At 42.0% G+C, this 144,179-nt stretch overlaps 6 protein-coding genes across 12 annotated transcripts in view; 5 read left to right on the forward strand and 1 right to left on the reverse strand.

The window, feature by feature from the left end:
• Nucleotides 1–2,045, forward strand: part of ccn1l2 (cellular communication network factor 1, like 2) — a 3,180-nt gene extending 1,135 nt beyond the window's left edge. Inside the window, exons 3-5 of the mRNA XM_084550612.1 lie at nucleotides 121–474; nucleotides 603–793; nucleotides 937–2,045. Of these exons, the coding sequence (XP_084406738.1) occupies nucleotides 121–474; nucleotides 603–793; nucleotides 937–1,233 (842 nt within the window). The 3' untranslated portion in view covers nucleotides 1,234–2,045. The remainder of the gene's footprint in view (nucleotides 1–120; nucleotides 475–602; nucleotides 794–936) is intronic.
• A 12,968-nt stretch (nucleotides 2,046–15,013) lies between these two features.
• On the forward strand, nucleotides 15,014–18,538 carry LOC311493042 (LIM domain transcription factor LMO4). 6 transcript variants are annotated; one of them, XM_084551552.1, is made up of 6 exons: nucleotides 15,014–15,606; nucleotides 15,841–15,904; nucleotides 16,037–16,278; nucleotides 16,412–16,508; nucleotides 16,824–16,982; nucleotides 17,761–18,538. In XM_084551552.1, the coding sequence occupies exons 2-6, from the start codon at nucleotides 15,881–15,883 to the stop codon at nucleotides 17,767–17,769; spliced, it is 531 nt and encodes a 176-aa protein (XP_084407678.1). In that variant the 5' UTR covers nucleotides 15,014–15,606; nucleotides 15,841–15,880; the 3' UTR covers nucleotides 17,770–18,538. The 6 variants fall into 6 exon arrangements, with proteins under 6 accessions (XP_084407678.1, XP_084407677.1, XP_084407679.1 ...); XM_084551551.1 differs by having other exon boundaries at nucleotides 15,856–15,904; XM_084551553.1 differs by having other exon boundaries at nucleotides 15,014–15,381.
• A 29,917-nt stretch (nucleotides 18,539–48,455) lies between these two features.
• bcl2l16 (BCL2 like 16) lies at nucleotides 48,456–50,027 on the forward strand (the record flags this gene model as incomplete). Its single annotated transcript, XM_084551726.1, has 2 exons — nucleotides 48,456–48,938; nucleotides 49,899–50,027. The coding sequence occupies 2 exons, from the start codon at nucleotides 48,456–48,458 to the stop codon at nucleotides 50,025–50,027; spliced, it is 612 nt and encodes a 203-aa protein (XP_084407852.1).
• A 503-nt stretch (nucleotides 50,028–50,530) lies between these two features.
• Nucleotides 50,531–53,144, reverse strand: tubb2b (tubulin, beta 2b). The gene is made up of 4 exons (XM_084551415.1): nucleotides 52,986–53,144; nucleotides 51,978–52,086; nucleotides 51,773–51,883; nucleotides 50,531–51,678 (listed from the first exon to the last, which is right to left on the reverse strand). The coding sequence occupies exons 1-4, from the start codon at nucleotides 53,040–53,042 to the stop codon at nucleotides 50,615–50,617; spliced, it is 1,341 nt and encodes a 446-aa protein (XP_084407541.1). The 5' UTR covers nucleotides 53,043–53,144; the 3' UTR covers nucleotides 50,531–50,614.
• A 10,548-nt stretch (nucleotides 53,145–63,692) lies between these two features.
• Nucleotides 63,693–71,924, forward strand: LOC311492397 (folylpolyglutamate synthase, mitochondrial-like). Of its 2 annotated transcripts, none has more exons than XM_084550662.1 (15): nucleotides 63,693–64,154; nucleotides 64,307–64,435; nucleotides 65,327–65,380; nucleotides 65,469–65,533; nucleotides 66,365–66,479; nucleotides 67,882–67,959; nucleotides 68,037–68,098; nucleotides 68,185–68,287; nucleotides 68,539–68,616; nucleotides 69,006–69,162; nucleotides 69,501–69,581; nucleotides 70,416–70,563; nucleotides 70,790–70,862; nucleotides 70,950–71,004; nucleotides 71,278–71,924. In XM_084550662.1, exons 1-15 carry the CDS (start codon nucleotides 64,107–64,109, stop codon nucleotides 71,604–71,606), a joined length of 1,575 nt encoding a protein of 524 aa, XP_084406788.1. In that variant the 5' UTR covers nucleotides 63,693–64,106; the 3' UTR covers nucleotides 71,607–71,924. The 2 variants fall into 2 exon arrangements, with proteins under 2 accessions (XP_084406788.1, XP_084406787.1); XM_084550661.1 differs by having other exon boundaries at nucleotides 63,695–64,154; nucleotides 70,787–70,862.
• Nucleotides 71,925–82,216: 10,292 nt separating this feature from the next.
• LOC311493044 (protein crumbs homolog 2-like) lies at nucleotides 82,217–108,097 on the forward strand. The gene is made up of 13 exons (XM_084551556.1): nucleotides 82,217–82,354; nucleotides 89,603–90,298; nucleotides 91,360–91,555; nucleotides 93,461–93,600; nucleotides 95,474–95,659; nucleotides 95,756–95,869; nucleotides 99,899–100,852; nucleotides 101,233–101,774; nucleotides 102,944–103,109; nucleotides 105,351–106,212; nucleotides 107,030–107,146; nucleotides 107,307–107,433; nucleotides 107,829–108,097. The coding sequence occupies exons 1-13, from the start codon at nucleotides 82,285–82,287 to the stop codon at nucleotides 108,048–108,050; spliced, it is 4,392 nt and encodes a 1,463-aa protein (XP_084407682.1). The 5' UTR covers nucleotides 82,217–82,284; the 3' UTR covers nucleotides 108,051–108,097.
• The last annotated feature ends 36,082 nt before the right edge of the window (nucleotides 108,098–144,179 follow it).

The following is a 144,179-nucleotide window of genomic DNA, read 5'->3' on the forward strand; positions in this document are numbered from 1 at the left end:
TTGGACAATATTTTTTTTTTTCCTGGTAGTCAGGAGGTAAGTGTTTCTACTGTGTCCTTCCACGAGGTTCAAGGATCTCTGCTCACACCTGTTTCCTGTTCTGTGTGTGTGTGTTGAAAGCTGAGGCCCACGGTTTGCCCTGCATGTTCAATGGTCAGGTGTACCAGCACGGAGAGGACTTCCAGCCCGTCTGCCAGCACCAGTGCACCTGCATGAACGGCGTGGTGGGCTGCATGCCCCTCTGCCCTCACCAGGTGCCACTGCCCCTCTGGCGCTGCACGCGGCCCCGGCTGGCCCGGCTTGGGGGCGGCTGCTGTGAGAAATGGGTGTGTGATGACGATAACAGCATTGGAGAGGAGCCGGACGAACCAGAGCGCATCTCCCCGCCAGATAGCCAGCTACATCCCAACGACATCAGTGCCCTGCTGCAATCCCAGCCACAGCCTCGGCACCCAGCTGACAGCACATTCAGAGGTAAACAGCTCTTTATATTCAGAACTAAAAGAATCGAAAACTATGAACACTGCAGAATATCTGACTGTCTGTCTGGGTGCATGATTTGATTTGATTGTCACACGCTGTCTGTCTCGGCTCTCTCATAGAGATGGTGTCTGAGGTGTTTCCACAGCCTCACTGTTTCCCACAAACCACTGAGTGGACCCAGTGCTCCACCACATGTGGAATGGGCATTTCAAGTCGTGTGACCAACCAGAACCCAGACTGTCAGCTGGTCAAAGAAACCAGACTGTGCCAGATCCGGCATTGTGAGCTGTGGCATCCTGTAGCTAGCAAGGTACAAAACATCTCCATTAGACAATGTAAGAAGAGTGTATGAAGCATAAAATAATGGTATGAAAAAGAGTTGATGCCTCTTAGTTTCATGATCATGTTTCATGAAATAATCTTACCTGTGACTCTTTCTGTGCAATCCAAAAGGGGAAGAAGTGTCAGCGAGTCATCCGCCAACAGGAACCGGTCAGCATCACCTTTGCTGGTTGCTCCACAGCTCAGCGGTACCGCCCTCGCACCTGTGGGGGCTGCACTGATGGCCGCTGCTGCACCCCCTCCCTCTCACGCACCGTGCGGCTCCGCTTCCACTGTCCAGACGGAGACAGCTTCCACAACGTCATGTGGATCCAGCGCTGCCGCTGCAACAAAAGCTGTGGCACAGACAACGGGCCGTCCAGCCCTTCAGTCAGCCTCTACAACGACATCCACACTTTCAGGGACTGATGCTGACTCATCAGGAGCAGCCCTGGACTGCCACAAGTCCCCCCTTCTCTAAACTCGCTGCCTCCCTGTCTGTCAGCTAGGTGGAAAAGCAATACGCTCGCTTGCACTTTAAGCTTCCTGCCGAGGTGATGTCAGTTTGTCCACACTAGCGGTGTATTGCCTCTCTAGCACCAGGGCACCACTGAGGACAAACACACTGCAGTGTGTCTGCTGAGTCACACTGCTGGCAGAGATTTTGAACTGAAACTTATTTTATTTATTTCTAACGTTGTGTCCTCTCCACAGAGGGTGAGGTGTTGTTCTGTCAAACAGAAAGAAAGCCGTTTGGACCAGTGATAAGAAACATTTATGAGGAATGATGGGAATTATGGACATGCATCTTTTTTTCTGATGTATTGTGAAATGTTGAGGAATCCTTAGACGACATTAGATGTATTCCTTAGTGACTGTAAAGATCTGTCCTTTGTTATATAGTGTTTTCTGTATATGCAGAACTGATCGATTGGAACGGTGTGTGTTTGCGTGTGTGTCTGTGTGTAGGTGAAGGTGGACTGGTTTGGAGAATGAGAGTTTACAGAGACAGTGCTCAGTATGCTACTATAACATATAAATGTAAGCATATAGTGTATATAAACTTCACTCTTAGTTGTGGAGTGATAAAGTTCTAGGATCACCTCATTTTTCGGGGTGTGATTTTGTTTATTAGTTCCCGGCCCAGTTCTGTGGCCGTATGTTAAAGACGTGTTACGTGCAGTCATCATGTTTTTGTTTGTAAACTCTTGTACTTTGAATAAAAACTTACCAAACCCTGATGCCTTTCATTCTGGCCAATTTTTGCAGATTTGCAGTCGTACCATAAACGTTCCAGCACTAATGACTGCGTCCACTGTGCACATAAATATAGGAGAAAAGAAAAGAGGACAAATTAATTTCTGGTATCATTTGGCAGACATTTCCAAACTGAAATTAAATAAGAGCTTTCCATCTACCATTCACAATCTTGTCAGCAACCTTTCAGTTCTACTGTTTCTACTCTACTCTAGAATAGTGTCATGAAAGGTTTTCCAGTTCATCAGGTGATGGGCATGAATCTGTGCACCAATTTATAAGGAAATAAAATAGTTGTTGAAACCCGCTGGTGTCACATAAAGGGAAAGTCGAGGGATGTCCAGATTCATTAAGCTTAGTCCTTCGGGAACCATGAATGCCTGTACAAAATGTTTTACATATCCGTCAAGTAGAGGTTGTGATATTTCACTTGATAAGTGAAATGACTGACCTGCTCATGGTGCATAAGAAAAAGACATGGTTTCACTAAAGTCGCTGGGATACATTCCTGGGTGCCATTGGTAATCATGTCGTCCCATCCAATAGATACTTCACTATACACAAAAATGTAAACCTCATGTTTGTGCTATGGGAGTTATTATACTTAATCTTGTGGAAAGAAGAAAAACACCTCCAAATTCAGGTTAGTAGAATACAACTACTGGGTAAGACAGATAGTATATCTGCACCAAATATCAAAGAAATCCCTACAGTAACTATTTCAGAAAAACAACAAAAATATCATAGTGGTGTTGTAAGAAATGCCACCAATGTGGGTAGGGTTCATCCCGTGAGGACCTCAGATGTCTGCACATTTTTTTTATACTGCAGTCCACTAAGGAATGTTATTGAAATATCTCAGTTTAGATCACAATGCAGGGCTGACTGGCATCACAGTTTAGGAAGACCTAAAACTTACTTTAAACTGGTGCTATACAAATATTTCCAGATCTACCTGCACGTGTTGCAGTTGTCTAGCACACTAAATGCTAGGTTTGATATATATATATATATATATATATATATATATATATATATATATATATATATATATATATATATATATATATTGTCCAAAGTGAAATGAATCTTTTGTTTCACACTGAAATATTCCATGTGGCTGGGCTTTGTTAAAAACAGTGGAAACCTTAACCTTGTATTACGAGTGTCTTGTTCTAACTATTGAGCTGCTCAGTACACACTTTCAGCTTGAGTTCATGTTGCTTCAATTTTTCAGTTCAATTAAATTTTATTTACATAGCGTCAAAAACAATACAAATTGTCACTTTACAAAATCCGGTCTGAAACCCGGCCTGAAAAGACACACAACAGAGTTACACACAGCAGTTAACATGGTATACAGTAGTAGCACAGAAATGCATGACTAGTAATAGAGAAGAAATTAGATGAGGAATTAGAGGACAGGAGCTCGGTGCCGGCCCTGCAACAGACTGGCGACCTGTCCAGGGTGTACCCCGCCTCTCGCCCGATGACAGCTGGGGTGGGCTTCACAAGACAAGCAGTTACAGAAGATGAATGAATGAGCTGTGCCAGAGAAAAGAAAGTGGAGCTTGGTGCGAGAGAGAAGAGAGTAGAGAACATGTGTTCAGTGCATCATCCCCCAGCAGCAAGTTTGATCCAAAAGAAAGGTCTTAAGCCTGACCTTAAAAGTAGAGAGGGTGTCTGCCTCCCGAACCCAAATTGGGAGCTGGTTCCACAGGAGAGGAGCCTGATAGCTGAAAGCTCTACCTCCCATTCTACTTTTTGAAATTCTAGGAACCACAAGTAGGCCTGCACTTTCAGACCGAAGTGATCTGTTGGGATGATATGGTACAATGAGGTCTTTAAGATATGATGGAGCTAGGCCTTTAAATGCCTTGTATGTAAGGAGGAGGATTTTAAATTCTATTCTGGATTTTAAAAGGAGCCAATGAAGAGAAGCTAAAACTGGAGTAATATGATCTCTCTTGCTAATTCCTGTCAATGCTCTTGCTGCTGCATTTTGAATCAATGGGAGGCTTTTTAAAGAGCTATTTGGAAAGCCAGACAGTAATGAATTACAGTAATCCAGTCTGGATGACACAAATGTATGAACTAGTTTTTCAGCATCACTCTGAGACAGGATGTTCCTAATATTGATGATATTACGTAGGTGAAAGAAGGCAGTCCTGGTTACTTGCTTTATGTGGAATTAAAGGACATATTTTTTACAGTAGCACTGGAGGCCAAGGTAATGCCATCCAAAGAAACCACATGATTAGATAATAATTCTCTGAGATGTTTAGGACCAAATACAATGACTTCTGTTTTGTCTGAGTTTAAGAGTACGAAATTACAGGTCATCCAAGCCTTTATGTCTTTAAGGCATGCTTGGAGTTTAACCAGCTGATTAGTTTCATCTGGTTTCATGGATAAATATAGCTGGGTGTCATCTGCATGGCAATGGAAGTTTATGCCATGTTTTCTAATAATCTTGCCTAAGGGAAACATGTACTGACACATGTCCTGACACAAGCTCTGAAGCACAAACATTACGGTGGACGACTAAATTCCTCATCCTGGCCTTTGCCTCCTTCTGAGAGAAGGGAGGAACACTGTGACCTCCTGACAGCCCTAATCAGTTCTACTGGTTTGGATTTTATCTCAACCGAATCTCCAGTCCAACTGGACCAAATATATTTAGTGTGGCAGGATCAAACTTGGGACAGTGTCTTAACAGTGCATGGGTGCTGCACATGCCTGTGGGTGGCACTGAAGGAAAGTGTTCAAATATAAAATGATTCATTCCTGCCTTGCAGCAGTTTTCCCAGTGGACCCAGAAAACTCTTTTATAGAAGAGAGGTCTGTAAAAAGTCTCCACCTTCAGATCTATCTCGAAGGAGCTAAAAGTAAGGTCTGTAACAGAGAGAAAAACAGTAAATTTTTCTGTCATGGGACCATAAATATCTTGCTAATTCCTAAAAACTAATGACTTTTCTTTGGGTGCTTTACATTTGAGCAGTGGCAGCTCCTACTAAATCTCTCATAGTAGGCAGTGGTGGTATTGTTGGACAATGGTGGCTAAAATGACCTGTCTGTGGGTAAATTAACAGAGGGAGAACTATGCATAATCACATTGCACTGAACAATTGGTTTTTGGCGTTCAACTCAGATAGCAACACCGCCAGTAACCAGTGGATGGCTGCAGTTTTTCTGTTAAAAAACACAGCAAAATGATCAGTGTCCTTCTGACTGAATTCAGTCCAAATATAAAGCATGGCCAGTGCATTTAGATGTTCATCACCCATTGGATTTTACAGGACAGATTCTAGCTAACTGGCTGCCCAATCGGCTCTTTTTATGGTCAGTCCGGCGGCTTTGAATTTTGAGTTGGGCAGGTGAAAAAAAATATGGACTGGTTTGGCATCATTTGTCCTTTTTTTTTTTTTATAAAAGCTGACTTACAACAAAACCAAAGTGTATTTACTCTTTCCAAGACTGTGTGTGTGTGAGCGCATTGAATATGAACTGCTTATGACGCTTTCTAAAGAGTAGAGAAGCTCTCCATTTGCAGTGGACTACATGGCGTCATGAAATGGTTTGTAGATGCAGGTAGTTGTGGTGGTTGGCTGCTGCAGTTTGTTGTTGGATGATTTCTATGCTTCAACTACATTGTTTTTTTATGACTGACAGACTAAAGTAGAGTAATCAGTCTGCTTGGTCAAAGTACTAAACTAAATATCGATCTAATATTTTGGGTGGTTTTTGGGCAGCTTTTGGGCTGGAAACCATTTGCTGTGTCTGGCACCACTGTGTGAGAGCCTTTCAGAATGATCTGGGTCAGATGCTGCCATCCTGAAAGAATGATTTCAATTTTTTTTCAAATGAATTCTTTTACGGCCCGACCGACGGGCGGGAACCGGGGAGCACACACGGCACACCATCTCACCATGGAGACTGCCTCAGCAGCTGCCTGCGTCACCGATGGCGCCGCTGGTTCCCATTTGACTCGGACCGCTCAGCACTACCCTTGATGACGACATTTGTCTGCTCGGGCTGTTTGTTTGGTGTAAATTCAGGGAAACGGTCCCTCCACTGGAGTTATTGTACACGAAAGCTGGTGTCCCATGACAACATTTAACAGCTCGTTTGTTTTCACGCTGGTATTTCATTAAAATCCAAGGTCCTGTGAGAACCAGTCGATGCAAGGAAAGTAGATGCAAAGGAAATATCCCATAGGTCGTTTCTCATCAATGCCAAACAACCTGTTTCTCTATAATGGCTCAAATAAAAATACAGACACTATAAAGAGTTAGAAACAATTTATTGAAAGTTTACATTGAGTAAAAAACTGTGGAGAACATGCAACAAAGACTGACATTAGAATGATTAATTGTTTAAAAGATTAGCGTGGTGTTAAAGAGCAACTTTGTACTCAGGAGATATCAACTATTTATTTATAAGGACTAATGTCTAAACACTGAGGTGCATATGCTAAAGAGAGAGAATAAGCACTTCAAATGGAACGATTGCTGCACATCACAGTGAGGCAGCTTTGTTGTAAATGTGACTTTCTTGGCATCCTGTGGAGCTCTGATGCTCCACAGAGGTTTATATTGGCTGGGAACCCAGACTGGAAGGTACAGGTGTTGTCCAGCCTCGCAGCGAGCTGTGACTTTCAGCATGGCCTTGACGGAGGAACAGGAAATATGTCGGAAATCAACAGGGCCTCAGAGAGAGCTGGAGGTCGGCCCAGTCCTCCACTCCAGCCTCGGCAGAGGAAATCCCCCTCCAGCCTGACTCACACGGCAGTGCACTTTGAAAAGGGATGTGCTGAAGTGGGTTCTTCTCAACACAATGTGGGATAATGGCACTTGTCTCCGTGTGAGTTGTTATCAAATTGTTGTGCTCAGGCCGACGGCGTGGAACATGACTCATCCCATTTTAAGAGTGTCACAGCAACATCTTTTATGGAACTAAAGTCAACATTTCCACGAAGGATTGTTGAGGGTTCACAGTCGAGTAAACACTGTGACGTCAAAGGGTCGCCTCTGTTAAAACTGCTTCTACAACCGTGTCTAGTTCTGCTGCTACTATGGTGATAGTGACAGTTTACCAAAGGCGTAGTCACAAACTGAAGTACTGGACGCAAACAAAAAACAGATAATTGATATAAATTAAAGGTTACCATACTCCAGATAACACACAAAAATGTTTTTATTATTATTATTATTATTATTGTTATTATTATTATTATTATTTTTTTTTAAAGGAACATCTCTTAAATACAGAGGAATTTGTCAGTTTTCAGTGACGTGAGCACAAAAACAGACACATTTTAACAATTAAACAGTAAAAGCATGGATTTTATATCACTGTCTTTTTGTAAAAAATTGTTAAATGATTTGTTGCCATATGGCAACACTGTGCAACAGAGTGTTAAATGTATCATGTCCCCCTTTAAAGGCCCCATCTGGAGGATTTGTGGTCTAGAAACTGAGCTCTTTCTGTACTGCCTTGTGGTACTACCAAAAAGATACAAGGATAACATCCTGGTAAACACTCGCTTGGTAAAGGAATGAGCATTAACCAGCTCTAAGAGGATTGTAATTTTACAACTCTCTAATTGAAAATCGTGATTGTTGCTTTATCTGACTCTGGCGCCCTCCAGTGTTTAAACTGATGAACTGTAAACCCTTCATCCTGGACATGGACACAGCACACAGACTGCATCCAGACCAGTCTAACCCTCTGTTTCTCTGTTTCAGTTCTCACCCCCCAGCCTCCCCTTTTCTTGGCTTCCTCTTGGGTCTTTCATTAGAGGAACCAGGGGACAAGGACCCAAAGCTTCCATCTCTGCATTCATACACCCCCCTCTCATCCCTCCATCTATTTCCCTCAGGTCTCCTCTAAAAATAACCTGCCTTGCATCAATGATGACATGGTATTTGTTAATAAAGTGTTAGTGTCATGAAAATGTGTTGCAGAAAACAAAATCAAAAAATAGCATGACACACTACTGTCAGCTCCAGAGGTGCCTGCTGCATCTACATCCAATTCTCCAAATGCTGTGTGCCATCACAGCCAAGAGCTAGAAGAGCCAGCTAGAATGCTCCAGTGCCATGAACCATGCGACAGTGTACTTCACATCTGAAGGCTGCTCTTTCTAAAAGAGGTAGAGCAGTTTAAAGAACAGCCCAGAGCTCAAGAAAATGAGGCAAAAGAAGACATGACTGTACTTCATCAGGAACTCAGCAAACGGGAAAAGATGCAAGCATGTTTCCCTGCATGTTTACGTAACAGCTAGAAGAAGTTTTCAGGGTGGAAGAGGAAAAAAAGAAGGAAGCAGATAATCACCTTGAACAACAAGTGGAGTTAAAGCTGCACTGGCCCTCCTGCAAACTCACACTGACAGAAGAGCAACAACGCCAGCGGGAGGAGGAGAGGCTCCGCTGAGAACATGCTGACAACATCCACAAAAAAGCTCAAAAGCTGCAGCAATCAAGATACAGGAGGACCTGGAACACCAACAAAGACAATGGAATCAGGAAAAATCTGACCTCCAGCAGTGTTTGCAGTCCATAAAGGAGGCCCTCGAGGAGGAGGTGGAAGAAGGAAAAATCCACATGGATTAATGGACTGGAACATCTGGAGCAGCAGCTGGAGCAGTAGCCTACCAGAAAAAAAAGAAAAAAAATCTCTGAAGAAGAAATTTCTCAACATCTTCAAGAGAACTGGAGGGACCCAGCCTCCGTCTGACCTCTGACCTCTGCTACACCTACAGTCCAATCCAGTCCTCCTCCTCCAACCCCTCTCTTGTTGTTTTTTGTTTATCGTGTATTGCTAAGTGTGCATGTGAGTGTGCACAGTGTACGAGTGTTTGTCTATCTGGAGTGGAGGTCTGTCCAGAGTGGCCCAGCTTCTCTCTGTGTCAGTCCTGTGATGGACTGACAGCCTGTCCTCATGCTATTGCTCAAAATAACCTTTGTCCACTGCCCTCTGGAATAAGCTGCAGACATCAGAAGACAATGAATGAATGAATGGTTTTATTAAGAGAATAAAAAAACATACAATAATGTTTACACACGTTTTACATTTTTAAGTTCTGAAAGTGGCATGAAAGTGCCATTTTCACACATTTGTGCAGTTTATTATTAATAGGTTTTATAAAATACATTTTATTCTTTTTCCAAATCAGTAATCAATAATATACATGGAACACACGCATGGGTTATTATACCTTCCTTTAGTTAGTTAATATCTTAGTATAGTACTATGTGACTATTTCAGTTATTTGTTTCTTTACTTTTTTATTTTGTTCCTTTTATACAAAGGGTATTCCCTTACCTAACAGTTGTATTTGGACATGACGAGACCCCAATGTTTGAATTCAGACCATCACCATGGTTTTCTTTTATAAGACTCTCTGACTTGTACAACACATAGTAGTCACTCACACTACATTTAAGTGCTTTAAAACATTGTTTTTATACTGAAATACATTTGAAGAAAATAAATATGTTGCAAAATGTGTATCAGTCTTTTAGAACACAGAAATGTCTAGATTCTTCTATTATCATATTACAAAATCATATGTCTAAAATTGGTAACTAGGGCGTTGAATATCTGTAAGTCTGTGTCTCAAACTTCCATCATTTTCCTAAATCTTAGTCTAAATGTTCATTTGTTTTAATATATAACATTCTGAGATTCAATAAATGGACGATTTTCAAGATATATACGGTATATGTATTTATTTACCACAAGTACTACAATATACAAGGTAAGGATTTTGACTTTTATTAAAATTAAAGTCAAGACTTGAATTATTATGTATGCGTATCTGCAAGTCCCTAGCTCTTCTGTCCATCCACTTGTAAAATTTTGGGTATTATATGTCCAATGGTTCAACAGAGCCAGTCACTCATGCATACATTCCCAAGTGTGCTTCAGCAGGTAGGAGTGGGGCTCAGTACTGATGTACTTCCTGTTGAGCTCCAGTAGAGGACAGTATCCTGTAATGTTACAAAGAGTAGACACTGTACATCTGCTAGATAGGTTTAGTTTGTCTTTCAGAATTATATTCAAACTGTAAACTTGTAAACTTACACCGATCAGGCATAACATTATGACCACCTTCCTTATATTGTGTAGGTCTCCCTTGTGCCTCCAAAACAGTTTTGACTCATCAGAGAATGGACATGGGCCTTCTGAGGGTGTCCTGTGGCAACAGAATGTTGTTAGTAGGGGGCTTTAGGTCCTATGGGTTGAGGGGAGGGGCCTCTGTGGATCATCCCACAGATACTTGATCAGTTTGGGATCTAGTGAATTTGGAGGCCAGGTCAACACCTTGTGCTGTTCTTCATGTTATTTTTATTTTTTTTGAGTTGTTCCTAAAGCGTTATTGTGTGTGTGTCTGTGTCAGGCTGCATCCTGCTGGGGATGGCTGCTGCCATCAAGGAGTGTCATTGCTATGGGGTGGGGTTGCCTGGTCTGGTCTAGGTGGGTGCTACATGTCTAAGTAACATCCACATGAATGCCAGGTCCAAAAGTTTCCCAGCAGAACATGTCACAAGATGGTCAGTGTTATTTACTTCTCCTGTCAGTGGTTTTAATGTTGTGGCTGATTGTGTATGTGTCATACTATTTTTTTGATCTTGTTTTCTGAATCACAGAAACAGAGAAAGAGGGGTCAGACAAACCTTTACAGAATGAAAGAGGCATCATTATAATAAGTCAATTAATTATCTATTTCTACTGTATAATTCCCACTGACCTCATTTATTTTATTTTTTTTAACTTTTATTTTGAAAGGTCTTGCCAGCTTATCATAGGCTCAACACATAAAGACAAACACTCACAAACACACGCACACCTACGGCCAATTTAGAATCAGCCATTAACCTAGAAGCAGAAAGCCAGTATGTAATGTGTAATTCCCACTGTATGTTTTATTAAGTCTGTTTCTTTTATTTTGGGGTTTTGCATGTTGTTATATGAACACGGGTTAGACTGGTCTGGATACAGTGTTTGTGCTGTGTCCATGTCCAGGTTGAAGGGTTTACAGTTCATCAGTTTAAACACTAGAGGGCGCCAGAGTCAGATAAAGCAGCATTTTCAATTAGAAGGTTGTAAAATTAATATCCTCTGAGAGCTGGTTGAAGCTCATTCCTTTGCCAAAGCAGTGTTTACCAGGACGTTATCCTTGTATCTTTTTGGTACTACCACAAGGCAGTACAGAAAGAGCTCAGTTTCTACACCACAAATCCTCCAGATGGGGCCTTTAAAGGGGGACATGATACACTTAACACTCTATTGCACAGTGTTGTCATATGGCAATAATTTATTTTTACAAAAAGGCAGTGATATCAAATCAATGCTTGTACTGTTTAATTGTTAAAATGTGCCTTTTTCTTTGAAACTACAAATATTTAATGACATTACATATCCAGGAAATCCTATTTACCCCCCACATTTCAGGAGACACTGTGAATATCATAATCTGTCACTGAAAACCAATAAATTCTTCTATATTTAGGAGATATTCCTTCAAATAAAATAAAGTGAAATCTTTTTTCTTTGAGGTGGTATCTGGGATACATTACCTTTTATTTTTTCCTTTTAATTTTCATTCATTCATTCATTCATTCATTCATTCATCTTCTGTAACTGCTTGTCCTGTGAAGGGTCGCGGAGGGGCTGGAGCCTATCCCAGCTGTCCTTTTTAATTTTCAGTTCTACCAATTACAATGTGATTTGGAAATGGATGTTAGCTTTATGCATAGTGAAGTGTAATTGATTAGTCACAGTACTCTACTACTAGGCTACTTTCATTCAAAAGAGAAAACATTAATTTTCTTTCTATTTCATCATTTCACACACTTTTAAGACAGAAAACAATATATAGATGATAATACATCGTAGATGTTTTACATATGGATTAAACACTGTGACAGTATAGAGTCCATCTATTCCATCAATGGATTTTTTCTTCCCTGATGGTACGGGCATATTCCAAGATGACAATGTCAGGATTCATGGGGCTCAAATTGTGAAAGAGTGGTTCAGGGAGCATGAGACATCATTTTCACACACGGATTAGCCACCACAGAGTCCAGACCTTAACCCCATTGAGAATCTTTGGGATGTGCTGGAGAAGGCTTTGAGCAGTGGTCAGACTCTCCCATCATCAATACAAGATCTTGGTGAAAAATGAATGCAACACTGGATGGAAATAAATCTGGTGACATTGCAGAAGCTTAACGAAACAAGGCCACAGCAAATGCGTGATGTAATCAAAGCTAAAGGTGGTCCAATGAAATATTAGAGTGTGTGACCTTTTTTTATTTGGTGGTGACTGTTTTTTTATCCAGGCAGTGTATAAAGGCATTATTTTAGAAATAAAAAAATTTTCAACAACAGTTTTGTTTGCAAGCTCAAAAAAGAAAGCCTCTGACTGTAGTTGTGTTAACACAGTGTTAACAGGACAGCAACTCACTCACTGATCCTAGAGGAACCTAAATTGACAGGCAGTTGGAGAGGAACCTGAAGAACCTGTCACAGCTCAATAAAAACAGGTTGAAACTGAATGCATGACTCTTAACTTTAAATATTTCACCTTGACTTAAACAAGCCAGGCAGAAAGAGGGAGAGGGGTTCACTCCTAGGCTAACAGGGAACAAGGACATGAAAGAGTTTAAAAAGCGGGCTGTAGTGTAGAAAGCAAATCAGGTAGGTGATAATCTGGCTGGGACTGAATGGAACTGGACCAGAATAAATACTGCAGAGTTATTGGGAGAATGGGGAATAGGTGTGCAGGATGTCCAGTACTTTCGTTTGTGACTACAGGTTTGGGTTGTGATCAGGGTTAAGGTTAGGAGTATGTTTTTGGCAGTGTAATCTTCAGCTCTTGCCGTGCTGTTAGAGGCTTATAGAACAGAAGTTCAGTAAAGTGATTAAACTGTTCTGGTGAAATGTACCTTGGGAGTCATAATAAATTTCTCTCCCAAAGATTTAATGCATGCAAGACTGTACCTTCAGCTTTTTACTAAGAACCTGATATCATCATCACGCAGTGGTTAAAGGTGACTGAAAACCTGGATGTGTCCTTACCTTGCTCCTCTGTGGGGAGCATGACAAAGCATGCAGAAACAAATGTGAGCTGTTTTCCGCATGAGCCACAGTGACCTAGGGGATGATGTGGGCGCATCCCGTGTCAAACATCCAGTTCTCCCACAACACGTCTAACGCTCTGCTTCAGCTAGTAGGTCTTCAAACCTCAAACTGGATCTGCCAGGCTAACACAAGTCACTCACAAACGCTCACTCACTGAGCTGTCTTCTATTGTCTCCTGTTCTCCCTGGATTTTTTTGGCCACTGCATTTGCAACAATGTAATAGTTTCAAAGTTTCAAGTTCACTAGCTTAGCTGTGCCGTTCATGGAACAAGTTCACACAGTTGGTTCAAAATGTCTATTTGTGCCATGGACTGTCTCGTGTAGTATACTGTGTGAGCGAAAGATATTAATTAACAGTAGTAATAGAAACATCTCATCTTCTATAATTAATTAACTTAACACATTTAACACTCTTCTGTGGTTAAAACAGACACAGTTCACATGAACACAGACACAACAAACATGGAACATCACATTCATTATGAAAAGAACATTTAGATTTGATTTAAATGTTGCAGTTTTTTTTTTCAGCTACCAACTGATATCACTCTATTCTGATATCACTCTACTCTCTAAGCTGTTGACTCCCAAACCAACTACATCCAGCAGTTCACTGGATCAAATCAAACTGAAGGCTCAGCTCAAGTTCGTGCTTCTTGTTTTACCAGTTCTTCAAGTACCAGAGATTAATTTAAATAGAGATTACTCACAATTTATTTATTTTTTCTGTCTGACGTTTCAGTGATTCACTTGATGAGAACAACGCTGTTGCAGAAATGAAGGACAAAAGCACCAAAATAAGACTTCAGTTTAAACAAGGTTTCTTCATTGATGTGTTCCTTTGCTGAGCAGCTGTTAACATGGATTATTCTCATGTTTGCATGACAAAATTAGTCTTAAATTTTATTCTTCAACAGAAATGATAATGTTAAAACTATTTCTCCGGCAGGAAATGGGAATAACTTCTATGACTGAAAAAAAAAACAACAAAAAAACAAAAACAAAACAAACATGCACTTTCTGAATGGCCTTCTTGCACACACGGTGAAGGACTTACATGTTTTAATGGAGAGAATTTATTCATCTAAAAGGTCATAATTGAATTTTGATATTGCTTTTCAACCAACTTCATTTTTTAATCATCATGAAAGTCTTTTAAATATAAACTAAAATAACACATTGTATTTGCATCATACACTACTTTTTCCTAAACCATGCCTGTCAGGCTGTAAGTGACTTATTTGGGTAAATCAGATTTATTGGAATAGCTGGAGAATTTAAGTTGACCCTCCTTAAAACTGAGTAGCATAAATTATTTATTTGAAAGAAACAAAATAGTTCAGTTACATCTGACTTCAAATGATAGGGTTGATATAACTTGATAAACTGTAGTTGGATTAATCCTAATTCAGTTGTTTGTTACCTCTTGAAGCAATTCAGTTATTTTTTTTTTTTTTTTTTACTGAACCTCAAAATATTCTGTGTGACAAGTAACACCCACATCATTCATTTCTTTGTAGTGACGGAAGTGGATTTGAACTGAAATTCATTTTCTGAGTAATGAAACAAATATTTTTGAGCACAGTAATATTATTTTTTCCCCCAGCTGTTTCTATGCCAGTATTTAGCCTCTCAGTGAAATCCTGTGAGGAGCTTAAGGAATGTGAATGTGCATATTAATAAGCCACTATAAACTCATAAATCATTTTGACTGCGGACACGCCCCCTCTGCGCTCCTATTGGCTGCTGAGCGCTTCTTGTCGGCTGCGCCCCCCCTTCCTCCTCCTCTCGGTAATTTAAATAGACCCTTGCGCAATTTGATGAATAGAGTCGCTGTCAAAAGAAAGAGGGAAAGAGGACGACTCGTTGACAGACATATGTGACAGAGAGGAAGAGAAGAAGAAGAAGAAAAAGAAGAGGAGCTGCGGTATGTCTCCTCCTCACGTCTAGTTGTTTTCCCCCGCGGAGCTGGATGTCGAGGAGAGTTTGGCTCAACTAGTACGGTCACCGCGGCTTAATGTTGTGTTGCTCTAGACTGGAAGGCTATGGAGACCCTGACGCGTCACGTCTAAGTGCGGTTTTACAAGTGCTGAAGAAGTTCCTGTGAATATTTTTTTCAACCTCAAAGTTCTCGCGGCAGGAGGAGCTGCGTTTGTCTCGGCCAGGTAACGTACCTCGTCTGGTTTCCGCTCCGCGCGCGCAATTTCTGAGTGCTTCTTTCCTGTGAGCTCGTGCTCATAAACGTTGTGCGAGCCTACCTGGAAGCGCCTCATGGAATTATGAGTTAGTGAATGCGGAAGAAGAAGAAGGAAAACTACATTTTGAAACATTTTAATGCTTCGTTGGCTCATTACTGGCATTCTTCCAAAAATCCCCTCCTCCAAATACACGTACGCATACACACACACACACACACACACTGATAATACCTGTAAAAACACTTCCATTGTCTGGAGTACTTATCAAATAACTGACTATATCACATTTTTAAAATATATATTAATGTTAAAACGCTTTAAGGAACAAACTTATACTGTTGTTTTTAAATTTTATGTTCTGCCTACTGTGTCCTGAAAAGTGTTGGTAAATAAAATGATTATTACTATTATTGGTGTTATGTTAAGATCAATCTGTTACAGCTCTTAAGGTCAGCTGCAGTTACTGATGGAAGTAGCCACAAGTTACAAGGTACATTTTTAAATGTTTTCTGATAATAATTTGAATTTAAGATGATTATTCTAGGTGTGTATTGGAGTTTGTATGCTGAAAAGGTGGTGAAGTCAATGTAACACCTGTCGAACCTCTGCATCCTGTGTCCAGGAGCCTCAGAGGGCCCACATCAGCATGGTGAACAGCCAACCGTCAGGCGTACCGCCGGTCCCCGTCAGGTCCTGTGCAGGATGCGGGGGGAAGATAGCCGACCGCTTCCTGCTCCTCTCCATGGATCGCTACTGGCACACGCGCTGCCTCAAGTGCTCTTGCTGCCAAGCCCAGCTGGGGGACATTGGCACCACCTGCTACAGCAAAGGGGGCATGATTCTGTGTCGGAGTGACTACATTAGGTGAGGAGGAGGAAGAGGTGGGAAGGAGAGGAAGGGGAGGGGGAGGAGGAGAAGCCGATGGAAGCTGCTGCTTTTAGGTTTTAAACTCTGCGCAGGCTGAGGAATCTGTGTTTTTTTTTTTTTTTGTTTGCAGACTGTTCGGGCACAGCGGGGCGTGCAGTGCCTGCGGCCAGTCGATCCCAGCCAACGAAATGGTGATGAGGGCACAGGGAAATGTTTACCACCTCAAGGTAAACCCTCGGCTCTCACATCACTCTGCTTTGTCTCCTGCTGCTTGTTTGACAGAAACATCTGGGATTTGATGGGGGAGAGAGAGTGAGATGGGAAGATGTGTCAGGAGACGAAGCAGTTGCACCTTCTTTCTTTTTTGCCTCATGTCCTCACTCTTTAACTTTTAGATCTATTTTTAAGAGACAGATTACACTGCAGCGTAACCGGTTTTCGGCTTCACTTAAGCTGTTGTTATGCCTGTAGTTTATTACTGTGCTTAAGGGGATTTCATTTACTTAAATCACTCGACTTTTTTTGTCTTCAATCCTCTGCAGTGTTTCAGCTGCGCCACCTGTAGAAACAGACTAATGCCTGGCGATCGCTTCCACTACATCAACGGTACAATCTTCTGTGAGCACGACAGACCCGGCGCTGCCTTGCTCAACAGCCACCTGCCTGCACTTCAGAGCAGCTCTGTGCTGACAGACCAGAAGGTGAATGAAGGTCCTGCTGACACAATACAATACAATATTTGTAGCAGAGCGTAAACCGTCCTCACCTGAAAATCACTGTGCTCTAACGCAAACAATAAAATCAGGGTGTGTTATTAGTATGAATCAAAGCAATGACATGGTTAAAAATTTAATAATGCAACCAATACAATGTACACTTTAGTCACAAGAGTGAATAATAACAGTAACACAAATAGGTGAAAAACACTATTTTGCTTCTTTATACCACTACTCAGCTACATTTGACCAGATTTAATTTTCCAAGAGGAAGTAAGACTGTTAAAAATAGCTGCCCCTCAACCAGATGCAATAATAAAATGCTGTCTACATGTTAAAAATAATGTATTATTACATTGGAACTCCCTTCTGATGCACAGTGAGCATTATTTGTTAAATACATTTTGTTGTTTGTACTTGCTAAGCATCATTTTGAATCCAGGAGTATTATAAATATAGGAGTTTGGAAGGAACTTTTGAAAAATTACTCTCAAAACGTAAATCCAAATTTTTTGAAGAACTGAAATGATACTTTCAAAAGCTACTAACGCTTTACTTGTGGTAATACAAGAATTTCTTTTTTTTGTCGTTTTGTTTTGGGGTTTCTTGAATTTTTGATAAATTGCATTTTTGTCTGAGCTTGAGTGACTTTTAAACAAACAAAACATTTGAATAAGAAGGAAGTAGAAACACTTTAAGAGGCTTTGCCCTGAGGTTAACCTGTAACATGTGATGTGACCCCTCTGTCTGGTCTTGTCTGCAGGTATGTTGAGTGGCAGGAGTTTTGCGTGAGCTCGACTTCCCCTTTCTCTTCGGCCCGCTTCTCCTTTCACACGACCGTCGCCATTGTTGTTGTGGATTCTCATCACCGCCCCACCTGCTCACCTCTCTGACCCTTTGAAGAGGACACCGTTTCTCATTCAAGATATCCCTTCCCTCGTCATATCGAGATACTTTCTATACCGCATACAAAGTTAATGTCGTGGTCTGTGCAAAGACTTAAAGAATATGTGTGGACTGCACTGGCAAAAGGCTCCTACAGGACTACAAGGATGCTGGAGGAAAACAATGACGATGAAAGCCAGTGCCGACTGGGGAGAGCGACTGAAAGATGCTTGAACGAACATTTGATGGACTGCTGTAAAATTACTGTCAAAGCTTTGCTTACGTCCTGTGGCAATATTTCCTCCGAGCGTCAGTGTTTTTAATGAACTCCCACTCCCACTTGTATATGTTCTAACACTGATGCTAAAATTGATGGGTGTGGGGCCAAAAATTCAGAGTAAATTCAGAGTAGCGACAACTGCGTGAGTTTAAAAACCAGCATCTGACACTTTTTGAAGCACTCAAGGAAAACGGAAACCTGTTGCAGTTTTGTAAAATTCTCACATGCTCTGCACAAAGAAGTAATTCAGTGACAGTTTTGTTTTTCTGCTGTAGAGTTGTATTTCTTTTATCAGATGCCTGTTCAGTGTGTGGAAGGAAAAAAATATTATTGTGGGGTTAAAAACAAAAATCCTATTAAAACGATTTTCCTGTAACATGTCACAAAGCGAGCTGAATATCGTTCTGAAGGCCCTTAGTGGCATTAGTGTGGCATTGCGTTGCATGGTACCTAACATGGTGGATCTTGCTGGCTCTCTCACTTTCTTTAGCCGTGTATGGTGAAAACATGCCTGATTACCCTGAGGAATGGAATTAGGGGGCTTGAGCTCTGACCATTTACAGAAGCAATTAAACATGAGCCCTGTATCTGTGCTGCTGGAGCTCCTGGGAGGCTGAACTTGGGGCATATCCCGTGGCTGACTGGCTCAGTGGCTGCCTGCCTTCCTCTAATAAAGCCTAATCTGAAAGCGGCTAATTAAAGGGGAGTGGCCCCCTCTACATCCAGAGCATTTGAAACAATCTGATGTATTTACTGTTTACCGTGTTCCAATTAAAGCTCCCACACAGCCTGGGTTTGTTTCCCATCGTAGCTCTTTGTTCTCCACCACTCTGCATGGCTTCTGAAAATTATTTTCCTGAGCTGCATCTAATTTGTTCTAACTCGGCGCGCCTTTTTAATACTACGTTAAAAACTTTTAAGTCACGGCATACCATCGGAGGTTGGGAGTTAATCTTAGTGTGATAGCGGCGGTGGAGTACACAGTGTGCAGGAAGCAGAAGATAGCATCTGCTCTACTTTCACACCTTGCCTGGGAGCATGGCAGCCATCAAACTTGCACCTTAATGCGCTTAGCTATTTCAAAACGTCCCACTTGTCATGGTAGGTGCTGATACTGCATCAATTATTTATTCCACGTCTGATCAAGGAGCGTCACGCAAATTCATTAGCGTATGCAAATGATCACAATTACAATTATCTTTGTATCGTGATGGTGAAGAAATAAAACCTCGGCACATTCCCGAGTCCCACCGCACCACAAGTTACACTTTGCATTCAAACTAATCAAGCCTCATCTGCCTTTTCCTAATTAGCCAGAACGTTTTCAGATGCCAATTAGCAGGTCTCATGAAAAGGCTCTTTGCCATGAGGCGTTGTCTTTTATCAGGGCTTCTGCAGGTGTGTGGCTCACCATGTAGCCCGTGTCATAGGAAAGTGTTTATTCCCGCTAATTAATCATATTAACACATGCAGATGAGTGTAATTGCCAGAGCTCCTCCACCTCACACTGTGTGAAGACACAAGAAGATGCCAGGATATTTTTACATGCTCATGATGAAAGGGAAAGGGACCCGCGAAGCCTCCTTCTAGCCCAGACACTTCCTCTGATATTCATCCAAGATGGCTGCCTTCCTTGATTCTTGATTTGCCGGTGTGTCAGCCAGAAGCTCTTAACGACCAGGCCTTTCCGTGTGTGGAGAGGACAGGCAGAGTCTGGAACCAGGCAACGTGCCGGCGTGGGCCGACACATCTCTGTGACAGTCCAGCCTACATTGTGTCACCAGATGTGAACTAAAGTGTGAGCAGCAGGAGAATAAAGGGCCCTGCTTCCCACTTTGGTTAACCGTTAAACTTACAACGTCTTAATTTTAAAAAGTATTCAATGCTAAATGCTCATCACTTTAGTGTTGTTTGAGATGCCTGGTCATGACGGTGCTTGTCAACTGCTGTTTTAAAGGCACTTTGCAAACGTGACATCAATTGACAGTACTCGAGCGGTCATTCTCCTCTTCTGTGTAACGTGAAATTCATAGGTCACATTTTTAATCACTGCTCCGCCTCGCTGAGGCCCTCATCTCCTCCAAAGCCTTTGTTACATTTTTATTCCATCATATTCTGGTGGATGATGAATAAATTAGAGCACATAAGGAAGTATTTTCGGAGGGCTGGAAGCGGCATCATTTCTCACGAGAATTACTCTGATGAGGGCAAATGGCAATCGGTGGGTAACGCCCTTCCAGTGACAGCGGCGCACAGTTTACAGAGTTGAAAGCTTGCAAATATAACAGCGATGAAATTAAATTAAGAAATGGTTCGGTGAGTAAATATCGTTTATTAGCTGTAAGCAGCACAATCAGAATTCCATTTATGTATGGAAGTGTTCAGAAAAGATATTCCTGGGGGTTGGAGAGACAGTATTTTTACTGAAATTGAAGGTAAACTTATCTTTATAGTGATCTTTGACAGCATTTCTCTCTGCTTGTCTATGAGGGCTATAATCACTCATGCGCTACATATCCAAAACAAAGCAGAAATGTAAAGTAAGTTGCGTCATCTCTGTGATTTTTCTTCAAAAGGCTAGCCCAGCAGTGTTAAAGCTTCACACTACACATTGTTATTCTGAATGACAGATATTTACATTCCGTATGAGAAAATGTCACTTTGAAAATGACCCCTTGAGAAAAGATTCTATGCTTTATCCTGACTCCAGCCGTGTCGAAATCAGATCAAGGAAACAAATGCCTCGACATTACATCATTAAAAAAGAAAAAGTAGGCTGATGAGCTGAGAATGGATGATGCAACCGAGGTACCGTTCTAGATGAATGCTGATAGACAGGTCTTGTCCACCCTCAGGCGCTGAGCTTAACATAAGCAGGCCTATGTTTGCTGTAAAACCGCCATCTGGTTGTCACCCATTTTCAAAATCCAAGCATGTAAATTCAGTGGTAGTGTGCTGAAAGATGTCTATGGCATTTAGCTGTGCTGACAATCCTTAACGGAAGCTGCACGGGCTGCCAGAGCTATTTATGGTAGCTTCCAATCCCCAAGCACCAGACGATGGTTCGGAACCAAATACAGCTACTTGCAACACGCACCTAATTTGCCATAACCATAGTGCGTTAAACGTTCTGATGATTTCAAGTTAAAGTCGCTGTGGGCTCCGGCGCTACTCTGCCATACCCCGTATTGTATGGGAATGAAACATGAGACAGTGCTGGAACATGTAGGAAGTGAGGCATGTTGCAGCCATAACTCAGTGCTTCAGCAGGGGAGTAGAGGAGCATAATGACAAAGAGAACGACTTTACAACTCCGAGCCTCATTCAGGAATGTCAGGGAGGGGAGAGGGAGAAAAGTTCTCCTGGCCAATCGGAACGCTTTGAATAATTAAAGTGATCGGCTTAATTAGCTCAATTACGTTAATTTGACCACGGAACACGGCCATATGGTGAAAGGAAACAAAAGAGGGGGGAACTAATTAAAAGTAAAATAATGAGGATTTTAATTAACTGGCTCCCCAGACAGCGGAGCGCAGGGATCAGGAGCCTGCTACCATAATTAAAGTGCTGTAACGCTGGCAACATCTCTCCTCTCTTTCTTATATCTGTGAGGGCTCTATCCATCTAATTAAATCTGTAAATAAATTAGCAACATTGAGGGTTCCTGCTTGACTTAACACCGCCTGCAATCCAACCCCCCACCTTCCCAATAACACGCTCACCTTACTTTCAGCACACTGCGCCACCCATATGTAGGCAAAGGTTGAGCTAAGGTCTGTCATTAACAGAGGGATGTGGGTAGAGGATGGTGTGTGTGCCTCACTCTATCATGTTTGTGCAGGCTGGTGGTCGTGTTTGCTCCCGCTCATAACCCCCAGATTGTGTTTTAAAGCTCTATCAGCCAGGAACTCTGGCTGACATAGATCACCGTCATGTGTTCCACATGTCCAGGCTGCAACCAGCTGCCATGTATGTTCAATGTGCGCCGTCTGGGCTTCCATTCTCTGTCCCTAATATTTTGTACCTCTGTGTTTCTTTCTGCTATCCTTCAGAAACTCTGTGGCTCTCTGCTCATTGTGCCCCCCCAGCCTGTTCACTTTCTCCAGGCATAGCCACATTCAACCAGCAGCAGCCCACGCCCTGTGGAAGCAGGGGCTTTTTCATTAAAAAGCATTCAGATTGACAAGAGACTTATTTGCATATTAAATTAACAAGCACTTAAGAGTTCTGAGCGAACTGTTACACTGCCAGCTCTGAGTAAATGAGGAGCGAGAGAGCGCTCGACTGTCATTACCCACGGCTGTCAACATCGGACACGGTTGAGGAATGGTGTGTTCAGAGATGGAGAGACACAGAGAGAGAGATAAATGTGACAGAGGTAAAAAAAAAGAAGTGTAACCCCCCCCCCCCCCCCCCCAATCCTTTTGTTTTTTCATGTCTGATGTCCCAACTGTGCTGTACAAAGGCAGGATCAGTGGAGGTTTAGGAATAAAATAGTTTAAAGTTTTCAGGCTAGACAGCAGTAATTGCCATAAAAGCCTCCCAGTGGATGAAAACTATTAATGCTGCCTTTGAATAATGTTCTATAATTAACGAAACAACAAAGGCTGACTGTGATGTCACCTTACATCACCTATATCCAGGCCAAAGGTTTGGACTTTAACACACTGAAAAAACACAGCCAATGGTCAGCTGGAGCATACGTTCCCCACCAGTGTCAAAGAAAATACTTTTGTAAACTACCATCAACAAAGTCAACGTTGCCTCATCTGGCTGTGTCTGGGCCAGAAAGTTGCACTTGAACAGACATCAAAGACTATAGCCAACAGCCAGCTAAGAAGTATATTCTGTGTTAGCTGGGAGGCTAGGAAGCTAAGAAGAGCTAGTATATTAGCTGGGATGCTAAAAATCCAAGAAAAGCTACTATTAGCTGGGAGGCTAGCAAGCTAGAAAGAGCTACAAACCGTACTAATCCGGCCTCTTCTGATTCATGCTGATCAGTTGGTCTACAGTTTTTTAATTCCAGATGTGTATATTTAAACGTTTGGAGAAGATTAACATGTAAAAGAAGAAAAGCTACACATGTGCCTTCTGAATTACGCTGTTCCGCCCAGTACTCAACATGGCAACAACTGGCGACTGGAGTCCGACTAGTGCTAACAATGGGGGACATTAATATTACTATAAACACAGTAATTTGTGTTTTAATACAATTAAGCATAAGTCCGGCCAATTAACATATTATATTCACTCAGAAGAAAAAAAAAATGACATGGCAGGTAGTCTACTGATATTTTCTAAGCTATCAGTAGATGGAGCTAGCACCATCATAGTGGATATTTCTTTACAGATAACAATATAATAACGAGATAACAATAATTCTACCTAAGGCACGTTAAAAGATGCTAGCTCTCAAAAAGCCCCTTAAACTCATAAAGCCCTTTGACTTTAGCTGTGAAGTTGTGCCTTGATAGCTTGTTAAATTGGTAGGCTTGGTGGTTACTGCTGCACTAGATGATACATCTGTTGTTGGGCAAAAAGACCACAGAACTATCAAGGCAAGTATAAACAGGTCTTTTTTTAGTATCATGTTACAGGTTAATTCTGGTTTGTTTTTACCTTGGATTTGATTGGATTTGAATTCGCCTCCATTCCTGATATCTGTGTTAACAAAGAGATGTGCAAAACATGTATACTGCTTGGGATAAAAGAATATTGGTCCATGCACACCAATTTAGTTTGCTGTCTTTTTAACATGTGCGAGGGTGTGGATATCTATCCATTTAGTGCGTGTTAGGGCTAGAAGGGTCGTAGCATGCGAGACATCCAACACATAAAATTACTTTTCTTACTTGAATTTCCAATGTATGCTGTCTGCACATTTTTTAGTTAGATTTACTGTTTATCAGCTATGTTTTCTTAACAGACTGTGACTTTAGGCAGTGGCTAATTACTGATGGATGCTGTCATTCAAAACACTTGATCTACAGATAGTTCTAGGAAAGCTCAGATTTTGAATTAAATCTGGATATAGCTTCAATCGCATAATATACACTGAGCAATACGCACACTGGGTTTAAACAAAAAAACAACTTCACTTCTGGCTGCTAGCCTTGTTGCACTTCTTGAATTTTTGGCTGCATACAGGAACACAAAGAGGTGTAATATGATGACAAAAAATGTTCAAAACATATTTAACAGACACAAAGCCAAATTAGAGCTTTTAGTGTGTTTTAACTGTATGTAAGGCAAATGTTCATTTTCCTTATGCTCTGTTTTGGTCTCCACCAGCTCATGAACTATATGGTTCAATTCCTATACCAGGCATATGCTTTATTGATCCCACAAAAAAGATTATTGTGTATTAAATTGTAATTGTATTAAAACGTAAATTAATGTTTTAAAATTAATTTGAATATAATATAATGGAATCAGATTACATTCTGTTTGTGTAGCTTTCCATCTATGCAGAGTTAAGGATTGTCACAATACCTCCAACATGGAGGTTGCAATGATGTGCTTGCATGCAATCATCTGCAAACAAAGAATGCAATGGGCCTGCCACAATCAATGCTCTAAAATGCCAATCCATACTGAAAATTGGTTTCACTCCACTAAAAGAAGTTCTTTTTACAGTCTTTTTCCAACGCAGGGCCAAAGCAAGGCAGGCATCAAAAAACGCTAAAACAAATAGCATTTGTATATAATTTTAGTGGTGTCAATAGATATTATTCAATCACGATTAATCACGTTTTCCATAGTTAGCGTACTATTAATCACACTTTTTAAATAGAAATATTTGTGTATTTTAACGTTCAGATGAGAATAAGGTGTAAGACATGAAAGCCACATGTGTGCCCTCTGAATTACATTAAGGATTATCAAAATGCCTCCAACATGAAGGTTGTGGAGATGTGCTTACATGCAATCCTCTACAAGTATACTCGTGGCAGATGATGCTCTATGTAGGTCAAAGGTTGACCAGTTAAACCCGGAAAGAAACCAACCATTCAGGTTCAAGTCGACTACAACAAAGCAGAAGGCCTGCCACAAACAATGCGTTTAAATGTCAATGCCTGTAAATGTCAGTGCCTGTTGTGTCTGTTTTCTTCTTTGTCATTTGGGATTTTTGGGAGTTCTGACACTACAGAGGCATATTACTGCTCTCTATAGGGTTAAATCTTTACTACAATCACACGTCAGATTCTGCTATCCTCAGCGTTACTGCTGCTTGATCACTTCCTGATTTCCCAAAATACGGTTTGGACCAAGTTCATAATAACGGAATGTGCATTATATGTGTCAGTTGCGCTTTAAAAATATGTGGCAATAGAGGGAATTTGGGGTAACGCATGGATTTTTACAACCTCAATATGAATACACATTTTCAACAATGTCAAGCAGCTATTGATTTACAGTCATTTTTGTTTGTTATGAAAATCGTTTTTTCTTTTGTAGCATGTGAAGTGGACTGAAATCAAGCTGTAGTAGACAATATACATATGAAAATCTCAAATCATAAAGAATGAGTTCAAATGTGGTTAGCAAAAATGTATAGCATTGCAGTGAAGGAGTAGGCTAGTCCTTTAAAGGGCATCACACTTGATCCAAACCACACAGCCACAAAGGGAATTACCACTTTAACACATAGAGAATATTGGCTCTACTTCGCAGCTATCAATAGCATCAAAATATGTATCTTTTATCACAAAGCATATAAATCTTTCATCCCGGTCGCACCTCTCCTGTGTGTGATTGTGGTGATGATGTTTCAAGCAGTACCTGTGCTAGGTGAGCACACAGGGGTGTTGTATCAATACCAACCTTAGCAGGCTGTGGGAGAAACCCGAGGGAGGGCTTCTCACCGCAGAGACTCACCGACAGCTGCAAGGTAACAGCAGAAGGCTGTTTGCAAAGTGATTGAAGCATCAGTTTACACCGCTTTTCCCTCGAGTATTTTGCTGATAGAAAAAAACACAGCATCAGCTTAATCTCCAGTCTTCACAGTATGATGATGGTAGATATACTTTGTCCTCCCCTGCAATTTCACAGGAATGATACTGAACAGTTTGGGCACGTGTTTATCTTGCGAAAACAAGTGTACTGGTTTTCATTCTTTTCTGACACTCTTATATAAATATTGAAATAGCCCGGACAATTGTCAAATAAATAAATAAAAAATTCTTGCAATAGCACGGCTTTAAAGGGAAAAAAGTTCCCCCTCGTTCTGCGCGAGAAGCTGCCAAAAACCTCTTCTTGCAAATCAGTCGAGAAACTTTTTACAACCTTGTCTCAACTTTGCTTCTATGTTTGATTGATTGCCATCATCTCTCTGATTGTCATTTTATTATGTGTTCATTTTACAACTGTTCTCTGTGATTTATAATCGCTTCGTTTTATCACCTCGGTTTTTATCTATTTGTCATTTTGGTTTATTGCTTTTACTTGTCTCTAAACGTACTTTTATAAATGAAGTTATTTTTCACTATAATATGGGCGAAAACAAGTGGAATTGTCTCCGCTTACAGAGCATATTTCCACTGTAATGAAATATTCATAGCCATAAATTGTTTGAATTATATTTGTTCTCATATACAGTATCTCATGGAGTACGTCAATAAGCCAACGTGTTGTGATAGAAAAACCTAACTTTTATTTACTTGTGAACTTTAAAATTCTGACTTTCATTCATTCATCTTCTGTACCCGCTTATTCCTCACGGGGGTCTGCTGGAGGCGGGGTACACCCTGGACAGGTCGCCAGTCTATCGCAGGGCCAACATAGAGAGACAGACAACCATTCACACTCACGCGCACACCTATGGCCAATTTAGAATCACCAATTAACATAATGAGCATGTCTTTGGATGGTGGGAGGAAGCTGGAGTACCCGGAGAGAACCCACGCAGACACAGGGAGAACATGCAAACTCCACACAGAAAGGCCCAGTCGGCCCATGGATTCGAACCCGGGACCTTCTTGCTGTGAGGCATCAGTGCTAACCACCTCGCTACTGTGCCGCCCATTCTCACTTTCAGTTCAACAATTATTCTTTAGGTGGAAATAGAGACTAAATGGGTTGATTTTGATCCTTACAGGAAGAATTAATCTCATAAACGTGCTGAGAAGCATCCACCAACAGTCAAATAAGTCTTGCAGATGGACGTTGAACCTATCGGGAACTCTTAGATCGCCATAAAACAACCCCCAATAACATCTGTCTTTAGTTAAAATACCTAATTTGGCACATTTTTAACTTCTCCCTGACTTCCAGCAGCTGTGTAAATTATGATTCTTGTCTGTCAAAGGTGGAGGTAGAGTGACGTCATTGTACATGCTGAAAAACTTGTACGATGACCCGTCTGCTGTTTGCCTCCTGTTTCTCTTCTGCATGCAGTCAGCATTTTAACAGTGACTAACTGAACTGTTTTTTTTTTACTCCCTAGTAGGTTTGCCAAAGCAGTTGCAGCCCAAAAGAAGTCTTGTGATCACAAGTTTGTCCTTAAACTTAGAGAGACTGATGTTACTGGATGGTTCTGGATGGAGCTCACACTTGTTTCAAATACTTACTGGATTTCTACAGATGCCTCAGTCCAGTTCATTGGATTTCACGACGACCACAGAAAGGGAAATCTATGCTTCTACTAGTAGAGCACTATGGTGAACAACAGTCGTGGACAGGGGATAGGGGACAGTGGAAGATGTTGTGGTAAATTGCTGGCTCTTATTTTGGAGGCTTTTGTACCTTACTGTACTAAATAAAAGATGAATGTAGTCAAAGTGACATCAGACAGTGGTTTGTAGATTACCGTTGAGAAGGAGGAGCAAGAGGGTGGACCTGACAAGTCATTCAATCCAGACCTGCCCCTAAAGATACCACTCTTTGAGACTACACATGCGTTTATTTATGGAGTTATTTCTAAAAGTGGTTGATTTGTATTTCAAGTATTTGCAATATTTGAATTGGGACTCTATGGGAGCCAGAGATTTTTTGGAGCCATTAGGCTACCCAGCGACTATCCGTGGTAGTTCACCTCAAGCCAGAAATGTTGGACTTCCATTTCTCTTCCCCGCATCAATAGTTTATGTAGTTGTTGACGCCTTGATTGTCACCACAGCAACCCATGCAGATATGTTGGCGATGTCTGGACAAGTTTAATCTGATCACTTGCACAGTTTGGACTGAACTGAGAAACAACTCTAAGTGTAACCTTTCCCTAGCTCTTCTCAGGTCCTCCTTTGTAATCTTATTTTTTCCCAGGTACAGTCACAGTCCTTCCCAGCAGGGCCACCAAACATCACCATCATCATTAGAGGAAGAGCCGCCAAACTGTTGTCAGATGAGCGTCTGGGGATTGAGCTCTCCTGTTTTGTCTTGAGACAGTTTTTACGAGTGGAGAACTGGGAAAGGCCAGGCCCTCATCAACCCCCCACTCCACTAAACCAGGTGGAACACACGTGCGTTCATTAGCACCCTTTAATGAGGAGCAGATGCAACAATGCCGCCTCTCACTCTCTCACAGTAAGGGCTGTGCATAAGGACACACTCCCAATCCAAAAACACACAGATATTAAAGACGATCACGGCAGCGATGTTAACATGTATTCATATTCATGCAGCACACATCCTCTGGCAGCCATTCATACAGACAGACTTTCACACGTTAAAATAAATAGGTTCTCACACATGAAAATACACCCCCAACCTCCTGACACACACACATTGGCCCATTCAGTCCTGTCATGGGAGGAGGCGGGGGTCTTTCACAGCTCAGACCTGTGGGCCTCATTTGTCCAATTTAGATGAATGACTGAGATCATATATCATTCCCCTTATGTCAGACTATTTTTATCCTAAAGGAAGTCGATGCAAGAGAGCTGCGGGATCCAGGAAAAAAATGCCCCGTCTGTCGTTCTGGGTTGAGCTTTTACTGGCGTGAGAGGCTGAACTTCTCATCATTGACAACAAAAGCAGATGGGGTGTTCAGTGTCTGGCTGAAGGAAACATGCACAAACTGCTGATGGACATATTGTTCTCGTTATGTCACAGCAGCTCTTTCAAAGCCTATTCAGAAAACTTTAAAGCTTCGTTTAAAGACTGGATGCTGTCTAACCTAGCAATCCAAAGAAACTCAAGTTTTGTCTGAAATCACCCCCTTATTCACTTGTTCATTACTACTTGCATAATAGACACGAAGTAGTAGTTGCATTCACAGTTTAGTGAGACACTTTCTCACAGTCTTGGAGGCCGCAGTTTATTCTTACAGCTCTGTAGTCTATGTATGTGGCCCTCAAATGGAACTTGTGTAATATAGTAAAATCAGCTGAGTTATGAGAACACAATGGCAACAAAGCAACTGTCAGTTTGATTTCACTTGTCTCAAACTGTACCTTTATAAGTTATTTTTCACTATATTATGTTGGAAAATAAGTGAAATTACAGAGCCAACAGAGCACATTTCCACTGTAATGAAATATATATTTTTTCTAATTGGTTTGAATAATATTTGTTCTCATACATAGTATCTTACGGAGTAAATGTACATTTATTTACTTGTGTACTTTTCAAATTCTCACTTTTAGTTCATCAGTTATTCTCCATGTGGAAATAGACAGCAGCGATACTTACAGGAAGAATTCATCTTCATCAAACGTGCTGAGAAGTATCCACTGACAATCAGTGACAATCTGTCACCTTGGACCAATCAGAAACTCGGGGCAGTGTTTTAGATCACTATAAAACAACCCCCAACACCCCAAAATCTGTCTTCTAATCTGTTAAAATGTCCAATTTGGCATATTTGTGGCATACTTTGCCTTGATTTCTACCAACTGTCAGCATCTAGAAGCCACCATAGCAAACTGTTTAGTAGCTAATATGCAGCTAAGCTAACAGTTTAGCAAGCTAACAAGCAGCTAACTTAATGTAAAAAATGTAAAAGTATAATTAAAGAATGAGGCTGTATCACGCTTATTTCTACTTACTGGTACTCTTAGCAGGGCAGCACAGCGGTGTGGTGGTTAGCACTGATGCCTCACAGCAAAAACGTTCTGCATTCAAGTCCAGGCCGACTGGGGCCTTTCTGTGTGGAGTTTGCATGTTCTCCCCGTGTGTGCATGGGTTCTCTCTGGGTACTCCAGCTATCTCCCATCATTGACCAGTGCTCATTAGGTTAACTGGTGATACTAAATTGGCCGGGACTGGGTCCCTATACGATACTTTCCTCTGACATATAAAATGAATCGAAAACTTCCACCATGTCCATTTACAGCGTTGGGTATGCCTATACCAGCTGAAGACAGCATTTGGCAACATGGTCCTAACTTTACTTTGTTAATTAACAAATATTAACATTGCTAGAATGCCAACACGGTAACATTAGTGAGCTCTGTGACGTACGGTGATGACTGAACGCACTATGCTAACATTTTGAGAGGTTATCAAACAATTATTATCATTTGAAGCAGTTCCACATTCAACTGTTTATCTCAGCTTATCAATAATTTCATCTGGAGAACATTGGAGAACATGGAAATTTGTTCTACAACTATCCAATAACACATTAACCTGAGTTTCCAACCCTGACCGCTTTCCACCAGAGCGCCTGGCTTTAAAACTACTATCCCCCTATTGCCTATTAAAGTTAACTCACAACATCCCATGCCTTGTTCCCTAATTGAGGCCTCTGAACTGGAGGTGGGGGGGCAGATGGGCCTTCTCACTTCTACCGCCACGTTGGGTTTATACTCTCTGTGAGGCTGGAAACACTGAAGCTAAGCTAGCTGAAACATCAAGCCTCAGACTCTGAAGTTTTAGTTAGTTCATTTGTTGAAGCATGCATTTTCCAGACATACCCATCAACCTAACATGAGACATGATGGTGAGGTTGACGTAGTCTCACCTCCTTGTGCTTGCACAATCATTTTGATATCAGGACATAAATTCTCAGACAACTAGCGTGTGAATTCAAGCACAACCTTAGCACCTTCCAGGTTCACACTGAATTTCATAACTCAACACCATTTCAATACCTGGGGACCAGTTAGGAAGTTGACACTTGCTGGTGTTTCATAATTGTCAAGCAGTAAATGACATTTACATATGTGTTTTATTACGTAACGAATCAGTCAGTGTGTCAGGTGTGTTGAAGATAGAAGCATGAAGAGGGGAATCAATGGTCAGTGTAGAGCAGCAGGAACAGAGTAATAATCGCAAACGGCAAGTGGACTTTCGATGGCACAGTTCGTTGTGTGGTTGCCATGTTAGTCCAGACAAGTTAAGGATCAGCTTGATTGTTCTGAGAAGACGTGAAATCAAATATATGTGGACATCTTTCTCTTGTTGCTTGGTGCTATAGCGGCCATCTTGTGTAGCTTAAGGTGTCCACTTTTTTGCAATTACATATACCAGGCCTTATTAAGTCAGTGGACATTAGTTTTTTTCTGCTGTTCCTCAGTTTGTGCTGCCTGTCATATGAACACAACTTTATTTCACTCTAGCTACAGTCAACACAGACTTCATATAAGTCAGAAGTGGACCAATTATCCACAAACACGGAACACGGCAGTGCCACAGGCATTTTTCCTTTTATAAAATAAATATCTCTTTAAAGAAATCATTTATTTTGACCCCATTCTTTGGATTACACGTCTGATGCAAGGACAACTTAACACTCCACCTACAACCTGCAACCACCCAGCCATCTGTGCAATTCTGTTGAAGCACAGGGCCATGCTGATCAAACGGAGTGCAGCTGAAATGTCAGTGTGTGGCTCGTATGTGTGTGTATTTGAGGTTTGGCATTTCAGACAGAGATATCATTGCAGAGCAGGGTGAGAGGTGTACAGAGCCGGTTCAGAGAGGGGGTGGGGGCGGGTGTTCAGTCTCACCCTGAGAGTCGTGGACTATGTGGTTTTCTTCGCTCAAGCAGGGCCTGCTGCCAGACAATGCTGGGCGAAATGCAGGGATGCAGGCTAGGAGTTCAAGTCCCCGTGGCTCTGCTGGGCGCCTGGTCCTCAGTCCCCTGCATGATAAGCGCTGTCGCTTCTGCCCTCCTCGGTTGAACTTCCCCCGGTTGGAAATGCCAGCGCAGGGCTGAGGGCAGAGCTCACCCCAACGCAGCCTCACCTCGATGAACCACAGGGCACCTATGCTTCTTATCAGCAGGCATACACCTGCACAGCCACTACAATAGGGTGTGTGTCTGTGCGGTGGTAGATGAGGTGGGGGCAAACATAGCCAGACAGACAGAGGAAAGTCTCGTGGATAAAGTGGACCCCTCACTGGTTTGTTGAACTCTTGGATTTGAAGGAGGACATCTTTTCTACAGAATCAAAAACGGCAACAAAAAAACAGACCTGACAGTTTGAGGTTTGTCATCTCGTTGCCTCTGACTGTATCTGTAGCCTTCTCTTTGCAGAGGACGTCTGCAAAAGTTCTGCCAGATAAGAGATCAGGCCAACAGCCATCCACCAATCTCTGGCCTCATCTTTTGCTCTGTTTGCTTACCCTGCTGGTCGTGACCTCAGGAATGGGGGGGGGGGGGCCTTAGGAATGAAACGGAGCCCCATTTTTAGGCTGGTAGGTCAAAGCTATGATGGATTTTTCTAATAAAACAAGGGTATTTATCTCTGTCTGTTGGGCCTGTCAGACTTGCGCTCTAATGGTCTGTGCAACCACGCTGCCTCGAGGAGGTTAAGTTGATCTATTTTGGATTTAAGTGGGCTGCTAAATGCCTCTTTGCATGAGTGTGCGTACGCGTGCACACGAGCGCGGCTTCGGGTGTATGCGCGGTAGCACACTTTTGTGTATGTTTTCTATAATTGTGTAAGCCAATGAGGAGCTGATAAGCCTTGTGGAGCCAGACGGCAGACACTTAAAGATGTCTGCATTGATAATAAACGAGGAGTTTAGCGTAGGCAACCTCTCCTCCAAACACACACACACACAAAACACTTGCTGTATCATTTTTAAACCTGAGCTCCTACAGTGAACTGTATACACAGATGCATGTGTCTGAATAAACATTCCTTCAGGAAGGCAGGTAAACAGATTAATCTCTTCGCTGCTGGGATGGTGGGTGAAGCTCAGGTTGAATCCCAGTCTATGTGATGTTATCTGGATGCCATTTGTTGTCATGACTGTCGCAGCACAGTGGCGCTGCATTCTTGCTCTCAGACGGCCGCAGCCTGAAGAGGAAATGTACTGTAGGTTTCCAGTTTAATGCAAATATCCATGTTGGGAGTGAAAGTTGGTCTGATTCTCTGACATCAAAGCCAGGCAGTGTTGAAGCGAGCTTATCTAACCACTAAGCTAAAAACAGCAATGATCTCAGTGCTCATTGAATTGAATCCTCCGTGCCTGCACTGTGCGCAACTGTGGCCTTGAAGGAAACTGGATGCAGAAAGGAGGTTAAAAGCTAATTGATTGTATGTTGTCAGAGTGCATGAATCGTGTCTCCGTCTGCATGCACGTGTCTGTGCACAAGCGCATCACAAGTGCGTGTGAGCCCGCGTGCACCGTGTCCCTAGCCCCCATCCCTCCTGTCTGTGTTTTTGAACTTGGAGATGAAGCCATCTGCACCGCTCTCTGGAGACACCGTGCTCCCTCGTCTCTCCTCCATTTTCTGCTCCCGCTGTAATGGGAAAATTGCTCCGTCTTTCCGCTCTAGTTGGGATTGGCAGCGCTGATAAGCATTGCAGGGACAATTAGAGGTAGGGGTTTTCATTGAGAGGCTTTCAAATGACGCTGAGTTGTCATTGGTGGCTGATACACCCGGGATGTACCATTGCGCCGATGATTACTCCCTCTAAGCTGAGAGAGCACCCCCGCCTGGAGGTAAAGCCCGCTGTTTGGGTGCAGCAACAACCTTCCTAAAGCACCACAATCTTTTCATAGTAATTGCATTGATCTGAACATTGTTCACCCTCAGTATGTACTCAGACAATGGATGTGCGCAGCAGCTGGTCTTCCTTTTTGTGTTCCCTTTCATGTGGTTGTCTTGTGATGCGGGTTGCACACAATGAAGACAACAAAAAGGCCTTTTTTCCACCAAGTCTCGGCTTTGTTTCCAAGTGTATGATGAGGCTGTTATTATCTCAGCAGGAACCAACCAGTATAGCTTTACCTTACCATTCTCCTTCTTCCAGAGATGGGGATGAATTAGGGAAATATCTCGCTGTGCTGCAGTCCCTCAACTAATTATTATTAAAAGGTCTGATATGACTTGGAGGTAGGCAGGCAGCGAGAGGCTGAAACTGGTATTCAGGCAGAAATATGAAGGTGTGGAAGGGGCTGGGGGCATTGTTTATGAGCTGAGTGAAGTGGACCATCACAGAGGGAGTCAAGCAAAGGCCAAGTAAGTGATGTAGGGAACGATTAGAGGAGAGTGAGAGGGGGAGTGGAAGGGGGCTGAGGAGCAAGAGCAACATTCCTGCATAGGACTTGATCTCTCTTTTTCAGTAACAGGACACTCTTGTCTCTGCACGTTGCCCGTATCCAGTTGAAGGCCGTCCAGCTGCCTTTGCGTTTGTGTTTTCCTGTTCAGCAGTAACGCTGGAAGTGCTGACGTTTTACATCTGCTTCTAGTGTGTGTAGTTCTCAGTCCTTTACCAAATCTGATCTATGATTCAGTCACACAGCACGCACATACACACACTCTGAGCTATTCATTGCATTCAGTCCCTGTTCCTGCTTCCTCACCCAGCAGAAGTCGAGCAAGCATCAAAACCCCAACTCAGCTTCTTGGTAGCTTTGATAAAAGTTAAAATAGTAATAATGCTAGGTGAGTCAGTGGTGTTCTGTTCACAACACACTGCTAATTGGCTATAAACGAACCCATCTGGTTTGATTTGCTGCTGGGTGAGGCAGCACGATAGCAGCTCCCTCCCAGCTAAGCTCCCCTAGCTCCCTGCTCAGCCCTGCGGCCCCGCTAATAAGAGACCACCAAAGCTGAACTCATAACGTGAAACCTGAACTACACCTCTCCACAGCAACTCATGAAAACTGTAGGCGCGGCTTATTCCTAAGCCTTCCCTTAATGGCTGCATTATAAATAAACCCCTGGCCAAGGCCCTCATTGAGAAGTGTCTAACGTTCATTCCTGAGATAGGGAAAATTAAATATTAAAATGAAACGGCCTGCAGAATTTTAGTGTAGTGTAGTCAGGAAGGTTTTACTTCCCCAACAGGAATGGATTGGAATGGAGACGACTGAGTTGTTTGTGAGTTTGAAAAGCCACTTTCACAAATTCCGTTCAAGGCTTTTATTGCACCAGGTTGTTTTATGCATTAATAGCACGCTAAGGTAGCAACAGACACGGACGCCGCTGGTTCAGTCTGAATGCACATGGCTGGCTAGCATAATGAAAGGGTCGTGGAATTATAGCGCCATCTCTGACTTAAAATAAACTCACAACAGTAAGGATATGTCATGCACAGAATTGGTATTATTACTACCAATTGGTCTGTACAAATTCAGGTCTTGTTGCAGCCATCTCTTGTTCCTTCTGCTCTGCAAAACAGGATCATGTTTTATGGTTCACCATAAGACTTTAACAGTACAATGATGGTGAGCAGACCAGATAGTAAAGCTGAAAACTACACAGGTATTATTTCATTGTGAACTTCTGATTGAGTTTTCTAATAATCTACCTGGTCTAGGTACTGGCTATCTATAGCTGGGAGTTCCTTAGACCTCATTTTCCTGTAGAAATCAAAGCTAGGATATCGATAGATAAGAGTAGTCTTGGATCCAAACTGATGGTATCTTTTTAAAACACAGCTCTTAATTTGACACTAAATTATTTAAGTTGGGTTAATGTGACCTAACACACATATTATATTTGAAAGTATAACTATGTTTAATGTAGAAATACATTACATTATATTTTTGAGTTGACATTTTCCAAATAACCCTGGTTTTAGTCCAAACACGTCCAACAATATGTTTGTATCAATAGCCGATGAAGCTTGGGCGAACGTTCAATGAGGAAGATCTGTTCACACATTCCGTCTCCATCCCTCTGTGGTCATTTTGGGCTGTTTCCGCAGCACCATTCTCTTCATCACTCCCGCTTTCCCACACCGTCAAAATCATTCTCAATTTCAGTATCCCTGCTCTTGTTCAATGAGCTTTGTGTCTATATTCTCTGAGCCAATCCCAATTTTCCATTCTTTAAATGCACTGCAATTCTGTCACTCTGCCTTTCAAACCATCTGCTGTGCAGCCCTCCTTCTCTTCCCCATCTCTACCTCATCCTGGTTGTAGAGGGGTACTGAAATCAACCTATCTCCTCCACCACCACCACCACTGTCTAGGGGTCCTGTTCCTGTCTACTACCTTCACCTGGAACTCCGCTCAATGATGTTGCCAACAACCAGTATATTGATTTTCAAGCTCTTGTTATCTTAATAAATTTTGCATTTCCAAATGATCTTTCCTGGGGGCTGTCGAACTCAGGGCCAATTTACCCGAATGACAAAAAGCATGCAGCATTAACTGCCCAGGTTTTGAAGTAGTTGTCTCCAATATGTCTTTCTATGTAAGGCAGCTTTATTTAGTGAGTACATTTAATTTCATGGAAGCTCAATGTGCTTTACATTACAAGGCTTATCCCACAGATACTTGATCAGTTTGGGATCTAGTGAATTTGGAGGCCAGGTCAACACCTTGTGCTGTTCTTCATGTTTTTTTAGTTGTCAATGGCTGCTCTGCCAGATGCCATTGAAGCTGAAGTAGACTAGTCTAAATGTTGGTTCAGATATGTAATAAAGGAAACATGATGATACCAACAAACTAACAATAATATAAAAAGAGTGATTTCAGCACTAAAGGAGGCAAAACTGAAAACGTGGTGACTTATAACCAATTATAATGCTAAATGTAGGGATTACATTTAAGCTTCACCATTTCTCCCATAACCGTTTACCATCAAACATGACAATAAATAAAGTTGCATTCCCAAAGTCACAAACTCCATTAACCTTTGCTTAGTTTAAACTCAAATAATGGTAAATTTGAGCGGTTCCACTCTGTGAGGTCCAGACCTGTTGGCACCACTTTCCAACCTTTAGCCTCTGATCAGTCCCAGCACATCCTGTCGGCTCTGTTTGCACAGCTTGCTGCTCAACGCTCACACTAATACAATACTTTATCTCGGAGCAGAGCAAACTATCTCAACCTGTCATAATGCAAAGTGGCTGCAGCTGGATCGTCAAATAGGTGAACCTGACGGCTCTGTGTCGCTCATGGCTGGATTTGGAGCAACTTTAAAGTCTGGGTCAGATAGTGAGTTCTCTGATAGGTAAACTGTCTGGGTGGCCAACCCCGGACACTTACAGTAGCGTAGTGTTTCTGATATCATTACACTGTCCACACTCCCAGAGACTATTTGGGTTTTACAGATATCAGTCCGTTGAGCATGGCCAGTTTGACTTAAAAGTGGATCCTTATGGCCCCCATTGACCCTCTGTTCCTTAACGTGTACAGTTTTTCCCTGCTAGGATACTAGCAACTATCGAACAGTTCATGTCCGAGAGTATTGGTAGAAGCTATTAGGTTAATTTGCCTGTTGCTATTAGGAAAGTGGTTCAGATTAAATAAATTTCGTGTCTATTTCACAGCAGGGAACAGTAAGTCGTGCAATCTCCAGGAATTTACACGTGAAGTCAGCAAATAATGATGTATGTAGGTTTATGATTGTGAAGTTAACTGATTATATTAGGATTGCAAGAGCCTAGCTTCTCCCGCAGTCCAAAGACGTGGTTGTCAATTTAACTGGTGAATGCATGTGGGTGTGAATGGTTGTTTGTTTTTCTGTGTTTGCCATGTGATATACTGGCGACCTGTCCAGGGTGAACCCCATGTCTCGCCCACTGACAGCTGGGATAGGCTCCAGGCCCCTTATGACCCTCAGGATATGCAGTAATAGATAATGAATGAATGGGAGCCTTGACTATGGTGCCCTGTAATTCCACAGGGCAAAAAAACTAAAAAGGTCCTGAGGTCCTGAAGCAGGTGGTTCATGCAATGAATCTCAGTGGGCGACAACTGATAGTGAATATTCACTGAATCTTTGAGGAATGTCTACTCTCAAGCAATACCTGATTGACAATGATCAATAGAAATGCAATTTACAAACAATCCATAGTCCTATATGTACTCCTCGTGTGACCCATGGATGGGTCCACTATCTTGTTTTCTTTTTGTTTTTCATGTAAGTTGTAAATGACAGCAAGCAATGATCGTCACTGGATCAATGTATAGTGTGTCAGCCGAGTCACGGCTAGAATTTCAGACTCAAATATGATACAGTGACTTTCTGATCCGGTAATTGAAAATTAAAAGTGAGCACCATCTGAGAAAATGGACAAAATGGGCCTTTGTGTGGTCTCTTGATACCTCAGTCTCTAAGGCTTGTCATCCAAGGAGGTCAGGAAGAATGTGATAGCAAGACCAACAACAAGACAACAGAAGAAACGCCCAGTGTCTCCCAAGAAAGCCAAATTGGTGAGGTCATCAGACAAGATGGTGGCCTTTGTTTCCGTTTAAGGGAGTGCTGGAGGTGGACTTACTGCAAGAAGGATTCGTATTCTCCATAACTGCTGGGCTAAATGGTAAATGTAGAAAGGACTATGTAGAAAGAAAATGTACTAGTTTTTCGGAAAATTACATTATATAATGAGATTTGGATGTCACATTCAGTCAGGGGCAGTTGTGGCTCAGTAGGTAAAGTGGATTGTCCATGAACCAAAAGGTTAGCAATTAAGTCTCCAATGCATGGACCACATACTGAAGTGTCCTTGATCAAGACACGGATCCCCTACTGACTATGAAGTGCTTTAAGTAAGTTGTGCAATCTCAAGGAATTTACATGTGAAGTTAGTAAAACCTTTTGGGATGTTGTTAGAAATTGTACCTTGTATATTTTGGGATGAAGATGTTTGTAGGTTTATGGTTGAGAAGTTGACTGATATTAGAACAGAAAGAGCCTTGGTCCTCCCGTAGTCCAAAGATGTGCTTGTTAATTTCACTGCAGATTATATTTTTGTAATTTCTGGAAGTCACAATCAGTCATGGCAACTGTGGCTCAGTAAAGTAGGTTGTCCACAAACCAAAGGGTTGGCGGTCTGGTTCCCAGTGCGTGGACCATATGCCCTAGTGTCCTTGATCAAGACACTGACCTTCCACTGATTGGAAAGTAAGTGCTTTTAGCGCCACATAAAAACAGGGCCATTTACAATCCGGTAAAGCACGGGGTTGCATTTCTACAAGCACTGGATGAGTGTATACCAACAGCAATGCTCCACCTTCTTCATGCCTACATACACTCATACATGAATGGTGTAACAATATGTAATCTCAACCATGAGTGACACAGCGTGAGTGGCTGAAGTCGAATCTCATGCTGGGATAATGTAGAAAGCCCTAAGACCAGGTGAATGGGATAAGCCTCCACTAACAACTCCGGTTGTGTGACAGGTGTTAAAGTGGGAAAATGGGAGAAGCAATTTCATTCCCACTCATTTTGGTAATAGCCGTAGTGCTGCGGAATGTTTCCACTAATGCATCACTTGCAGGTAACTGACTGTCAAAAATAGATTTTAATCTCATTATCTCCAAAGCAGCTAGGCAGGTGGAGTGTGTGTGTGTGTGTGGGAGAAGCAAAGCTGCAGAGAGTGTGTGTGCAACTGTTCGTAAATGAGTGTGCTTGAGAGGGGAAGAGACAATGGTAGGACGTTTAGGTATGCACCCTCGCTTCCTCCCACCCCCGGGTGCTCTAATTGAGAGGAGGCTTTTGTTATATAAACAAGAGATACAGCTGAAGTTGAAAATTAAATATTTGGAGAGCATGCTGCATGCTTTTGAAAGTGATATATATTCCAGTGAGTGAACGCCGGTGTCAGAGGGGTGCCGTTGAAGAGGTGGTTATTGGCATTGAGAGTCTGCTCTCTGCACCAGAGAGTCAATTCTCACCTCGCCTCTCCTTCACAACAATGAACGCAACAGCCTCTAAAGCTCTATTTCTGTATGCTCCAACTGGATCACGCCGTCACTGATTGTTCTGTATATCAGTAGGATGTTAAAGTGGTAATCTGCAAGTTCGCTGTTATTTTCCATTTTCACTTTGTCTCCATGTTTGGTGCTAAGCACTCATTACTGCAGTTTTTGCTCTGCACATTCCAGAGATCAATGAGCGCGTCTCGTGCTCCGACGTCTTTTTGCTCTGATTTTTGAAGTGGAGTTTCTGTAAGTGGCACGCCTTTGTGTCTGCAGCTGTGTGGCTAATGCAGCTCATTCCACTTTGTGTTTCACACGTGGTAGAAAGTTGGAAAGTCTGTCTTCCTGTGAGGAAAAGTATAAAGGAGTATGAAGTCTGAATTCCAAGTTGTGAGGACAGGGAACATTTCCTCAGCACAGACAAAGTAGATAATTACTGTTGAGATGGGATGATGAGATCCTGTTAGGTGTTACGATGTTTTCAATGCAGCAAGCTTTTAAGGAAAAAATAAATATTTGAACTTATCACAAAGTGAGACCTGAGCATTGAAGTTCATTTTACATCTTAGCAACAGTCCACCTACAAGCTGTTTTTGACACTTCCACCCACACATACTGTAGAAGACTAAAATATAGATCATAGAAAAGAAATGCATTTCGGCACCATGATGCCTCCATGACAGCCTTCAAATTCCATCTTGGTACTTTGGAGCCAGAATTTGCCATATTTGGATGAGTGGCCAGAGCTGCAGAGAAGCAAAGGGTGGAGCGAACCGAGAACTTTAGGTCGCACACCCATACGAGAGAGTCTTACCAACCACAAGGTAGCCATGACCTAAATACTACGCTTTATCTGTATAACATAGCATCACATTTCACCAAGGTTGTGAACTCTGACAGAATAAGACAAACACCTATAAATGTTCACCGATCAGGCATAACATTATGACCACCTTCCTAATATTGTGTAGGTCTCCCTTGTGCATCCAAAACAGTTGTGACTCATCAGAGAATGGACATGGTCCTTCTGAGGGTGTCCTGTGGTGTCTGGCAACAGAATGTTGTTAGTGGGGGCCTTTGGATCCTGTGGGTTGAGGGGAGGGGCCTCTGTGGATCATCCCACAGATACTTGATCAGTTTGGGATCTAGTGAATTTGGAGGCCAGGTCAACACCTTGTGCTGTTTTTCATGTTTTTTGAGTTGTTCCTAAAGCGTTTTTGTGTGTGTCTGTGTCAGGCTGCATCCTGCTGGGGATGGCTGCTGCCATCAAGGAGTGTCATATGGGGTGGGGGTGTCTGGTCTGGTCTACGTGGATGCTACATGTCTAAGTAACATCCACACCAAGTGCCAGGTCCAATCATTTCCCAGCAGAAACAGCAGATCTGTGCAATGTTGTACAGTGATGGGGACTAGGAACACTTAAAATTAGGGATGTCCCAATCAAGTTTTTTTTCCCCCTGATCCCATCATTTAATATTGAGTATCCGGCCATGACTCTTCATCTGATCTCAAACAGACAAAACGTCCCCCCATGGGGATTCATAAAGACTTTTCTTATCTTGTATTCTCCTTGACGCTGTCTTGAGAAAACTTTTCTCTTTGTTTTTTTTTTTTAATTATATTTTTATTTAGGAAGACACGTGTGAAATACAGTACACGTATTCCTTCCATTTTTCAGGAATTAAAGTCCAAGGTGTGTGTCAGATCAGTCTCCAGGGCACATAGGGAGACGAAAAAGAGTCTATAGTCCAGTCCTCCTCTTAGGGTGGATACAACTCTTAACTAAAAGCTAATGCTCCACATCCAGTGGGAATATGGTATTACATCGTTGTAACATGTTACAGTTGTTATAACTCGGACCCAAGCATCCACATTGCACAATTCACAAATTGTAGTCTGACTGATTTCACTTTCCAGAATAAAGTAAGCCCTCACAGCAGATATGTTTAGTCACGTAATTTTGGTTCTTCTTCTTGTTTTTCTTCTTCTGGGATTTACCATTAAAATAGAATAAGAAGAAGAAGGAGAAGAAGATCAAAAAGTTTTGATGCCAGTTTTGGTTTATGGCAGATTTAAAACAAGTCACTACCAAAGATCAGGCCTCAGCTAAGCCGGATTCAATCCAATCATTTTAAAAATGTCTGGATCAGTCCAGATACCAGTCGGGACATTGCTACTTAAAATATCATCAGACGGCAAACTAAAGAGTTCTACTGATTAGATCTTTAAACCTTGACATCAACAATTTTATCTTATGCTTTAGCTCTAGACGCAAAAAAGGAAGTCAAACATTAAAGCTTTGGTGTTTCTTCAAAAATTTCTGTAACTGCTTATCAGTTGTGCATGTTTGAAGATACATAGTGTTACAGACAGAGAAGGAGGCTGTTTATTTGTCACTAACAAGACACTGCAATTAATGAGACATATTTGAAAGTGGAGCAGCTTTAATTCGAGATGCAGAACCACGGCAGCATTTCCTCCTGAATTCATTGATTAGCAACACCAGAAAAAAAAGTATGCCCATGCACCCGTAGAACAGAATAATACTGCTTTACAATAGCCACATCTGCAGATACTGCCGCCATCTAAAAAGCTTGCACGGTGTAGCAGAGGGTAAATGGGAGTTGGAGAGTCTGGTGTGAATCGATAAAAGCCATCAAACACCTGAGGGGTCCCCCAATTTTCCCACAAACCACTCCACCCCCTGGGCAGGGGGGAAACAATGGCGGAGCATCAATACCTGCAATTGGGAGAAGGCAGGGCAGGAGACAGCAGGCAAAACACACAAGTGGTTCGCCTCTCCTCCAGACAGCAAATGGGCGCACAATCGTTTGCATCAATTCAGTCCAGTGGGAGACAGAGTCCAGGATGGGGAAGGGGTGCCATTAGAAGTGTATTGGTACAGAAGGTGGACACCCGGGAGGAGGAAGGGGTGTGGAGGTTTTTAAAGCAGGTAGAGATGGAGACACAGGGGGATATAGGTGTTTTCAATTACCCACAAATTCAGAGCAATTTCCTCTTCTTTCTGACCACACCTCCCACTGCGAGGCTGATGGGAATCCTGAACAAAGAGGCGTGGAGATCGCGATTGTTTGACTGCAGGTTGGTGGGGAGGAGCAGGAGGAGGTCGGTTTTCATCCGTCTGCTTTGTTCAACCTTTCTCTGTCACCTTGCAGCTTTTATTGGAGCCTTTTTCTCTTTCCTTTTTTTTTGCAGTGGGTAGGAACTTCAAAGTGTATTTCAACTTCTGTGTAGATTTTGATAAGCCACTTCCTGAGAGCGAGAGATGCTCTTGTGCTGCTTAAAGATAACAGGCAAACACCATTCATACACCATTCTGCAGGACAGGACCATGCTGTTTCTGCTATGCAAAATGGTTACATTTGCACCGTGGCAGCGGCACACCTTATATCACTGATCACTCGACTACCGTTAAAAACCCCTCTGCAAATCTGCCATTTGTGTTCCTCTATTAGCATAGAAAAGAGGATTTGTGATGCTTTGGATTAAATTATAGCAGATACTTTGAGTGTGTGTGCTGTGAGGCGTCCTGGAGCGATATGCACTGACAAAAACACGAGCATGGATAAATACTGAAAAAATGGAACCACCGTCTTCATTAGGAGCAGAGGACTAAGGCCTGTCAATATCAGTTAATTTTTCTATTAACTAATTCAGTTTCTGTTAAAAAAAAATGTCAGAATATACAGCCCATAAAAAGCCCATGTTCGTCTGATTAGCTGAAAGTATGAATTTTCGCTTTAAAAATGCTTTCAAAATAAATTAGAACCCTAATTTTAACCCTTTATACTTATTATTAGTCGAATCATTATTGCATACCTTAAAAAGTATTTAGGTAACGTTACACTCCATGTTTGTGTTTAATGCATTCATTTTCAACAAAAAAAACATTCAAATATATTATTTAAAGGGAACTTAACCATATGAAATAACACATATGCTGCCGAAGTCTGATGCTACAGACTGTTTGCAAGGCAAGTTAGCAAGTTTAACAAACTAATGTATTGAATGCTTTGATTTATTTATTTATTTATTTATTTTATTTGTGGCTGACAGTATGTTGCCCTGGGCAGCTGCCCATGTTGTCCATATCTAAATCCACCTCTACCACCAAGGCTTCCACCATCTGCAACATTAATCAAAACCCTAGCACAGAACACCACCGGTATTGTTGTCCACACCCTTGTTACGTCACGCATTGATTACTGTAATTCTGTTTTTTTTGGTCTGCCCTCCAAATGTCTTCATAAACCTCACTGGTCCAAAACACCATAGCTTGTATCATCACCCCAGTTCTTCAGCAGCTCCACTGGCTTTCAATAAAATCCCATATTGAGTACAAGCTCCTATTACTTACCTTTAAGGCTCTTCACAACAAAGCTCCATCATTTTCTGACGGAACCTCTCAAAATATACACTCCCTCCCGTACTCTCAGGTCCTCCTCGGCTGTCAAGCTTGCACCACCTGCCCAATTGTCTAATATGGGTTTCAGAGTATTCAGTCGCTCAACTCCCCACCTCTGGAAGACTGTCCCAACTGACATCCGAAACTCTGACATGACTCTCTGACACCTTTCAAGTCCAGACTCAATACTCATCTTTTTGAAACTGCTTACTCAACAGTTTGCCTGTAGAAGCTACCGAGAAGTGCAGTTAACAAGCTAACCGCAGAGTTCTAGAAGCTTCTAGAAGCTAACTATTAGCCTTTGTGGCTAAGTGCTATAGACTACAATTGCCTAGCAGCAGTCTTCTCACAATTTACTGTCAGTGTAATCATTTAGGTCCAAAGCTTTGTGTATATGGCTTTCCATGCCATAACAACAATTGCCATTTAAGTTCCCGTGTTTACAGATGTTTTCAGAAATGACAGAAGTGAATGATAAGTTAATACATTGCAATTTAGTTTTATAAAGGTTTCTTTGTAGTGTTATAATATGTATGACTTCATATGCTGTTGTTAGCTTGTTAATTGTAAGTCTTGGTAGCTAACTGTTAGCCTTGGTGGCTAACTGTTGCTAGACCGCAGTTGCCTAGCAGTGGTTTACTCATGATCTTATGGTCAATGTTACCCCCTGAACACCAAACATTCGAATCACACAACATACTATGTTGTAACCAGAAGTTCACAAGTTCCAGTGTTTGGTTTATGGCTAAACAAGCAAATGTTTGCATGCACCTATGCTACAGTACGGTGGAAAAAATGGCAAACTTAATACCTGCTACATGCGCAATGTTACTACAGATTAGCCACTGTGAGATTTCCTTCCCTATGTAGTAACTGTGTCAGACCTAGAATCTCACTACAAGAGACAGGAAGCTCTCCCCCTCTGCAGATGTTGCCACACAAACATATGAGAGGCCCGATAGGAGACTTTATCAGCCATGTCACTTCCTCTCTTCCTCATAAGGACCAGAGAAGCAAGGTAGCCATTTTACATACTCAGGCTGATAGTATATCTGAAGTAGCGTGTGTGTGTGTGTGTATGTGTGTGTGTGGAGGAGGTTGGTCGGGGTTATTTCTGGATGATTAGCCGTATCTTCCCTCATGCACATTCACAATGTATGCTGCGCCAGATGGCCAGAGAACACAGAGCTGCTAATGGTACCACTTGATCATGTCTTTGCTCCGCTATAAATCAGCAAATTAACAACGAACATAAATGCCATACATAGAGCATTTGATTGAGCCCCATGTGATGCAAAAAAGCCATTTCAGGAAGGAAGAGCAAACACTTAAAGGACAATGTAGATTTCGCCATGCGTGCCTGAGTGTTCTCATGGATCTCATGGGGAATCATCCACAATTTAAACACGTTTACTTGAATTTAATTAGAATGGCTCTTCATATTTGCATTTGCATACATTTTTAGATTATAGGGAGGTAAGAGTGTTGTGTAGGTTAATTAGCCTGCACGGCTCAATTCCCAAAATGCTTTTATTTTGCTTATTATAAACAAGCAGTTATGAGTTCAAATCCGAGGGAGAGCCTTCAAAATCAATGTTGGCCTCAGCCACACACACAATGGTAAATGAGAGGGAGTGCAGTAACACATTAGTGCTCCCATGTGGTGAAATACCAGCTTCACTCCACCTTTTAAAGTGTTAGTCCAGTCAAAAAAAACAAGCTTAATCTGAAATGTATGATCTTCCCTCTAATACAGTGACTGTTAATGAGTTTTTGTGACACATACAGCATTGAAAAATGATTCTGACATGTTACTTTGAATGGTTCATAAAATACATATGTTTAGTTATGTGCCAGATTGACATCTAACTCATTCTTCTAGCTATTCCTGATGACTTTTGTCCTCTACAAATTGATGAATTTGTGACTCTTAGCCTACATTAATGGTTCTGTACTTCTCAAGAGTCCCAGTAAGGACATGAACAACACCAAGGCACTGAAACTGAAGCGGATTAATTGAATACAATGATCATATTGGACACAACATTTAAACCACCAACCGGTGAAGTGAATAACACTGATGATCTCGTTGTGATGTAATGGTGTTCAGTGAAACTTGAGTCCTGGCATTCATGTTGATATTAATTTGATACGTACCACCATCTGAATGAACATTGTTGCAGACCAATCACACCCTCATGGTAACAGCAAGGGGGTGTTCCTTACATCCTGGTGCCATATGCTCCCCACATAATTGACGCATAGGCACTCAGCCATCCATGTGATGTAAAAGGAAATGTGATTTTTCAGAACACACCTTCTTTCATTGCTTTGTGGACCAGTTCTGATTCTCACATATTCATCGTAGGCACTTTTGGCAGTGGACAAGGGTCAGCAGAGGCATCTTGGCTGCTCAATAACAACGCAGCCCCATATAAAATACACTGTCTGAAAATACACTTTCTATCAGAAACAGCATTATAATTTTTAGCAATTTGAGATTCCGATTCTATTGATCGGACCATAAGGGCTGGGTAAGCCATGGACGGCCACAGCCCTGTCTCTGGTTCACCTCTTTTCTTTCCTTGGACCACTTTTGATAGATACTGACCACTGCTGACCAGAAACACAGAAGCGCTGCTGTTTTGGAGATGCTCTGATCCGTTCGTCTAACAATAACAATTCAGTCTTTGTCAAAGTCTGTCATATCCTTATACTTGTCCATTTTTCCTGCTTCTAACACCAACTTTGAGGACAACATGGTCACTTACTGCCTCATATAGCCCACCTGAAACAATGAGATAATCAGTGTTATCACTTGACCAGTAGCATGTAAACGCCGGTCAGTGTATATCTTTATTAATAGAGTCTCATCCCTGAGCAACTATTGATACTTGCCAAAATGTTATGTCAGCATACACTGCAGCTAACAATAAATAACCCTAAGACAGTACTGTGTGGCTGATATCCCTATATTAACAATTGCTTCAGTATATTTCCACCCACCAAATACTAGTCAACTAGTTTGATCAAAAGCATTTCCCGGTTCCACATTTCTCTATTGAATGCAGTATAGTAGAAGTATAAAGTAACATAGTATGGTTACATTGATGTTAAAGTGCTTCCTAATTGTACACCATTTTGGACAAAAGTCATAAATATAAGTAAGATAAATTCAGTCATCATAATGAACAATATGTGACAGAAATAAATGAAGAGGAATTAAGCTTTTATTGTAGAAAAGTCATGAAAGAGTTTTCCTGTAAGAATATAAATCAGAAAATCATAGATGTTAATCTTCACTACCTCTTTTAAACCCCTGTTTGTCTCAGATTGTCTTTTGCTTTAAAGCTAACCTGTCTGTCAGTGTGCAGGTCCTCTGTGCTCTTTAATTAGCCCTGCTGCTTGCGTCGGAATGGGGATGTGGGTGAGGGCAGCTATGATTGTGCATTTGAGGTTGGAGATCAGTGTCAGTTTCCAACAAGGGCTCTATATTTAGCTGGCGGGGGGACTGGGTGACCCAGTCTGACTGCTAGCATATACAGACACACTCTCCTCTGGTCCCCAACACTCCTTCACCTGCTGCTGTCGTTATTTTTTATTTTATTTCTGTTTTCTTACTAATTTAACTGGTGTGTGAAAATACAAAATAAAGGTGAGTTATGGATTCTTTATTTTCTTAAATGACACTGGAGTACACATAAGTCATATGTATTTATTCCTGCTCATTTTTGCATTCACATTATCCCTGCAGCACTCTGACAGACTGATGGCTTTGAGAATGGCTGTGCTGCTTGGCTTTGGAGCTGTCCTGTGGTGTAATGAGGATAGAGCTTGGTGATTAGTGCAGTTGCAGTCAGAGGCAGCCATGTGTCAGTCAGAGATGCCAGAGGCCAGACTGGGCCTGAACAGTCCTGACCTGCTTGTGAGAGAGGCTTTTCTGATGGCCCATGACTACATAGACTATGTAACCAGAGGTGGGGCAGATGGGGGTATGGGTCCCGCCCCTACAGCCTGCACAGCAGCCTTGCGCCACGCCGGGGATGAGCTTCTCATCCGTTTCCCCATCTTCTTCAGACGATGGCCTCGCATCTTCCAGGACGTGACGGAGAACACAGCGTGCCCCATGCTCGTGAGCATCCTGGACGAGCACTTCTTCCCCCCTGTCCCCAGAGGGCAGCGCAGGGACCTGGCCTGGAGCGCTGTGCTGTCAGTGTATGTGTTGGCTGGCCAGATGGCTCTGCACTGCCATGAGAGGGACATGGTGGAGGTCCTTCCCCAGCTGAAGGAGTGTGTGGGGGCCTATGTGGAGAGGGTTATCTGCCCTGAGATACGAAACAAGGGAGGATGGGTAAGTGGATATTTACAATTCTACTTTAGAAAGAAAGGACTGAACTAACACCTACAACACAGCTCTGTCAAACAACAGTGACACCCTGTTCTTTACCAGGAGCACTTCACTGACTTACAATATTGCTCTTAACTGAGCTCAAGGATGTGCAAGAGACAGAGCCTAAAAGACAGACTAGTTAAAAACTGAGGCAGGATGAAATTCACTGACTTAATCCCAAGACCCCAAAACCCTGGATCCTGCACTTCCCATGATGCCATTTGATATCACCAGAGTCTGGTAAATACCCACTTCTTGTAAACTCCATATCCCTGGTTTTGACAGACTGTCTGTTAAAAATGCTTATTCTTCTGTACAAGACTCCTTCCTCTTCTCTGTTTAGTGCTCTTAGCTATTATTAAACAGTCCTAAACATGTAAAATTAATGGAGCCCCGCTTTAAACGCCAGCCCTGCCCACTGGAACCAATTATTTTTGACAAATCCAGAGTTTGTGAAGCTCGGGGTCGCTCACAGAGACTGCAATGTTAGATGTTTGTTCTGGTTAGATCCCCTCTCAGTTGCTTCCCATGCAAAGCTGCCTGAGTTGAATTAACTTGCCAGGGGGGGCCTGAGGCAGAATTTAGCTGTGGGACTCCACTGAACCTCATCTCCCCTCCACTTTCTGTACATCGCCTTTGCGAAACGTGAGTAAGATGCGTTCATTCAGGTATATGCATGTTAAGATAATCCTTTAATTTGTCCCACAGTGGGGAGATAGGTGCCTGCCATTTCAGTTCATATTGTACTGTAGTGACACATATTTTAGTTACACAAATGACCACACTGAACTTGGACCTTTGAAGTTTTGGGGTCTGGGATACGCTTTACAGTGTTGCTCATCCAGCTACGAAAGCTGCTCATCAGAAAAAGATTAAACGTACTTAATGTGAAATTTTCCTCTGCTTCTTTATTTCCGACAGGGTGGCTTTGTATCACGCTTTGGAGAGAAGCAAAATTTGGAGGGGCAGGTGAAGAAAGTGTGCTGTTGGACACTCCTTGCATTAGCCACAAGCATCCTTATCTACAGCCTGTGGAAAAAAATGGCTTAGCAAACACTGCCACCTTGTGGCCTGAAGCAGAGACTGTTCAGATGCATGCCGTTATATGAATAATGTCTGCATGGGTGTTTTAGTACATCTTTTCTGCTGTAACTTCTCAAACACATCAGCGTGGTTCTTACACCACACTGAGTGTTCTAGTGGTCACGTGTACAAACCCGTGACAAATTTAAACCATTCTAATCACATACTGGCTAAAGTTGATGGCTAGTGATGTTAGTGGAGCAATATATTAACTCTGATCTGGTATTATTACTTCAAGGTAGTCAGGATTACGGAGCAGACTGACCAGGCGACATGTGTATTTATGCATTCACTATTAAACTCAGGTTCTTTTTGTTAAAACTTAGAGGCACTGTATATCATAAGTATGCACATGTGAGTTCTAGGAGGGGATATACCTGATAAAAGATCAGCTATGCACTTTATGTACAGTGCATAAATCAACTTATTAAATATGCATTAGGTCATTAAAGCCAGGAACACATCAAATATGCGGTGAACTTTTTATTCAGAACACTTACACAGAAATTCGAAAAACACATAAACTGACAGCAGAACTTTTAGAGACAAGTAAATTAAGGCAGGTCCTCGTCACCTTCCTCCTCCTCGAACTCGCCCTCCTCCTCAGCAGTGGCGTCCTGGTACTGCTGATATTCAGACACCAGGTCGTTCATGTTGCTCTCTGCCTCAGTGAACTCCATCTCATCCATACCCTCGCCAGTGTACCAGTGGAGGAAAGCCTTGCGCCTGAACATGGCTGTGAACTGCTCAGAGATACGCTTGAACAGCTCCTGGATGGCAGTGCTGTTGCCGATGAAGGTGGCAGCCATCTTGAGACCACGGGGAGGAATGTCACACACGGCAGTCTTGACGTTGTTGGGGATCCATTCAACGAAGTAGCTGCTGTTCTTGTTCTGCACATTGAGCATCTGCTCGTCCACCTCCTTCATGGACATGCGACCACGGAAGATGGCAGCCACTGTCAGGTAGCGGCCGTGACGTGGGTCGCAGGCAGCCATCATGTTCTTGGCATCGAACATCTGCTGGGTGAGCTCTGGCACAGTGAGTGATCTGTACTGCTGGCTGCCTCTGCTTGTGAGGGGAGCAAAGCCTGGCATAAAGAAGTGCAGGCGGGGGAATGGCACCATGTTTACAGCCAGCTTACGCAGGTCAGCATTGAGCTGTCCGGGGAACCTGAGGCAGGTGGTGACGCCGCTCATGGTTGCAGAAACCAAGTGGTTGAGGTCACCGTATGAGGGGGTTGTTAGTTTAAGGGTGCGGAAGCAGATATCATAAAGGGCCTCATTATCGATGCAATAGGTCTCATCTGTGTTCTCTACAAGCTGGTGGACCGACAGTGTAGCATTGTAGGGCTCAACAACGGTGTCTGATACTTTAGGGGAAGGCACCACGCTGAAGGTGTTCATGATTCGGTCGGGATATTCTTCACGGATTTTGCTGATGAGCAGGGTGCCCATACCAGAGCCTGTACCACCACCAAGGGAATGTGTAAGCTGGAAGCCCTGAAGGCAGTCACAGCTCTCTGCCTCCTTCCTCACTACATCCAGGACAGAGTCCACCAGCTCTGCACCCTCTGTGTAGTGACCCTTGGCCCAGTTGTTACCAGCACCACTCTGGCCTGCAAATGAAGAATCCAGGTTTAATTTAACAGTAAATCATGTGATGCAATTTAAAATAAATAAATAAATAATCTGAACTCATAATAAACCCACCGAAAACAAAGTTGTCTGGCCTGAAGACCTGGCCAAAAGGTCCAGACCTCACAGAGTCCATGGTGCCTGGCTCCAGATCCACAAGCACAGCACGGGGCACATATTTGCCACCTATAAAACAGAAAGCAGGCATGAGGTGAAAAATAAAGGGGGGGGGGAGGGAGAAATGTTTTTATGCAATAAACATCACTAATGTCTGACTTACCTGAGGCTTCATTGTAGTAGACATTGATCCTGTCCAGCTGCAGGTCACTGTCACCATGGTAAGTACCAGTTGGGTCAATACCATGCTCATCACTAATCACTTCCCAGAACTGAAAGAAATAAAATTATGCAAACATGTTTTAGATAAACAGGACTCCATAACAATCCAGGAAGCATTCAAGCAATTTGTTAACCTACTTATTCTAGTTAAACATTTACAAGTGAGGATTTATAAATAGAGGTTGTTATTCAAAAGTTGTATCAATTTTCCCGCCGTACGTCCATAGGCGCGCGCGGCCTGACCCTCTATTGGCCGCCATGGTTATGAATTTTAAATTTCTTCCTACGTCACTAACCGCCCTCTTCAGGCAAAAGCCGGGCGCCAGTCAAAAGGGACTGCCAAGTAGGCCTCAATGAGCCGGGTGGTCTTACATAAAAAAAAATAAAAAATCAATAAAAAAAAAAACAAAATCACAAAATCTCGCTAAAAAAAAAAAATGAAAATCCACATACATATTCTGTACTTTTGTTATGCGATTAAAGGGGGTTGAGTTTCATGTTACCACTCATTCGCATCACTTCCTTTTTCGCATTGCAGTAAAATATCCGTTGAAACATAAGTCATATGCAGCTACGCAAATCTATCCATTATTAAGCGTTACTTTTCTAAAGATGTTTATATTTGCCCCTTAAGCAACGCTTAAGGGACAAAACCAACAAAAACTAAATAAATGGACAAGTTAAAAAAAATAAGGCACTTTTGTTAAATTTATTCGATTACACGTCGACATATTACCGTTCTAAAGACGACTTAAAGTGCAAATACAGTTAAAATAAATGTTAGATAGGGGCTATTTCAAAAGTAGGACAAGCTGATGTTCCCAGGGTGTGGTTTCTGGGACAAAGCACCGGCTTCAAGAGCAATGAAAACGGCGTTTTTCCATATATTAAAAAAAATAAAATAAAATTCTCTGTTTAGCAATCAAAAGGCAAAGACAGTTTTACTAACCTTGGCACCAATCTGGTTTCCGCACTGACCAGCCTGGAGATGAACAATTTCCCTCATATTTACTGGAGGTAGACAACACCTTCAACGAATGACTTTGGCTTTCTTAAAGTGCGTACTGGACGCATGAACTCTTTACTTTATACTGACACAGGATCCGCCCCTTACCCCTCAGCTCCTACGCGTATTAGCTATTGCGTGCAAGCACACTTGACGGTCAGAAATTTGAACCAATCCAATGTTCAGATGCTTATCCGCTATTGGTCCAATCCGTCTGTCAATCACTTTCATCTCAAACGTGTGACTAACGTCTAAGCTGTAGACGTTGGCCTACTTCCCTCGTGATGGCGGAAGAAAAAAATGATATCGACGGAGAGATTTTATTTTGCATCTTACAGCCACCCGTAAACACATGTTTAAAATAGCGAAACATCTTCTGTGTGGTTGATCGATTTAAAATGTTTTTGTTTGTGCAAATGATAAAACTGCAATTCCAGTCGAGGGCGGCTATTTAGTTACAGTCCACGTGGCTGATAAATGGAACACAATGGTCCAGTTTAGCATAAGTTTCATTAGCGGAAACTGTCGCAACATGACGGCCATGTCTGTGGTTCTTAGTCATGTGTTTTTTAGGCTAGGGCGTCTACAGCTTTTCAGGCGAGCCACAGCATCAGCTCATTGCAGAGATTAGTTCCCCTTTCACTGATTCAGTCTGGTAAAGATCTGGTATGTAGGACGGACACTTTCTTAGACATGTGTGACAGTGTGAAATTATTTTTGCCTTTTACGTTTTAGTTAACAATACACCAAATAGTAGACTGATGATTAACAAAGCAGACAACCAAAAAGTGTCTACAGTTGTCAAATGATGGTGAAGAGAAGTGATTCAGTATAAAACACCAGATCCACATTGCCTTACATTTAAAATCAGCAAGATTCACATTATACAAAGTATAAAGTTTATATTTGTAAAGGAATTTACTAAGGTGTGGATGTCATAGTCATATTTTATTGGTCTGAAATGGCCTTTTGTAACCTTTAAACATAAAAAATGTTCAGAAGCTGGCTCTGACAGACTGTCATTTGTTTGGCTGCTTTAAAGCACAGTTGTGAAATGAGGGCACACAGTCTTATTAATAGTTAATCTGAATGCCAGGGAAGAATGACGCCAACACTTCTGCTTGGTACAATTGCCACGGCCATGTCTGTGAAGACTGAGGGGGGAAACATCACGCTCCTTAGCGGTTCATCTGTGCATTAGCACAGGGCTTTATAGGCTTTCCATGGAACTCCCAAGCCTTTAGCACTGTAAAAATGCATACCGTACATTTTTATGTAGATTAGTTCTTGTGTGGACTGGTAAAGTCTCATTAAATCTAAATTATGAATTCAGTGATCCTAAGCCTGGATGCCTTTACATCCAGCAGACCCATGTTAAACATGACATACAGTATGTAGGTCATGGTCGTCTCTTCTGTGTGTGCATTGTAATTTGAAACACAAAAGCCTCTCTGTTTTGCAGAGTTATGTGACAGAGATAGTAGCAAATGAGGATCTAGTTTTCCTTCACTGCACTGGGCTTTGTAGTTGCAGGTGGACAGAGAGAAATTTGGGCTTACTGGATGGTTCTCCACAACAGAACCAGGGGTTCCCCACCAGCGTATAGGATCACTGAAGCCAAAGAATGAATGTGCTCTATTTACAGAAACTTTTTAACATTTTAACCAGACCAAATTCTTCAAGTTGACAGGTTTGTGGGACAACAGTTTGAGCATTTTATGTTGGGAAAATAATGATGCTCCTAACAGTTTTCAGACTCCATCAAAGGCATGTTTCCTCATGATATCAATTACACCCCTGTTTGAATAATACAGTAGTCTCTACTGCTCGTTTGAGTCAGTAGAGACTAGTTGAGGTGGTTCGGGAGTCAGATGAGGATACGTACTGGGTCCCTTTAGAGGTTTACTGGGCACGGCCAGCTGGGAGAAGATCTCGGGCTAGACCCAGAGTTTGCTGCGGGGTTATATGGTCTTGGAACGTCTCAGGATCCCACCAGAGGAACTGGAATGCGTTGCTGGGGAGATGGATGTCTTGAATTCTTTGCTTAGCCTGTTGCCACCACGACCCGCCCATGGATAAGAGGATGAAAATTCATGGGTGGATGGAATATTATTTGTATAATGCAAATTTATTGTAAATGAATGCAATTTTTAACCCAACTGTTTTGCATTCAACCGTATTTGACATACTATACTCCTGAATATACACCCACATGATCTACTGACACTGTAACAAGAGAGGAGCAGAGCTACAAAAGCCTAAAACCATTCACCACCCATCCATAAACAAAGCTTATATACAGCACTCTGAAGGTTTACGTTGTCTCCTGTCAAACGTAGCATGTCCTCAGCTGCTTCAAACCATTTATCTGTGTTTTTCAACTACATGAAAGTGTTGTTGCTGGATTATTTATTTTTTAGCAACTGAGGACAGCGTTTATTTCACCGATTTAGTTTTTTGACATCAGAATGTATTATATCAATAGGTGTTTTTTTGTTTGTTTTGTTTTTAGCCAAGGCCTAACTTGGAAAGTTAAAATGCTGCAATAACTTGTTGTTCCGGTTCATCCCAGACGCGTTGGATGGGTTTGAATTCCAGGCTCTGTGCCAGTTTAGTTACTCCTGAAAATCACATCTTTATATCTTTATACATCTGGCCCCTAAATTGAAGTCACTGAAAATATTTCTGTTGTAGCATCGCTTTCCTATCATTGGTGGGAAATGTAATAGCCTCAGCCATAGAATACCTCGAGTATGTCCACATAGGGGTGAGATGGATCCAGAATCAGGGACAACGTGATGTAGCATCGGTTGAAGTGCCCAATTTGTCCTAGTAGGACAGTGAACATTGTAGCTGCAGTCAGCATTGTCACTGTTAATGTTTATTTAATAAAATAAAACAAATATTCGCAAATTCAGCTCCACCCTCAGGAACTGGTCGAGATTTTCTTTGATCTCCGTCGGTTTTGTTCCTCTGCAGTCTGTTTCCTTTGTGCTATAACCGATCAATTATTCATTGATCTTCTTTGGGAGGATACATTGCGTGCATTTAGTTGTTTGCAGAGACAGCTTGAGTCAGATCAGCTGGAGCTTAATGCATGAAAAAAAACAAAAGCCTTTCAGATCAGTGGGAGGACACTTTTTGCTGTTTGATGCTTTTTATGAGTACACCGATGATGTAGCACTTCCTGCAGCATGCTTACAGTAGAGTAGCTCGCTGTGTGTCTCTGTGAAGCCCTGCTAAACAGTGGACTGATTCTCATGACTCAGCACCTCTCGGGGCACTGCAGCAATAAGCACTCAGCTTCCAGCAGCCAGATCAATATTGTGAGAAGGAAACAGATGCTGCTGAGATGGACACGCCCATGGAGGTTATAATGCTTTTTAACAAGATTACATGCAGAGTCACTGATGTAATCTGAACGTAAAGTTTGTGCAATTAGAAAAAATGGGAGGAATCTAATGGACAGGAGAGGACAGAGACCAGGAAGAGCCGTGAATGGGTTATAGTGAAAATTATGAGAACGTGATTTTTTTTTTCTAGTTCCTGTCGGTACTGCAGAATTTTGGATGAGCCTAAATTTCAAGTAGATTTGAATAGATCCTGGAATAAAAATGACAGTGTCAGGCTGCATCCTGCTGGGGATGGCTGCTGCCATCAGGCAGTGTCATTGCTATGGGGTGGGGATGCCTGGTCTGGTCTAGGTGGGTTCTACATGTCTAAGTAACATCCACATGAATGCCAGGTCCAAATGTTTCCCAGCATAACACTGAATTGTCACAAGATGGTCAATGTTACTTACTTCTCCTGTCAGTGGTTTTAATGTTGTGGTTGATTAGTGTTTGTCACAATTAATACAACACATAAGTGACCATATGTAAATTGTAAAGCAGCAGAGAAAATATTGTCTGCCATTCCCCTTTTGCGGAAGCAGAATAAAACTAATGTTTCCTTCCCTATCCAAATCACTGTACACACAACAAACTGTATAAACTGCAGTATTTTCACTGCAGTTTGTACAGTTTGTACATAACTATGAAGACATAGAATATCACAAGCACTTAAATGTCTTTTGGGGGCAATAATTTATCAGATGGGACAATGCTCCGTTATGCAGATATTGTGGGTAATGGGCTATCATGGTAGACAGCTGTTAGACAGGAGCAGCTGAGCTCATGTACAGTAGAACCACTGATTCACTCCCATCTCAGATTACCCACTCCCCACTGCAGCAGCATTCAAGCAGATTCGTACTCTGCTGCAAGCCACAGCCCCTTCAGGCCACAGACACACATTAGATCCCATCAAAGTGTGTCAGAACAAACTGTGTTTGTCGGACTGCTGGTTACACCCTGAGCTAGCTTTGTAAAAAGACCCTGGGAAATTCAGTGGATCATCTGGGAAAGAAAAAAAGAATAGGTACGCCTTTTACAGAGGCGTGTGATTGAAGCACTGATATTTTTAGATTTAGGCCACTGATAGATGATTAGTGAAACCATACTTAGATGTATGTGAGATAAAAACATGCCATTGTAAGCCGTGCAGCTACGAAACATGTTATATTTGGTCAAAATTAATTTATTAATTTATAATTTCTTTTCTGTTTTACCCAAAACACAAGAATAACACGCCCTAGAAATATTTTGTTACACAGCATTTTCAGCAACTAGATTTGAAAACATAAAAGCTCATGTTAAACTCACGCTAAACCAGAGCAGCAGTATGTCATTTCAGTCTCTGTCTCGACTAGGTATTGTGTGGCTTTGTGCCTAAGCTACTTTTAAATCACAATCAAGATGATGAATTCATTTATATAATGGATTTATAATTATATAATAATGTTTATCCAGCATGGAGAAGAAAGCAAAATTATTAGAATTGGTTTAATTTTTGCATTTTGTCCTTCCTTAAATGTAATCCAGATGCATTAATAATGAGTTTTGGGGTGAAATTATGCTTTTCTATTTAGTAGAAAAACCTTGAATCTCACGTTCTCTTTCTTAACTTCACCTCCTCCTTAGCTGTAGCCTTTTTAGAGCAGAAACTATGAATAAGACATGAGGACCTCCAATTAACAATGGTTAATATAGACTACAGGCAAATTTGATAAACTGCATGAAGTTGGACAAAATATCTGTATAATTTAGGCCACATAAGCCAGAAATATGGAATCGAAGTGGAAGAGAGAATGCCTGTTTGCCTGTCTTTTGAATAATACGATGGGGGAAGTGCAGCCCTCCATTGATTTCCACATGCGTTGTCTTTAAGAGGGCCGTGCCTGCTTGCCTGCTCTCTGGGGAGTTGAGTCAGGAAGTCCATTTGATGCTAATACAGCCAGACAGTCACCGGCAAGCCATGCACAGCCACAGCCCCACAGCGCAGCCATGGTCCAGGGGAAGTCCGCAGTGCATCGGCCCACCCTGCTCACATATCATGTTACAAAAAGTACAACATACAGTCATAATGTTGGGGTGTTGCTGCTAGCCCAGCTGCCTGCGCCAAAGCCAGGGTCTATTTCTACACTACCACCTACTGCTGTTGTTTTTACAAGCTCACATTTGCTGCATCCAGCCAGCCCACATTTATAAATCCTTTCATACTCATCACTGAATGTTATCACCAAAAGCACTGGAGGCCTGGAAAGGCTGCTTTGTGACTGCACTGCAGAGAAAACGACTCCCATCCGGTTGAGATGGGGGAGGGACCAGGTCCTGGAAGGAAGAGGGTTTATGGGAAATGTGGTTTAATGTGAGCCAGACAGTGCAGACAAGAAAATGCATTTTCATCGTCTCTGTAACACTGAAACTGGATGACTGTCAGACTCAAGAAGCTCACATATTTCCACCTGAATGTCAAAAGTAGTAAATCTGTGTATTTGCTCCCAAAGCAATACAGAGTCGACTTTATGCATCCATGTGAAAAATTCAGGGTGACACAGCAGTATTAGAACAAGCAGACAGAGGACAGTACAGCAATCTACGTGCTAAAAAATAACAGTGATGAATAAAATAATGCATGTGTACACCTCATGTATTCATACTGTACATAGGTCTGTATGTACATGTGCAAAATACACAGTATCTCCTGTAAATTATGCAATGGCTGTGAAAGGAGCAGCCAAATAGTCATGAACAGTAAAAATGATTGTCTACAATACATATAAATATGTACAGTATCAGTACACTAAAAAAGAGTCATCTCTATCAGAAGTGTCTCTTTTGTCCCTGATCAGTTGTGATCTATCACCTCTATCCTCTTCAAAATCCAACTGAACATTTTCCCTGGTGTCATTGTGTACGTGTGTTTGTGTGGCTGTATGTCCACATTCATGGTTTGTCTCTATAGGGTAGATGCCATAGCACTAGTCAACAGCCATTGACATAAAAAAAAAAAGGGGGGGGGGGGGGCCCTAAACCATCCCTTAGTTATGCTGCCATAGGCTTAGGCTGCTGGGGGACTAGGCTACTACTATATAGCAGGTTATTAGCTCCTTTTCCCTCATCCCCCATCTTCCTGTGACCATCCCCCGCCTGTAATTGCGTGTTTCTGATCTGTGGTCCACGCCTCACCAACCTGGCCAGATTTCATGCCTTGTAGTTGTCCATTCTTACCTGAATGCATAATTGTCCAACCTGTTTATGATTCCTCATATATTATAATAACCAACTCACCTGAAAGAGCGCCACTATTGTCACTGACTGTTTAATGTCCCTGTGCCCATGTTGATCTCTTTAACAATAACTGTCTGTGCACTCTGTATACTCACTAAACCTTTCAACAATTAATATTTTGAATGACTCTATCCATTCATTTTTATTCATTGTTAGTCTCTTGTGTATTCGTGTATTCAGATGTATGACTGATGCATTCCTCATCTTCTTCTCCTCTCCCTTTCTATTCTCTCTTTTTCTGTCTCTACCTAGATGACCTCAAGCAGATGGACCTACCCGTGTGAACTGGGTTCTGCTCAATGTTTCTTTCTGTTAAAAGCCATAGTTCTTGCTCTGGGGGTTTCAGCCTCTTTGTTCTTTAAAGCATCTTTAGACAGCTTGTATTGTCAGTGGTGCTATATAAGTGTCTGTCTTTAAACTGGTCATCCTCTGATGTCAGAATTTGTCCTCTACTTGCTTTTTTCTTTTAGATGAACAGAATAAGAATAGAAGAGACACAAACCACTGTATTATTAAAATCAAATCAAAGGGTCCTCCATTCTGTTAGGATTTAGGATACTTACAAATGCTGCTAGAAAGAGTGAATTCCCTTCTAAAACCCAGTGACACAAAGAATAAAACCGCAGCATTAAAGGGGAAGTTAATTCTGCTTTGGTGCTTTATTCGGTCTCAAGTATTTGTTCTGTGGAAGACTGTACTTCAGAGGAAGCGTGGAACAATTGTGTTTCCTCTGTGCTCAATGAGGTGGAGATGAATTTCTTACAAAAGGCAGTGGTTCTCAGGACCCTCAGCCACAGGGGGGCGCTCTATGCCAGCCAGTGACATGGCAGATGCTTCACCCAATACCATCCCAGTCCTCATACCTGGACAGTGGACAGTAGGCAAAACAGACTGACACAGAACACATTCATTCTTATCTGCACTGTTTCCTCCTGTTTTTATTATTGCTGCTCACCACTTCCCTGTTCACACACTATTCAGGACTGCTTTCCAGACAGACAGACAGACAGACAGACAGCCACCAAGCATTTCATGGTTTTTCACTGTCCAAATGTAGATTCTTAGTCAAATTACTGTTACGTTGTGAGTATGTTATTTAACTTTTTGGCACACTATGCAATATTTAATGTCTACGCGTTACTTTCATACTATCTCAAATCTGGCTAATCATACGCTCTACTTAAAATAATTTTTGTGCACCCCATGTAATTTGAACTTTAATCCTATACCCTGAGATAGAAGACAAGTATAAATAAAAATGAAGCAATAAAAGTGTCATTTAACCTGGGCTTGTATTCCTAAAGATTCTGAGAATCCTATCAGAGAGCTCCTAACTTAGCCTAAACATTCCTAGCAAGGAGTCTTAGCTTAGGAGTGATTCCAGCAAGGAATGGAGAGAAACTCTTATGTTAGTGAGGAGGTGTGGTTGACCCCATGGCTGAGTATGAGTCATCATTTCAAAAGGTGTGATTGGTTGATCCTAAAAGCTGGATAAAAATAATTGGCATGGAATGGGCCGCAAATCAATCTGTAGACGTAATCATAGAATCTTATCTCTATGAAGACTGTGTAATTCTAAATAACATGGTGTTCAGTAGTGAGCAGAGCACAGAATCTGTTCTGTTGTATTGGGCTGACACCTAGTGGTAATTCTTTAGAATTGTTTTCCCACAGAAGGCTCATTTTGGTGCACCCTTATGATCATGCACACACGCTGAGCCATTTATTTTGAAGACCTGTACTCCTGCGTGTTTATTCATAAATGCGTTAATATGAAGCTATTGCAGACTGATGCTGTTGAGGTAACTTTATTTCTTGACTCACTTAGAGCCCCTTAATAATAGTCACTCATGATCTATGTCACTGTATTTTTAAATACTGAGCATCCCTTTATAGTTACAGTTGATCTTCTTATGGCTAGTTGCACCATGGATATGTCCTTTAAATTGCACATAAAGCAAGTAACCAGGACTGCCTTCTTTCACCTGCGTAATATCATCAAAATTAGGAACATCCTGTCTCAGAGTGATGCTGAAAAACTAGTTCATGCATTTGTGTCATCCAGGCTGGATTACTGTAATTCATTACTGTCTGGCTGTCCAAATAGCTCTTTAAAATTTGCTCTTTAAAATTTTAGCATTGACAGGAATTAGCTAGAGAGATCATATTACTCCAGTTTTAGCTTCTCTTCATTGGCTCCCTTTAAAATCTAGAATAGAATTTTAAATCCTCCTGATTACGTTCAAGACCCTTAAAGGCCTAGCTCCATCATATCTGAAAGACCTCATTGTACCATATCATCTCAACAGATCACTTCGGTCTGAAAGTGCAGGCCTACTTGTGGTTCCTAGAATTTCAAAAAGTAGAATGGGAGGCAGAGCTTTCAGCTATCAGGCTCCTCTCCTGTGGAACCAGCTCCCATTTTGGGTTCAGGAGGCAGACACCCTCTCTACTTTTAAGGTTCTAGGGGTAGCACATGAGCACTTCAACCACCTTTGGTCCCTGTAGATTATAGCACAACGCGATGTAACCCAAGATATATACTCACAAACAATCACATACCATGGTATTAAGCAATTCATTTATGTTTTATTAGGAACAAGTGTGAGTGACAAGAACACTGTGTTCCCTCCCTCTCCTCTCATGTTCTCCCCTTCTTCTTCTCTTATGTTCTCCTTCTCTTCTCTCCTGTTCTCTCCCTCATCTTCTCCATGCTCTCCATTGTCCTGACTCCTGGACTTCCCTTCCTCATCCTACATAGAGAACTCAATGTTAATGTTCCTCAACATGGAAGTGTTGAAATATTTTATGTAAACCTAGAACAAACCTCTACAGCCTTGATTTTGATGAGGAAACATTCCTTTCTTTTGTTGTTTTTATCTGCTTTTTATTAATTATTTCACATATATTTTCATCCTAGCCTTTATCGTACTCTATATTATTATTTTATTTCTCTTATTATTTAAGATTTTAATAGTTTTATTGCATTTCATTGTCTTCATTTCTGTTCTTTTCTAGTTTCTGAGAGCAGTAACAGGGATGAGTTGATGTAGGGGATTTTCTTCATTGAAAAGAAGGTTTTAAGCTCCAACAAATAGCTTTAAGTTACATAAATGAACACCTACATGGCATTAATGCAAGAATATGTACTAGTATAAAATTGAATTAGTGCATTTATGGATTGACAGCTTTGTTTTCCTCCTGTCACCTAATTACATGACAACTTGAGTGGAAAAATAAGTCAATCTTCTGCTGCCTTTTCCTTTTTGTCATTCCTAACACAAAGAATAATGATAATGTTGAATAATATCTAAATCAGTGGCTCTAGAAAACTGTCAGTTTCCATTAACTTTACTGGGCTTGCATTAACTTTGTTTGCCACCTGGCTTGCTTAATATTAGCTGACATGCCACAAAGCAAGACACAGTTTAGTTATTTACAGAGAAAATTCTACATTATTAACTTAACTTAACTTAACTTAACTTAAATTACCGTTTCATTCTTCTGCTCTGTTCGCTGTGTGCAGCAGTGATTGACGGTAGCTCAATAGGCGCGTTCGACTTCATGCAGATCTGTGCAGATCTGACTTGACGTGATGCATGCTGGGTAGAACAAGTTCATTTTAACCAATCATATTCGAGATCTATGAGCATAACAACCCAGCATGCATCACGTCAAGTCAGATCTGCACAGATCTGCATGAAGTCGAACGCGCCTAATGTTAGCATGTTACTGTTTACTTTCCCGGGCGGCCGGGACTAGTGGGTTTGGACAAATGGCTGTGATTGGCTGGATGGTTGTCAATCAATCTAACTTGACCAATGGGTTTTCATGTCTGGGGGACTGAGGTGCGCTCCATTTCGGTACGTTGGTACACTGCCAGGGCGGGGAAAAAGTTAGGAAAAAGTGGGGGGTGGGGGGGAATCACCTTGTTGAAAAAGTGGGGTTGTTGCAACAGCCCCATCCCCCACGGGTGTGACGCCCATGGGTACAGCACACTCCAACAATTTCACTCAAGCTCTCAGTATTATCGCTTTAAACTGCTTCAATGCACATTTGGTTTCAGTTGTTTCAAATGAAATGATTATCAGTGTTAGCACTGTGTCTGTCTCTGTATGTGTCTTTCCTTTTGTCCTCAGCAGACATCTTGTGCAAACAGCCGTCTCATGTTGACAAAAAAAAAACGAAAAAAAGAAAAAAGGTGGGTGGGTGTGACAAGAACCTGATTGGACTAGTATGATATCTCTCACGTTCAGCCTGTCACCGTCTCACGGAGAGTATTTATTGCTGGTTATGTTATTAGAGTTATAAAGTAATTTTTGCCAGCATGTAAATCCACCTTTCTGTAGTTTTCATGGAGTGGTGACAACTTTCATTGATCAGGTTTGCTGCCATGGTACTGGGTCAAACTGCTGTCGTGAACCGGACCAAGACTTTTCAAGTGAGTTTCATTAAACATGTGAGCCTCCTGTATTTTAATTTCCTGCTCACTTTGTATGATGATAACAGGTGACATGTGCTTTTCTTTTTTTGCATGCTATAATTTGGCTGGACTGGAGAGTGTCATTGTGTGTCTTTTTGTGTTTGTGTCAGGGAGCTTTATGCATCCTGAACAGCCTGCAGAATCATGCTGCAGTTTTGGAAAGGCTGCATGAACGTCAACAGAATCCAGGTCTGCAGATCCAGGCCATGAAGGGATTCCTCCACCGCACCGGCTTAGCTGTACGTACATATACAATATACAGTAGTAATTATTCTAACACCATCCACATGTGTTTGCTTTCATTATAGTCTGTAATCCTGAGGTAAATGTCACTGTGCAAAGCCACATTTTGAAAGTAACTACAGAGTTACTGTGAATATTACAATCTCAGGAATCTTCTGTTTCCGTTAGCTATTATCATGCCGGTGGAAAACAATTGACATAAGCAGCGTACATAGAAGTAGAAGGATCTGAGTGGCTTTGACAAGGACCAAACTACAGATCTTGTGAGGAGTTCCTGGTCTGCAGTAGTCTGTGGGGTTGTGATGATTTGGGACACCTTGGGTTCTGCCATTCATGTGGATGTTACTTTGACATACCTCCTACCTAAGCATTGTTGCAGATCCTGGAAAGCCTTTTAACAACAAAGCTATAAAGTTACAATGGTTCAGGAATAGTTTGAGGCACATGACAACAAGTTGAAGGTGTTGACTTGGCCTCCAAATTACATAGATCTCAGTCCAACAGAGCATCTGTGGGATGTGCTGGACAAAATAAAATCTGATCCATGGAGTACCCACCTTTCTACTAGCAGGACTTAAAGGATCTGCTGCTAACATCTTGTTGCTAGACACCACAGCACACCTTCAGAGGTGTGGTTGAGTATATGCCTTGACGGGTCAGGGTTGTTTTGGCTGCAAAGAGGGGACCTACACAATCGGTCATCTTAATGATATATATTGATATTGATGATATTGCTGATAACATATAGTGTTCGTTAATGTGACTACAGCACTTGGTCCTCCACATAATCATGTGATGAATCTATAAAGAACCATTCACTCTATCAGAGGTGCTTTCAAACAAACATTGGGATGTGTTTCTAAAGTGTGGATGTGTCATTCCTTCAGGTGAGGGAACTGGACAAACTCAACATCATTCACGTTGCCGGGACAAAAGGAAAGGTATGACACAGACTGAAAAAATTGTTTAAACTGTCCACTGTGAACAATAAAAAGTATTATTTATTTTTTTTTTAAATTATTTTTCCAGGGTTCAACATGTGCTTTTACTGAAAGAGTGCTCAGGAGTCATGGCTTTCGTACGGGATTTTACAGGTATGACAAATGAGCTTTTGTTTTTAATGAGAATTAATAGTTTTTCAGTTGTTTATGTATTGTATGTATTTACTTTTTAAATTTGTCTTTTAAATGTTTTAACTTTTAAATTATCCAAACTGGTTGCATTAAAAAAGACCAACTCATGCCCTCTAAGTGCTTCAAATATTGATGTATTCAATAACAAGTGACGCCAATCAGCTAAAATAATCAACTTTACAGTTACTACTAATAAATCAAGGCAGTGGCATGGTTCAATGTTTCGTTTTCATCCACAACAGCTGTTTGTTCTCATACACAGAAGTCAACTTACCGATGCAAACATGAATGTCATTTTTCAGTTTCTAGTCTGGACTTTGCTGCTTGCTTTTCAGTTGATCAATGGTTAACTCACACTGTCGTTTCAAGCCGGGTGACCTGTGTGAGAGATAATAAGAGGTTATCTCTGGTTTGTTTTCTCAGTTGTGCATTGACATACATGTATTTGTCTTATTGCTGCACAGTTTTACAACATGTGGCTGTAATGTTATCTGCATAGGACAGGAAGTGAAATGAGAGAGATGTAATTATTACCTTCACTAAGACATTTGAATGGAAATAATCATCATTAGGATTGTTAATAGGTTGGTTAATAGCTTTATATTGGTGCAAATGGGATTGATCACTATAAGTTCAATAATATGTTATATGTTCTAGGGTTTCATATTATACTGGCAATTCTTCAAAAACTATTCCAAAATGCAGTAAAGGATATATGTTACTTTTATTGGTCAGAGCTTGCTGTTTGTGGAGTTTCAGCGGGAAAAATAACCGTGGCCTCTCTGCCCTTAGCTCTCCGCATTTGGTTCATGTCAGAGAGAGGATACGCATCAACGGCTGGCCAATCAGCAGGGTGCTTTTCACAAAGTACTTCTGGGAGGCTTACGAGCAGCTAGAGGACACAAAGGTAGGATTTACACTGCCCATCTGACTATAATGGAGTGTGAATGAAGAATGCACTTGTCTACAGTCTTAAAGACAAATGAAACAAACAATACAAACTAAATAAAACAGGAGAAGTAAATACATATGAGTATCAGATTTCATTTGGTGAATTTAACCTAGTATAGTCGGACTGAAATCTTACCAGAATGGAAGTCTGGTAACAGGATTCCATTATGAGACGTATTTTAACCGATACAGAGAAAAAAGAGAATACACGTCTGCACGCAGTTGGATAGTACTAGTCTACAGGGCAGGCGTTCTCGACAAATGCCTTAATCGCTGTTAACTGTTCATGCTTTAACGTTACTTGTGGCACAGGGGTGCTTTGAGCTAAATGCTAACACCATCATGGTAGCAGGCTTCCTTTAACAAACTTTACCGAGTTAAAATGGAAAACTGTAGCCAAGATGGACTGTCTGATCTAACTGTGAGAAAAAACAGTTAAAGCTCAACCCCTAAAGTTTACATTAAAACTCTAATAAGACAGTAAAAATCAAGTCCAAAATATGCCAGATGTGAACCAGCTTGAGGTGTGCAGCATAAAACTGTAACCAGACATTAGAGTCACAAAATAAATGAAAATAAAAATGGCAGCTGATCAGAATGAGAGCACTGACTTTTCTTCAGGCCTCTTCAGCCTTGTCTTTTATCCACACCTTCTCAGACGTGGCTGTGCAGACTAATTAAGTTCACGCACCAGCAAAAGACACCAAGTATGCAATCAGTATGTGTTCGTGTCTGTACTTGAATTTTGAATCATTATTGCACAAGTACCATTCCAATCCATCAATCCAATCCAAGTTCCCATCTGGTGGTAACTTGTGTGGACTTGGCAAAGCCAGGTATCCAAGAATACATTGTGTGGGTGTCATCAAGTTCACTGCTGCTCTAATTCCAGCATGTTTGTCCTGCTTCCTCGTGACTGTCTGTCAAGTCTCAACTTCCAAGTATGCAAGTCTGAAGTTCACATTCTTGGTACTGATTAACGCCTCAGTGGAGATGCACAGAGGGGTGTAACACTTCCTGACGTAACCAATGGATGACAACATAGCACTACTTACCTGCATATTCATTCATTCATTCATCTTCTGTAACCGCTTGGTCCTGTGAAGGGTCGCAGGGTTTTTCAGATGGTCTCCCCAGTAACAGGATTACTGGTGGCTCATCTGTTTTAGAAATATGATGGAACTATGTGTATGATGAAGTCAAGGGAATGACTTGTGTGTCTGGACATTTTTAAATACTTTGGATGTGGAACATCTAACCCATTAAGTCTTTCTTCAGTCATACCTAATGTGTCAGGCTGATAAAACCCACTAATCCCAGGTAGCTTCAGTAACACATTCACGTCGATGCATCCACAGGATGTCCATGGAGGCACCCTGCCCTCCTATTTCCAGTTCCTGACTCTTCTGGCTTTCCATGTCTTCCTGCAGGAGCGAGTAAGCTCACAAACACACACGCACGCACACTCACACACGCTAAGCTTTGTTCTCAAAGGCATTTCTCTAAATAACAGGTGGATTTAGCGGTGATAGAAGTTGGGATTGGAGGCCAGTACGACTGCACAAACATAATCAGGTAATGGCTTCTTATCTGCATATCCCATTAAAAAAATACTTTTTCTGTTTTGTCTGCAGAAGCTAAACTTCATGTTTGGTTTACAGGAAGCCGTGGGTGTGTGGGGTCACATCTCTTGGTTTGGATCACTGCAGTTTGCTGGGAGATACGATGGAGAAGATTGCGTGGCAGAAGGCCGGAATATTTAAGGTTCTGTCTCTGGAATACTGTTTTATATTTGGAAAGCTTTATGCTTTGTTGATTTATTAGGCTTATTAGCAGCTACACTGTTATTTACGTGAATTTAAGATGAAGCACTCAGACAGGGAGCTGATGATACTGCCTGAGACAGAGTATTGCAATTAACTTGACACTGATTCTGCGACTCACAGAGCAAATCGGTACTCAAACTTTAAACAGTATTCGTGAAGACAAACTGATTCTGACAAATATGCCCTCAGCCAGGTGTCCCCGCTTTTACTGTCCGACAGACACCCAGCTCTCTGAGAGTCCTGCAGAGCCGTGCTGAAGAGATGGGGGTAAGGAGGACGACACTGTCTAGCATTTAGCCTCTACTTAGAACTCTGATGTTAACACCGTCCTGCAGCAGCTGTTTTGGGCCAGTTTCCAGCTGATTTGACATTTCTCTATTTAATGCTTAAGATCTTCTTTTGTAAGCATCACTTTAACTGAAGACGGTTTATTCTAATCGTCCATTGTTTGATTATCCTTTGCCACACATTTTTTTTGGTTTGTTTTGCAGTAAACCTGGTAAATACTGAATTTGATCACTTAAAATGTGACATTTCCTGGTTCACACCATTCTAGTTCACTTCAGCTGGAGGACGGAGTTAATATTCTTTTGAATTAATGGTGTCAAAAAGGCCTCAAATCCCTCATGTGACTCATTCATTTCTGTCCTCTGCAGTGCCCCTTGCAGGTTTGTCCTGAGTTGGATCAGTACGAGGGTGTGGTCGGTCCTGTGCATCTGGGACTGGCAGGAAAACACCAACGCTTAAATGCATCACTTGCCCTGCAGCTCAGTTTCAGCTGGCTGCAGCGCCACAAGACTGAGGAGAGAGGAGGTATCTGAGTCTGTATCTGGGCATATCTGAATGCATCAGGATCCACATGCATGCAATGTGATCTTGCTATGTGAGCGTGCAGTATATTTACTTGTAGCGTAAGCTGAAAATATAGAGGCATGTATCGTGTTTGAGAAAAAGAGAAACTGCACAGTATTTGTATTTCTCTACTGGTAGTAATTCATTATTGTCAGAAGTGAAAGTGTATATAAAGTGCAAGTGACAAAAGACATGTTCCGAGCAAATTTATGTGTATCTTCTTTGTGTGCAGACATTGCCTGTGATTTTTTTTTTTTTTTTTTTTTTTTTTTAAACTTTCATATTGTGATTCCTTGCAGATGTTCCCAGTTTGGCTCAAGTGGCCGGCACACTGAACTCCCAGGGGCCCATTTTCAAGCCCACCGCAGCCATGCTGAAAGGTGAGTTGAAATGACTTACTGATTTGCCTGTTCTAAGATAACTGCACCAGTGTTTCAGAGAACATGGGGATCGGTTCAGCTTTTAGATGCCCCGATGCCAACAGATCCTCCTGAGGTGGTGATCCCCTTTACCATCTTTCTGTACACTCAATGGTATAAAACTAAATATTGTAATTATTGATATCATGCATTGATACCAAAATGTTTGAGTCAGTGTTCTTTTTGTCTGGTTGGTATCTGATTTTGAAGTGGCAAGCTAACCAAGCAGTGGCCTACTGTTTTAATCTTGGCAGAGATAGGGCTGTTGTAGGTATAGATGATGAAATGGGAAGCATGGTAAAAATAAAGCTTGAACTTGTCACATACTGCCCACTTTAAGGTCAGGAACTAGAGAGCTTCACTGTGGAGACAATCATTTTGTTCTACTGATGTTATAGGGCACAAATCATAGTCACCTCTCTCATGTGCTTTGCCAAGGCCCTCTTTGAGTATGGACCTGCAGTCAAAATCTTGCACAGGTGGAGATGTATCAGTGTATTGTGGGGTACTCTGTGGGGTCTGTGAAGGGAGTAGAGGCCCCTTCGTCCCTTCTTTTGCAGGCTGTAGTGCCTTAACTGGGAGAAAAATCTGAATTATTAGTGCCTTTGAACTTGCTAGAATTTAACGCCATTAATTTGGCATCAGTGCCAAATGGTCATCCCACACATTCCCTCCCCACGTCATCATGCACTTTCCTTCCAGAAGTTCGTCCGGATGGTTTTACCCACGTTTTCACCTCAGACCGTTTGACGACAGAGGACTTCATTTGACTTTCATGCCCCTTCTCCCTTCCAGGTCTACGGGAGACGCAGTGGTTAGGACGAAGCCAGACGCTGAGGCAGGGCTCTGTCACATATTACCTGGATGGAGCCCATACCACAGACAGCATGGAGGCCTGTATCCGCTGGTTCAGACAGGAGACGCTGCAGAGAGACCACTCTCAGTACGGCCACACACGACACCACGTATAGAGTATCCAAGGGCCTTTAAGGTTGAAGCACAGACACTTGACTACACGATGATTACCCAGGTCATACATATGATTAAACACGCTTAAATTGGATGGAGGCTGAAATCTCAGACAGATAGCACAAAACCTCTCTTGTTTCTTTTTGAAAACTGACATTTTAAAGAAAGAATTCATTAGATGTGCTTTTGTCCTCTAGAAGGCCTGGACTTAAAATCCTGCTCTTTAACACCACAGGAGAGAGGGACTCTGCTGCTTTGCTCCGACTGTTGGCTGTAAATATGATACACAATACAATGCTCCTTAATAAGCAACACCACTGCACGTGTACATGCCATCAAACTATTCTGTGTTCCTTGCAGCCATGCCAGTTTGACTACACGCTCTTCTGCCCCAACATTACTGAAGCCTCTGCAGGTGAGATAAGACGACAGTAAAGCAATGATATTTCACTAAACACCAAGCAGACCTCACTCTGAAACAACAACATGAATTTGTTAACTTTGCTGTACTACAGGCGGAAATATGTTGGTATAGGTCTTTGCCTGCACCTCCTGTGCCACTGGAGATAATAAAAATGCAGACTCTTTTTTTTTATTATTATTGAATGCAATCTGTGAACTTCCAGCTGCTTGTTCTTGTTGTAAATCAGAGGACAGTCTTTCACATGTGTTTCCCTGTGCACTGCAGCTCAGAACAGCACCAGTGTGCAGCAGATGTTGGACCGCTGCAGAGAAAACCAGACTATCTGGCAGAGATTGAGTGCAACAGAGGCAGCGCATCAGCGCCACCCAGTGACCAGCACCAAAAGTCACAGCCTGGTGTTTCCCTGCATCCTGAGCGCCCTCCAGTGGATCAGCGGGAGAAAACAGCCAGCGCCGGCCCCTCCTGACTCCACTGAGCCTCCTGACAGGCTGAGAGCAGAGGCTCAGAGTAGCTCTGTGCTGGTGACTGGCAGCCTGTACCTGGTGGGAGGAGTGCTGAAACATCTGGAACCTTCCCTCAGCACAGCAGATTAAGAATTGATGGATGACTTGATCCAATGTATCTCCAGTTCTGTTTACAATCCACTGATACAGTCTTTTGTTAGAACTTTTAAATGTTGATGCTGTCACTGCTTAGTTTACACTTTCTGGTTAACATTTAATATTTATATTTTGAGTGACTTGTGTTTCACCTTTTCTGATCATTAGTTATCTTATCAATGCCTCAACGTGCTTTTGCTGTTTTATACGTTATATACCTTTACATTAAGTTTGATAAGTTTAGTTGATCTGTTACCATTGGTGATATATGAATTAACAATAATAATATGAATAAACTACAGTATAAACATACCAAAGAAATTCATGCCCTCATTATCTATCACCGCCTATCCTTAGAGGGTCACATGGGCGCTGAAGAATGAGCTCTCATTGGACAAGAGGCAGGGTACACCCTGGACAGGTCACCAGTCTAAGGCAGGGCTAACACAGAGAGACAGACAACCATTCACACTCACATGCACACCTACGGCCAATTTAGAATCACCAGCACATGAAGAAAACTCATACAGGCGCAGGGAAAACATGCAACCTCAGCATGGATAGGCCCCCAGGTTCAAACTCAAAACCTTTTTGCTGTGAATCATTCAGTCTGTTATATTTTAAAAAACTATAATGACTTACAGTACATTCTGTGTAACATTTTGATAATTCTGTCTGTATACATTGTTGTCAGAAGTGGCTACTGCTGTAGCTCAGTAGGTAACGCAGGTTGTCCACAAACCAGAGGATTAACAGTTATGATCCCTGGTGTGTGGACCACATGCTGAAGTGTCTTTGAGCAACACACTAAACCACAAGTTATGTGTCCATTAGTATGAATGAGTGGGTAGATGTGTCATAGTAAAGCACTCTGAGCACTGAAAGGCGTTACAAGATCATTTACTATTTAAGTATGTACACCGATCAGCCACAACATTAAAACCACTGACAGGAGAAGTGAATAACTTTAACCATCTTGTGACTCACTGTTCTGGAAACTTTTGGACCTGGCATTCATGTAGATGTTACTTAGACATGTAGCACCCACCTAGACCAGACCAGGCACCCCCACCCCATAGCAATGACACTCCTTGATGGCAGCAGCCATCCCCAGCAGGATGCAGCCTGACACAGGAACACACACAAAAACGCTTTAGGAACAACTCAAAAAACATGAAGAACAGCACAAGGTGTTGACCTGGCCTCCAAATTCACTAGATCCCAAACTGATCAAGTATCTGTGGGATGATCCACAGAGGCCCCTCCCCTCAAAGGCCCCTACTAACAACATTCTGTTGCCAGACACCACAGGACACCCTCAGAAGGTCCATGTCCATTCTCTGATGAGTCACAACAGTTTTGGAGGCACAAGGGAGACCTACATAATATTAGGAAGGTGGTCATAATGTTATGCCTGATCGGTGTATATAACTGTGGCCTAAATGCACAGTGCACTCAAAGATCACTTTATTAAGAACACCTATATACCATCATATTCATGCCAGTGTCTAATCAGCCAATCATGTTGCGGCAGTGCAAGGCATAACATCTCATATCACCACAGACTAGCTGACACACAGCAAACCTGGGACAGGGGAGGATTTCACTGAATGAAACTAATTGCTGTCTGGGAACATATGAAGCTGCCTGCCAAGAGTTGGAAAAATCATATCACAGTGCCCCCCTAGAGGGATAGTGCAGCCAGTGAGTCAGAACATAATATATTACTTTTTTTTTTTCTGACAAACTGAGATGCAGAGGTCGGAGTTACTACAAGTCAGACGACTGGACGATGGATCAGACCATGACATCAGACATGCCTCCAAAATCTTCCTATCTGTGGCCTTGTGTTTTGTGTTTGCGCCATCCTCGTGCTGCACATTAACCCTCAGGCCTTCTCTTATGAAAGATCCACAACAACAAACTGCAGAGCTCATATTAAAGTCAAACCGCAGCAGCAGCACAGATAAACATGTCTGTCTGGGCCGTCTTCACTCCCCTGCTGTGAATTCCTGGTAGTAATGACAGAACTAAGCTGACAGTCAGACACAATCTTAAAAGCCAAATGAAATGTAACGTTTTACTTTTCCATATTACAGGAGGAAGTTCGCTTTGATCTCTGCTGGCTTTGTTCAAATCCGTTTCATTACTCGAGCATTTGAGAGTCAGGCTGGGTTTGGGTGATGAACGGGTTAACGGAGGATGTTTTGGAAGGTCGCTGGGGCCCGCTGGGGGGCCACTGCTGGGAGCTGCTGTCTTTCAGGCTTATTAGCCTCTCGTCAAGATTACAGCAGACAGAAGGCCAGAGGACAGGACAACAAACTGAGGCCTGACAATCTCTTTAGACCCATTCAGAGAAAATAACATTAGAGGTAGGGGTCACCTGTTTTTATGTACGTTTAATATGAAGATTTGAGTTTTAGCTACAGCCGTCTCCTTTATTGGAAATAAAATAAATGTCCTTAATACATTCCAGTCCAGTATGGATGACATTTTAAAAAGAGCCATGGGAGAACAAAGACCCTCACACTGACAGGTAGAGAGAGAAACAATCTGGTTGGTGCGTAAATCAGTTTATTGTGCTTACCAGGTATTAGACACAGCCGAAGCAATTAGTGAAATCACAACAGAGCTTTGCTTTGGTAAGACGCAGCCGTGCATCAACATTTCTCCCTGAACGAGAAACCTGAGGGATTTGATCATGTATCTAGTGCCGCTGCCCTCTAAGGTGCTTGAACTGACCAGAATCCTCTTACTGGGGCTCTCTGTATCCTCACTAATTACCCGAGGAGGTAAACCTGTCGCAGTGGTGTATTTATCACAGACAGGTCTCACGGATTCAGCTGTCGCGTAGTACAACTCTGATTTAAGTTGTACGTGTGCCGGAGCCTTTGTTTGGCAACATGCAACCCCGGCGCTTGTGCAGTCAAAGCTGTGGACTGTGCTGAAGTTTAGAAAGAGAAAAGGTGCGTTGGATGTAATTTCAGATTGATAAGTTCTCTTTATTTGTGCAAAAAGTTTGGAATCTTCACATATATTGTGATTTTTTCACACATTCATGGTCCCGAGAGGAGACCTTCTAAGGACTCTAGAAAACACCTGCAATAAGGAAAGAAGAAAAGAAAAGAAAAAAACAATATAAATAAGAAATATATTAAAAATAACAAGGTTGCTAAGGTAATGACTTTATTTACTGTGGATATAAAGGCTATTGTTCTACTCACCTGTGCATGGCAGCTTGAAACGGTACTACTGTACTATGAAACTACTGAAATGAGGGCAGTCTGAACCAGTACTGCATTGTAGACTGTGTAAACAGTGAGAATTTACAGTATGTGCTGACATAACATTAACTATTGACACAGTTGGTAGTTGCGTCAATGTTATTTCACTGCTGCCATACCTGATCACTAGGCAGATAATGACCTAAGCAAAGTGATTTGAATCAGCTTAGTGATTTTCTACTACTTTTATGAAGCGGTTCAACTTTTCCTCCATGTCCTTGCAGGTTGTTTTGGGATTGCATCCTCAGTCAACACCTCAGACAACTTCACAGATGCATCTAAAGAAACAGTTTTCGCTAAATACAAAGCTGAGCAGCTGCGGGCACCTGAACACGGATGTCGGTAATGGTGGATAGGTTGTTAAATGGAGTTTGAATGCCTCCCCATCTAAAGCTCCAGCAGCATTCTTTGTTGGCAGAGTCCAAAAAAAGAGGGGGAGAGTGGCGGGGTGAAGTCAAGGGTCACAAGGCAATTGGAGCTCTTTTGAGATGCCTTTGTTGAAAAGGGTCAGACAGGAATGGATGTTAAAATGTGGGTGGGGAGGGGAATGTGAGCGTGGGTGTGCGGGGGGAGATTGACACAGAGTAAGGATGGGTCGGTGTACCCACAGCAAAAATCCATCTGGAACCTTATAAGGAGGCTCGTAAATTAACGGCCGGCCCCTCCTCTGTCAAGGGAAGGGTAGACATGTCGCTGGGATTTTTCCTTAGAAAAACAGAAACAGTTCAGACCTGATCTTGAAATACAGTATACCAAGCACTGATAGTTTGAGCTAATTAAGCTGTGCATTTGATATCACTTCAAAAAGTTAAATGTGCTAACGTGTTGTTCTGGCACGTCATCGTCTTGTTAAGCGAGTGTTAATAGATGCACCACAGTGGTCAATCATGGCCTGTCATAAACTCCTGTTACCATTCAATAGCAGAATTAGCATTAGGTGCCCATTAGCAGACAGCTGTTGTTCTTCTCACAGTTTGTAAAATGCCACCAACAGTGTTTCCTCTGTAACTGCTTTGTATGTGTGGAGAAGAACAAGTAGAGGTACAGGCACCACAGCAAGATCGTACTGTACACCTGAGCCAGCAGAAAGTACAGCAAGTATGGAGCATGCAGCTCACTAATATGTTTTCTGAAGTTTTCAGACAGATTTAGCTCTTTGGCACAGAGCAATACAATCTACCAGGCTTTGAACCCATTTATGGAGGAAATACACTGAATTCCACGCACCATCTTATACATCATGTGTACTCATATTCAGTAAGACCACATACGAGATCAGATCACTCGAATGTGTCCTCAGTGCGTCCTGGGTGTGTTCACACATCACTTTATATTGGATTCCCCCAGGATAGATCACTTCAAGGTACAATGCAAGGTCTGAATGTCTGAGTAGCCTTCACTGGTCTAAAGTAAGTCTGATCAAGTTTATCCCTAACACAGACCCTTTGTGTGATCGATGTAGGCAAGCACCAGCCACGCATTCGCACATGTTCTGGTTTTGTTCAAAGCTAGGCCCCTTCTGGCAGTCAATATTTTAAACCTTATCAGGCATCCTGAAAGTACCTATACATCCATCAGCTTTAACAGCAATATTTGGAGTAACTCCACAAGATACACACTTGAGCCATCAGGCATAAAATATGATAGCCTTTGCATCTCTCTTAGCAAGACGACTCATATTGTTTAACTGGAAAGAAAACCCTCCTCCAACCTTTAAACTGCGGATTAAAGACCTCGACACTGGAGAAAACATGACATTCTACAAGAGTCTGTGCTGGCAGTTTTTTTTAACCTTTATATGAATACCAGGGACATTATGGCTTTGTGACAGTGACCCTATGCTACGTATAGTTTTACTTGACTATTTATTATTACTTTATTTTTTTTTAATCTTTTCTATCATTTCGCTCTTTTCTTTGTTTACTTTTGTGTTCTTTATTTACCAATTAATTATTTCTACTTTTAATTTGTCATTTATAGACCATTTTGGAAATTTAATGTTAATTATTTTAATTAATAATGTCTACAAATTGTTTCTTATTATGAGAAATCAATAAAAATACTTTGAACAAAAAGAAACAAAAGAAAAACCAACATGAGTCCGACAAGTGAGAAAGGTCAGGGACACACTGGAGTCACCAGACGCCCTAAGACTGGAAAACATTTGGCTTGGTGGACTTGGACTGGACTTAGTCCAAGTTGGACTTAGGACTGGACTTGGATTTGGTTCCAAATACTTCACATTTATATTGGTCTTGGCCTTTTTTTCATTTTTTTCTACCTCTGTTTGGTCTGCATCATGGTAAAAGGAGGTCCCAGGTTTTCTCATTTCTCATTATTCCTTAAGGGAGTGAGGTATGGTTACTGGAGATGACAATTTGAAATTACTTCCCTAAGCTTATCAGACCTGATATTCACTTTAGTTTCAAACTGTGAAAAAAACCTATGGACACGGACGCCTTCAAACCTGCTACTGCTAATGGACTGGACTTGGACGTGGCTCTTGCTTTTACTGGAAGATGACCATATGAAATTACTTTCTTAAGCTTATCAGTCTGTATTAGCATCTGTCTGTCTTATCAGCTGTGACAAGTGAAGGTTCAAAATCGAGCAACTTGTGATTCAACAGCAGCCACAAAATAATAGAAACATTTCTGAAGTTTTCTCAGTCTCTCCTTTGCAGCCGGTGTCATATTCCTGTCTTTCACCACAGCTTTAGATGTTTGTGATGTTGTTAACGCGTGAACCAAACCTTCCTGTTGCACTTACCGTAAGTGCTGGCGCATTACCATACAGTGCAGGTGTAATGGAGGAGGGGGTGGTGGCATCCTGTTAGAAACTGTAATTTTCCAGGCGTGAACTTTCTAATTGCTTGTGACAGTGTTGTGTATCGAATGCGTCTTTGTTTACTCACAGACCACTTGCTTCGGCTTCCAGCAGATCCCTCGGATCGCTGCTCCGTATGGCGCTAGGGGTAAGCTGCAAATACTGACACACAGGAACAGATTGCCTTGTTGTCTGGTAATCTGGAAAGTGTTTGTTTATAGACATGACGACCCTCTGTCCCTGGATGAAACTGGATTTATCTGTCCAACTGCTCTTACAAGAATATAACAAGGTTAGCATGCTCATCACTTTGTGGGTGAACACAAATACCCGACTTATCCTCATGTAAATCAGTCCACTATTCTTGATGTAGTATCACCTGCAGACTAAAACAAACATGGTGGGCAGATTTCTGCAATAAACTATAAAATATCATATTATTCTAGATAGCTCAGACACGGTTTCTCTATTAGCTCAAAGTATCTTATAATTATATCACTGTATATCTCTGATTTATGATCATTTGTACCATTGCTGTTGTTATTTGCTATTCATGTGATCAAGGTATAATATGTCATAATGTTGAGATACCTATTAGTGACTGACTGCGGTGTGATATGTTATTTCTTCACTATGAGACTGTTTCATAATTAGGAGACCCTTAAGAGATGGCCACTGTGGAACTAAATTCAGTCCAATAAATAGAGCTGTCAAGTGTGGAGAGGGTAGCTCATACCTTGATGCCTGAAGCTCCAACAGACAACAAAAAAACAGTTTTCTCTACCATAGAAATACACTTTGTTACCCTCTCTGGAATATTTTAGTCCTTGACGTTGTCTCCAGTGTTCATTGCTGAATGGACTGTATGGATTCTGTTGTGTGATTTATTTATTTTTTTGCTTGTGGCAAATTTAAATTGGTAGTATTGAATGAAGATCTCCTACTACCACCTGAGTTTATAAATTTGTGTAGTCTTCTACTTTCTACTCTTTTGGCCACTCTGATGCTAGCCAACTGCCATTAAAACAGAAGAGGAAGAACACATTTTGACATGAACTACAAAACCAATCTCCTGATACCAATCTGGACATCCCTAATTTCGCCAATGAGTATTTGTAATGATTCCTCTATCCATTCTCCTTTATTCATAGTTGACCTCTCAGGTAACATGCATCGCCTATACCTGTAGTTTGTATCTGGATTATATGTTTGAATTCATCTCATTCCCCATTGCCCTCCATATGAGCTTGTCTTGGGGTTTGATTTGGGGTCTAAGGGCCTGATTTCATTAAATATGACAAAATAGCAACTGTCAAGTCCCATCCACATATAAAGTATTGGGCCCTCCCAGGCTCTGGTAGCCTAACCTCTGGTAATTTTTGTATATCTAGGTTCACCTGACGCTCCAAGCTCCGCTGTCAACATGGTGAGTTTGGTGGCAGGAGCCAAAATTGTGAATGGGGTTTCTTTGTAGTAAACATATAATGAACTCTTTGTGTGGGTCATATATCAATCAACTGTTCCATTGATTGTTGCTTCAATCATGTCACCTCAAAGTTGAGATTTGCTCATATTTGCACTGCGTACATTTTTTCCATTTGTAATCTCTGCAACTCTTTGAAGTTCATGAACTTTCCATGGAGCTTTGTCTGTAAGCCCCTTAAGAAATAATAGTTTCATCTCACAAAATAGAACATATGAGCTAAAATTTTAATTGTACTTTTCATTAACGAACATAAAGAGGGTTGTCTATCTGAAGGCTCTTTCTTATACACAGTATTATGAAACACTAGCTGATGGACAACTTTTTATCTCATTGATAGCATTAGGTGACTTTTCCATATGTCTTGAGGCACGTGGGAGATCATAATGATGACATTTCATCTTATAAGAATGGAAAAGCACATAAAGCCTAAAAGAAAAATACACATAACACATTTTCAAAGTGATTTTTTGTTTTCTTGTGTGTAACATTTAGTTCGTACCTGCATGCCGAAATGAAGATATGATGGCAGCTGAGCTGTGGAAGGTCTGAGGCAGGCAGCTCCTCCTCTGTTCATGTGCTCCCTGTGCAGTGTCATAATAAACATACAGAGGGTGCATAAAATAAGATTTAAACTAAATTGTGCCTCAGGCTGTGGACATCCTGGGGGCTGCTCTATGTGTGGCCAACCTGGCTGGGACTCCGTTGTCAGCCTCCTGTCTGTTTCTCTATTGTGTGGCAGCTTTTAAGAAAGCCCCAGCCAGTCACTGAGGAATGTGAAGCTGTGGAGCTGCTGTGACTCACTGCTTTACACATTTGCATGTTGCTCGTTGAAGGTGCTGGAGCGAGGAGGCCTGTCTCCTCTAACGCCTCCACTTCCACCGCCTCCCTCCTGCTATCCTTCTAGTCTAGCCCCCCCTTGCAGAGTGTTTAATTAAAACTTTTTTTTTTTGTTGTTGTTGTAAACGCAGCAGGTTGGAGTTAATCCTGACGTTGGGCTCAGGGCCTGAGGTTGGGGGGTTTGGGCGTGGGACGGGGGGTGTTGCGCGTGGGAGTTGGTTGGGGTGAGCAAGGCATTTGCCTAGCTGCCACAGAGGCCTCCGCCAACCAGATAGGCGCTGGATAAGCTCCCACCAACTCTCAAATGTGGGGGTGGGGGTTGAGGGGAAAGAGGAGCAACCATTGATCACAGACCCTACACTCATTGTAATCCCGGACTGGATTCCAGGCTTGGATTGGGGCAAGCTTGTCAAAGTAAAACCTTTAAAAATCTTCATTCTTCATGATCATGTAAATGATCGTAATAAAAAAGACATATTACACTCAAAAGGAAATATGTAAATATTAGTAGTGAGATTTTCCTTCATCAGCTTCAGCTGTATGTGTCCAGCACAGAGACACCTGTAAGTCCAGGGCTTGACTTAATACAGGGGTCCAGACACAGCACAATAAAAACAGAAATAGGAGAATATGTATGTATAATTGCAGTCACTGCAGTCACATTACAGTCACTGTCTTTGTGACTGTAATCTAATCACACCTTGTGTAAAACATTGAAGCTGTTCAATTTATATCTTGCATTTTATGGATTTAATATTTGTAGAAATTGAATTGTTAAGCACTAAATAAGTTTTTGAATGGAATGACTCATAACAAGTTTTCACAACAGGTTTGCATGTTCATCTACTCTTTTCATTTTAAAAATGGCTGCAGTATCACAAGACCCAGTCAAAAAGAGACAAACATAAAACATTCAAATACACTGATGCAGGATCAAATAACATTATAAGAAAGATGTACAGAATTCCCATAGGTGTTGTCAGACTTCGTGATGATAGAGATTCCTGACCTAAGACATTTTGGAAACCAAGAAATGGACCATGACACTAGACAATGAAGATGTTCCAAAGAGCAAACATGAGAGATAATATTCTGGAGAGACAAACATACTGTCGTCAAAACAGCCACAAATATGTGGTGGTGATAAGGAAATGAATGAGTGTTGACCCTTTTGGCTCCATGTCAAAATGAATGGAGCTGAAGAATGTTAAATATAAAATAGAATGATTAAAAATTCAATAGTTTGATAGTTAATTAAGTTCAAGTTGAGCTGTCTTGAGTGATAAAATCAACATTTGTTTTAACTTAAAACTGATGTTCATCTTATTAATTGTGTCTCTCTTTTGCTCAAATATTTGTAAAAATGGGGTTTATTTCTATGACATGTTTCTTTCTGTTGCTGACCAGTATTTAATATGTAAGACATGCACTAAATATCATAGCCTTAGCCTTTAAAGGGTTGGGCTGGAGCCTCATCCCAGCTGTCATCGAGCCAGAGGCAGTGTGCACCCGGGATGTATTGGCAGTCTATCCCAGGGCTAACACAAAGAGGCTAACAACCATTCACGCTCACATGCACACCTACGGCCAATTTAGAATCACCAATGAACCCTAACTGTTGGAGAAAACCCTGACAGTCACAGGGAGAAAATACAAACTCTGTGCAGAAAGACAGGTTTGAACCCAAAACCTTCGTTCTGTGAGAAATCACTGCCGACCACTGCACCACTGTTCCACGCAAAACTATTATTAAAAAAAAGAAAATTGTGTCAGCAGCTATCCAGAATATACACAGTTCATATATAATTTGTCCATGCCACATGTTACACCTCGATACCACTTGCGTCACTCTGGATAACAGTGAATCTTCAGTGACACGCTGAAGATGATGGCAGCGCTCAATGAACTAGTGGCTGAACCAGTCCAATCCACGGCTCCATCTCATGTTTTCCCTCTCTCGCTCTCTGCTGGGGTGATTACTCTGCTTTACTCCATCCCTGCTTGGTCCCCTGAGAGATCCACTCACACACACAGACACAAACTCCAAAACATTTGCTCACACACACTCAACAGCCAGAGTCCCAGTGGTCCGGCATGGAGGTGCGGGCACTTGCTCTGAGCAGCTAACCAACTTATTTGGGGCAGCCTGGATGGAGCGCTGCAGAGTGCTGGATGGAGAACCAGTGGGCTGACAGCAACCCATCTGTACTGACTGGAAACTTGAGCAGCCTGCTTTACCATGGAGTTTGGGAGAGTTTGGTCCAGATATCAGAGGACGATGCTGATCACCATGATGATGTTCAAGCTCGGTAGGTTCCTTCAGCGAGTGCTTTTCTTCTTGTAAACAGAATAGTGCCTCACATCATCTATTAGACAGAGGAGGATTTGAATTGTCACTTAAAAGTGTAGGCGTAAACACTGCCTGTGTGTAAAGTACATGCACGCCTCCAACCACCACAAGCCAACACAGTTGCAGGAGTGGATGCTTTAACTAATCATTTCCCAGAAAAAGCTTTTTAATGACACACACTAAATGTACAGATGGGGTTTAGGATATAGCATGACAACAGACTTAACTGCACCATGACTAATGACTGCTAGAGATGACAGACCCAAGAAATAAATTGTCAAAGATTATTTTTATTTAATTTATTAGAGTTTTATTAAAGTTAGTTTCTTTGCTTTTTACTTCATTTTAATTGAACAGAGTTTTTATTTCTTCCTTATTTTCTTGGAGAAGCTAGAAAAGTTACTGTTAAATGCAAAGCATGAAAACTATCTCTTAGGATGCTAATTAGAGTGATTAGAGACCAAGTGTTGCAGTCATATGAGACATGTGATAATTTATGTGCACATATCAGACAACTATGAGTACATTTACACCTCCCTGCTTCATACTGTAATTAATACTGTTCTGAAGTAGCAGGTCCTGAGCAGCTGTGTGATGAATCTGCTGCTGGGGTGTGTCTGGGTGTGTGTTTGTGTTGGGGGGTTTGCTGGTCAACCCCTGTACCTTACGAAACCCCGCTGACCCATTTTTCCCGCGACCTTCATTTGTATGAAGCGTCTGAAGCTCGTTTAAACCGTGGCTCACCAGCGGCGGGGATTGGCTGCGGGAGGCATTGTTGAAGATCACCATGGTAACGAGCTGAGCGTCCGGCTGCAGTGCTGCACAGCTTTTTCTTTTTTTGCTTTTTTTTGTCTCGGCTTTGAATGGAGGGGGTGATGGGTATTAAGGAGCATGGCAAGGGACCTGGCACTCTGCTCTTAAGTTTGAAAGAAAAAGACAGCCGAGAACGCGCACCGGAGGCTGGGTTTAGATGTTGAGACGCTGGGTTTGCATGGTAAAACTACAGTATTAAAGAAAAGTGTAGGAGAGAACTTGAGCAGCCAACAAGTTGAGCAAGATGCTGTTTTTGTGCAAAGGGTTCATAAACACAGCGCTGCTACCTTCGACCAAATAACAGCGGTTATTAGGAAATTAAAAAACACTCGAACTCTCTTCAGTCTCCTTCATAGGCCTCTTAAGAGCTGTCATCTCCAGATGGCACACACTGAGGAGACAAGTGTATTTGTCAGAGCAATTTTAGACTGCCACTGTAAAACTGTGACTAATTCAAGAAGAATTGTGATGATGGGGGTCAGACACCGAGCACCAAAAGAGATAAAAACCAAAAGTATTCTGATTTATATGGGAAAAGTAGACTGAGACACAAGCTGAATAAATGACTCAAATGACTCATTACTCCCAAAGAATTGTAATGAATATTTAAAAGGCCTCGAATTAAACAAAGCATCCAAACTCGACACAAACATTGACACAGCCTTTGCAAGAGCTCGCTCAGGAGACAAAAGGACGTACGTCTCAGACTCGGTGCGTAACTGTGGCTGAGTCAGAGAGGATTTGTGCATTTTTTTGTTGTATGAAGCAAAGCAGCCACCTGCTGTGGAGCCTTGGGAGCACAAAGCTGAACCCAGGCAGAGCTGCCAGTCTCTTGTGGTGATTCAATAAAATTCCTCTGAGCTCAACTTGTGCGTTAGCCAGGGGCTTCCCTTTCTCTGTGATTTACTGCATTGCTGCTTCCTCTGCCCCGCAGCGGGATTCTCTGTTGACTCTGCCTCGCTGTTGCTCGGGGAAAACACGTTCCCCCGTGTCTTTTACACCTGCAAAGAGGGAAGCTAAATCTCTTTTAAGACACCTGAAGGCTGAAAATGTGTGCACTGTGTCCTGTGGGAAGTTATTTCAGTCATGTTCAAGCAGTAGTTTTGCACTGGCTTCTCCATACCTTGAAGAAGATTTTCACATATATTTCAGAATTGTCAATCAATTCAAACCAATCTGAAGCAGCGTGTTGCTCCTTCTCTGAGTATAATCTGACATTCATAGTTTGCCTGTGGCTCTGAGCTCCAATCCCACTGTTTCTTAGAAGTGAAACGTTTCATTTTCCACAAATTCAAGTGCCAGTCATTGTTTAGCACGTTTCTGTCAAACAGGAGGACATGTACTTTATTTGGGAACTCTTTTCAGCTGAAGATTAGCACACATTTGATTCCCTTGTGAGTATTTTGGACAATAAGATGCTACCCAGTGCAAAGGTATTGCTCGTTGGTGTTTTTACTGGACAACAGTGGGGCTTTAGAATATACAGAGCTGTTGATTAAAGGTTAAAAAGGTCAGCTCGTGTTCTCAAATCCCTCTCAGGAGTGTAGTATTGCATAAAATTTAAACAACTTGGATAGCAAGCATGGGCAATGCAGACTAACACACATGCAGGCAGAGTAGGATTTATGTGCAAACTCTTGTAAAGTAAATAAAATATGATGTATCTGTCCTTTAAGGGAAACTGTCCAGAATGTCTGAAACATGTGCAACATTTTGCACAATGTAAATTGTCGCTATTTTATGTCCAACAGACTGTACGTTTTCATGTTTCATTTATATATGTCAGCTGTTTGGGTCATACGGTTTCACCAGAGGACGTAATAACTAAGACTTTGAAGATAACATGGAAGTTATCCTATTTTTGCAACTTGAAAAACATTGATGGTTAAATACTGGAATTTTTGGCAAGCTGAAGTTACTCATTACATGAAATTTATCAAAGAATGATGAAACAAGAGCATTACATGTGCATCAGCTTCCCATCAGAGGGAGTAGTGACATGTCTACCCCCCATCTAAAGAGACATGCTGCGGTCTCTGGAGAACTTCAGCAGTTTGATCCTGACATCCTTTTACCTGCCAACAGTCAGAGCCTCTCCTCTGTGTTATTGTTGGCCTGAGATGCTGGTACCAGTCAGTGTCAGGGATCAACTCTGTCTTGCCTTAACTGTGATCTATGTAGTGCTCTGTGATGATTGGGGGCGGGGGTGGGTGTGTGGGATGTGGAGGGGGCGCTGTTATCAGCTCCTTGGAATGTGTGAGGGGCTGATTGGGTTTGGACGAAGTGGCAAGAAGACCCTAGACGTCTCCTGACTAGACCACTTCTTCAGGATTCAGGAGAGCTAGAGCAGATTAAAACACATGACTCTGATGGAGTTCAGCTTTACGTGACAGACCTGGGAAGGATCTGGGCTCTCTTTGCAGTGGGAGACTAAATAAAGAATTAAAACAGTCTAAGCACCAGTGAGGGCTAACAGAGGGAGGTAAATAGAGACATATGCAAAGATGATGTAAGACGGAGGAAATGAGTCCACTTCTCTGGAAAAGACTTCACAGCTTGGATTGAGATAGGGAGAATCCTACAAACGCTCCACATTTTCAGTCCAACCTGGGTCACGTTTCACATTCTGTTTCCATTTGACTCACATGTGAAGCAGGCCAATATTTTACTGTACTATCTTTCAAGTTGTGCTATGGCCCCTTTATAAGAAAAAGTGTTCACTCCATATTAATTCATCATGCAATTTATGAGTAGCCTGGCATCATTTAGCTTACATTATGGGCCGTGTTTCAACCGATTCAGAACAAAAACTATAACTGCATGCAACTGGATAGTCCTACAACCTGTCAGAGCCTGTCATAGTGTAACTAATTCAGCTTCACTGCTCTGGTGTGTAGGGCTGGGCGATATATCAATATAAAAAATATATCGATATATTTTTAATGTGATATGGAATTAGACCAAATCGCATTTATCGATACAGTTCAAATTTGCGCTGTGATCCCAGCTCCAGGCAAGCTGCTGACCCGGACCTCTGCACTGCTCCCCGCGCTCCTCTTTAATGCACAGAGGAGGGGCGCAACAACGTCTGCGGAGTGTGCGGAGGAGAAACTGGTTAGTAAAAGAAAAAGCAGCAGTGGCTCAGTAATTTGGAGATGGTTCGGATTCAGAGTATCAGATGAACAATAAAATTAAATATGCAGAGGTTGCGCAGCATTTAATTTTCATTAAAATTTCATTAACTTTAAGTACTCTTTCAGTAGTGACAGTATTGACTTTAAATGGTAGGGGAAAAAAAGTTTGGGCTGCCGACACGTCTTGTACCGTACTCGGACCGGGACTGCTAGCGCTAACAGCTCTTAGATGGCACCGTAGGGTTGAAGTGCTTCGGTGGTATGCTAACTCTCTTATTTCGCACAAAAACTCATCAGTCCTAGGCTAGCAACGTGCTTTCATCCGATTCCTCCATTTTGGTAGCCGTTAGCCGCATAGACTAGGCTAGCCGAGCTCTGACGTGTGCATCAGTATAATCAGTGTACCAGGAAATCGTGCCCTGATAAAAGTTCCGCGATGTTTGGAACTCAAACTGCGATTAGAGACAAGAGCCAATTAATAAGGTCACTCGCCACCAAGTGGTCAGGGGTGTGAATTGCAATGTGTCAAAATGACGGATGGCCTTCAGATTTTTCCGTCACAGTTTTAAAAAAACGGTCAATGACGGAAAATATTCGGTTAACGCGACCCTTGATAAGTTGTAGGGAGTGCAATAAACAAGTTACAGCAGGGGTGGAAGCACTACAAATCTTTTTCACCACCTAAAACAGTGGCACAAACTGCAGTACGAAGAGTGTGTGAAACTGCGCGCTGCAGAAGCCCCAATCACAAGTCATCCACAACCGCTCCATATCAGGATATATATCGTATATCGATATTCAGCCTAAATATATCGGGATATGACTTTTGGTCCATATTGCCCAGCCCTACATGTATGACTGCGTTGCTGTTACTCTTCAGTCTATCGACTATGCTCCATTTATTTAACAGCCATAGCTCTTACAGATGCAAAATCTAAATCAATAAATTAATTATCTCTTATTTACATTAAGATTACCAGTAATATATCAAGTAGTTAAATGTAGCCCCACATTTAGATGCAGCAAAAAACACAAATTTAATAGGAAAAGATGATTATTTGGCTAATGCAGTTACATTATTTTTGCAGAAAGGCATCAGAAAATATTTCTTGTCATCAGCTGAGGTTGTAAACATTGCGGAGTTTTGTTTCCGACATTCAAATTAAAGAATAAGGAAGCGCAAACAACACAGCACTTCTCAGGTATCGAAAGCAGGGAGGTGGAGGGAGGAGAAGTGAGACACTGATGTGAGGAGGAAGGCTTGGTGTTAGAGCAGATAAATGAAGTGATAGCAGATGCATGTGAGAGGAACTGGGGGGTGTTAAAGTAGATACAGTGGGAGCTGAGGATCATAGGTGTTGCAGAGGAAGGCATAAACACGTTGTTACTGGGATGTTGTCGTCAGCCGAGGAGAACAATGGCGGCCATTTTAATGGGAGGAATTTATTCAAAACACTGAACAGTTCTGTGTTTCGTTACATTTTTGAGTGTGGGTGAAGCACCTTGTTAGAAGAAGGTGTTTTCAAAGTTGTGTTTCCTCGACTTTAGGCCTGATAAAGACACATTTGAAAGCAAGAATCTTGCTTGAAACAATGGGACATACGTGGTCTGACTAGGAGGTCATGGTGGTTATTGTTTTATTTATTGGCTGTTAATGTAGAAAGACCATTGTACCTCTTTGGGAAGCATGTTCTACATGTGCTCTCAATCAAGACACCTAACCCTGACTCTGTAACTGGCATTTACTACCACAGGTGACACAATTAAAGTGTACTAAATCTGTGCTGCTGTGTGTTCCTGTATAGAAACAAAGCTATGTGTCTTCTTTGCAGCTCATTTAATGCCTGTGGAGGATGAATGCAAGTTCCTTGTGTGCAGTGACAGTTTTGGTGTATCTTTAGGCCCTAGGGGTAGGGTTAGGGTTGGAGAGGCCATCATAATCAGTGACCACAGCAGACTGCGTAGAATTCTTAGTTAACACTTATTCATGGATTATCCTGGAGGGTTCAGCCTGTGGAGAGCATGAATGTTTTCAGTGAATCCTACATTTTTCCATTGCTTACATTGCTTACAAGTGATGGTTGAGTAATGGTTCAGCAGTGATCAACCACATTATGATCTTTCTAACAGTCTTTCCTGAGGCATGGCCAGGGTTAGCTGACCGGCTGACGTGATGTTGTTTAAATCCTGCTTCAGGTCGGGTCAGAGAACACATCTATGTGTACATATTTTGGATGAGAATCCTCCACAGTAAAAGCATTTGATGCAAGCTTTTAATCTTGGCACAGTTTTAAGTTTTACTGTCTAAATTCCTGAACTATCTACAAATGCTAATGAGTGACAATTTCATGGACAGCTCCTTGCTCAGGCATGTATTAAGTTTACTTTTAACACCATCTGCTGTGTTTTCTAAGCACCTCTAAAGGTCAGAGTTACCGCTACTCTGGGGTAGTACAGCAAAAGCTTACAGGGGAAAGATTGTCTACTGTTTAGTAACAGCTATTTAATCCACTTACAGTCATTTATATTAAAGCATGTGTCTGTTACAATATTTATGGAACATGCAGCTTTCAACTGACTTGAGTTTTGGGTGTTGTCATCATTGTTGTCATCATTCATCATCATTCTGATGATGTGTAATTTGACACCTTCCCTTAAAATATCACTGGATGTTTTATCTTTTCAGCCATGGTTGTTCATAGCTTGTCCTTTTTAAACAAACTAAAATTCATAATTCCTCCACAATTTGAACTGATTCATTAAAAACTTTATATAGATAATTTCTTAATCATGGATATATTTGATACAATATCCAGACACACTTACAAATCCGAAGTTTGCATGTTCTCCCTGTGTCTGCGTGGGTTCTCTCCGGGTACTCCTGCTTCCTCCCACCGTCCAAAGACATACTAGTTAGGTTCATTGGTGATTCTAAATTGGCTGTAGGTCTGAGTGTGAGTGTGAATGGTTGTCTGTCTCTCTGTGTTAGCTCTGAAATAGACTGGAGACCTGTCCAGGGTGTACCCCGCCTCTTGCCCGATGACAGCTGGGATGAGGCTCCAGCAGACCCCGCGACCCTTAACAGGAGATGACTGACTGACTGACTTACAAATCCCATGAGTTAACAGTGCACACAGCATGTGCCTATAAATTAATTTTGTAAATGTTACTAAGTGAGGCAAAATATGGACTTGGAAAAAATGCATTTTTGTCATTGAGTATGTAGCATCATTAACAGGAGGTGTCCCTTTCCATTGCAGGCCTGCTGTGTACAGTGGCAGCAGACAAGTGTTTATCATCTCCGTGCCACAATAACGCAACGTGTCACGACCACTCTGGTGATTACGTGTGCCTGTGTCCCAAAGGACCTGTGTGGTACACGGGCAAAAACTGTGATGAGCTGTATGACGCCTGCACCACGGCCCCTTGCACCAACTGCACCAGCGAGCTTGGGACCAACAAGTTCACCTGCCACTGCCCCGATGGATTCACAGGTTTAAACTGTACTGAGGATGTAGATGAATGTCAAAGCAACCCCTGCAATGGTATCAAGTCCTACTGTGTCAATGGAGTCAATGGCTATGTGTGCCACTGTCCCCCTGGATTGGGAGGGGAGGACTGCAAGGATAATGTGACCACATGTTCAGAGGAGACATGCCAGAATGGTGGCACATGTATGGCTATCCATGACATTGGCTACAGGTGCCAATGTGCTGCTGGGTACCAGGGGACCAACTGTGAGGAGAACATTGACGAGTGCCAGTCTGAGCCCTGCCAGAACGGAGCCATCTGTAAAGACGGGGTCAACGCCTACCAGTGTTTCTGTGTGCCTGGATTTCAAGGCTACCACTGTGACTTGGACATCAATGAGTGTGCCTCCCGACCCTGTCAAAACAATGGCACGTGTCTTGATGAGGTGGACCACTACAGTTGCAACTGCGTTCCAGGATTTAAAGGTAATGCACCGTGTCAAGTTGCTCATGTTTACAACAAGCTGGGCTGAGATTGATGTAACTGGACCAGAAATGTGTGGCCATTTATGTGGTTATCCAAACAATGTTGATGGTAACTGTAGTCAGTTGAGGCAACAAAATTCTTTTGTGTGTGCTACATTGACAGAGATAGCCAAGTTGTCCTGCGTGCACAGCTGTTGATGCTGTACCCACATGTACCAGTATGTAGTATCCTCTAAGTCTGTGCAGGTGGTCCAAACCCGGTGTGCCGATTGGCACTGTGTACAAAAAGTCAAGGCGTTTAAAAATAATGTTACTAAGGTTAATGTTACTGCTCACTGTACAACTACAGTGGAGAAATAAACTTCATAAACTGAATAACACTACACTTTGGTAACAAGAAGCCATGAAAAAAGTGCAAAGATTATTATCTGTTGAATTTGTGTGACATAATTTATGTCACACAAATGGTCGTCCGCCCTTTCTGCTCTGCTGGTCTTAGGGTTAGGGTTACAATTCATCACAGATCTTGAAAAAGGTCTCCAGCACACCTCAGGTTGGCGGCAGCAACAGCATCCAAGAAAATCAACCCATGCTAAAATTCGTGGCAGCAGAATGCTTCAGCTTCTGTTGGCATCATAGAGCAATCTGAGCAAAGGCACCATCAGTCGCTGTCTGCTCACGGCAGCTCAGTTTCTGTTTCTATCGCCTGGTTGTATCTAGAAGGCTAATGCAGCTGCAGCTTCTCCATCTCTCCACTTCATTGCTTTTGCTTCTCTCAATGCTGCATAAAATGAGTACTCTGGCTGTCTATCCCAGTCAACCAATACGCTGTGAAAAGGATTATCTCGTACAGTTAAAAAACTTTGAGTGTATAAATCAGTGCACTCAATGCAGACTTCATAATTGTGTTTGTATAGGCAAGAAGACAGATTGAGCTTTTACAGTATTTCATTCATTAACAGCAACTTCTGGCACCTTCAGTGTCATTATACTGTATTGGTAAAGTATGTGCTACCAATGTCATTCGTTGGCCTGCTGCCATCCTGTTTTGTTCCCTGCAGGGATTAACTGTGAGGTGGAAATCAACGAGTGTGAGGTCCATCCTTGTCAGAACGGCGCCACCTGCCGAGACCACGTCGCCATGTACTCGTGTGAGTGCATGCCGGGTTTCCAGGGTCAAGACTGCGAGGTCAACATTGACGAGTGTGCCAGCATGCCCTGTCTGAATGAGGGCAAGTGCATAGATGGGGTCAACAGGTAGCGTACACACACACACACACACACAGCATCCATCCATCAGTTCAGTTCATTATTCTAACTTAAATTCATATCTTTGAGATGTATCCTAAACATAACCAGTTGCCCTTTGTCCCCTAAAGGACGGGGCATAAACATGCATCCACGTCATGTTCATACTGTGCATTTACTTGCAATAATTTGGGGTTTTGAAAGACAATAGATAAAACAATGTGAAGTCTTATGGTACGGACATGGTTACTACATGCTGAATCAGCTGAAAAGCCAGCAGCAGGGGTCCAACTACTGCCAATGATGCAGGATACACTGGAAAAACTAGGGCCGGCTGTGAGCTCAGTGTATTTCATCCATAGACAGTATAAAGATGGACGGCGGAACAGCTCCTCAAAAGTGAAGCCAAAGCAAGTAGAGCTCCCCCTGATGTCTGGCTGCAGTATAGGTCATAAGCTCCACCCCCTCCATGTTAGTAGATGGGACTTGCGTCAAACTAAAACACTAAAAAACACATAGAATAACTTTTTTTTCAAGGATGCTTTCCTTCATTTTAGGTAGTTAATATAATGTTGATGCATGTTCAAGTGTCATTTTTTTGGATAGGTTTCATTTTAGCTAGTCATTTGACGCTATAGAATCAAGATGCGTGGCTCCACTCTCAGACTGTACTGCGCAGACTCTGGCTTCAAACTCGCAAGATGGCACTGCCCATAAACCGTCAGTTTGGCCAATGCAAGGAAGTGGGAAGACGTTGTCCATATCTATGGTCTCAACCATTAAATTCAAAGCAATGGCATCATATTTACAAACTGATGTGCACTGTATGGCGTATGCACTGCAGAGCATATGTATACTGTAAGATTGAACTGATTTTAAGTGTTCTGTGCATAAATGTCTAACAAACAGACCACTATGATATGTGGCTTTGAACAATAAGATGTCTTAATAGCACCAAAGAAACAAAATTGCTTGAATTCAAAAGGAATGGTCTTTGCATCACAGAAAAGACAATTGCGGTTATAGACTGATCCATCCAAAACACAGACACAGGGAGTTTAAAAAGCTCCAGTATACCAGTATGTTAATAATCAACAAATTTTGCATGCATTTGGCAGACAATGTAGAAACTTTTGCTAAATGTCAGACCAATAACCCGTGCCAGACATGTAGATGGAACAGTCTATCCTGAAATGTATGCATATATAGCTGAATATAACTCTGGGTCTATATTTCACCCCATGTTGAGCCCTGTAAGGCCGAGGTGTCATCCAGCGGGTGTGTTGTGTCTGCCTGAGGTTGCGTGGCAGACATTAAAGTTGACCGCGGATAAAAATTAATCCACTTACTGTCAGTCATCTCGATGAGTCATTAGCTGACTGGAGACGCTGTGAATACCCGGTACAGTAGTAAACCCTGATTGGAACAGCATGGAGTGAGGAAGAGGAAGGTGACATATTAGGGAGGAGCATGTCTAATGAGAACAGTCTGTTGCATTTGTCACAACTCCTAACTACTAATGGATTGGAAAAGAGAACAATCAGCAGATTAATGTAAAGGGAAAATAATAATTAGTTGTATCTTGATATGAAACAGTGAAAAAAATTGCTTCGTCTCAACCAACTACAAGAATAAAATCAGAACTCTATTCAGTCATATGGTCCATTTGAATACATTTAATTTGGAACATGTGTACTAATGTACTTTTTCTAACTACTGTCTTCACCATTCCACAGGTGTGACTGGTAGTGCATAGTAGTAAATGTTAGCTAATGTTACCATAAAACACCTAAACCTAAATTAATCATCTAATTTGTGTTGACTTAACATTGTGTTTTTTTTCAGGTAGGGACAACAGATTGTCGTTCTGACACTCACTGTGTATGATGTGTTTGTGGCTCTGCTCTTCCATAGGTATGAGTGCAACTGTGAGGGGACGGGCTATATAGGCGACCACTGTGAACAGGATATTCCTGAATGTGCTTCTAACCCCTGTCAGCATGGAGCCACGTGCTTGGATGGAGTCAACCATTACAAGTGCCTCTGCTGGCCAGGTACGCCACAGTACAACTCTGAATGTGACGTAAAGCAACTATCACCATGGATCAAGGACCTTGAGAAAATCAAATGCGTATTCAAATGCTTTTTTTTTTTGCACACATAAAGAGTGTGTTCTGGAGGCCAGAGGTTTCCCACACATAAATCAAACTGAACAAAGGAGGTAAATAAGCTGACCCTTGAGCTTGGAGGACAAGAGCGGGCTAAAGAGCAGGGTTCCCATCCACCATTTATGGTTGAGAAAAAACACATGGACCCTCTTTAAAGATGGACAGAAGGAAATAAAATAGAGATAGACACAGGCATGTTTCATCTGTTATTATGTGTTATTGAGTCTAAGTGTGCGCGGTCCAAGAGGATGTGGTGCAAAGATAACAGGTGGATTTCAAGATTTGAAGGATTAGTTCAGATTTGATATCTTAATTCTCAATTCTGAGGTTGGAGACAATTCTTGTCTTTGTTCCAGTTTTTCTCACCTAAAGGTAGCTAAAGCCATAAGTGGGTACATATACAGCAAAACAGAAAAGTGTTCACAGAAAGCAGAAACATAGTGCTTGTGGGTATGGCTACTGATTTCCTCAACGGTTTCAATTCCAATTCACAAGGTCAATTTGTTTAGAGCTATGTCACTTTTGAAAACAATTTCACTTACTTATAAAATAGACTTACACAAAACTAATGTTGTCATCGGTTTCAGAGATTAATATTTCCACAATATTTTACCTCTAGTTTCACATCTTACATATGGCTTTGCTTTTGCTTTTTGCTCTTCTCTATTATCATACATTATAATTCTTTGCTTTTAAAATATGATTGATTATATTTACTTCAGTCCAGGTCAGTAGTTAGAGGACCACTCAGGCAGCAACAGCCTCAAATTTTATATATAACGCAACCAATGTAAATGTGCAAAACTGTCATTACTGGAACATCACAACATCAACAGTCATGATGTAGGGTGTGTCATGTCAGCAGAAGAATGCACAGTTACTGAAATTGAAAGAAAATAGTCGAAAATATGAGCAACATAAAAACACATCACCCAAGTCAGGGAGACCATGATGAAAACTGTCTGGCAAGTAGACCTGATCCAGGTGTCCAGACAACCGCTCGATTTGACAGTAAGGCCGCTCCAGGCACATCAATTTCCTGACACAGACAGCGGTCCATCAGACAGTTACATGAAGGCTGCATAGCTACCGCATTCAAGAACAGAGTGCAAACATTTCTGAAGCTGAACACACGCGATGTCATGCAAGGATTTGTATAGTCTTAATTGGGGTTAATGGACCAAGTGGATTTTCTTTTGCTGTTAAATAAGATACACCCACTGATTGTCACAGCTCGTGATTCAGACAGTTTGTGATCCACAATAGCTTTTTTTAGTTCCCAAGACAAAGGTTTAGCTGAAGCATATATTTTAATAGTCTGGGAGAGGTAAAGCTGACCTGAAAGGCGAGTTGTACAGAATGCCCTGGTATTCCTACCACTCTGTAGATGTGGCTCTCTTCTTGGCTGGAGCTATGCAGCTCATGCTTTTAACTATTTTCATCTTTATTAGGTGTTTATTCACTGCAATGTGTAAATATAAAATGAAACATGACTACTGAATCAAGTGAAATAATCAGAATCAAGATATGATTTATATGTTCATACATACATTAGTTCAATAGACATAGTCACTGCAAAGAATATAAAATAAAATGGGTTTTAAATAGTAATGAAACTATACAGAGAAACACCCAGAGAACGAACCAATGCTCACAGTATGAAGAATAGGAGAATGTAAAGGGGCTTCTTGTTCTAATTCTGAACAGATGCAGAACAAACTCTAACCATATCTTTTTGACATGTGCATCGTGTGTCCAGGTTATGAGGGAGAGAACTGCCAGGTGGATGTAAATGAGTGTGAGCAGCATCCCTGCGACAATGGTGGCGAGTGCTTCCAGCGTTCAGACGTCCAGAACTATGGGATCCTTCCTGAACTCGGCACGGCCAGTTTCAGCTATGAAGTGGCAGCTGGCTTCATCTGTCGTTGTCTGCCAGGCTTCAGCGGTAAGCCAGATTCACAACCAAAAACTTTCTCTGTACACTACCTCATGAGCTTCATCGCGAAGCTCTAAATGTCATTAATGTGTTTCACTTCTGCAGGAGACAACTGCTCCGTCAACGTGGACGAGTGTGAGTCTGCTCCATGTCAGCATGGAGGAAGCTGTCAGGATCTGGTCAACTCTTATCAGTGTGTGTGTCCACATGGCTTCACAGGTAGGAGGGACTTCTTATCTGCTCTTCTAAATTTATCAGCAAGCGGTAAAAGGCGTTGGCTGATTGACATGATTGCAACGAAAGCCATGGCCACCCAGTTCTGACAGAATGTCACTTGCACTTTATAGGGCCAAGACTCAACACTAGAAAGTACACTTTGGTGCGTTGCCAAAGCCGAGCTTTGACGCCTGTAAGACAATGCAACAGAAACTGTACTTACTGTGAATCGGCAGATAGGCATTGAAACTGACTCAAAGTAGATGATTTTATTTTCATAGAACGACCTTTTCCTTGATTTGTTGGTTTGGCAATCTAAATATGCACAACAGCAGTTGCCTGTTCGTCAAAGATAGTGCTGGTGAGAAAATACTGGTGGTGAGGAGCAGTCTGACACTGTGAACACTGAGAACTCATCTCATTAACTTGGTGCAAATATTAATGTTAAGGTAATTTTAATGTGCCTAGTTTTTACTTTCATACCATACAGGAGATCCTTCTAACATTAGGTCAGTTGAGTTGTTCACTTGACTCTATAAATTAGTTAAAAGAAAAAAGGTATATAATATGAATTACCATGTACAGCTCAGTTTTCCCACCTAAAAATAAAATTAAACTTCTAAGTAATGATAATAATTACTGTTTCCATCACTCATGTTGTGTTTTTACTGGTTTAAAGATCCTTTCTCTTTGGCCTAAAGACCTGAACTGATCTGAGCCAAATGTCCTCAGCAGAAACACGTGTAGACTGATAACCTTCATGCCAGGCGTCTGAATCTCCTCGCCAAACAATAAAGGGTTAATCCTCCTCCCGCTGATCGTTCCTCATGACCAGCCAAGGTTTTAATTCATCATTAGAGGAGATTTGTCACTGCATCACTCAAAACATTAGGAACCGTACCAAAAGCTGACCCCGAAACACAAAAACTCTGGACTTAGAAGGGAAGAACTCTTATCCACAGAATAATGAGTGGCTAATTTGCTAACAGTATTACGACCACGGGATGTGGAACCCACAACACGCAGGGGATATGAGGGGATGAGAGGGCATATGGTATGCAGTGGCACTGAAGAAAACAACAAAGCCAATAAAAGGTGCCATATGTCAGGCATCCATCTAGGGCATTAAACGGGGGTCTCCTAAGAAATTTGTCATGGGGGAGGGGGATTACAGCAAAGCCGCTTATGGGCCTAATTAAGGCCTTGTAGAAAAAATAGACAATATACGAAACAGTGTGTGCAAAACAAAGACCTTTTCAAAAAAAAGATTTGTATGTCATTCCTCTGGTATGGTGCACCTAAACAGTTTCACGCTTTTGCAACAGGAGAGGAAACTCTATGGCACAAAAATATCATCTTATTTTCCTCGTACGGCATGTGTGGATGAGGTGGTTGCAGCTGTAACTCACTGTTAATCCAGTAGAGGTGAAGCCCCCTACATTTCATTTAGTTCATGCAAAATGTTAGGAGCTGAGGTCTGAATGAGTTTTAGAGGATGATGCAGAACTTTTAGAATAAAACAGTGGATTGTGGTTTAGTACTTTAGTAACATAATGAACATCCAACACACTTATCTGTGTTGATGCAGTGGCTGCAATGCTTGGTGTGTGGAACCTTTGAATTTAAAACCTTTAAAATCAGCTCACTTCAAGGTATTTGGTAGGGAGGTTGCTCCCGGACTGCAGACATCTTCTACAGTTTTTCTATAGCATTAGTCTACCTCAGCGTCTACCGTTTCTTCTTTTAATCCCAGACTGAATCCATGAGGTACAGATCAGGGGTCCGTGGAGTCCAGACCATCTGTTGCAGGACTTCATTTTTCTTCTTGTGGCCGAAGATAGTTCATTGTGACTCTAGCTGAATGCTGCAGAATGAATTTGGGACCAATCAAATGCCTGTCTGATGGTGGATAAAAACAACTGCCGGGGTTAAAGTGTGAGGCAATATTGAGAGTACTGGGATGCTGACACTATGAAAGATGACTCAGAAACATAATAAAAAAATATTAAAATCATCAACGTAAGAATAGTTAGACTGTAGACTGTAGGTTAGTGTGAATTAAGCTGTGCCTTTATCTAAATTAATCAAACAGCCACACCTAGTGAGCATATGACAATACCCAGAATATTGATCATACACTTTACATTTTTAATAATTCCATCAGCAAGAAATTCATTCATTCATTCATTCATTCAAGGTCCCGGGTTCGAATCCCTGGGCCGACTGGGCCTTTCTGTGTGGAGTTTGCATGTTCTCCCTGTGTCTGCGTGGGGTCTCTCCAGGTACTCCAGCTTCCTCCCACCATCCAAAGACATGCTGGTTAGGTTCATCGGTAATTCTAAATTGGCCGTAGGTGTGAATGTGGGTGTGAATGATTGTCTGTCTCTCTGTGTTAGCCCACTCAGACACAGGGAGAACATGCAAACTCCACAGAAAGGCTCAGTCAGCCTATGGATTCAAACCCGGGTCTTGCTGTGAGGCATCAGTGCTAACCCAGCCAGAAATTATTATTTCTAATTCTGAATTCTTATTTCAAATTTTTTTTTTTTTTATAGAAATCTGAGAAATTATTGTACGGCTAAAAGGAAATATAATTCCTGGATTGTAGAAAATCTTGAATATAATGACTTTAATCTAAGACTGCAAATTTCTTTTCATATTTAACTTACTTGCAAAACATTAGTGTTCAAATTCAAAGTTAAACTTTTAATTAGAAGCTTCAGTACTCTCAATTTTAAGTTTTCCACCAGGCAACAGAGTCAAACATATGCAGACCTTAAGAAACTGGCTCCTTGCATGAGTCCAGCCCTGCAGGCCTGGCCCACCTGATGCCTTGAACCTGCAGCACCTCCTGCTGGTTCGTGCCAGCAGCACCTGCTGCTAGTGGGCATCCACAAACAAGCACATGGAGTGGGGAGGAGACTGCAGCACTGCATTCCTTTTGTCAAACACTGACAGGAGCCAGCTGGAGGCTGGAGGCTTACCGCTCTGCGAGGGCTGAGCTGCAGACTGGAGAGGAGCAGGGGGAGTGAATGAGGGAGGGACAGATTCAGGGAGGGACAGAGGAGAGAGAAAGAGAGAGGGGAAAAAAAAGGTGGGCAGGGCTGTAATCACTTCTGCCGGTACGGAGTGGAGGAGAGCAGGCACTTCTGCTTTGTAAGCTAGAAAAAGTGTGAGATACAGAGAGAGAGAGAGAAAGTGAGGGAGACTTAGAGGACCTGGCTGTGTCACTTCTGTCATCCAGCAGTGTGGGGAGTGAGTTGGCAGTTGCCTCTGTGGATCATGGGGGGAAGGCAGTTGATGCTGCTGCTGTGCTGCTGTGGGCCCTGGTGGCTGACAGGTACAGTATGGTACAGCACATTCTAATGCTACATTACATAGAAGAAAGATACATGTTGTGTATGAGGGTGGCGTCTTGGCACAGGGACTCGAAGAGCTTTAGGGTTCCTTGGGTGTAGAGTATTTTAAAGGACTATGTTAATGCAAGTTGACTGCTGCTGCCACGGCTTAATGTTGAATGCTGTTTGATGAGGCGGCCGTGACCACCAGACAGATAGACTGCTTTTCCAGCACAGGATGTATGTGTTGTTCAAGTTGTTCAAGACATAACGCAATATTTAAACATCCTATTGATTGCATCAGTACGACAAACACAGATTTAACTGGATTAAGGAAGCCTGTAAATCTTATCGATGTCTAGTAGTTCAATCAATAGCTGCTTCCTGAAGTCATTTCCTGATCTGCAAATTATCGTGGAATAATCTGTTCTTGCCTCAACCAAAATAGCCTGTTCATCTGTATGTGTTCGTGCTTGGCACTGTATTTTAAGTCAGCCGAAATCATGAATCATTTGGTTTGACTTTGGCTCTCGCTGCAGTCAGCTTCTCTTTTGCTTGATTCGCCATGTTAATGTAGTTAAATCATTGGAATGATGTGATATGACTTCCATATAAATCAGATGTTTGGCAGCTAAGGAAAAGTTGGAACACTTTGAAGTAAGCTATAGCTAAATGTCTCTGTCTCCCCATGCAGGCGTGCACTGCGAGGTGGACATCAACGAGTGTGACAGCAGTCCCTGCCAGAACGGCGCCACGTGCGAAGACGCTGCCAACTCTTACAGGTGTCACTGCCCCATGCCAGTGCCTGGCCAGGAACCCTGGGGTGGGCGGGACTGTGACGTCAGGTTAGTCGGCTGTCAGCAGCACCAGTGTCAGCACGACGCAGGCTGTGTCCCCATCCTGACCGAAAGCGGCGAGCATAACTATACTTGCTTGTGTACACCTGGGTGGACCGGAGCACGCTGCAAAACGTCCACCACCTTCTCGTTCAACTCGGAGGGCCTCGTCCACATGCAGCTGCCCGTTTTCCAGAACAGGACAAAACGAGAGACAGATGACCACAACCATAAGCTCCACATGCAGCTTCGATTCAGGAGCACCCTGTCTGACATGGTTCTGTTCTACCGGGGCACCATGGAGCGCTTTCTATCATTGGAGCTTCTCGGCGGCTCTCTCCGTGCCAGGGTGAAGTCAGGGAAGGTGCTGCAGGCCACCTACCCGGGCCCAGTCAACGATGGCGAATGGCACCAGGTCACTGTGACCATGGATGACAGGCTGGTTCTGACTGTAAAAGGAACCAACTGTGAAAAAGGATGCCAGGTGAAGAACGAGGGTCACAACCACCTGATCTTCCTCCAGCCTGGCTCCTTCCAACAGCTCTATGTAGGAGGGGCACCACAGGAATATTTGTCTCACTTGTCCAGTGGAAAGGGATTCATTGGCTGTATGGAGGACTTTCAAGCTGACCATAAACTCCTGCTGCCTCAGGACCTCATCAGGGAGGAGAACCGGGGCTTGGAACTGGGATGTACCAAAAAAGACTGGTGTCAAGAGGATCCATGCAAGCAGAAGGGACGGTGTGTAGACATGTGGCTTCGTGCCAGCTGTGAGTGCCATCGGCCTTACTATGGAGAAAACTGCGAAAAAGGTAATACTGCTTACAGAGCTAAAGCTTTTGCTGATATTTATGTTGCTATGAAAGCTCAGTGAAATAAGGAAAAACACTAGACAGTAGTTCAGTTTTAAGAATGTAAATCAGTACCTATGTGTATAAGTCTCATTAATGTCTCAGATCAGATGTTGTAAACTGATTGCCACCAAAACTCTGTAACTGCTAGTTAGAGATGGGTCTTCTGCTAATAGACAAACAATTCCAGATGAAAACAAATACAGTGGAGCAGTTACTTACTTCCAATTTGTACTTGCATAAATGTTTCATGCCAGCACTGACCTGTTTCACATTGCTGATACACATGAACAAGTTGTAGTTGGGATAAAGTACTGACAACCTTGTGCTTGCTACTTCAGAATACCCAACCTGGACCTTTGGTCAGGAGAACACCACAAGCTACTCCACCTTCAACATCTCAGAAACCCATGGAGACAACTTCACCATTTCCTTTTTAATGCGCTCTCTCAAACACAACAGCCTGCTCATGCAGTTCTGTCGCGATGGAAAGCCCTACCTGACCATCTACCTGAAGGAAGGCACTGTTGCAGTCTACAGCCCCCACACCACGCTGCTGTCGGAAGCCAAATTAGTCACTGACGGCAACACAAATTTGGTGGCTTTAAAGGTTCAATATGGCCATGTGGTCTTCCCCAAAGCAGGACATCATCGCTCCCTGGGGAACGTGAGTGTAGAAGCAGGGGATGTGGTGTATGTTGGAGGGCTCCCTGCAGGCAAGGACATGAACGCCTGGGGTGGAAACTTCAAGGGCTGCCTGCAGGACATTCGACTGGACCACAAGCATCTGACCACTGAGAATCATACAGATGGGGTGGAGGTTTACCAGGCAAGCTCAGAGGAGAATGTGCTTCCAGGATGCCTCAGTGATGACACATGCAAGGTAGAAGTGACACACTGGATGCTGTATGACCATCACATTAACTGCCAGACAGACAGAAATAAGATGAGCTGTATGTCTGATAAAACAAAATGTAGAGAATTTTGAACTGGTTTTAACAGAAAATCAAAACAGTATTTGGTCAAGTTTTTTTTTTTTGATCCAAGAATTTGCAGAAAACTGTCCAATATGACTGTCTAAGCTATTTATATTACTGCTATCCAGCACACATTAGAGTAAGCCTTAAACCTTTTTCCAACCTTTTCAAAACTATGACTTACTGATCAGCTTGACTTTGTTTTATGCAGCAGGAGTGTAGGCTTTTGAAGATCCTGACAGTAAAGCTGCCAGATGACGAAACCTTATCGTTTTGCAGAACTACATATTGTGGCCATCTGTTGATGTCTACTTTCTCTTAAGGGCTGGGAACTGCGTGGTGCCGGACAACCAACCAATCGAGAATTACAAGCCCTACAACTACTATTACTGTAGGGCCATAAAACTAACAAAGAGAGAAAGTTAATCCATGTCTAAGTGGAAGCATTAGAACTAATTATGTATACACCTTACATAATTCTAGAACTGACAGTGAGACTGGAGTCCACATTGTTGGTTGATGTTGTTCATCTTTTACCAGTACATGTCCTGATTTGCTCAATGTTCATTAGTAAAAGATGTGTTTCAGCCTCAGCTGCACACGTAAATCAGCATGTTAACATTCAGTCAACATGCCATGTTAGGATTAAAGTGCTCCTTGGGATAAATTAGAATTTGGTCCTTGGTTTTACAGTAGTTTTTCTGTCATATTTTAAATATTAGACATGTTTAAGATTAGCTGCTGATGGCACTAGATATCATGATATATATTACCATGGTTATCAGAATTAATCAACTAGAATCTCAGATATCTCAGCTTTAATGAAATGCCCCAGGTAAACATCATTATGTTTCGCCATTGAGTGGCTCTAACACTGAACTCATGCTAAATGCAGTACTGCCTGATTATGCGGCTGTATTGCCTCAACCCTATTAGCAATGATCTTGTTGTGAATCCCTCTGATCTGTAAGTTAGTGCTCAATCCTCTCTGCAGCTTTTAGCTCTGTGGTCTCATCAGGTGACAGATTCTACAAGTGATCAACTAATCCATCCATCTGTGTTTGTCTGTGCCCAGGATAAGCCCTGTTTCAATGGGGGACAGTGTCAGGTCACCTGGAATGACTTCATGTGTAACTGCTCCATTAACTACTCGGGCCGGCTGTGCGAGACACGTCTGTGGTGTGTCGACAAGCCTTGTTTGGACGGGGTACGCTGTGTGGATCTACAGGATGGTTATGAGTGTGAGTAATCCCCTAGCATTGATTGTCCCTCTTTAGACTTCCTGTCTTGAAAAAGTTTCCAAAGGGCCATTTACCTTAAAATGTAAAGGATAACCTGCCAAGCTTAGATGCACGCCATCATCAAAGGAAACACTCCTTAGAGGGGGAGGGAACTCCATGAATCAAAGGATGCTAAAAAGAAAGTCTGTTTTACACAGCATACTGAAATATCAGCACAATTACATACCAGTTATGGTGGGTGGCGCAGAATAGAAGTGAGAAGCCACAGGGTTGTTTTTTGCAATGCAACACTTTCTGCACAACAAATGAGTCAGCTATATCACTGAATTATTTATTCTGTTATATTACTGAGTTACATGGCAAAACATTGAAGAAAGGTACTGCACGATAGTACCATTTTAAACTAGTAATAAAAAGTTTTAATCGAATAATTTCACTTAAAATGTGCCGACAGAATTGAAAAGCAGGAGGGATCTCTGGTGTTACTCATTCTCCCTTCCCATGTTAGTGTTTACTAAGCAATTTATTGTTACACTGAAATATTCGAATGCGGTCGAGGCCCCCCAGCTGCTGATTTCTGTCAAACTGCAGTTTGTGTTCTCAGCATTTGCAACAGAATTTCAAGCGTGGTGTTTGGATGTTACTTGGAGAACTGTACCTTGGGAGCTGTAATCAATTGCTTCACTGTTAAAGCTTGATTTATACTCACGCAGTGGGTCTACGCAAAGCCTATGCTGTATGGGGCTGCGCCAGTAAAAGCATTAATGCGCTGGTGTGTTGGCAAGGTCCTGCAGCTGCGTAACTAAAATGCTTGCTGGCGACTAGTCAGCTGGGCTGAGTTTTAATCTATACTTTAGACAATGGCAAGTGGAACTGAGCAGCTCATGTAGGAGTCAGTTAATGTGGATCAGCACTTACTTTCTCTGAAATCCCTGCAGCCGAGAACATAGAGAAAGACGTCTGAGTAGATGGTATGCAGGAAGCTGAAAAAGGGAGAATTTTCTGTGCTTGTCTGGCTGCTGGGACACGTGGACAAGGAAATGCATTTTGGACCAGTCATAGCCCTTGATGGTGTATGTTGCTGCAATGCATCGTTACATTTCTGGGGAAGTGCATGCCAACGCAGGCTAGGGCGTAAACGTGACATGCAACTATAAATTAAGCTTAAGTCTGTGCTGCTTATTTAACCCCAAACACAGTACAAATTATACCTGATGCTGACCTGATGATGGCACTAGACAACAAGTCAGGGGCTCCCCAAGTATATAGTTGTCTATACAGAATTGTTGAAAATCCAAAAAAACAGACTGCCATTCCATAGATATGGAAGAGTTCTCTTGACTTTTTCTTGACTGTCTAGTCAAGTCAAGTCAAGTCAAGTCACTATTTATATAGCACGTTTAAAACAACGGAAGTTGACCCAAAGTGCTTTCCAGTCAGAGCAGATAAAAACGACTGCCTCCATACAAGTAAAACCCAATAATACAGAGGAACCGTAATGCACAGTATAATACAATAACAATGAAGCACCAAACCAAAGCCAAAATAATAAAACAAATGTACAGTAAGAGAGTGGGTATAATACAATAGGAGAACAATAACAATCAGTTTCGAGTGGACCAGACAGAATTAGCTATAGGGCAACCTCAGACCGAACTTACCGAAGAGGAAAGAGGTAGCACTTTAACAGAGATTTAAACAGTCGATAGTGGAGCAGGACTTAATGTGGGATGGAAGACTATACCAGAGCTTTGGAGCAGCAACTGAAAAAGCCCGGTCACCTTTCGATTTAAGACGAGTGTTAGGGACTGAGAAGGGTTGTTGTGAGGATGAACTTAGTGACCTGGGGGCAGGTAATGCAAATAACCCCTCTAACGAAGTAATCGATTGGATGCATGGTTAGAATCAGTAAAGGAAACTGCAAAACTTTGTGGGACAGACACTCTTAGATGCAAGTGAGACAGATCCTTTAATAATATTATACAGAATAATCAAGCATGGTTTGAGTATATCGGCAACAGTGGATTTAATTTAACATCAAACCAACTGTTAACGTTAGTTTGAAAGATTTTAATGCTTTCAAGTTGTACTGAGGTACTTCAGCATTAATGAAATTTAGCTGTACTTTACACCAGGAGAGGAGTTCGAAGAAAGATACTTTTCAAGGGAAAGATTGAATTTGCATGTAACTCTATCTGTAATTTGTGCTCATTTTGCTCATGTGATCTTCTCCTCCCACAGGTTTGACTGAAGCCATTTTTCAGGACAACTCTCTCCAGTATGTTGCCAACAATTCCCTGATGAGCCCTGTAACCAACATCACCATGCACTTACGAACGAGGGACGAGAATGGGATCTTGTTTCGGGCCACTAGCAGAGCTGAGGTCATCTGTCTGGGCCTGCTCAACTCCAGCTTGTTGGTCAAACTGGACAGTGGGGAGGGTGCAGAATTTTTGGCTTTCACAAGTGATATTACCATTGCCGATGGAGCGTGGCACCACGTACAGCTCATGATGGTCGACCCCATGCAGTCACGATCCCCCTGGAGCCTCACTGTAGATGGACAGAGAGCTGGTGGCAACCATAGACTTGGTGGCAACCTTAACTTTCTCAATGACACCAAAATCTGGCTGGCGGAGAATTACACTGGGTGTCTGAGGGAGGTGAGAGTGGGTGGTGTTTACCTGCCGCTCATACGAGTATCAGATGCCCCTCAGATTAGCCAGTTCTCCAGACTGGGTGGCCACGAACCAACCATAGGATGCCAAGGCTTACCGATTTGTGATTCCAAGCCCTGTGGCAAACATGGTGTGTGTCAGGACCAGTTTAATGAATTTAACTGCAGCTGCAGCCCTGGGTGGGAGGGGGAGCTGTGTGATCGAGAGACAGATGAATGTTCATCAGCTCCCTGTGTCTATGGTGCATGTGTAGACCTCAAGGCAGACTACAAGTGTCACTGCGAGCCTGGATACAAAGGGAAAGACTGCCGGGACGAGGTGGACAACTGTCTGGAGTTTAGCTGTGTGAATGGAGGAGACTGTGTGGAAACGGTGGGAACTCACACCTGCTCATGTCCTCCTGGTTACATCGGCAAGCGCTGCCAGTAAGTACACATTGTTCTGTTTCTTCACAGCATGTGTTTTTTTTTTTTTTGGCTATGCCACATGGTTAGGATGAGGTGTGTTCTGATACCATCCTTTCCCTATCAAACGCAATCTCCTCCCCAACCCTTTTTATTGGTTTCCTGAGGGAGAGTTACGGTTTGTTCACATAAGCAGCAAGAGAGTCAATGGATATACATCGAAAAGCAAACGTCTGGCACTGGTCGCTACGTCTAAGTTGAGATGTGCAACATGGAAGGAGCTGGCTTCAATGTTTCTGTTTGTGATGTGTCAGCCAATCATATCCAGCGTGCTACTCCTATGGCAACTCCTATGTGACAACGTTGCTGGCAACGCTGACCGAGTTTTAGCTTTTGTTGCTAATGTCACAAAAATATTGTCAAAACAAACCTGTTGATGTGAAATGTTAAGTTTCTATTGGGGCACATTTCTGTGTCATTTTATGGGGACTACTGTGTTTCCTGTGTCTTCAATGCCTCTGTAAGAACTTTATGGCTTGGAGAGTACTACTGTACTAAACAAAAAATCAGTGTGTCATCTGCGGGAATGGAAATTTAAAAATATGTTATGCACCATAGAGACATGGATTGTGTAAGGATTTGGCACCCTTTTCAATCTTAAACAGAAAACATTAGACTTTTTAAGTATCAGCCAGATCCAGGAATCTATTTGAAGACATCACCATGGGCCAATTTCTAAAAGTGTAATGTTATTTTTCACTGTTTTCTTCAGCTGCAGCCCTGCTACATAATCATTTGTTGTAGATTGTGTACAAAAGTATGTTTGTGTGTCCTACAGGTGGCGTTTCCCTCCAGCGGCGTGCGATGTGAACACAGACTGTTTTAATGGCGGGGTGTGTATAGGAGGCAACTCTGGAGGAAACTGCACCTGCAAGCCGGGATACACTGGTGCCAGGTGAGAGCAGCACACTGCACATTCCTCACCACACACCTGCTACTCGAGGGGAAAGTGTGTCTGAACCGCGTCCAGGTGTAAAGGTCAGGAGTGGGTGTGTGTGTGTGAGCCGCTGCTCTGTCAGACAGTGTTGTGTTAAAACCCCGGTGATGTGTTTCAGGTGCGAGACAGAAATAGACGAGTGTCAGTCCGGTCCTTGTCTCAACGGTGCCACCTGTCTGGACAGACTCAACCACTTTCAGTGTGTGTGCCTGCCCGGCTTCAGCGGCACCCGGTGCGAGAGCAATGTAAGTGACGGATAGATCTTTTCACTACAGTCGCTGTCACAGCACATGTGTTCGGATATGCGAGTTTCAGGTTGTCTCTTTCTTAAAATGGGGTTAGGGTTATGATTGAGAGATAATAAACAGACGTTTTTAGTTAAAACTTATTGATTGAAGTGTTTATTTCGAATATGCAAACCAAAATAAAAAAGAAAAGTAAGGCAAAACATTTAAACATACATATTCGAAAAGGAGTGAGACTTAAACACTCCAAAAAGCACTGACAACACTTTACTATTTGTACACTTCATTGTGTTGGAGATTTCATTTTGAAAGCAGGATTTTTGGCTATTTTCTCCAACGATATGCACTCAATAACCCACATTAACAACTGTTCATACTGTGCCCTTCTCTTGCAGAAAGAGGAGCAGAAGGAGCGAGTTCCCTGGCTGGTAGTGACCATCCCACTGACTACCCTGTGTGTCCTACTGGCCATCCTGGTGGTGTTTTTCCTCATCATGACGGCAAGAAAGAAGCGTCAGTCGGAGGGCACGTACAGCCCTAGCTCGCAAGAGGTGGCTGGTGCCAGACTGGAAATGGGCAACGTCCTCAAAGTGCCCCCAGAGGAGAGGCTTATCTGAGGCCTGAAGCCTAACCTCCCAGCATTACATCCAAAGGATGTACAGTATATTAAGGGTGGAGAGAACATAAGCTCTGCAGTTTCATACTGCTTTGCTCCTCCTTCCCTACAGGAAGGAGATGGAGGATTTATCAGAGACGTGTCTTTCGCCTGAAAAACACTGACGCCTGGACAGACCAGAAGCTGAGAGAGGACCTGATTAGACTGACCGTCCTGTTAAGGAGAGTGTGCTCTGATGCTCTGAGAGGATGCTCTGACCCTAAAGATCCTCCTGGATAGTTGAGTAGCCCCACAAGATGCTACGTGATTCAACCTTTAAAGATTAGAAAAGGGATAAAAACAAAACATTTGAAAAGTTTTCTCGCCATCAGCTGCATCGTCTTCAGCTAAAAACTGGTTCTTATGGTCTTACACTGACACACTGTCAGGTTATTTATGAGATGTTTTACCACCTTTACACAGTAAATTTATGGTTTCAACATTTTTGCCTGAAGTTCCAATTGAAGCCTCATTTCTGTTCCTTTGCTGAATCAAACATTTTTGAATTTGTACAATGATGCCTCGGGCAACAGGGATTTCACTTCCTTATACAGTATGTGTATTATAACACTTGGCCCAAGGGAAAAGAGGATTTTCAATTTGAAGGCAGTATTCAACCAGTATTGACCCCAGATGGACAAACACAAACTGCTGTGTTATCTTGTCGATGTGCACTGTACGATTTAAAAGGGTGATCGCTCTGCCCATGCTTTGTTACTGTGTAATTACGCTGTGAGTGTTTTATCCGTGTCTTTGTGTCGTGTATAATATTCTGCAAAAGTTCAAATCACTGTATTTTCTTTTCTTTCTTTCTTTTTTTGTTTTGTAATGTTTTGAAGAGGAACAATATTTAATTGTAGAAATCTTGATGCTGTGGTTAAAGGCGGTCTCATCAGTGTTTGTGGACATAAATAACTTCCAGGGCCAGAAATAAAACATGAAAAAGCACAATTTTATCTTTGCAAAAACTGCTACTTAAACTGCAATTAAAATAATAGGAATAATTAAAGAGATTTCCCCAAATATAGGAGGTGTAAGGTAATAGGTTGGCCTAACTTAACATAAAGACTAGCCTGGCTCTGATCCATATAGATTTTTCTCACAACATTCTCAAAGAGAAAGCAAACCTATGTTCTGTCTTTCAGACACTGAGCCACAAACACTGATCAGACCTCTTTTGACCTTGAGAGTCATGTAAATAATTTGTCATTTGAGTTAAGAATTCTAAGAATTAGTCCTTAAAGTCTGATGCCACTGTACTCACGTCTGTACTCCAGGAAGTCCAACCGCTTACTTGCCTTTCACTCTGTACTCACCAGTGCTGCTAACTTTACCAAACCACTAAGTCAAGATATTTTTACAGTTGACAAAAGGTGCTGGTCTGATGCTTGTACTTGCATCTTGTTAATAGTCAAAGAACAGATTAGGACGACACTGGTCAACGCTATTGAATGTAGTTAGAAATGTCATTTTAAAGGGGGAAGAAGTAGGATTTTGATCATGTGTAAAGACATTTGTAGGGTTGGTACTGATCATTTTTGAGATTTTTAAAGTTTACTGAAGTTGACTGTTCTACATCCATCCAGGTACCAGTACCTGGCCCAGTATAGGTCACATAGCATAGATTACAGCGTGTGGACAAAAGTATGTGGACAGTCTAAATAACAGTGGATAGACTAAATAACTATTGTAGGGTCACAGGTTTGTTCAGACAAATCAATCAGTTGAAGTGGAGGGGGTCTTTATTGACCTCAGAGAACCAGACCTTACTTTAGGATCTTAGCAAGATCTTAATACAAACATGTTTGCATTTGTAATTGCACCGGATCAATCTGAAAAGGTCAGAAATCACTGAACTCCCCCTTTAAATTGACTGCAGGGAATGTATGTGCATGATGAGACGCTACCATGTGCCTTCATGTTCACCCGCATCCATGAAACCCAAGCATCCCTTGACTGTTTTCCTGTTTGGACACATTCATTTTATTTTATTTTTTCATTGGAGAGGTTTAACAGACACCTCACTACGTGCTTCTGTGCGTAAACATTCAAATGCAGATAAATATCCTAGCTGTGTACAGAATGGTTTTTACACTGGAGTTGTTTTTACTGAATGTGTGCCAATGTACGGCACACTGTCGGTCAGCGCATGAGGAGTTTCACTTCAAAACATCACACACTCACTTGAGGGAAAAAAAAAATAAAATCCCTGGAATTATTTAAAGACAGCTTTCATTTTGTGGGAGATATGCTCACACTCTTTTATTGAAATGTCCACAATTTCCTGTTTCTGCGCTGCCATTGGTTTCATTTTGGGATAAACTCATCATTTGCACTGAGAACACTTGTTTATATGAAGTTGACTTTAATCGTGTGTCCAGTAGAGTGTATACTTTTAATCCCAGTTTAGTTCCGTCGTATGCTTGATTTTGTATATACAGTGTGGGAAATGGCGCTTAAACTGGAATCAAGGTCGTGGGTATGAGATGTGTCTTCAGCAGTGGTCAAATAAAAATAAAAACACATAAAAATGAATTAGAAAAATAAACGTTTTTCTTCTTTTCATTTTCTGTAACCGCTTGTCCTGTGAAGGGTTGCAGGGGGGGGGGGCTGGAGCCTGTCCCAGCTGTCATCGGGTGAGAGGCGGAGTGCACATTTTCAATGGAAGACATTTATCCTACTGGAAGTATGTATGATTGTCATAATTAGCATAAGGATTCTTGTGTTATGGTCAAAAGCACGTTTTGTGAGGTTACAGTGACCTATGATCACGAAACTCTAATCAGGTAATCTTTGAGTCCAAGTGGATATTTGTGCCAAATTTGAAGAAATTCTCTCTGAGAATAGTACACTGATCATAATGGAACAGCCAGACAGCTTGAAATCCTAGAAGGAGACAACAGGGGTGGCAGCAGGTATGTTTTCTTGCATACGGAGGTTATGATGATCCTATATATGGATGAATGGAGGATAAAATGTTTTCAGCAACTACGAGGCTCCTCTTGGAACAATCCACTTCAAAAGAGAGGCAGAACATTGACAAAGAGTACAATTTACTGCAAGTACTGCTTCACCAAGAGACAAAAAAACAGTAATATTTGCCTTGAAAATTAGAGAAAAACACACACACACACACACACACATACACACACACATCTCCCCTGCTTTTTCAAAAACATCTTCTTTTCCCACTTTGCACTCTGCTCACCCTCTCAACCCCTGCCCCCTCCCTTCCTCCCCCTCCCTTTGAAGCTATAATGGTGCATTCCTTTGTGTCTCTGAGTGACTCCCACCCAGGGTGGCTGCTGCCTTGGTCAGTGCTTCTCCTCATAATGATGGTAAGTGGAGCAGGATGAGCATCCTCCTCCTCCTCCTCCTCCATCCCACAGTGTGGGGGCCGAGGAGTCAGGAATGCTGGCATGAAACCCTGAGACGGTCGTGCTACTCCAAAACAAAAAACTAAAGGAACACACACAGTCACCTTTTCAGCGTGACTCTACTCTGATTCTCTGCATTCACAACCTAGACTGGACAGAGATTGGGGAACTGAACTGTTTAATGCTGTAAGAACCAAAAATTCCACTCACGGTGCCATGGTGCTGAGGTATGAAGTGAGAACCAAAACCAAGAAGATATTTTTTACTTTCTTAAACCTGCTTTCTTTCCAGTGTTTCCTCCCTTGCATACCAGCACAACCTGGGGCTTTCTTCCTGTTCCCCCTCACCTGATTCACACATCCACCTCACCTGTTTCCCATTTTTCAATCAGCTCCTGAGTGTTTATACCCACCATCTTGCCTTTTTTTTTTTTTTTTTTTTTGCCTTGTCAGTTCATTTCACACTCGTGTGTCCCCTCGGGTCCTGATAGCTCTTCTTGTCTTGCTCCTGTTTTCGGTTTCCTGACGGCCTGCCAAGCAGTTGTTAAGCTGCTCTTTCATGCACTCCTTGATTTAAAAAATGACATTTATTGTGATTTGGCTAAACTGATCCTTTAACCTGACCTTTAACCTCTGTGGGACACATTGTCTCTCACGCTCAATATTATTGTCTTTCTCGGCTTCACTGAAAATGAGGACTACCCTCAATGAACCTCCGAGAATAAATAAAGATTGAATGAATGAATGAATGAATGTCTCCTTAAGTTCAATGAGTACTCCGTCCTCAAGCTATTGGGCTTTATTGCAGGGGATGCATTATTTGCATGCGCACAGTATGTGTGGAGAAGTGTGTGTCACACAGTTCATGTTTGTGTAATTGAATTTGTTAAAGTATGAAAATAAGCTCTAAAGGTTTTGATTTGTAATATGCAGATAAGTCTGTAAATGCATCCGCAGTTCTGTAAATGTGCAGACAGATTGTAGTCTGATGAACGTTAATATGTGGGTGCAGCAGACACAGTGGAGTAGCTCCAGGCCACCATCTGTTAGGATTTATGCAACAAGCTGTGTAACTGAGCGTTTACTTGTGGGGAGATTCTGGGTTATACTCCTACCTCAACTGATCTGACTCCCGAATGCCAACGTGAGTCGAGGAGCTCACTCTTGTGAAAACGGACCCACAGCTTGGTATCAACGTGAACTGAATCTGGAGGATGACCTCTGATTTCAGGTCTTTGCCCACTCCCATCACTAGAGAGGGTTACAATTATCTCCACCCTGCTTGTACTCTGATCACATCACAATATGTAAATTAGTTAGCTGGTGGTCTAATAACAACAGCAAAAAAAGAAGAAGTTTGTAGCTGCGGTCAGAATGCGATAGCCAGACAGCATGTGGAAGTAGTTTGACTAAGTCAGGTATGATGGCTGTGTTACAGTTTCACCACATTCTTCAGAAAATGTTTTGCAGATCATGTTAAAAAAAAAATCTACAAAGGAAGGATAGACCCCGTGCAAGAACTGTACCTACGGACACAGTTGATCAGAATAGTTTACATGCACAATCTATATTCATCACCCTAAACCCCATGTACAGCAATACATGCAAAAGACAACTTGAGTTTTTAATTTATTTATGTTTTTTGCTGTAAAATATTAATAATGGTGAAAAAGCACAAAACCGTGCAACCACTTAATTTAAATTGGAGGATTGCATTTTTAACTGTCTTAAACTGCTGCTGGAGTGCCACCCAACTTCTCAGTATTATAAATTAAATTAAATGCAATAAATACATTAAATGCAATTTTATAAATAACCGGTTGGAAGTGTTGAGTCATTTAATTTGAAATTGTTAAGCCAGAGGGAACTGGGGTCAGACTCCACACGTATTATGTCAGACCCTGGAAGAAAGCAGTGGGGAAGTTTGTTATAAATCGCACGTATCAAATATTTTAAACAGTGCATTTTCCATCATTTAGATCAGATGAATCACTGCATCCAGAATTATTTTGAGACACTATAAAAACTGACAAAAGCCCCAGTATAGAACATTTGTGTAATTGTACCATATTGTGATGCCAGTCACTACCTACTTGGATGTTTGACCTTTAAATGAATGACATGTCTCTATAGTTAACCGATATCATTATTATTGTACACTTGTTCCTACATGTGGCTTTTCTTTCTTTTTTTTTGTTACAAATGAAAGAAATTAATAAATAACAAAAAACAATGCACTTTAAATACAGTAAAAACAAAAACATCCTACAGTATTTTGAATATTTAAACATTACACTGAAAAAGAAGACTAGGCCCAGCTTAACTAATAACACAATTAAACCAGTATGCCCACACATTTATTTCTTTAAAAGTGAATTAAAAATACATGACGTATGGTCGAACGGTCTCTTGATTTAGGACTGGGACCTTGGGTGGACCGTGTTGAGGGTCTCACAGGTGAATGCCTTCTTCAGGCTGCTTGTGGACGACTGGAGTAGCAGATAACAAACTCCAGAACAAGGCCATAAATGAGAAATGCAGTAAGGCTGGGAGAATTATTAGATTCCTTATGAATGCCAATTGGACCGAAAGCAGCATGAATTTGTGCAGTATTTTCCTCTCTCACTCTAGTGTCTCCTTCAGGGCAAACTTCAGATGCTAGGGCATTAAAAGAAAAGCACAAATCTACGAGTTGGAATGTGGAATGTACCTTGCAGCCTCTTGTAGGGCACTAGCAGGATCTTTTTTATTATTGGTCTTTACTATGTCTATATGTATGTCTATCTGTTTTGATCTCTATTGCTTTACATTTGCATTCACATCTGCATTTCATGGGACTGATTTTTGCCACAGTGTGATTGTAAATGGCACCTCCCTGCTTTAGGAACATTATTAGAACGGTTACTGTCACCACACTAACATGTCAACCCTGGGCCACAAATCCTTCAAACACTATGACATAATATTGACATTGTGCTATACAAATAAACTTCAATTTAGTGTCTCTCCCTCCCTGGCCCTCCGAGAAGTGCAGGGTGCACCCTCCCACCGTCGTGCATCTCCTCCTCCTCCACCCATCTGCCCCTCCGTCTCCCTCTGACTGGATGGCTGGCTGGCAAGTGACAGGACTGACAGACGAGGCCTGTTCCTGGGTTAGTATCATGTCGGCGGGGAGCGAAGCCTCCCGGCAGTGTCAGCCATCACGGTGCCAGCTCCAGGTCTAATGAGGGAGACTGCCGCCTCGGCATTTCCTCCCCGGTGTCAGGAATCGGCCGACAAATCAGCAGTGCATCACGGGCCCACCACAAATGATATGTTGACAAATGCAGATATTTCACTTTTAATTGACACTAAGAGACGGAGATGATCCGGCTGCCAGGGCTTCTGAGGAGACAAGGACAAGACAAGATGGGAGAGAGATATGGAGAGGGGGAGAGAGAGACAGAGGGGAGGGGAGAGGGGGGGCAATGTTAGAGAAAAGAAGATGTTGGAATGGGGCTTGGAAGATGTTTAATATTTGCACACAGTGTCATTTTTTTCTGTGTGTTGTGGTTGAGAGGGAGAAGAAAGGGGGGTTGAGATTAGAGGTGTGTGTTTCTGAGGCTTGTCAGCGCTGACAGCGGCTGTATTATACAGCAGCCTCACAGCCGACTGACTCCTCTAAACCCTGACAACATTGCCTATTCATTTAGCCAGGTGGGCTTTCTTCGCAAACTCTCTATCTCGACTCCGCCTGACAAAGGCTGGATTAGACTTGATATTCCGCTATGCGTTTGGCTGTCTGCTTGCTAATTCATGTGTTTTTTTGGTTTTGATTATTATGGCCTTTCTTTAATAATTCAAACATGGCAGTATACTACAAACTTTGCATTCATGATCACGATGCAGCTTTTACTATCGTGTCTTGCACTTATGTGGCCAGCCTGCATTACACCACGAGTTAAAATAAGCCACATTCTATATGCTGTCTGTTCAAACAATACAACAAAGAAAAAAGCAAATCAAACAAAACTGAAATATTTTATTTTATTATATATATATATATTATGTATAATCTTTATGTTAATATAGATTATTATGTAATTGCAGTTTACTGAAGTAAACACTGTAGCATATATTCTTTCACAAACATATTTCATACTTTGGCCCAGCAGTTCCATGAAAAACCGACACGCTAATGCAAACCTACGGAAGATTATTAGATTTTCCACTTGTCCCACATCACACAGTTCACACAGTCTTTAATATTCTGAATCAGCACACTTTAACATGTAATCTTTTCTAATGAATCTCTTCAAACTAAATGACTAAGATGCGGTACATTATTCCTGCTGTAAGGCATATTTGTCATTATTTGTGATTAAAGCTCTTTATTTCAGAGAATTATGTCTTCTATCCTGATCTTACCAGTCAAATTGTGAATTGCTAGAAAGGAACTAAATTAAAGAAACTTTTTATTTGCGTTATTAAAACAGAAATACCATCTACGAGTTAAACTGTTCATTTAATAATCAAGTTGAGCGCATTCATTTCCCATCGATCAGTTTTATGGTTTGGTTGTACTTTAAACATTCAATAGACTGTGTGGGTAAGTCTTTATTTCCTTATTGTCTTATTTGCACCTTATCCAATACACTTAGATTAGGTTAGGTAATTACGTAGGTCATGACTGTAAAAATTCCAGTAATAGTTAGGAAAAGGGAATAGAGATCTCTCTGCAATGTACACACAAGTCCTCTTTGTAGTGGTCTTTAGTTTAAATTACCTTTATCATCATGGTTAGATGCAGATATGTAGCGTCAATCATCTTAACATTTTTTGAAATAGCATTTATTGAGGCAGACATTACAGCCATGTGCGTTACACCGCCCTCTCTCCCTTTTTTTTTCTCCTCTAATTCACTGATAGTAAAAAATAAAAACACTGCTCACTATCGTGTCCTACATAGAGGGAAAGGAGTGAGGCAGCCCATTTAGGACAATTAAATCATTGTAACAGCCTCATTCTTCACTGCATTCTGCTGCATTTCCCTTCAGGGAATCCCTGCTACTGTCCGTACTTCAACGTTTTTTTTTTTTTTGTGTGTGTGTGACACACTATATAGGGGTATCATCAAGCATCCGCATTCTATCCACAGAATTTAAACGATGTTTATATTAAAATGCAGATGTTAAATGTGCCTCACAAGCTCAATAAACATGCTCAAAAGCTTATTTTAGTATAACACAACCCATCGTTACCACTAAATATGAATATGTATTACAGCTTCAACTTGTTGTAAGAGCATTGCTTAGGCAGCACATTTATTTAATTAATAATAGTAATAATAATAATTATAATAATAATATTTTTTTACTGTATTGAATCTACATGGGTAAATGTTTTCTCTGCATTTGGCCCCTCCATTGTTCAAGGCAACCTTAATGTAATTAAAGTGACCTGGATGGCTGGATCAATTAATAAACATGATGTAGCTATAGATCATTCCTTTTGAAAAGTCAGCATAGCATAGAAAACAAAGACAAAAAACAACAAAACAAAGGGATGCTAAATGGCCACAGAGTAACACAAAAAGGCCACAAAACACCAGACATGAAATGATTACAAAGTCAAAACATGAGTGCCGAGAGGTCTGTGTCTCTATACAGTATCTATGGGTGGAGGGGTGGAGTGCACCCATCTGCATCTGTACCTGGGCCCAGAGAAGTGTCAGAAAAGTGTCCACAACTCATTAGGAAGCCTATCTGGTAGCATTTCTGAACAGATACCTGGATGTAAGTAACGTGTGTCAATTATTATGTTTCAAATACCTGTTTGACACTTAACACTGGTAAACTGATACACCAGTAATAACCAATGTCAGCTTCATATTTAATGCGAGCATCAGAAGTTCCCCTCTCTTGTTCTTAATGACAGAAAACACCTACATTGAGAGAGACAATAAAAAACACTCTGATGAACCTTCAGGTCACGTCTTCTGTTGACCTCTGCTTGCAGTTCCCTGTCCTGCCCAGCAGATGGCAGACACAAGCTGCAGCTCTGACTGAGCGCCGAGGAGCAGCAAGAGAACGTCCAAGTTTCAATGTGTTTATTTCACATCCTTGGGCTTTGCTCATCAGATCAGTTTAAATAACTAACCCTCTCCTAGCTTCCGCGGCTCTCTCATGAATAAAGCTGTGGCCCTTAGTGGTGCCTGCACTGTCTCTTGGCAACGCTAGACTGCTCTGCGAAGCTTTAACACACAGTCACTCACACAGACACACACACAAACCCACGCATACACACACAGTATGGGTAATAGTTGTGGGTCACAACAGAAACATCATTAGATTTCCAGCTGTCAGCCACTTCTTGGATTCTAAATTGGACGAGTGGATGAGAGTGATACAGCACAGCTGAATAATGACTCTATTGCATATCGTCTGATCTGTTAAAAAAAAAGAAAAGAAAAAAAAACTGTCTTCTCACCTTTAAGTGTCTACTGGAAGTGACGGTAGACAGACTTAAAGTACCCCAGGAATCAACTTGGGTCTGGGCTGAATCGCTTGAGGAGGTGGGAGTGGGTGGGGGCTGCTTTCTCACGGAAGTAAGAGTTTAAGAGAGGAGTAAGTTTCACATGGCAAGAGAGAGAGTATTTACTCTGCTGATGAATTTATGGTTAATTGTGAGTGTTGGTGTGTATGAGTATGCGGGGGGAATGTTAATGTGCACCCTTGGGTAGGGCTGATAGAGAGGGAGACATCCCTCATTAAAGTAATTAGACCTGCAGGAGAGGATCCCCCGGCCCAGGAATAGATATGCACACCACACAAACACACACACAGCTGTGAGGACCTCTACACACTCATTTCTGCACACACAATCTCATCCAGTTCTAATTTTAAACATGTAGCTGGTTCGGGAGAAGAACAAATACACTGCACTGGATGGGTACTATATGATAAAGTTGGAGAATTCTGGTTTAATATTAGGTTTCATCTGGGTCTGAGTTTTTTCACATGTTAAAGTTTGTGTAGGGTTAGTGTCACCTGTGTTCCTCAATCCCCAATACATGACTGCAAGAAATTAAGGCAAAAGCTGTAAAAATGTTACCTTGCACTGCACAGAAGAAACAAACAACCAAAAAGTCTGGAATATATTCCAGTATGAAGCAAGAACCTGTTAAGTTATCCCAGTGGGCTACTTTATTTCCTATCCTCCAAAATAGAACTTCTTAAATCTTGCCATGGACCCGGTTTTAACACACACGCATACTGCTTTTCAGAAAAAAGTGTTTGTTTGCATTATTATCTGCAAGCTTTTAGAGCCTCTTATTACTCCACTCCAGCAGAGCTACAGTACATGAGCTGCTAATGGAGATGTATATCATGCAGACACAGACGGGTACTAGCAGGAAGTATGGTATGTAAAATATTTTAGTGTGCACATATAAGTAGTGAAATACATATAAATTATTTTTGTATGCGTGGTATTGATGTTTTCGAATATGTTACGTCAGTCACCTACATATCAATCTAATATTTTTTTATTTTATTTTAAAAAGTGGACTGCGGTTTGTTTTATTTTAATTTTAAATTTCAGCACAATGCAGACAATATGCTTCAAATGAATATGAATCTGTAGGTGGATTTGATATTTTGAGGAACGTGCATTATAATGCAACTGGGCCATCAAATGTCACACATTTCAGAATGAAAAGAGAAAATGAGAAGTTACTAATGGAGAGGATACTGTATGTAAATGCTTGTTTTGTATGTAGTGTGATTTCTTTTTTCTACAGGAGAAGTTGAAGATTAAAATAAAAAGATGGCTATATTCCTTTTAGCTGCTTCGTGGTTCTGGCTTGTGCATTGTTGGTTCACTGTTCACGCTGTCAAGCAGTGCATTGTTTTTGTCTCAGTGCACTGTGGCATTTGTTCGTCTCACAAGTCACACCGAAAGACTCATCAAACTCATCTCTAGACCAGGGCTTATGGACACTGTAACCCTCTCTATGTAGTTTTTGACTTTCTGACAGTTGCGTTGCACTGACATTCTCTGTCACCGGCGGTAGTAGCGCTTCTGTTTTCTTTTGCACATACTGCATGTGCAGTTTCATCAAAAGTAGGCTCTTTTCCTCTTGCTCTCTTAATACAAAACCAGAATCAGCCGTTCCTGCTCAGCATTTTTACACAAGTCAGGACTTGATGTCAGTTGCTTAATTGCACCCGTGAAGAAGCATTTGCACGTGTGTTTCTCAGTTATTTCATTTAATTTGTCACTTTTTGGTAATAGCGCTTGCAGCAGATAAAACATCTTCAAACTGCACGCGCGAGCAGAAACACAAGCAGCACTGCCTTACATTGTTATTATTATTTAAATGACCAATCAGGAACCGAGATGGCAGCACTAATAGCTCTGATTGTAGTGGCTTTTCTAGGGTTAAGCAATCAATTGTGCAATTAGTTTTTAAAGTTGATTCTCTCTGCATTCCCTTAAGGGAACATATAACCTGCCTCCGCTGTACAGAAATCTACAGTCAACTCAGATGTTAATAACAAATGACACATGAAGATTTCCTAGAGTCCACACAAGTCTTCTAAACAGAACACACCCCACAGAGGGGTCAACAGTTTTTGGTGGGGTAAAAGCAGGGTTGGACTGAGACGGACTTTGATCACAGCTGTATTGTAGATGAGTTGCAGAGGTGAACATGAAAGCTCGGTGCCGTTTGTCTGTGCTTGAAACAGAGGGAATCAGGGGAGGAGGAGAACAACAGAGCTAATTAGTCAAGAGAAGCTGACAAAGCTGCAGCCAAATGGCTCGACGCCAGTCAGAGACGGGGAGGCAGTGGTGAGGGCATGGACGTCAGGGTTACACTCATATATTGTTTTGCTGGGGCTGGATTTTTATTAAACAACACATGGTGTGCAGCTAATTATCAGCCTGACCGTCATCATTATTAGAATATACACTGGTGTTAAAGCTTCTCATACAACTGACATCATATTAGCCAGAAACTCAGCTTAGAGTTAAGGGCATTAACGTCCTTCACACTAAATCTTTTGGAACATAGAGCAACAACATCCCCAACTCTGAACTGTCAAAAACAGAAAGCTGTCACTGGCAGAAAAGAAAGAGAAACAAGATGTCATCACAATAGGACAGTACATGTTGACTCCACTGAAAGAGATGGTAATCATCCCTAACAGTGGGCTCAAGGTTTTAAAAAGAAATTATAAGTGAATATTTGCTAAATTCAGCAACAACATGGGACTATACACTGACAGGAGAAGTGAGTAACAACTATCATCTTGTGACAATTCAATGTTCTGCTGGTTAACGTTTGGACCGGGCATTCATGTGGATGTTACTTAGACATGTAGCACCCACCTAGACCAGACCAGACACCCCCACCCCATAGCAATGACACTCCTTGATGGCAGCAGCCATCCCCAGCAGGATGCAGCCTGACACAGACACAAAAACGCTTTAGGAACAACTAAAAAAAAAAAAAAACATGAAGAACAGCACAAGGTGTTGACCTGGCCTCCAAATTCACTAGATCCCAAACTGATCAAGTATCTGTGGGATGATCCACAGAGGTTCCTCCCCTCAACCCATAGGACCCAAAGGCCCCCACTAAGAACATTCTGTTGCCAGACACCACAGGACACCCTCAGAAGGACCATGTTCATTCTCTGATGAGTCACAGCAGTTTTGGAGGCACGAAGGAAGACCTACACAAGCTGATCATAATATTCTGTTTTGTGTATTTTCCAACTATTTTCCTGAAAATGTATCTGTAATAAAGCAGCATCTCCATTTCTAAAGCATAAATTCCTTGGATGTATGTCAGTATGTATGCTGAGATGAAGGTGCACATTCTTCCTTCTCATACGACCAACATTCACCTGGACCTTTGACATTTGAATAAAACACAGGTTTTCAGTTGTAAGTCTTGAATTCCCTGAGCAGCCAAACCCTTTAAAATTAGTGCATTTCCTCTTTCAACGGCAAGGGTTCATTTGAATAACTGCTTTAATTCAGTCACACTAAGGGCGTATTCACACCAGGAAGGTCCGTTAGTTCACTTGCTTTGGTCCGGACCATTTTTTTTTTCTTTTTTTTTTTTTAGTGCGGTTCGCTTTCACACTGTGATTAATTGCAACCGGACCAGAATTTATAAACAAAAACACATGTGCTAAGGTCGTTCAGCCATTGGCTGGTAAACGTATAGGCGGGGTAAAGAAGGAAGCCAAATGTCCCACGTAAATAGGCTACAATGGAGACTTTGCGTTTTTTTTTCACTTTAACACGGCATTGTTAAGCTGAGCGCTGGAATCCCCTCTCTCTCATTTGTTTACTAAAAATCTTATATACTTCTGCATTTTTATGTGTTTTCTCCAGCATTTGAGATATCTGGACATCTGCCCAGATATCTAGGAGGCAGCGTGTCTCCTCAGAGCTCGGTTAAGCCACGGCTCATCTCTACCTAACCTACCTGCGTTTGTTTGCTTCACGTGTCTCTCTCTGTTGTGTGTGTCACTGGGCTATCCTACATTTCCCATAATGCGCGAAAACTACGGGAGCTCGTCAAATCCAAAAAGGTAGATTTTTGCAACTTGGGTCGGATCGAGGTCGGGCTGCTTTCACACCATAAAGGAACCGCACCAGGGTTCGGTAGGAACCGCTCCGAGACCACCTCCTCAGCTGGGTCTCGGTCCGCTTGTTTGGTCCGCACCAGAGTTCGAGTGATTGTATTCACACCAGTCAAAAAGGTCCGAACCAAGCAAGGAAACGAACTTGAGTTCGTTTTAATCGAACTAAACAAGGCAGGTGTGAATACACCCTAAGTTCCAAATGAGGAGTGATTGATGTCACCTGGCTCCAAGTGGCACTAATTTCAACCTCCCTGACAGGCCACAGAAACCATGTAAATGGGTATAAATATACTGGAAGATAGCAAACAAGCATCCGCTTTCTATCCAAAAGTTGATCTTTTTTCAATTTTTTAAACTCATCTTAATAAATGCTTGTTTTCTGCAAATACAGTGCCTGCATGCTGGTCTATCCACAGGACCTCTTACAGACATATGTGACAAGAATTTTGTATTTAAATGATATTTCTGAGTAAGACACTGCTTTGTCTGAGTTTTTTTTTTTTTTTTTTTTTTTTTAAACTTTTAGGGACATAAGTGTCCATCAGTTTCCAAGAAAGACTAATAAATGAAACACTAAATTCTTTAATAAGCCTTCAGCATCCTTCAAAAAAATTAAAAGAAAAAAAAAGAAAAAGAAGATTAAGTTAGATTAGACTTATTATTTATTTATTTAATCATTTTTTATCATTAGATTAAGTACAGGTACGTACACAACAGCAGCTTGGCATCTAACCAGAAGTGTAAAAGCAGAAAGTGCAAAATGAACCCAGTGATAGGGTGCAATCTATGACTGGGTGCAAGAAAAGAAAAAGAAAAGTGAACAAATATGCAACAACACAATAGATCAGTATGTATTTTCATATCTGAGAATTTTTGTCTAAACGAGGCCCGCTTGTTGTATTTGAGTTTTTATGAAATATGAATGTCTTATAGGACCCATCAGTTTCCCAGAATCAATAATAAGACTAGTAGAAGATGTGGCACACTGTCACTTCATTCATCTGGACTGTGGAAATACCTTTGTTAATTTACTGATTTTTTTCTTATTAGTTCAGTTTCAAATGTTTCAAATTTCCACTGAAAATAGAGACACAGGGTATACATCAACCTCGAACACATTTCAACAGCCATTTCATGCTGCACAGATTTTTTAATTTAAAAGTTGCAAAATTTCACTTTCCACTTCACCACTCTGATTTTAAATTCATAGCACTTCGAAGCCTCTCACAGAGTTCGACACCACACACTGGAAAAAGTGGTAATGTGAAGAATAAACACTTGAATCCCTGCCTATTGTCATAACTGTTCAAATACTAAGTGTGAGAAGAAAGTGGATACAGATGTCAAAATGTAAAAGTGCAAACATTTGCGTATGCAGTGTTTCCAAACCCAGCTCAGGGAATTTTCAAACTCAACTTCTGCAAACAGCACTTCATTTCTAGCATGTGACAGTTCAGGGGAAAGAGATGGACGGACAGGTTGGCAGGAAGGGAGGAAGGCAACATAGAGTGTAGAAAGTGAGAAATGAAAGCTTGTTTAATTAAGCTGAAGCTGGAACGGCCACTGCAGACCGGCCTGTCAAATCAGCCTGGCTTTCTATACTTGTAGCTGTTATTCGCCCTGGGAACATTTGCTTATGTGCTTTTCTTCAGCTACACTTCACTGTCTTCAGTTCTATGTTCAGTTCCTAATTCTATTACATATAGCTGGTTTATGCAAAAGCACAGCCAGAGAAAATGTAGGCGACATAGAAAGCCACTAGGCTGTCAAAAAAGTGGTTCTGACCAAAAGTAGAGATAAAAGGTTTTTGTTATCTGGAAATATAAATGTTACTATACTATACCCCCGACACCTAGTGGGCCACACTCACAATTTGAAAAGTACTGATTTAATTCAACTAGTGCAGTGCCCGTCGGAAGTATGTATTCCTATAGTGGGAGCCTACAGGTGCTGTGTATGAGGATTAGTGGAAATATTAGAGCGGAGAAAACCTATTTTACTGATATATTTTACATTTCTTATCCAAACAACGTCAAACTTAGCAGTGCACATCTTCGTGCCCGTAGCGAGACACCTGCCCAGTTTCAAATCAATCGGGCCAACGGTTCGCGAGATATGCGTGCCACAGTCAGACACACAGACGCTTCTTGATTGATAGATAGATATTTCTTTGTAATTGGTGGAGGTAGAGCAGAGCGCAGTATTAATTAAACAAAAACGTGGCTCTGTGCGGCTCCACTCCCGGACCGTACTGCGCAGACTCTAGTTCCAAAGTTGCAAGATGGTACCACCCATATCCCGAGTAAATACCATCAGTTTGGCCAATGGGAGGTTTGAAGTGGTGCCAAATCGCCACTAGTGTCATGGTTCTGCGTTTGATTTCCTGTGTTCATGTTTTGAGCTTCGTTCATGTTTCATGTTTTTGAGTTTCCTGTTTTATTTTGTTAAGTTTTTCCTTCTTTCCTGTCTCGCCTTCTTCCTGTCCTGTGATTTCCCACCTGTGTAATTGTCTGCCCCGCGCTGATTGTTTTCACCTGTGTCTCCTCCGCCCTTGTGTATATATAGTCCTGCCTTTCCCTTTGTCCTCTGTTGTGTCATAATGTTTTCCATTGTCTCTCTGCATTCCCTGTGTTTCCAATCTCTAGTCTTGTCCTGTTATGTTCTTGTCTTTTTGAAGGTTTTTGTTTTTTGTTTTTGGATCTCTTGCCTTATGCAGTGCCTTGTGTTACTTTTGGTTTGATTAAATTTGTTTTTGCCTATACCTGCTTCATCGCCTGGTGTCCAGCATTTGGGTTCTACCTCACCCTGAAAACCTTGACTACCAAACTCATAGTTTACTGTTGGAGAAGTGATTATACTAACCCAATGGCTGGTAAAGACGTGGAATGGGTTTTGTTTTAAACTTTACAAACTGAAATCTAATGTATTTCATATAATTCTATATTTAGTTTTCTAATTGTTTGTTGTCGTTTATCCACAATTAATTTTAATTTATTCAGCAATGTAACAGTCATGCTAGCAGATCTGTGAAACTGCATAGCTGCAGAAGAGCTTTAAGCTAAATGATAATGTAAACAAGGCAAGGGAGCACGTTTGTGTTTAGCACCGTGTTTACCACGATCACCAACCTAATTTAGTATGCAAATACATCTGCGAGTTGGCACTAACACAAAGCTGTGGCTCACATGAAGCTGATGGGAATGGTTTTAGTTTTACTGGTGTTTTTGCATAAACCAAAGTATTCCATAAACATCCAACACTTACCAAGACGATTGCCAAAAAACACAGTATGACATCCTCCTAAGGCTGATTTTTCATTCTCAACCCAACAACATCCATGCAGTCTTTAATGTGTATTAAAAGGGCAATTTGTTAAAAGTTTTCCATTTAAAAACAAGACAAAAAAAAAAAAATATGGAAAGAATGTTAAGAAATAACAGCTATGAAATCATGTTAAATACCATAAAATACTGCAGAGATACTGGTATGGTAGTGTGCTTACATTCTAACTGGTTAATGCTGACCCATCACATCTCATCTCATAATACCACTTTCAACCACATGAAGGGAAATGGTGTCAATATATTGTCAAGTCTGCCCTCAATCCAACATAAGAGATGAAGCAGCATATACTTTAGTGCATATTTTTCCTTTTCGAGAGTGTGTTTCCAACCGTTTGTCCTGAATGAATGAAATCATAAAAGCAGCTATTGCATTTTTGGTGAACAGGATGGGGATGAGAGTCTGCTACCATTTGAGCCAGTTTGTATGTCAGAGTCATACAAACGCAAATATGTGCACATCATAGCTAAGCACCATCAAATGGCTTCAGTATCTACACCTTTGTTTTTATTTCATTTCATTCTTTATTTTTTTTACATGAAATTTTACAAATTCTTCCTTGAAATTTAAATTATCACCGCTTAACCTTATTCCAAAAATAAAGGTCAGCTGTATACATAGGCATTGTAGGGTGTAGATAGCTTTGTGTTTCCTCTGATATTTACATGATTCTTTTTATCTGCCAGCCAGTGAGCTTTGCTAGAAGGGACTAAGACATGCAAAGTGTTGTATTGTGTTTGATGAAATGCCTAACCAAGCCACAAGCACCAATTCTGGAAATCTCTGGTTGGCAGGAGCTTTGCTTTGTATTGATTATGTTCACCAACAGACAACACAGAACCTAAACCCCCGTTTGTCAGCCTGAGACTGACAACTGAGAGGATACAATTAGTACAATAGTACAAAATGAATATAATGTTGTTTGATTAGCTTTATGGTAGTAATAACAACTGATAATGTAATTTTGTAAATTAATAACAGCATTGTGGAATATTTAATTTACAGCCTAGCTCAAAGCTAAAAAACCCAACCCATGTGGCTGCTTTTCACCAGTGTCAGAAGTGCTGCCTGATCCTCACCTGCTGTGGCAGATAAAGGAGTCGGCTCGGTGCATATGAAAAGATTCATACATATTGAAACCACAGCAGGTCTGATCCCACCCTCATTCATAATCCATATTCCTTAAGAGCCCCAAGAACAAAATACCTCTTAGTGCTCAGCTTTGGCATTCATTACAGTACATTCTCCCACTGTTGCTTGGTTTGGACCTCAGTGAATGTAGAATAGGGTTCAAGGAATAAAGCGGCATGGCCCAGATATAATGTGATTATACATGCAAGGAATAAAACATTCGGTGCCATGGAGACTTTTTTTTATGAGGCAGATAGATAAGGTCAGCTGACAAAGGAGTAGGGATTGGCAGACTGTGAATAAAGGCCCCAGAGTTAGGTTATGTAGCTCTGCTGCAACATGCAAAGTATTACTAATGTTGACGTTGTTCTGGATGTTAGCAACATTGTGTTAATTTACATTTCACCAACTAACACTAACACAACAGGTCACTAACACAACAGGTCAAGAGATCTCTGGAGCAGGTTTTCACCGAGGATGTCTCTGTACATTGCTGCGTTCATCTTTCCCTCTATCCTGATTAGTCTCTCAGTTCATGGCACTGAAAAACATCCCCACAGCATGATGCAGCCACCACCATGCTTCACTGTAAGGATGGTATTGGCCTGGTGATGAGCCTGGTTTCCTCCAAACATGATGCCTGGTAATCACACCAAAGAGTTCAAACTTTGCTTCATCAGACCAGAGAATTTTGTTTCTCATGGTCTGAGAGTCCTTCGGGTGCCTTTTGGCAAACTCCAGGTGGGCTGCCATGTGCCTTTTACTGAGGAGTGGCTTCCGTCTTTCTCCTCTACCATACAGGCCTGGTTGGTGGATTGTTGCAGAGATGGTTGTCCTTCTGGAAGGTTCTCCTCTCTCCACAGAGGAATGCTGGTGCTCTGACAGAGTGACCATCGGATTCTTGGTCACCTCCCTCACTGGAGCCCTTCTCCCCCGATTGCTCAGTTTAGACGGCCGGCCAGCTCTAGAAAGAGTCCTCATTGGGACCTAAAGCAGCAGAAGTCTTTTTGTGCATTTCCCCAGATTTGTGCCTCAAGACAATCCTGTCTCAGAGGTCTACAGAAAATTCCTTTGACTTCATGCTTGGTTTGTGCTCTGACATGCACCTTCAACTGTGGGACCTATATAGACAGGTGTGTGCCTTTCCAAATCATGTCCAATCAACTGAATTTACCACAGGTAGACTCCAATTAAGCTGTAGAAACATCTCAAAGATGTACATGTGATTTCTTAGTTTTTTTATTTTTAATAAATTTGCAAAAATCTGAAAAAAAAAATCATGTTGTCATTATGGGGTATTGTGTGTAGAATTTTGGGGGAAAATGAATTTAATCCATTTTGGGATAAGGCTATAACATAACAAAATGTGGAAAAAGTGAAGCGCAGTGAATACTTTCCAGATGCACTGTACTAGCATGCATGCACAAAGAGCTGCTACCATGGCTGCAGACTCTTAATCAGTGTCAGTTTAATATATAAATTAAATGCCCTGCTCTCCATATTCTCCTGCAAGTTCTTCTTCTTCTTGTTACTGTCAAAATGGAGAACACCCATCCTCGACAGCTGCTTATAAAGTTATGTGCATACTGTATACATGAGACTATATATGTGTGTGTGTGTCTTAGAGCCTGCATGTGTGCACGTTACTGCGTGAGTGACGGAGAGCTGATTAACAGAATGGTGAGTGGCCGGAGTAAGAAAAAAAAAAACGTACATCCTGAAAAACACACCGCATGCAAATGTGTTTGTCACTCTGACAGTATGTCTCAATTAAGGCCCAAAAAAGCCGAGCTGAGCCGGTCTGAGCTGCCAGCTTCACTGACCCCCCCCCCCCCCACACACACACACAAACACAACCCCGATGCACACATGCACGCATTATGTCCACACACTCCCTTAAAGCGTAGCAAAGAACTGAAAAGAACAAAGCAGAAAGGGAAAACTGAAGGGAAGGGGAAAGAGGAAGCCTTCAGAAACATGACAGCAGGGGAAATTCTTGAGAGGGGCCTGTACGGTAAATTGACAACCAGAGAACTGTGGCGAGGCAGGATCGTAATGATAAGACTGGCTGGAACATGCACGCCACTGATGCTAGCACTAGCCATAATGACAACAATAATGCCAAACAATAAACACTCAGATCCGACATCCAGACGTACCCCCCGCCCCCCCCCCCCCCACGCACACCTGCCATGTAACCACCCCACAGTCATCAGCGCCGCTGCCAAGTTTGACGGCTTCTGTGGCACAACTCTAATGGAGCGTGGCTTATCCCGCAGAAGATGCGCACATGTAGGAAACACAGCAGAGAGGCTGAAGCCCGCTCATTCATAATGTGCATTCTGTAAATAGGCAAACTGTGGACACACATGTTCACACTAAACACATACAGATATAATTGGACACACATTCTAGGTGAACACATACTGTACAGTCCTGCGCATACATGTGTGCTTCTATCTTTGAAAGGACTTTACATTGACATTATGCATTGTCTAGTCCCTAACCCTAACCATCTCAGCTAATCCTAAACTTAACCTTATTAAGTCCTCAAAAAGTTGTGGGGACGAGAAAAATGGCCCCACAATGTAAACATGGCCCCACAACGCTGGTATTCTACAAGAGTCCCCACAACTTAATAAAAACAAGAACAAACACAAACACACCATAAAATGAATTTCTTTACACGCACACACACACTCATATGAACACATCTGGAGACACAATTACACAAAACTATGCAACAGTGAGCACATTTTAAAAAATGTGTGCAGCTGTGTATCGCTCACACACACTCAGAGTGAATAGCACACACAAAACACACATAAGCAGATAAATTTTAATAGCATGTGGGGATGCATGTGCACGGGCAATCGCGCGGTCTCTCCAGTCCCGATGTACTGTAGCAGGGAGCTGATGGTGAGGAGAGGCTGATGATGGGTGATGTGGCGGTGGCTGGCTGGGTAGCCGTTTAATTAATCTCCAGACAGACAGTGGCATCAGAGAGAGGGAGAGGTAGAGAGAGAGAGAGAGAGAGAGAGAGAGGTAGGCGAAGAAAACGAGCGAGTGTATCTGGAAAATAAAGACAGAGGCAGACGTAGCGACAGCCACACGGAGGCTGTGTCTGTCTTTCTGTCAGCCCTCAGGACACATCAGAAGACACACTGCAGGAGTCTCCAAAAATCTGTGAATCTGAATCGCAGAGGCCCGTCTTTGGTTCAGTGGAGGACTCCCAAGTCTCGGTTTATAGAATACAGGGGTACAGAGCGAGATGGGTGGAAGTTTGAAGGGTGGCTGGATGACTGTGCACCAAGTTGAGGGGGGTCAAGGGAGTCATCTCAGTTTTTCTTTTTGTTGTGTCACAGACTGTCAGATATGATGTGAATCAAAGGTGTAGGCAAATCCATAATTCACTGTGTCATTTACCAATTAATTAAACAACATTCAGTTAATATGGCTATGTGCATTTACCTGTGTACTTTGAACATCTATGTCATAAATTATAATTTTTAATCTAGTAGTAGCGAATATACACTATATTACCAAAAGTATTCGCTCACCCATTCAAATGATCAGAATCAGGTGTTCTAATCACTTGGCCTGGCCCCAGGTGTATAAATTCAAGCACTCAGGCATGCAGACTGTGAAACAAGACATTTGTGAAAGAATGGGCCGCTCTCAGGAGCTCAGTGAATTCCAGCGTGGAACTGTCATAGGATGCCACTTGTGCAACAAATCCAGTCGTGAAATTTCCTCGCTCCTAAATATTCCACAGTCAACTGTCAGCTCTATTATAACAAAATGGAAGCGTTTGGGAAAAACAGCAACTCAGCCATGAAGTGGTAGGCCACGTAAAGTGACGGAGAGGGGTCAGCGGATGCTGAAGCGCATAGTGCAAAGAGGTCGCCGACTTTCTGCACAGTCAATTGCTACAGAGCTACAAACTTCATGTGACCTTCAGATTAGCCCAAGTACAGTACGCAGAGAGCTTCATGGAATGGGTTTCCATGGCCGAGCAGCTGCAGCCAAGCCACACATCACCAAGTGCAATGCAAGGCGTCGGATGCAATGGTGTAAAGCACGCCGCCACTGGCCTCTAGAGCAGTGGAGACGCGTTCTCTGGAGTGATGAATCACGCTTTTCCATCTGGCAATCTGATGGACGAGTCTGGGTTTGGAGGTTGCCAGGAGAACGGTACATTTCAGATTGCATTGTGCCAACTGTGAAATTTGGTGGAGGAGGAATTATGGTATGGGGTTGTTTTTCAGGAGCTGGGCTTGGCCCCTTAGTTCCAGTGAAAGGAACATTGAATGCTTCAGGATACCAAAACATTTTGGACAATTCCATGCTCCCAACCTTGTGGGAACAGTTTGGAGCGGGCCCCTTCCTCTTCCAACATGACTGTGCACCAGTGCACAAAGCAAGGTCCATAAAGACGTGGATGACAGAGTCTGGTGTGGATGAACTTGACTGGCCTGCACAGAGTCCTGACCTGAACCCGATAGAACACCTTTGGGATGAATTAGAGCGGAGACTGAGAGCCAGGCCTTCTCGACCAACATCAGTGTGTGACCTCACCAATGCGCTTTTGGAAGAATGGTCAAAAATTCCTATAAACACTCTCCTCAACCTTGTGGACAGTCTTCCCAGAAGAGTTGAAGCTGTAATAGCTGCAAAAGGTGGACCGACATCATATTGAATTCTATGAGTTAGGAATGGGATGGCACTTCAGTTCATAGAATGAGTAAAGGCAGGTGAGCGAATACTTTTGGTAATATAGTGTATTTGTGTACATTTTCATATTTACATGTTAGAGTACGTATTTAACATATTTTATGACAATAATCAAGATATTCATGTTGTTTTGTATTATAATGCATTCACACAAAACGTTCTGCTGCCTTTATGTGTTACATTTGGTATATCCTGCCGCAAACTATCCAGCTGTGTCTGCTCAGGCACAAGTTTGTACCATTGCAGCAAGACGATACTTGTGAAGCTAGTAACTTGACCAGCTGTCTCACTAACTACTGGTAAGGCTGACTGAGACAGACTGTAGCTATTATTACAGCTGTGGTCACGGCTTTGTTTTGGCTGTCATGATTACAGCTGGGACGCGTTAGTTTAGAATGGGTGGAACGCTGATTACATGCAGGGGTCGTGCGTGTGTGGTGATGGTTGTGCTGTCTGAATGTTGTACTGAGGCTACTGTAGTGAGTACATATCCTCCACACAGGGTCATGTGGATGTTACTTAGACATGTAGCACCCACCTAGACCAGACCAGGCACCCCCACCCCATAGCAATGACACTCCTTGATGGCAGCAGCCATCCCCAACAGGATGCAGCCTGACACAGACACACACACAAATGGTTTAGAAACAATTCAAAACATTTACTCGATCGCAAACTGATCAAGTATCTGAGCCCCTCAACCCATAGGACCCAAAGGCACCAGGCACCACAGGACACCCTCAGAAGGCCCATGTCCATTCTCTGATAAGTCAGCAGTTTTGGAGACACAAGGGAGACCTGCACAATATTAGTCAGGTGGTCATATTGTTATGCCTGATCCATGCAAGTCAGTCATTTCTCCAGCATTTTATTTTACAGTTGTATAGTTTCTGTGGCTGATATAAAGAATAAATTTTCCCTATACATTAAACCAGTTAAGCTTCATCCCCAAAGCATTTTATTCATAAGACTCCTATGTTAAAATACTGCAGCAGAATTACTCCAGCTGTTGTTTTTCCTCTGTCATTTGCTGCTGAGACTTCCTCTCAACTTAACTCTCCTGTTCACCACTCTCTTACAGACTTGCAGTTCCCAAACATGCCAGACTTGGGCTTTTGCAAGCTTTAAGGACTGATTTTGCTGATTAGCCAGTGCAGCATCATCCTTCAAATGCTACGCAATATGCTCATATGGCATATAACCTGTTGTAATATATACAGTTTGTTTATAGGGAATTAGGTAGTGGATCAGTCAGAGGTCTATATATACATTTACCACATTTATATCATGAAAACAGTCAGGCCTCATGGGAGTTAGCTTCATATCATGATGTGCACAGTACAATGCTCTGTTGTACTCCGCTATTGATTAATGTGTTTTTTTTAGGTTTTAAAGACAAATTTTATTCAGGTTACTGGAAATTTAAAAATAATTCTGTGACGACAAAGAAGCAAGAAAGCAGACCAACCATGAGCCAAACAAGCTGTTAATCTTGCATCCTGTTTATTAGCATCTGTCTCTCTGGATTCAGGTCAGTTTAAAGGCCTCTCATACATAACCAATGTAGTATTGATCAGCACATAGCTAATCAATCAAACTGCATCATACGCATCAGATTAGAGCGGGACAATACTGACTGAATAAAACAACTCCACTGGCTCAATATAATTACCGCTGCTGCTGAAATTACATGTGTAGCTGTTTGTGAGTGCACAGTTCAGTGTGTGTGTGCGTGCATGGTATTATGCTACATGTACAGGCCTGCACATGGGTGAGGCAGTGCTTACCTTCACATGGTGGGTGTGTCTGTGGTCCCCTGGTGTGGAGGGCCCGGTAACAGGGCTAATTGGGCGTAAAGGGAAAAGTGTGTGTGTGTGATTTAGGTTTGTAGGTGTGCGTGTGTGTATGTGTATACGTGTGTGTGTGTTGAGACTCTACGGCATCAGCTGCACCTGATCTGGCTGCCTGATTAAGCTGTGTAATCTCCTGCATGAAACAACAGCTGACCAGCTCCCCGGGGTGCTGGCCACACATACACACACACCTGTGCTGGTGGCCATGACAGCAGGCACCTTGTGCTCCCCGAGGAAGGTACTCTCTATCACACACCTGGTATCTACAGTTCCCCTTGTCTCAAAGGTGAAGTCTCACAACAGAAAAACAGGTGAACAAACCAGCAGTGTGTGTGAATTCTTCTTGTAAGGGTTTTGGATTCACAGCTGGGATTGTGGGAAAGTGAAATCTGATCCCTAAATTGTACCAGAAACATATGCACACACACACACACACACACACACACACAAATCTTGAGCTTTTATTTATCACCTAAATCAAATCCCTACATGGTGCAGTCACCAGTTCTCCCTCTGTAGGTACATGGTCATACAATTTTTCACTTGTCACCATTCCTCTGTGGATTAAAGCTGCCTCAGTGACTTTCTCTTCCTGTGATCCCAGACTGATTCCATAATGTTGAGATCAGGGCTCTGTGGAGTTCACACCATCTGTTGCAGGAGTCCTTGTTCTCCTCGTGGCTAAAGATAGTTTTTAGTGACAACTTTAGTTGGATATTTAGGCTCAGTGCTCTGATGGTTTGGATGTGCAAAGAATTTGGAGACCAATATGCCTGCAACCTGATGCTATTCCATGATGGATGACAATATATAGATATGTACTGTATACTGTATGTATACTTAATGTGTACTTTAACCTGTATTTGTTTCACTGTGATATTAATATTTAAGAATTTTTAAGACAAGGATCTGAGTTTTTGAGGCTTTTTAATAAATGTTAGTCGTTCAGAAAGTTTTTTTTAAAAAATGAATATTGAATTTTTAAAATGATTTTATGTTAGAAGCATGTTGCACATTATCATTTTAAAATCTTGATCCTTGAATTCACTGTCTTGTGGAAACCCAGAAAAAAAAAAAACACACGCTGAAATGACCACTTCATTTTAGCTGCTTTCTGTGCAAAATGGGAACTTTATGATGCTTTATTTATTGTTTTTCCGTGACCGAACATCGATTCTGGAGACCTTTTTTTGCACAATGAGTGCACAGGTGTATTTGCTGTGATGTGGTAATTTTGCAGGCAGATCTAGATTTAGTGACTCTACAGAAAACCCAAAAGAGCAGGTATTTTCCAAGAAAATGACCAAGAAATCAACATGCTTGTGTGAAGAAAAAAAAGTTTATTGACTCCATGAACTTTTGGGGAAGCCTAATGCAGCTGGTGTACGTGTTCTCAGATGCAAGTAATAGTTTTTTGTAATTTTCTTGCAAAAAAATTGTAATTTTCTTGGTGGCCTAAACATAAAATACAGATTTTTTTAAAAAAAATATAGAGCAGCTTCTTGCTAAATATAATATAATTGATTACAAATCTGTCTGTCCTGGAAGATAATAGCCTATTGCTCTTTCTGTGTTTTCTCCCATTGTTATTTCACTGTTAAAATATTTCCTAAAGTCAATGCTGTGATTTTACATCCATGTACTGGAAATAGCTCCAAAATAATAACAACAGAGCAGGGAGGTTAGAGTTTTTTTTTACAGTAAATACAAGCAAAGCCTTCACAAACACATATTTAAACCCAAACCCACATACTGCACACATCAAACCTACCACAGCAGTCCACTGTGGCCAGTCTCTGTTTATCCCAGTTGATCAGTTTTTGCAGAATATTTGCCGACTATTCAAACATTACTGCATGCACAGCCCCGCTGGAGGTATCTGATGCAGACACACACACCCACACACACACGACTCCAATAACTTCCCTCTCGCAGCAGTGTGCTGTGGGAGCTGGTCAGCGGCGTCCGTCAATTGATTGAGCGCAGAGGAGGAGGAGGAGGAAGGAGCCGCAGGCCATGAGCAGCAGAGGAGGTGAAGACCTATCGGAAATCAGTGCACCATGAGCATTTCTGCCCCATATGGGCAAAACACGCGCGCAGACAGCTGCCACAGCCCTCTGCAGCCGGGCCCATCACACACTGAGAGGGAGAATATTAACCGTGCAGCATCCGTACTGTCAGCAGTCCAACTCAGTTCACTTCTCATTGATTTCATCAATTGGCTGCTTCAGATGGAGATCCATTCTTTGGGAGGCAATTGAGAAATCATATTTGGAGAGAAAGATGTTGCATAGCCCACTCGTAACATCACTACAGTGCATTCAAACAGTATTCAGTGTCCTTTGGGTTTTGCATACTTTATTGTGTTATATTATATTGTGTATTAATTTGTTTCTAAAAAAAAAAAAACTAAATGAATGCTCTGGAAATGTGAAAATTTTAGACAATTAAAGACATGTTTCCACTTTGTTGTTCCAGATTACTGGGTCTGAAGAGTCCATTTCCTCCAAACCTACAATACAATAAAGTGTGCTAAAAGTAATCATGGACTTCTAGTTTCCAAAACAAGATGTCTTCAGATCATTCCTTTAACCAAAATATAGTATATCAAATATCGTAAGAATCTCATAAGTTTTTTGATCTTCAGTTCAGTCAAGGGACAACTTTTATTTTATTTTATTCTATTGTGCTCTAAATGTCAACTTGCAAAGACTTGATTTAGCAGAAGTTAATCTGCTTTTATTGTTAGCATTAATGCCACGGCTGCACTGACTTTCGTATAATGGTGCTTGTGCAAATTTGATTGCTTTGATTTGCTTGACTGACTGTTTCAGTGGTCAAAGAGTGAAGTATTTTGGAATGTGTGGCCAAATAAAGACAGTTTTTCATATAATCTGCAAATCACAGATATGTCTCCTCATCAGTAAGTTTGAATAAAGTAAAAGAAATATTTTAACAGTGAAATAACAATGTAAGAAAACACAGAACAATTGACTATCATCTTCAGGACAGACAGATAATAAATTCTATTATATTAAGCAAAAAAAACTGCACTATATTTAAAAAAATATCAGTATAATATGTTTAGGTCGCCAAGAAAATTACAAGTGTTTGCAAGAAAATTACAAAAAAATACTTTTTAATAAGTCTTTTATTGCATCTGAGTAGCATAGGAGTTCCAGACATTTTACGACATTGAAATCCATTCCATTTCAAATAGCCGATATAAATAATATGCAAAAAAAAAAAATAAAAAAAATACAGAAAAGAATGAAAATATTTAAAATTTCTTATGAAAATCTGACCTGGAACTGGTTTCAGAGTTCCAGGTTCCAGTTCCAGATATTAAAAAAAGGGGGGAATTAAAATGCAAACCAGAGCTGTGGGCCTCTGAGAGAAGTCACTTCCAGGTGCCATTATTATCATTACATGACAGATTTATTTTTAAGTTGAATCAGATTGTTGTCAGCCTATTTTTTAATACCCTATATTCCCAGTTACCACTCTAAATGAATTCTTCTTGGGTTGGAAAGTCACCTGAGCAGCCATCGAGGAGCATGAAGCGGTTTCATGTTAACAGCTCTTTAACACGGAATCAGGCACGGTTTAAAATACTCGGATTAGGGTGTTTGGTCACAGAGGAACATCCGTCATACCAGAAGTGTTTTAGATATGAGAGAATGTGCCTGGTTAATTCATGTCTTTGCTCGTATGGCTTCCCGCATGTCAATTTTTACGCACGCGTGGCTGAACAACACTTCATCTCAGCGTCTTCTTCTCAAAATGCAAAGAGACCTGCAGCCCTCCTTCAGTCCCAAGGAGGAGCGACTTCTGTAGATACAAGACAACAAACACGCTCTCCCACTCCAAACAACATCTCTAAAGGTACATTGCTGTGGTTAATTAGAGCCTATTTATAGACTTGGTGGTGGTGGCGGAGGGGGGAGGGGGTTGAGACTGAGAGGCTGCAGTACCCACCGATGCCTCTAGGTGCCAGTGTGGTGTCAGTAACAGTGTGTCTGAAGAGGAAAGTGGAGACACAGGGAATGGGTGATGAAAGCGATGTTCGAGCCTGTTGAAGGCAAGGAGGAGCCGTTTTTCAGAGGCAAAAAGGCAACTGGAATATCTTCTTTTCTTCTTCTCTCTGTTGTCGGGGTCCAGCCGCAGCTCCCCGTTCCTCCGGATTCTGTGCTGAATTGTGCCTCTTCGTCCTCTCCCTGCCTGTTTTCCAGCATGCGATGGAGATAGACCATGGTGTGGCAGACTTGTAGGCTGCCTAATTAATGCTCCAGAGCCTGGGAGGTGTGTGTGTGTGTGTGTGTGTGTGTGTGTGTGTGCGCGCGTGAGCGAGAGTGTGTCTGTCTGCGCTTCCAGTCGCATGGACTCTGTGTGACTGTGCGTGCAAAAGCTTCTGAGGGGTGTGTATGTTTATGTGTGTTACCCCCCGCCACCCCCACCCCCGGGGCGTGAAGCAGACTGCAGGGGCTGGTGCAGGAACAGAGCTGGGATCATGGAGGCAACACTGCAGGCATCTGCCCCCAGGAAGCAGCACCAGCCCCGCGCAGCTGGCACCGAGGCCTTCGTGAGCCAGGAAATGGCACACCTCCCCGACTACACCCTCCCTCTCTCGAAACACACACACGCGCGTGCACACACACACTCTTCACACTGTTCATCAAACAAGCAAACATCATCGATTCCTTTTGGAAAAAAAAAATAAAAAATCACAGAGGTAGGAAACAAATGGTGTATTAGGAAGGGCTTCATTTGCTGTTTGTCACGTGTGTCAGCTTTTTTTTTAATATTCAGCTAGACAGCACACATGAGGAAGGTGTATCATGTGAGAAATGGCTGTATTTTGAATCTTGTGACATTAATTCTTGCCCATTTATCATACACCATAGATAGGGAACAAACACAGGACTTGCTTAAGATTCTGTTCATCATATTTACATACAAAGTTCTTTGGGGAATTCAAAGATGGACAATTTGACAATTACAACCTCCCCCACCCACTTCCCCCACACTGAAAGCCCTGGATTCCCTAAAGAATACACCATGCATGACATAAATGCACTTCTGTATCTATCTACCTCTCCCTGGATTTCATGTAAATGTGGTTTGATTTATTGTTTGCATGTGTTGTGAGTGGGTGTTTGTGTATGCGTTTGCACACGCGCGCTCACTGTGCACGGCAGCATGTGCAGGCGGCAGGTTCAGAATACATATCCGCATGCTGCGCAGGGCGGCATGTCCATCATCTTCTGCAGCCGGTAGACAACCAGCTGACAGAGCGACAAGCTTTCACCTTGGTTTACTCCCATGCTGAGGAGGCTGCTCTGGGCCTGGCCGCCAGGGCAAGTGGGGCGCTAACAGGCCCGGGCCTCAGCCATCCTCTCTGCACCCACACACAGGCAGGACTGCGGGGTACAATTAGGCGGACAGGACGCCATACCACCGCTCACCTGTCAGCTAGACTGGCGACGTGCGTGGGGTGCAAATTGACACGAGTGCCACAACTGGGCCGACAGGAGATCCACGGCAGGGACAAATCTCCCTAACAAACCCCGGTGCCCTGTCAGTCAGCGCAGGGGCCACCTCACATTGACCCCCCGGACCAGGCGCTGGGCTCTGCCTCTTCCTTGGCGCTCCTCTGGCAGACACCGGCCACCGCAGGCCCTGTCACTGAGCTGAGATGACATGGTCACATGCAGGCACAGCCAGCACCACCATCAGCCTCTCAGTCATTACCTTCCATCAGCCGACCAGAAAATAGACTGGTAGAATCTGTAGGGGAAAATGACCTAAAGGCCTGACCTGAAAATGGCACAAAAAGCACAGAGATGGTGCTACTCGCTCCCAAAATAATAGTCTGTGTCAGTGCACCTGGCCACTAGCCACTGGCCATTTCAATGCCTCCCAAACGAGACAGAGGAGAACAAACTAGACAGAGATCCTGTCTGAAATTGCCTCTACCCTCTGTACTTCGGCTTAGAAGAGCAATCAAGATCCAAAGTAGTTTTCCTCTGCATTACAAACAAAGTTGATCATTAGAGTTGTAAATAAAAGAAAACTTCTTTGTGTGGTCAATGGATGAACAGAGGCAGAGAAAAAATATGATTCCTGACAAAAGATTGAGGCAGGGAGCAGGAACTCAGCTAATCCAGTTGTTTGACTGCGATCTGCCATTTGTGAACGTCGCATGGGTAATGCACTGCTAAATCTACTGACGTTTGCACTAATCCATTTAATTCTCTTTTAAGGGGGAAAGTGTTCACATGAGTGAGCGGCGTGTTTTAATGTTGATGATTTAAAGATGGACAGAGTTATGGAAGCGGACAGATCCACGCACGCAGCCGGCTGGGCTGGTTTGGGTGAAGTTGCTTTGGGTTGGAGGGTAGCGGCGGGGATGGGTGGGGAGAGGGTGGAGTGATGTGGAGTGTGTAGGGTTGGGGTCGGGGCGGGGGTGAAATTCTGGTTGCCAGGAAGGCCGTTTTTCCTATCGCTCTATCATTCTTTCTGTAACTGTCTCAAAATAGAGTTGAGCTAAGGAGGAAGGTAGCACTCAATTAGGCTTTCCATCTCCTTTAACACAAGTAATGGTTCTCCATACTGGGGACTATATGGGAGCCAAATGCCGGGGCTGAATGCAGGGCCGGTCCCCCTGGCGAGGCGGGCTCATCCCAGCCCATTGTTCTCTATCAGTGGACAAGGCTGATTCCTGTAATTAGCTGTCAGCGCAGAGCCCTCAGCAGCTTAGTGCTGTCCGCTCAAATCAAACTAATGAAATGCAATCCGCTCAAATGTCCTGGATGCATATCTGTAACAGGCCTGCGCACACGAGAGGGGAGGCAGGGGGAAGGCTGCGCCACGGCAGGGAAACATCCCCCCTTCGCCAAACTTAGGATTCAAATCCACGCTCATTAATCCATTAATTCAGCACATTTTTGACAGCCAATTAATGCGGATGAGGAGTGGGTGATCTGGGCAGGACAGGAGGTGCCTGAGCACCGTAAGAGGACCAGGCGTGAGGGGGTGAAGGGCTAGCGGACCCCAGCATCACTCAACCATTTCATTCTCCACAGTGATCCTGGCAACCAACAAGCCTCGGTGTGGTAATGATTCCCCGCACAACGGTAGCGCACATATTTATTCTCTTAATCCATGTATGAGACGATAGAGGATATTTGGGATTTTTATTTTTTTTTTCACTCAAGCCAGCGAGTGCTCAGATGAAGCAGACTGCAGCGCTGCCAAGATCTTTCATGCTAAATTTGACAATTTAACGTTAGACTTGTTTTATGGTAAAAACTTCCAGAGAGCAGGGATGTGGTGTCTGTGTGTTCCGTATGAATTCTTGCATCAGATGAACGGATTTTCCACTTCTTGGGACGTAAGTTTGTTGTAAGGACAAGTAAAACAAGACACAGATAAACCTTCTCATGCATATTGTCGATCCAGTATATTTGGCTGCTTTCGTTCTGATCCCGTATGCCAAACAGCAGAGATTTGGATTTTCAATGCACACGAGCCAGTTCCACTGTTTATAAAGAAACTAGTGACATATACACATATACTGTACACAATACGGTTACAAAAACAAATGTCATTTTTATATACAGAGCAGGAGTAAAGATGTGAGATATGTTTATGGGGAAAATATCTTGGCCGATCAGAACAAGAGAAAGCAAGCCTCCAGCAGAAGCAGCAAGGTTGTGCCGTGCTTCTCTGCTGCACGGCTTTGGTAAATTTTGGTTGAATGCACTATTTATAAAGACAGAACATAATACAATATTAGCATGTAGCAATAAAATATAAACTGTAGATGAGAGGAATTAGTCAACTTTATTGTCAAATGGACATGACAAGGCGTAATATGTTGGAACAAGAACTTTTTATTTCGTAGTTTTCCTTTCTTTGCTGAAGACAGAATTGCACTATTGGAGGAATCTAGTCTGAACCAAAACTTTTTATTTTCTATTTGTGCAATGACAATGGAACCACAACCCAATAGCACTTTCAAGAGAAAACCTCAGGCAGAAAGAGAGTCAGGGCGGGATGCCGCATTGGAAAAGGAGAGCAGAGGGAAAAAAGAGAGGCCACAGGAATGATTTGGGATTTATCTAGAGGCAGAACATGTAAAAGTAATATAAAAAATATATAGATTAGAGAGATTAAAGTCAGTTTTATTGTCATATAGGTACAATGCAATGGACGGAACAAAGCAAACAGCCGTAAAATGTTGCAGCATTTTATGAAGTGGTTCTCCTTTCTTTACTGTCAGAGGAATGTAAGTTTGTGCAATGGCATTGGGGCCGTAAACCAATTTCACTCTTAAGAGTGAGGAACCTCAGACTGAACCAGCGTCAGGTTGGGAACTCTCGTTTGTCTCCGCTAGTTGGAGAGGGGAGAAGAGACGGAAAAGAAAGGGCACAGGTAAGACAGCAAAGAACAATGTTCTTGGTACAAAGAATTGACTTGTGATTACTGTTTTTTTAGTCGATTGTTATTATTAATAATATCACCATATTAATGAAAGGTAGTATAATTTTAATACGGCATGTCTAATTGTTTCATTAGAACTGTGGAAGTCAGTGTTTAGCTACTGTAGTTTCATGTAGATAGATACCAAACATTCTTATAGTTATATGGATGTTGGACTGAGGTCAGTATTAACATCATTTTAAAATTAAATATTAAAATCATTTTAAAATTAAATTTTGAAGCCATCATACAGTAATCTGAGGACATACACATGTCCATGTGCGCCATCCAATAATCTCCTTGTGCTGACTCATGTATATGAAATGAGAGAATGTACTCTGCATGTTGCTGTGCTTCTGCTGACTGGCGCAAAATCCCACACTGCACATTTGTATTTACACGTCTCCCTCGCTTTGTTTAAATCCCATTTGTTGTGCATATTAACGTGTTAGCTGCATCAAATTATGCCGTCACTCACCTCATTCATCTCTCCTCTCCACCTCCCCTTCTCCTTCCCCTTCCACTCTCCTGTGCCGCGGAGGCATTCGGGAAAGTGTGTTTGTGTGTGCGCTTGTGCGGGATGAGGCGGCTACGACGGAAGCCTGGGGGCATTAAAAGCAGCCAGCGTTTCGCAGCAGTGTTGGTGGGCTCGCGGTCTCCACTGGGCCGTGATCAGATGGGTCTGGGCCGCGCGGGGGGGGTGGAGGTTTGGGGGCCACGGCCTCGGGCGCTCGACAACACCGCCAGCCCCGCCATGTGTGAACACTTGTTCTCTTCAATTAAAACAGTCATCTGAATATTCAAATCACATTGCTTAATGGCAGCTCTCTGCCACGGATGCACGGTACCCAAGTAGAGGTCAGTCACACATGAAAAGGGGCCTGGGTAGGTGCACGGACTCACCCAGACGGAGAGCCAGCATTCAGGATTGTTCTCAGATATGAAATTAGTTTTCATACAGACAAAACGAGTAAGACAGTGGAATCTACTGCTAAAATAGTAGTTGTGACTTGTAGAAGACTGGATGAGCTACTATTGCAGGTCCTGCTTTCAAATTTAACCTTTAGAGTCTCAGACTTTTCTAATCCGGGGCCCCTGACTTTTTAAAGTGTCAACATTTATGTGAGAGCAGCAGTTACACAGTCTGACGGTCATGTGAATTTAACTGGTGCTTGTTTTTTGTTCTTTATCAGCTACAGATGTGTTCGATCAGAACTATTTAGCATTTTATTCAATTGCAGTATTTGCCATAGAAATCTACCTTGACATTGCAACATGTCAACCTATGTGGAGTTTCTTTTCCATCTATCTTTCTTGCTGTAGCCACACTAATATGCACTAAACATTTACTGTTAAAACTAACTTGGAGATGAATGAATAAACACAACCAGCACCGCATCAGAATCGCCCTGATGCATTGCTCCATATGGTGTGTCACACTTGGGCTTGTAACATCTGAGGTCAGTACACAAATGTGCAAATGTGTGTTTGTGTGAGTATGAATATGATGTGATGTGGCAGGCCTCGGTCTATTCGTCCCCACACTGTCGCACAAACTGATGGTCAGATGTCACCAGTCACCACTCACTGCAGGATCAGTGTGTGTGTGTTTTTGCTCTTCTGATTAAGTGTATTGACCAGTGGGTACTCACTGATTGTCATGTCTGCATACATCTGTGACTAGTGGTGAGTACCAGATGATGCAGAAAGCGTTGTTTTTGTGATATTTTTAGTTTAGTTTTCTGGTTTTGTCCCTCTAAGCTTCCACGGAAATAAAATTAGATTCAAGCATCAAGCATCAAGCATCAAGCATTAGTATATTCCCATGTAAGCAAGCTCATTTATCATAGATGCATTTGACCCCTTGCACGGGTCAAGAATATCAGCTGTTTGACTCACTAATCATGCTTCCACTGAGTTATACTGGCAAATGAATCTTACCATCAGTACATCACAGACTTGCACTGCCTCTCAACTGATGATCATATGTAATAAAAAAGTGTATAGGGTATAGCTTAAACTGATGGTGTATGTCTAGCAATTAAACCATTTTCTAAAAAGTTTTTTTCAAGGTTCATTCATATTTAGTTATTACTAATGTTTTAAATTGTGTTTCACGTGGTAATTTTCCATCCAAAACTGATTCCTTCAATAGAATACAGTGGAGCTGCTTTTTGTTTTAAATGTTAATGTTTTAAAATGTTTTAATCTCATTATTATTCCAATTTCTCCCATTTTTTTATGAAACACCTGGATATTTTATTATTATTATTTAAAAATAAACTGTGAACAATCATCTTAAAATTGAGACTGTATTTAGGCGTTTTGTGACAGGCATTTCTTTGTCTCCTTTCTTTCTGAAACCTTTCTGTTGTTGAATACCAGGTAAAAGGTCCAGGATGTTCCCAAACCTTCGACTGGAGGTTTGTGTCTGTATTTTTTCTCAGGTTTTTCTGTGTGTGTGTGTGTGTGTATGTGTGTGATACGCTGTGCGCTGTACTCTGAATTCATCTGAGCATCTGGGGAAT

The sequence above is a fragment of the Chelon labrosus genome (assembly GCF_963514085.1).
Source record: "Chelon labrosus genome assembly, chromosome: 9".
NCBI classification, from domain to species: Eukaryota; Metazoa; Chordata; class Actinopteri; order Mugiliformes; family Mugilidae; genus Chelon; species Chelon labrosus.

Coding starts and splice junctions, on each gene's coding strand:
- tubb2b (XM_084551415.1), bottom strand. CDS start 53,042: ATGAGGGAAATTGTTCATCTCCAGGCTGGTCAGTGCGGAAACCAGATT. Junction 52,087..52,985: donor GAAACCAGATTGGTGCCAAG/GTTAGTAAAACT, acceptor TATTTCTTTCAG/TTCTGGGAAGTGATTAGTGA. Junction 51,884..51,977: donor CTACTACAATGAAGCCTCAG/GTAAGTCAGACA, acceptor TCTGTTTTATAG/GTGGCAAATATGTGCCCCGT.
- LOC311492397 (XM_084550661.1), top strand. CDS start 64,107: ATGGTACTGGGTCAAACTGCTGTCGTGAACCGGACCAAGACTTTTCAA. Junction 64,155..64,306: donor ACCGGACCAAGACTTTTCAA/GTGAGTTTCATT, acceptor TGTTTGTGTCAG/GGAGCTTTATGCATCCTGAA. Junction 64,436..65,326: donor TCCACCGCACCGGCTTAGCT/GTACGTACATAT, acceptor TCATTCCTTCAG/GTGAGGGAACTGGACAAACT.
- LOC311493044 (XM_084551556.1), top strand. CDS start 82,285: ATGGAGTTTGGGAGAGTTTGGTCCAGATATCAGAGGACGATGCTGATC. Junction 82,355..89,602: donor CATGATGATGTTCAAGCTCG/GTAGGTTCCTTC, acceptor TTTCCATTGCAG/GCCTGCTGTGTACAGTGGCA. Junction 95,660..95,755: donor TTGTCTGCCAGGCTTCAGCG/GTAAGCCAGATT, acceptor TCACTTCTGCAG/GAGACAACTGCTCCGTCAAC.
- LOC311493042 (XM_084551552.1), top strand. CDS start 15,881: ATGGAAGTAGCCACAAGTTACAAG. Junction 15,905..16,036: donor AAGTAGCCACAAGTTACAAG/GTACATTTTTAA, acceptor TCCTGTGTCCAG/GAGCCTCAGAGGGCCCACAT. Junction 16,509..16,823: donor GAAATGTTTACCACCTCAAG/GTAAACCCTCGG, acceptor AATCCTCTGCAG/TGTTTCAGCTGCGCCACCTG.